Below are 144,179 nucleotides of genomic sequence, written 5' to 3' on the forward strand. Positions count from 1 at the left end.
TGCTCTTGTTATTTTATCAATCATCACTAACTATATACTAAAGGCGAAACCAAAGATGACACGTGTCATCTTTTGGTTAAAAAATTTCCCGCAAAAAGCCTTTTTTTTTATTTTCATTTTTTTTTTGCTTTTTTGTCAAAAAATCTTATTAGAAAATATTTACTATATACGTAATACAAAGTATAATATTTTCATTCCTTTCTTACAAAAATAAAATACTTTTTCCTTCCAAAATAATCATTATGTTTCTTCCTTATATATAATACTCAAATATCAATTATTTCATTATTTGATATGTTAAGTATCTTTAATTATTTTATATATGTATAATTTTGGTTTCCTATCTTTATTATCTAATAATTACGTAGTACATAGATTAAGGGTCTATTCACATTTACTGAAATGAGCTGAACTAATTGGAGTTGAACTGAACTAAACTGATTGGAGCTTAACTGAACTGAATAGAGCTGAAATGAATATTTTATGAGAGAAGGAAATTAGGAGCTGAAATGAACTGAACTGATTGGAGCTGAACTTAACTAAAATAAAACTAAAGTGAACATGCCCAAACTATTATTAATGTAAATCATATTTTAAACATATTATCATAACTTTTTAAGTATTTAAAATAGGAATTATATGGGTTAAAAGTTATATTTTTTTTATATAATATTTGTGTATCAACACACCACGGGTATTATGTTACACCAGATGCCCAAATTATCACTACTGTAAATCCTATTGTGATATTATCTATGCGATAATACGACCTTTTTCAAATTATATTTTCAAATTTTAAAAGTGGTTAATTTTATATGAAAAAAAATATATATAAAGATAATGTGCGTAGATGAAAGGCTAGCTATATACATATTTATAAAATTATTATTATTTGTTTGTCAAAAAGAAAAATAGTACGGAGCATCACTTTATTGTGAATTTTAAAACACTCATAGTCAAAGGAGTATTTTTACAAAACTCATTTTGTTAATAAGCTCTTGATACTTCGTTTGATTTTTTGTGTTTTATTTTAGTAAATATTAGAAATAATAAGAAGATAAATATATCGTAGTTAAATTTTTCATGTGATTATATTACTTTTTGACAATTTTATTTTTGATATTAAAGACGAATTATTATGTTACAAGCACTAACGATAAATATAATTATAGTGTTACACCAACAAGAATTTGAAAATTACCGTGCATGGCACGGGAACTAAACTAGTATTAGTACTAAATAAAAAGCATCTCGAATTTATGGTGATCTTATTAAAACTTATCGTAGCTGTAAATCTATACTTTTTTTTTTTTGAAAACTCTAACCGGAAAATACACATGTCTTCATTCTATTACACTTTTCTTGCTTCTTTTACACCAGATGTGCCACATGTCTTCTTATATATATATTTTTTAATTTTTTATTACACTATCTTAATTATTTCATTAAACTTATATTTTCATCTCTCTCATACACACTTCATATTCAATTCCCCTATTCATTTCAACCTTTTCCTTTTCTCTCTTTAATTTTAGTCCCTTCACCTTCTTATTTTCTAGCCTCATTTTGAATTAGAGCCCTAAAAATCAATTTCTTTAATTATATTTTAAATTACGCATTACACCCCATAATGATTTATTGGTATTTCCTCGATCACTACCTTTCAATACAACTTTATATAAACAACCCATGCATTGCACGGGCTAGAAGGCTAGTTATATTAAAAAAAAAAAAAAAAAAAAAAAAAAAAAAAAAAAAGTAGACCATACCCTTACTAATAATGATTCACAAAGCTTTTCTAGTTATCTGAATCAAATGAAAAGAAGGTGGACAAATGTGATTATAAAACTCGAATAGTAGCTAATTAACTAGTTGTCAAATCATCACACCATTGTTCAAAACTTAGCATTTTCTTTAGGAAAAATTGAAAAGAATAATCTCACCTTTGCCCAATCTGCTCAAAACGAGCCAACCTTTGAGTATTCTGGGAACAAGCCCACCTTTCACCTCTATTTTCTTAAAATGGGTCTTTTGACTTGCAACCTCTTAAGCAGGTTAATTTTTTTTTTTCTTAATATTTTCTCCTTAATCTCTCTCCTCTAACTTTCACCACCATTACCCCTCCAATCTTCCATAACAGCCCTCATCACCACCACTACCCCTCCATAACAGTCACTCCCACCACCTATCACGGCTTACCTCTGCTCGCCACCACCCTAGTTTACATCTGATCACCACCACTGCACCACCCCAGCCCACCACTAACCCCTACCACAAAGCCTCCCTTAATCGAACCACCACTTTTCACCTCACCACCACTCAACTGCGCGAAACACCAGCCAACCCCCAAACACGCTGCATCAGACCAAATCTCCACCGCCCATGGCCCTACTACTGACCCCCACAGACCACGTCCCCTTTAATCGAACCCTGTCCCCACCTAACTGAAATCCAACCTTCTCTCACCTAACCACCACTCCATCGAAATTCCATCCCCGAAACCCGTTGTGTCGGACCAAAACCCCACCTATTCTGACCCAATTGGATCGAAAACCACTCCACATTACCCCGCGAAAGTCCCAATTAAACCCACCTTGGAGTACGAGAAGAACTCATGGAAGGGGGTGGTAGCGGCTGATTTTCGACGAGGAAGGGAGTGGTAGCTGCCATTGGGTGGGGAAGAGGGTGATAGGAGAAGGGTGTGGTTACAATGGTTGGGGAAGAGGGAAGGAGTTCTGATTTTTTTTTTTTAAATTAAAATAAATAGGACCAATTAGAAGGTGACACGTGGCAAGTCACCTTCTAAAATCAGTTACTAAATTATAAAACCGGTCATGGGCTTGTTTTGAGAAAATAGGGGGCAAAGGTTGGATTGTTCCCGGAATACTCAAAGGTTGGCTCGTTTTGAGCAGATCGGGCAAAGGTGGGATTATTCTTTTCAATTTTTCCTTTCCTTTATCATAGAATCTAATACAATTATTCTCTTATATGGTTACTTTGAACACACGTTATATTTAATTACCTACTCTGTGTATCCATATTATATTATTCCCTCCATCTAATAATATAATGACCATTCATAGCTATCCATCCATGAAATGAAAAGATAGGTCCACACTATCAGAAATTAAAATGTAAATGCAATTTGTTTAGCAATTGTGTGTGAAACAGGCCATTATATTGAGTTTTGATAAATTTATATCCATGATTTAAGGATCATACATATATTAAGTCAAAATCAATCTTCTTCCATAATTTTTCCTGTAAATTCTACCAGCTGGCTACATACACCAGTTCATTACAAAGAGCAAAAGGAGCATTGAATTATAAGCATGAAGTTCGTAGGGTGCAATTGCAACTATTACAGTAACTAATGGGAATTCTAGTAACGTATTATTCGAATTTTGCATTCTTTATATTTTTAGCATCATTCATCAATTAGAGTGTAAATCAGTAAGTTATGGTGTCCATGAGTAAGATCATGATACCTTCGATTCGAACACTTGGTGATGAGGACTACTAAAGATTAGAGTGTAAATCACTGGAAGGTTGGGTGATTATTTCATTATTATTTGATTAATAACATACCCAAAAACTATGGACTAAGTACAATTGCTATTAATCACGGCACTAATAAGTCCTGTTTTATTACCAAAGTTTATATGTCTAGCTTAAACATATTCATTGTACCTGTCTTCTCGTACACAAAACAAAATGAAAATTGCAGTGCTATTATTCTCTTAAAACACGAAATGCAAAAACAGAATGCCATCAACTCATAATCACTTTATCAGCAAGTCGTAATTAACAATTAACATCATCATTTGAGGTAAACAAAAGAACATTGTGTCATTATTGTAGTGTTTAATCTCTTAGAACACGAAATGTAAAGACTGAATGCAATCAACTCATCATCATTTCGATTCGAGGTAAACAATACATAGAGATATTTTTAAAACTCACATTATAGGGTGTGCATCGACTATTTGAGCTACATGGTCATAAACCGGAACAGAGAGAAAATCCACCACAGAAGCAGTCATTGTAGTAGTACTTTCGTCGAAACAGAATCTACTTCCAATGCCTTCGTGTGATGATAAAGGAGAGGGATCTGCATCGGTAACAGGAGAAAGACGGAAAATTACTAGGTCCAAGTTAGTACCAAATTTATTGACTGGATTGGGTTTACACCAGAAGATGGCCAATAGGTTCTCAGATAAGGGACGCAGCACCATATTGTTTCTGCGACTAAGGCAGCCATGTCCTCCAAAGTTGGGATTACAAATACCAGTGACATATACTGCCTGAAACCTCTGGTCGGACAAATTGAACATTGAGAGTACCCCAACACTGTTGATCCAATAGATGGTCTCATGATAGATAGACACAAGGGGAGCATCTTCCCCAGGTAAACGAGAGGAATAGAGGAGTTGAGTGAGATCTGGGAAAGAATCCATGCGGTGCCAAAACCAAGTAGATGGATCAAAGGTGTACACAAAACCCGAATGAGTAGTCACTAGTAAAATCCTGTTGATTTTAACAAGGGGAAATACACAGAGTTCAAAATCGAAAACCCATTCAAATGGTGGGTTTGGAAGTGGGTGCCAGTATCCTACATCCGGGTCAAAAACCTCAGCAAAAGGAGTACCTGAACTACGACGATTCCCACCAAAAACAAACAACTTCCCATCCATCGAAACTAGATTAGGGTGGTATCGAGGACATAAAAGGGGTTGTGAACCCAGCTTCCATTGTGGACTGGGATCGCTAAAATCACAAAAATCAAAGGAATTAGACATTTTAACATCAACATTTGTTCTTAGATTCGCACCTGTATAAGTAAAGGTAGGTTTGCCACCAGTAATTGGCCGTAAATCAGTGATTTTGCTTAAGGGCGCGCGACAATTAGTGGTAGGAAGACATCCCTCGGATTCTGTTATACAATCAAAGAAATCTTGAATGTGAGACTGTTCACCACCAATGGCATACATGACGGATCCAATAGCTGCACAACGAGCCGTGAAAGGGTATACAGGGTCGGCCGTAACATGGCATTTGAACTCAAACGGACCTTCGATTACATAAGATTTATCTTTCACAAACAAACTACCAACGGGAGTATCAGCGGTGCCATCATATTCACAAGAAGACGAACAATTTTGGAGTTTATCAAGGAGTATGCCCGGAATCTTGATCTTAAACCACCGAGCGAAACCAGGATTTTCATCGTCAACTTCAATGTAAACCAAACGAGCACAGATGCAGACATCTTTCTGCACTTTACCACCGCTATCCTCTGCTACCGGAGGTGATTCCGATCTTTTCCTCTTCATACCCCTTTCAGCCTCCAATACTTTCATCTTCATTCTTGGATTGATAACTTACAGAGAGAAGATTGTATTTTAGGGTTCCTTTTTCGATTTGCACCTTAGAATTAGTCAATAACCCCCCCCCCCCCCCCCCCCTCTTTTTTTTTCTTTTTTTTTTTTTTTTTTTTTTTTTATCTTTTTTCTTTTATTTTTTTATTAATCATTGGGCCGATTAATTGGGCTTTATTAATGGACTTCGAATCCTTTTATTTTTAGTTTCCTTTTCTTTTTTAGAGTTAAGCACACAATTAGGTACTCAATTGTTTAAAATTTCACCTTTTAAGTACTCAATTCTTTTTACTTTGCTTTTGGGTACTGAGTTAAGAATTCAAGCCAAAAAAATTAAATCAGCCAAAGAATTGAGTACCTTGGGTTAAAGAATTTAGTACCCTTGGTTAAGTATGTGGTCCCCACCCGATTAAAAAATTAATATTTATAAAAAAAAAAATATTTACAGTAGTGTCATTTATGCTAATATATGCAGGCAATTACATAGTTTGTATTGTGGACCGCACCCTTAAAAAGTTGTGCTGCTACACGCACCTTCATCATAGTTGGTGTTGTTGCAGCCAATTTTTCCTTTCTTTTTTTTAATGAACTATTATTCTTTTTCTAAGTTAACATATGTACTCCGTACCAAGATAGTTCTCAATAAAGATAGTTACTACTATACACTCATTATTTTTTTATTATTTTACTTTCTACTGTATTACAAGAATTAAGTTCTTTTTAACAAAAATGAAATGGAAAAAATGTCTTTTTTATTTGAAGAAAGATGGTCAAAATTATATTAAGCTAAAGGTTTTTTTTTTTTTTTTTTAAAAAAAAAAAAATAAAATATTGACCCTTAGTTTCACTACAAGGAAAAGTAGATTGGGCGACAAAAAAACTCGTTGCCCAAAGACCCAAATTCGTCGCCCAAACATTTGTGCAACGAAGTTGAACTCGTCGTGGGGTCGTCGTACAAGGGTCGTCGACGCCCTTTCTGTTTTGTGCGACAAATTGTGTTATCGTTGCCCATAGCTATGTTTGGGCGTCGAAAAATTTTGTCGCCGTTGAGCCATTTTGTGCAACAAGCTAATATTTCGTTTGTTGCCCAAAATTTGTTTTAGGCATCAAGTATTTTCAATGTCCAATTAGTTTTGTACAACAAATATTAAGTTTTTATTGCCCAAGGCATCTAACGCTCAACTTGTTATGGTTATAAGCATTGTTTGATGCGTCACCCACTGTCCAATTTCGTCGTCATCTATATAGAAACTACTTTCAATGGTTATTTGCTTGTATTACGTTTTTCGGACCAACATATAGGATTAGTATATATATATATGTATATCATTTAAGGTGCAACAAATTACTTACAAAATATCATTGAAGAATTAAAATTTACAAATATAAATTGTATTGTAATAACAAATTATCTAAAATATAACAATAGTAAGTTCATATTCCTCATTGGTGATCTTAAATTTGCACTGCTAAAAATATCCTTAATTTTGATAACTTAAACACAACCAAAAAAAAATCTTCGACCATCTCTCAATTCCTTGTCCTTGATCGTTAATCATTTGAAGTAATATGGGTCCATATGCAATCAACATCAACATATAAAAACATAATGAGCAAAATTAAATTAAAATTACAGAGTAAAAACAAATTATCTAGAACGTTGTATATGTAAAAGGTAGGAGATGTTTATGTTTAGATATAATCAAATAAATATGCGGTAACAGTTATAGAGAGATAAACCTTTCAATAGTATATCAATATATCCTAGTACATCTGCAAATGAATGAATAAAGTCAAAATTAGTGAATTAAAAGACACAATTTTACAACTAAATATATTTCTAATTACAAGATGAAGAAATACAAGTGAGAATTTAAGAGCGAAAACTACTTTACCTGCTAATTGCTACAGAAAAGGTGAATTAAATTAATTCAATACATGAATCAACCTGTAATTAAAATTCCAACATTGAAAGTTAACAAAGATTGGGAAAACATGGATTAAAGTAAAACATAAAGGTTTTAATTAGCACTAAGAATTATTTAATTAAAATAAAATAAAGAAGATGAAACGAACAAGATTTAAGCACTTAAATTGGCGGACGGTGTGGTCGTCACAATTTAGAGGAGAGCGAAAATTGAGAATTGGGGTGGGGAGATGATCGAGGCTGCGAGACTTAGTTGTTTTGTGGGTGTCCAATCCTTCCACGTTGCCGTCAATCAGATCTAAGATGAACATGGAGAGGAAGAAGAGAGATGAAGATGAGGAAACAGGGTTAGGGTTATTGTGCGAAAGAAGATGTGGGATGTCTGGCTCTTTAACTAAATTTTTTGTTAAATATTCACAAAATTAAACTAGTTTGAAATTCAAAATTTCACAAGCGAGCCAAACCAAAAAAAAAAATCCGCCTTTTTTTTCATCGTTTTGGGCAACGAATTTAACTATTGGTTGTCCTTGGTCTCTATTAAGGGCAACGAATGATAAATCATTGTTGCACAATATAACATTTTGGGCAACAAAATTAATCTTTGTCGCCCAATGGTTGTAATGGACAACGATAAAAAATAGCTCGTCGCCCTATATATTAACTTGGGCAACAAATTTATCTATTTGTCGCCCAATGGTTGTAATGGGCAACGATAAAATATTTGTCGCCCAAACTATGAAATAAGGGCAACAAAATTAAATCTTGTTGCACATACAAATCTTTGTCGTTGCCCAAAATCAATTTTCTTGTAGTGTTTAATAGGTACAGCGGGGGAATGACGAAATGAGGATAAATGAAAATGAAAATAAAATTAAAGTTGGGACCTAAACTATAGGGCAAAACATTTTCGTCAATATATTGTGTGTTAAGATCATATGAAAAGTTTCAGTAACATGCAGTATGATGTGATGATCACCTAAATTGTAATCTACAACTTTTAAATTTATTATTGTTGTTGTTGTTGTTGTTATGTAGAACCTACTTCTTTCAAAAAACGAAGGGGGTATTTATAATTTCAAGCAAATTCCTAGTGTTTTTTTTTTCTTTTTTGAAAGCAAGCAATCTCTAGCTACAACCATTGAAATTGCTCTTAGCCGTAGGTCAAAAGAAATATAGAGTTTTTTTTTCATTATTCATTTGAATTATGAAATCAATGAGAGAGATGAGTGATGCGTGGACCCGGTGGTGGATGTATGCTTGCCTGCTTGGTCATGGTGGGTCACATGACCCACTATTTTGTAAAAAAAAATTGAGTTTTTTTAATTAAATAGTTTAGATTTATTATTATCCTTCTTTAAAGAATTGATTATTATCAATAACTAACCATAGTTAGATAGTTTAATCTAATTCAAATTATTACTATGGAGTATTTATTAATTATTTTAATAAATTTATATTGTTTAATCTATTAGGTTATAACTAGTCTATAAGCTTTTATTGGAAAAACGAATAGTTTAGGGTTCGTTTGGCATTGCTGTGGTTTTCTTTTTTGGTTTTTTTATTTTCTAAAAGTATATGATATGAGTCCACTAATGAATCAAAAATTATATAAACTTATTAAAATTATGATAATTTTGAAAACAAACAACAGAAAAGTGGAAACACCTTTTTTTTGTTTCCTGTTTTTGGTTTTTGGTTTTCAAAAAAACAGGAAACTAAAAACCAAAACTGATGTCAAACAAGCCCTTAGAAAAGAGAGGAAGAGGTGGGAAATGAATATAAATGTAAAGAAATTTTTTGGGGGAAATAAACTAACAAACATTAATGCATGTTGAAAGGCTAGTGTTTTTTTTTTTTTTTTTTTAATATAAAAAAAAGGGAATAAAGAAAATAAAATAAAGAAGGTGACATGTGGCATGAGTGGTTTGTGTTTACATGAAAGAAGGTGACATGTGGCATGAGTGGTTTGTTATTTAAATATTGAAGTATATCTATAGATATAATCTTTTTTTTTTTTTTTTGAAGCATTATTTCTATTTAATTAATTTTTGCTGTATTTTATTTTGAGCATTTTTTTAAGGAAAATTTGGTAATTACTAACGCGTATTAATGTCATTTTGAAAATTACAAGCGTGAATTAAAAATCTTGTGAATTACTACCATAAAAAAAAATTAAAAATTTATATTACTTCTAGACTCCACTTTAGACCATTTATGACGTCATTTATCCCCCTTAACTCACGTTTAACTCTTAATTAAGCAATTAAATGACCCAAAAAAAATCACCCCAACCCATGATTACCGTAGTAAACTAACCTGGCCTAACTAAAACCCCCTTTTCCTTTCTTTCTCTCTCATTGATCTTCCTCCTTCACCATTGCTAAAGTCCCTTCAACATTCTTGCCCCAAATTGACACTAATTCCTCCCGTGTATTCTTCAATTACTGTAACACCCCAATAATTCCCCCTTTTCCAAACCACTTACTTTAAATAAAAAGAGAGGAGAACCATTGGCATGTTACCGCCACGTGTTAAAACGTTAAGGCTTTATCAAAGTATTGCAGCGGAAATCCAACTTAAATATTAAAATAATATAATTTAGAAAACCAATAAGTCAAAGCTTACAAATTGGAACCATAAAGGCCCTTATTTAAAACCAAACCAATATTCCAAAATCCCAAAACATAATTAAAATAGTAAAACATAAATAAGTTCAACACAAAGAACGAATACTCTCAATCACACCAATCCCTTGACAATGCGTATGTCAAATCCCCGAACTTCACATCATCAAGCTAACCTGTGCAATACTGCTCCCCAATAATACAAGTGTAATAATTGGATCATCACAGGGTCATTGAAAGGCGAAGGCCATGACCAAAAGAAAACACACAAAAGCACGCAATCAGCAAAGCTGAGTACATACAAGCTACAACGTACCAAGCCTAGCATGCTCAACTAATTAAAGTAAATAAACATACAACATAAATTCATTAATCAAGACTCCACACTTAAACAATTCAATCGACTCAACATACTTGCTAATCAATTCCAAACACTTGACTCTTTATATTTAATTTAATTAATTTAGTTGGAGTAAGCAATAGACGAGGTTGTCCAATCCACCAAATCATTTTGGTCCCAAATGACCATTTAAAATAAAAGTTTAGCGCGATGCAAGAATGGGCGCGACTCCATTCTCACAAAGTTAGTCTAGGATCCCATCTAACTTTCATTATAAAATAAAAATGTAAATACCAAAAGAGAAGAGGACATGTTGATCAAACAAGCCTCGGAAAGCCACGGGCTACCACCGTGTACCCCAACCCATAATTGTCAATACTCTAGAAGTGCACGCTTTCTAGAGTTTTATTGCTCATCCATGTTTCACTTTACGTGATTACAATTTTAATTAATAGCCGACTCAATCAAGAAGACCATACATAACAATCATACATCAATTCACTTTTAATCTTATTTAGGACAATGGTGATCACATCACAAGTTGACCTTTAATTCCATTAAACTTCCAAATTATTCAAAATTGTTGAACATAGTCAACCCACCTAGCCATTTCGGCTTAATCCACCTTTACTCAACATACTAACAAGTCATGATTAAGTAATAAATAAAATAATAATAACCTTGTGGAATAATTAATAAATTCATTCCACTTAAACCATTCAATTCCAATCCTTTAATAATCCAAATGTGGTTAACAAACCAATCCAATAAAAATATGTCAGTATCAACATTCCATACAAACAATTAATCCAATATAATTCAACATGTTTGCATCCATAATTCCATACAAACATAATCAATTCACCAAAACATGTCTCATAAACATAAGCACATGAATTAATTAAATGTATAACCAAATAATTTTCATCCAAGTGTTCTCTAATCATGAAACTAAGTCCTTTTCTTTGGTACCTAAACATGATACTACTTACAACGAAGTAGACATGTACGTACCTCGTATAAACAATCCTTTGTGCCACTTTTAATCACTTAAAAGTCTCCTAAGAAATAATCACTTCCTAGAAAACAAGCAACAATATTAAATTAATACTTAACCAAATTTCCAGCAATATAATTTAGATTAAAACTCCTTAAAAATTCATTAAAAACATGTTTTTATGGTTAATTATGCATTAGAAATACAATAGGAACAAAAGCCCCAATTTAATTAGTCATAAGAACCCTAAAATCCCAATTTAAATAAATTGAAACCCTAGGTTTTTAAAATTATAAAATCTGAAAATTATAACAATAATTATAATCTGAAATTATTAGTTTAAAACATAAAAACATGATTTTGATACTAAAAATATAAACTTTATACTATAAAATCAAAACCCAAAACTAATTATAAACATTAAGCATAAAAAAAATTCGTTAAAAATCAAAAACTGCCCGAAAATCATATTTAGAGGCTGAATTTGGCCACAAGAGAGTGGTGCTCACTACCAAAGGTAGTGAGTCTTTCTTAAAACATTGTTTCCACATGGAAAACACTACTGTTTTGTCAAAATCGGATGAGTTCAGAACCTGATCGGGATTAAAACGGGATTAATATTAACGAACCAAAATCTAAACATTAAAACACGAATTTACGTGTTCAAAATAATCTGGAATTAAGTTAAACTAATTAGTAGTATAATCACCAAAATTTCAAAACATCATTACTATAAAAGCCCTAAATCGATTGTTCATAAAAACCCTAAAATCATGATTTTCAATGATTAAAAACCCTAGGTTATTAAATTTACAAAATCTGAAAATTATAACATTTATAAAATCTGAAATTATAAAGTTTAATCATCAAAATACAATTTAATACTAATTAAATTAATTTCAAACAATAAAATCAAAACTCATAATCAATAATTATAATTACACAAATTAATAAAACAAAGGAGAAAGAAAATAAGACTAACCTTTGTGTGGGGAAATTTTTGGGGATGAATGGGGTATTTATAGGAGAGAGGGTAGTAGGGTAAGTAGGGATATTGGGCCTCATTAAATTAATGGGTCAATTAAGAAAGTAAACTGGGTTTGGTTTGTTTGTTGGACATAAATTATAGAAGGAAGGTTCATAAAAAGTTCTTTGTAATAACATCGTTTATCAACCCCAAAAATAATTTGAAACTTTTGAAATTAAATTCCGGAAAAATACAAGTAAATATTATAAATAATATATAATTTCATTTATAATATATTTTAAAATATGGGGGATTACAATTACTCCAGACAAATGTGTAATTCACCTCAAACAAATTTGTTTTTGAATTCTAGGATTTTTGGATTTTAATATTTTTGCAATATAGGGTTTATGGATTGTGATTTTGTTGATTAACATAAGATTTTTGTATTTTTATTTGAATTAAGTTATCAATTAAGCATAATATGTGATTTGACAAGTTCGATAGGATAGAAATGCAAGTGTAAAGGCTTTAATTATGAAGTGTCGGACTAAAGACAATTTAGGAAGAAGGTTAAATTAGAAGGGTAAAATTAAAGTGCATAGTGTTGTGTAATGAAGGTTGTAGGTCAAAGGGATTTTTTTTGTTGTTGATTGCATAACTAGGGTTTATCGTGGGTTAAGGGAGGAAGGTGACGTCATAATTGGCCTAAAGTGGAGTGTGGTAGTAATAGCATTTTTTTTTTATTTACAGTAGTAATTTGCAATTTTTTTTAATTCGCAGTAGTAATTGAAAAAAAGGCATTAATATGCGGTAGTAAGTGGCAAAATTTCCTTTTTTAAAATTCTATGTTTCCTTTTACGAAACACAGAAAACGGTAAATAATACTCCAATGGTATAAAAGTTTAAAATAAAGATGGGCTAAAATTACAAGGATGTTGTTTCATAGTGTTTTTGTGAAAAGTTAAGAAAAAAAATGTTAAATTATAATACTACCTCCGGTCCTTAGTTAATTATTACTTTAACTATAGGGAAATTTGCCAATTACTTCCGCGTATTAATGTCATTTTGAAAAACACTAGCTACCACAAATTAAAAAAAGTTGTGAATTACCACCGTAAAAATGTTTAAAATTTTGATTTTACTACCAGACTCCATTTCTGACCATTTCTGACTTCATTTTTCTATTAATCCACGTTTAACCATTAGTTAAGCATTTAAACGACAAAAAAAAATTAAAGAAAAATAAAATTTCCCTAACTCATGATTACCCCAGCTAAACTAAAACCCCCTCTCTCTCTCTCTCTCTCTCTCTCTCTCTCTCTCTCTCTCTCTCTCTCTCTCTCTCTCTCTCATAATTTCACTTTAATCTTTCTAACCTTCAACCTCCTTGAAGAACACCACTCTACAAATTGGTGTCACGACTCACGAATCTTGTACGACTCTGTAACGAATCATTTACATTGCAAAATTGATTAAAAAATAAATTCGAGCAATGAAGGTAAAGGGGATCACTGAAGTAGGAGGATAAAAAAAAAAGAAACAATGTACAATTCTATGTTAGAATTCGTTGATAGCTTAATTCAAAGAAAAATCACATAGTATGTTTAATTAATAGCTTAATTTGAAGAAATATACAAATTCCCTATGTTAGTTAACCAAAATCATAATCATTTAACCCTAAAATTCAAAAACCCTAGAATTCAAAAACCCTAAAGACGAATTTATTATAGGAGAATTACATGTTCACTTGGAGCACTTGGAGGATAGATAGGAAGAATTAGTGTGAATTTGGAGCAAGAAGCTTGGAGGGTGTTTAACAATGATGAAGGAGGAAGATTAGTTAACTAGAGTATCTAACCATGGTTTAGGGGAATTTTTTTTAGGTCGTTTAAATGGTTAACCAAGGATTAAACGTGGATTATGGAAAAAATGACGTCATAAATGGCCTTAAGTGGAATCTAGTAGTAAAATCAAAATTTTTAAATTTTTTTTAATCCACGGTAGTAATTTTCAAAATGACATTAGTACGCGATAGTAATTGACAAATTAGACTTAATTATAATACTCGTAATACTCTAAAGTTGCAGATAACAATAAGTGGAGGTAGTAGATAGATTAATACACTTTGGGTCTGTTCACTTCAGCTTAATTTCAGTTAAGTTCAGCTCCAATCAGTTCAGTTCAGTTCAGCTCCAATCAGTTCAGTTCAGTTCAGCTCCAATTAGTTTAATTCAGTTCCTAATTTCCTTCTCTCATAAAATATTCATTTCAGTTCAGTTCAGTTTAGTAAATGTGAACAAGCCTTTCAACTATTGTACTCCCTCCGTTTCATTATGTTAGTCCCATTTACTATTTTAGGCGTTTGAAAAAGATCTACCCATATTGAATATATTCTATTTTAAACTTAGTTTTTATTTCCTATTTTATACATATTAAATTCTAATTGGTTAAATTAATTAATTGTTGATTTATATCATGGCTCTAATTAAGGAAATCCCACCCTTGAATTATGCAATTATGGCTAATACTTTTCAGAAAAAATCAAAAAAATTTAAATAAGACAAATTAATTATGAACAGCTTAAATTCTATGTTACCCCTAGAGTACCGTGTGCATGGTACTCCAGGTTTACAAAATTTGTGTTATTTTAATATGAAATTCTTGTTATTTCAATTTATATATATATATATATATGTTATTTTAAAATAAGTACTCCGATCCCTCCGTTTCATAATGTTAGTCTTATATGGAATCAATCACATAAAATACAAAGAAATATATTTGGAATCTAACATTAAAGTACAATATAATTCATAATTAGTTTACCTTATTTAACTTTTTTGATTTTTTATTAGGAAAACACATATCATAATTGCATAATTTAAGGTAAATATTTCCTTACTTAGAGAGTCATGTCATCAATCCACAACCAATTAATTAAAAAAAATCAAGTTATAAATTAAATATATTCAATATGGGTAGATCTTTTTGAAACGCCCAAATTAAAGTAGTATATGAGACTAACATTATGAAACGTAGGGAGTATATGTTATTTTATATTTGCATGTTGTATTTTTTTTTTTCAACATTGATCCTTTCGCTGTACTCTAGATTTATAAAATTCATGTTATTTTGATGTGAACCTCTTATTATTTCAATTTTTATATATGTTATTTTTTAAATAAGTACATGTTATTTTAATAAATGCATGTTTTTTTTGTACATGATGTTAAAGTATATAAGTGAATAACATATTATTTTAGCAAAATAACACAAGGTTTTAAGCAAAATAACATAAGACTTAGGCAAAATAACTCAAGTATATTGGGTATGGAGTACTGTAATCCAGGAGTATTTAATACTTTAATGTTAGATTTCAAGTATTATTCTTTTCTCATTTTATGTGATAGATTCCATACGGGACTATTATATTGAAACAATCAAACAACACAAAGTCTTATACGTAATATGTGTCTAGCCACATGGTTTGGCCATTTCACATAATCACATATAAGACAATTAATTAAGTAATAGAGGGTTATGTTGATGAGTAAATGGAGTTACCCTAACATATGTAGGTTACTTAAATGAGAAAAGGGGGTTACTTTCTTAAATAAGTGGAATTATTATTTCATTTTTTAAAACAAAAGAACATGAGTTACTCGAATAATAAATGGGATTACTTATTTTTAAAAATTACTTGATTTCACTTGTATTATGAATTTGGTTTACTTTTATGGACTACATGAGTTACTCTTTTAAAAAAATGAAATTACTCATATATATAAATCAAGATTATTCTTATAAATCAATATGACCACCGTGTGACTAGCCACATACAAGACTAGTTTTGTGCCCGTGCGATGCCCGGGCTGTTTATTGAATTTTAACAAAATTTTTTAATCTTTATGTCAAATTTTAAAACATATCATTGATACAAAATTAGTTAGGAATTGATGTGTTTTTGTGATGATTTAAACTATATAGTAGGCATGTAATGACTAATGATAATAACATTGGTGAAAAACATTTCTTGATCCGTAACTTGAAATAATGACCCTGTCCAAAATAACTCGTGACCCGACCCGATTGACAGGTCTACACACAGTAATAAAATTATATTAGATTGTAAAGTATATTGTTTTAATTGATTAGAATATATTAAAAATAATGGATGTGGTGCATTTTGAGCTAATTATTTTGCTCCAAAAAAAATACTATGATACAAAAAAAAAATTTATATGATAACTTATGGGTGTTATAATATTTTTTTAAAATAAAATTATAATTTAATTTGTACATATGGAATATTGGTACTTTATCGAAAATAAAACTCTAAATTAACAATTTTATCCTAAAATTCTATCCAAATTTGATTGAAAATAGAATTCTAAATTAACTTTTTTATCCTACAAATTGAATTCTATATAATTCTATCCTACGTGGCCCGACACTTGGCGAAAAGTTGAAACGCCAAGTGTCGCTATCTCGTCGTCTGTATAAAAGTTTAGCTTTTTATTAGTTATATGATTTGCGGCATTTGCCCATAGTATTTTTTTTTTAAATGGAGCAATGGTGTATATCGGTGGATAGTGGTGAATTGTGACCCACCATACATTGAATCCTGGATCCGCCATTGCATGGACCGCCCCATAGTTTAAAGGTGGAGTTGAACACAGGATATCTGTTGGGTACTTGGGTCTATTGCAATTTTCTATCCCTTAATTTTGGCGAGCCAAAGGCTAAACTTTCACATTTTCTCTCTCCTCCCTTATCCTATTTCATTTTGGCTTCAGCTATCTTCTCCAGTGTACCATTCTACTTGGTAAAATTCCCTCTTATTCTTCTACTTATCATTCAAATTTGCTATTTTATTTGCTATATTCATGAATTTGTGCGCAGAATTATGGTTTCTGGTTAAAAATTAATGCCCATTTTGAAATTACAGTGTAATCATTACTAAAAAGAATTGTTCTTTATGTGTGCTTGTTATCTGTTTGATGAAATGCTTAAGTGAAGTTTTCTTTTGTGTTCTTGTTCAAAGGTGGGTTTATTGCTAGAATTTTGGTGGCTACTTTGAATGAATTGGTTAAATTTCTGTTTTTGAACTTGAATGATTGTTGAAAATTGGGCATGTGAAAGTTTTTATTGTAAATGTTGAACTTGTAATGATTTTGTTCATTCAATCAGTTACGGCCCGTTTGGTAGGTGGTAATAATCGGGGTAATGGTAATGGATTTACATGTACTTGTAGGATGTAGCTGTTGCTTTTGCTGCATTTGTTTTTGTAATTGGTGATTTGGGTGTTGGAATTTGAGTTGTGAATCTTGTGATTGATATGTGTGTTTGTTGTGGTAGCATTGTATGATTGGTAAATTGTGTATTCCTTATATAATATTGTAGGTAGATGGCTTGTTCATCATCAACAACATGGAGTATGGCTACTCTTAAGTCAGCCTTGCCTTCGGTTCCTTCGGCTCCCATGTTCAGCAAGCTCCCCATTTCGGCTGCCTGTAATACTTCGTCCTCAAAACCACGTAGAGTGGGATTATCCCTACGCAGTTCTAAGCCTCTTCTACCACAATACAGTGGCCTCACTGCTCTCTGCCCTCTTCTCTCATCATTCCCCTCTGGATCAGGTATAATCTCTATTCCTTTGGACAATTAGAATTAAGTTTGGCGGATTTTTCAGTTTTCTTTTGTTTGATTTGAAACAATTACTTAGGTACCTAAGGAATCTTTTGTGACTGTGAAACATTATTTGAGCTTCTCTATGCACTTAATGAATGTCTTTGGGTTTTTTTATGATAAAATCTTTCAGTTTAATGTTGGGGTCTTATTTTTCACACACCATTTCTCATTGATTCATAGTCACTTGAAGCAAATTAGCCAAACAGGTTACAGGGTTGTTGATATAATTACGCCGTAGTTTGTACTGAAAAGATCAAAAGAATGAGCAATTTCCACAACAGTATATTCTTTAATATTTCAGACTCCCTGCTTTTCGTTAACACTTGTGTAACTTGTAATTAAGGTCATTAATTGGAATGAATTCATGATCTGGGAAGCTTCCTTCAAGGTAGCTAGATTTTGGATAGGCTGGTTCCAAGAAAATATTTGGATTAGACTATAGACAAGGTTGTGTATGGCTATTTTTGCAAAGCTTATACATCAATCTGGATGTAGTTTTCAAAGTGCAATAGTGTAATAGACTTATAGCTGTAAATTCGTAACTGAATATTCTGGTTAAGGAATACAACCAGTAGCAGTTGCCAGTTGGTTCTAAGAGATTGCTTTAGTTTCTTAATTTAAAAGGAGGCTTATAGGCAGATGAATAGTGACCTGTCATACATATGTTAGCACACATTGATTATGCATAGTGGACTCTGAGCCTAGAACCTTATATTGTGCTCTTGATCTGTAAACGGGAAAAGGGTTTGTTTGAAAAATTGGATTCATCTTTAATCTGACCATTACTTGAACGAGGTGTCATTTTTGTTGCTCTATTTCTCCATTTCAACCTCGAGTTGTGTGCTTACTATATCTGTCTCCTTTGTCAGAGAACACAGGCTTTGACAGTCTTTTTAGAATCATTGATAATGGAGGTCGGTTTTTTGCCATGAGACATGGAAGAAAAGTGCCTAAACTTAGCAGGCCCCCAGATCAGCGTCGTGCGCTTCTTCGAGGCCTTACAACTCAACTTCTTAAGCATGGACGTATTAAGACTACAAGAGCAAGAGCAAGTGCTGTGAGGAAGTATGTAGACAAAATGATTACCTTGGCTAAAGAGGGCTCACTTCACAAAAGAAGGCAAGCGCTTGGGTTTATATATGAGAAGCAGATTGTTCATGCCTTGTTTGCTGAAGTGCCAGAAAGGTATGGAGATAGAAATGGAGGATACACAAGGATCATCAGGACCCTACCAAGGAGAGGGGACAATGCTCCAATGGCCTACATTGAGCTAGTTTAGGTACTGATCCCCCTTGTTATAATTTTGACACTGGAGCAAGTCATTATCCGTAATCGTTCTCCTTGGAAGGTGATATTGGTTTTTACACTCTGTAATGAATAGTTTCTTGATGTTTCAATTTGCATTAAGCTTGTATCATGAGAGATCTTTTGATTCTGATGATATGCTAAAGTTGATACAATGGCATATCATCTTTATTATGTAGCTTTGGGGATTTTGGCGTACATTTTGTAGTTTATCATATTCGACATATTGTAATTGGAATTCTCCTGCCCTTTAGAACTACAATGATCAATGTTTTATACAGAACTTGGGTGTGGGTATGTGGTTGATTACCAAAGCTTTTGATGTTTTACTATCATTTCTTTAGCTTCATTATTCATTGGACTGGGCAGAATTGAGTAATTCAATTGTTGTGAGATTCTTCATTTTGATGTTGGTATAAATTGTTTATCCTTGCTTGTTATCACACCATTGTTCATCGCTGATTTGGTTGCAGCTCTGTAAGCTAATATTGTTGCTGCACTTGCTTAGGAAATATTAGCTTAGTATCAAGTTGGGTCCTGGCAGAAGCTGCTTCTTTGGCAGCATTGCTGTGATAGTCATTCATCTTAAATCATTTTTGATTGATTTTCTGTTGATTACATTGACTGTACATGATCATAGATAAGTCTATTTGCCTTTGACTATGATCATTTATAGAAATGATGTTGGTTTTGTAGCTTATGCTGTTCCAACAATGTTCACAATGATCCGACTCATTTCCATGCTTTAAATAGTTGCCAATCTTAGTCTTTTAGTCATTTGATTTTCCATAGTATTATTAGCACAAATGGTTTTACTGCATTATTGTTCAGTTTATCAGATATGGCTGTTATTCAGAGGTTGAAAATAGATTGTTACTTTCAAATTCATGACAGTTATTAAACAGGCATGCAGTCTGTTTTAATGAAAGCTCATCAGATCTTGCCCTCATTAGTAAAACTAACAATGCTAAACGGGCCTAAACCATAATACTTGTAAGAGTTCTCAGAATCAGTTGTTATAAATGTGTTTTATTCTCTGTTTGCTTATGCTGTTTTATAGAGGTGTCAATTCAGGTCACTGGGTTAGGTTTGGTTGGGTCTACTAGTTGGGTCGGGTGTAGTTTGGGTTTGAGTCATGCTAAATTATTGTGCCCATACAAATCAAAATTTGAATCTAGCCACTTTCGATTAGGTTGGGTTTAGTTTGATCGGGTCAGTTTTCGACACCTCTAGTTTGGATAAAAAAAATTTAGCACGAGTAATTTGCTTGTTTGTGAACAGCTACTCCGTATTTGGAATATTATAAATGACGTATCTTCCAAGAAATTATACACTTGATAAAACCGACTTATGAAGTTATGATTACTCAACTCAATTTAAAAAATACATGACATGTTAGTACTTGTTCACTTTGACTAATTTTAAAAAAAATTGTTACTTATTTTTGTCATAGATATCGTTTTTTGTTTTAAGTTTTTTGTTCTTTTGAAAAATTAAAACAAAAAACAGAAAACAAGAAAAAGATGTTTCTACTTTTTGGTTGTTAGTTTTCAAAATTATCGTGATTTTAATAAGTTTGACTAATTTTTCATTCATTATATGCTATATTTCAGATGATTTTAAAAAACAAAAAATCAAAAAACTAAAAACAATAGTAATGACAAACAACCGATTATAACTTTTAATACTTAGGGCGGGTGATGTGAATTGATCCCAAGATCTCTTAGATTTAAAAAGAAAATTCTAAATACTTAAGCTACTCTCATGAATGATAATTTCTAACTATCAATATTTTATAACTGTAAAACCACTCCAAAGTGTTAAGAACTTCAAAAACAGAGTTACCACATTCGCAATTGAAATCAAATTCGTACCCTTTAATTTAGGTCAAGAGAATAAATCTCTAAACCCAAATTGTCATAACCTACATAGAAATATTGATATAGTAATTGATCTTGGTAAACAAATCCAGTACTCCTTCTTGAATTCGTTATAATGTATACTTTTATATTACTTATATCGACATGCGTGTTTGGTCAAATTATAACACTAAACACGAAGGAAGTATATCCCAAATTCCCGACAAATTAATTTAAACTAACTTTTAAAACAAATGACTCAACGACTCATCGCACAAATATAACCCGAACCAACTCGAACCAATTCAGTTTAACCTCCCCAGTCCATTCAATCGATTGCACCAGCCACAAGGTAGCTAACCTGCGAAAACCTTTCTGTTCCCCACTTTCTCTCTCCGCCGCTCTTCTCTGCCTCTCTTCATTCGACGGCGGCGTTTCTCCCCTTTACCACTACCAATTAATTGATCTCCTTCTCTTCCCTTCTTCAGTATTGTAGTGCTCAGGCAACCACCAAAGCGACACCGTTTTCGTCGTTCATTCCACCCTTTCAGGTATCTATATGCTTTCTAATTCTCCTCTTAGTTTTGAACTATGTTATACTGTATTTTGGTTTTTTATCAATTAAATTTTGTGGGTTTTGTGAAAGTGTGTTCTTTTTCTCAGGTTTAGCTGAAATGTATGTCAATAGTTTGGTGGGTTTAATTAGTTGATATTGAATTCTGAATTAGGAGTCTATATGTAAAGCTGTCAATTACCATCTTTTTAATTAGGGGTTGATTGGTTATTGTATCTTTATTGGATTGGTATTCGGTTATAAATGTTCATATGCTTGAATTTGATAAGAATTGGGTTTTGCTATAAAAATTTGTGTTCTTTTGGGCAGAATTCTAGTGAAGAAGTTGCAAATTTTGTATATTGGAGAAGGGTCTTAATTCCTGAATTAATGGTATTATTAGGCTATGAGCATGAATGTATATTAGGTTCTATGTTGATTATATGATTCTTTACTTTAGATTGTGTTATTTTAGTGGTGGTATTTTTGCAAGCTTTTCTAGAGGCGTGTTAGGTTAATGTTTGTGTTATTGTTTTGGTTTGATTAGCAGCTGGGATTTTACATTTAAGCATTAGAGATGAGTTTGATTTCTCAAAATGCTGTTATTAAGAATAAAGTGAAGAAGAAGAGTAAGCGGATCGGTGATGAGGGTGAGGAGCCTTCGTTGTTGGAAGGCAGGGAGGAAAGTTTGGAGAAAGAGGGTTCTGATGTTGAAGCTGCTGTAACTCATAAGAAGAGAAAGAAGAGGAATGATGCAGAGGAAAAGAAAATGCTTGCTGAGGAAGAATTGGAAATGCAGAATTTGGGGAATTTTTTGTTTGGTTCTCTTCATTCTCCTGTTGAATTTGGAAAGGAAGATGAAGATGAAGACGAAAAAGGTGGGTTGGATGTGGATGACTCTGCATTGTTTGTCTTGGACCGCTCTGGTAATAAAGATGTACTAGTTGATGGAGAAGATGGGGGTTATCAAGTGGGAGTTGTTGACGAAGATGGTGATAAGCAAAGGAAGCCTGCCTGGATGGATGATGAAGAGGAGACTGTTGTTAATATTTCGAAGGTTAATAGGCTTAGGAAGCTGAGGAAGGAAGAAGATGAGACTGTTATATCTGGTTCTGTGTATGTGTCAAGGTTGAGGGCTCACCATGCAAAGCTGAACCCTGGCACAGATTGGGCCAATCTTGATGCGAAGGTCAGAACATATGATTCTGATGAGGAATCTGAGGTAGAAAATGGGGCGGTTGTTGCTTCAGGGTATAAAAATGTTGATGATATTCTTAAAACTAATGCAGAGCTTGTGGTGAAGAGAGGAGGGAGGCTTTTGCCTGGAATCCTCGAGTACTCAAGATTGGTAGATGCAAATGCAGAAGACCCTTCTAATGGCCCAATTAACTCAGTCCAGTTTCACAGAAATCATCAGCTACTCCTTGCTGCTGGATTAGACCGGAAGCTGAGGTTTTTTCAGATTGATGGCAAGAGGAATAAAATGATGGATTCTATCTTCATCGAAGATTGTCCTATTAGAAATGCATCTTTCTTACCTGATGGCTCTCAAGTTATTGTTTCTGGGAGAAGAAAGTTCTTTTACAGTGTCGACATATCCAAGGGAAATGTGGATAAGATTGGGCCACTGACTGGTAGAGAGGAAAAAAGCTTAGAAGTTTTTGAGGTTTCACCTGATTCTCGTACTATAGCCTTTTTGGGAAATGAAGGTTACATCTTGTTGGTGTCAGCTAAAACAAAGGAACTGATTGGCACCCTTAAGATGAATGGCACAGCTCGCTCATTAGCCTTTACTGATGATGGGCAGCAGTTGTTGAGTTCCGGTGGTGATGGACATGTCTACCACTGGGATTTAAGAACGAGAACTTGTCTCCATAAGGGTGTGGATGAGGGCTCCATTAATGGCACTGCTCTTTGTACTGCACCAGTAGGGAATCTTTTTGCAGCTGGATCGTCAAGTGGAATAGTTAATGTTTACAACGGGGAGGAATTTTTGGGTGGCAAGAGGAAACCAGTCAAAACACTTGAGCATCTCAGAACCGAAGCAAGTTTCATGAAGTTCAACCATGATGCCCAGATATTAGCCATCTGTTCAACAATGCAGAAGAGCAGCCTAAAGCTGGTTCACATCCCTTCATTTACTGTCTTTTCTAATTGGCCTCCTGCAAACAAAACGCTACACTATCCAAGATGTTTGGATTTTAGCCCTGCTGGTGGTTTCATGGCTGCAGGGAATGCGGCGGGAAAGGTCCTGCTGTATAAGTTGCATCATTATCAACAAGCATAACTTGTTACTACTGTCTGGATGTACTACTATCATTTCCAGTTTTGCGTAAAGGTATAGCTTCTCTCTAGTTTTGAGATATAACAGAGAACTAACCAGTAAGATTTTGTATTAGTCTTTGAGACTATTGAGTGGCTGTTGTTAGAAATTCTTCTGTTGCCTATCTATACTATCAGGAGCTCAAACAATAGATATCAATCAAAAAGTATTTCGAACTGTTATTTTCATTTCTATTTGTTTGTTTATCTCTGATAATAATACTTAATGATTTTTGGTCTATGGCATGCTAATAGTGAATTTAAGCTGCAGCTTGTGATTCTTTGTATTATTTGAATTTAAGCTTATGAGATTTTTGTAAGTTTAGTCTTTGAGACTTCTGAGTTGCTGTTTTTAGAAATTCTTTCTTTTATCAATGTATCATACTATCTATCATGAGCTCAAACTAAGTTTTGTCCATCAAAGGTATCTCGTTGCTTATACACATATAAATACAGGGAGTAAAACTTGGAGGTATCCACTACTTCATCGAAGGGCATTGTCAATGCCGAACTTTGACTATACTAGTTGTGCCATCGCGCGCGATAGCCCAATAAACTAATATTAAGTGTCGGTAATATAGTACCATAAGTGAATGTGTAATAATACTTATTGTTGTATTTATCGTTAAAGGAGTAGAAGCGATTGTTATTGTTTTGTTAAATAAAGAGTAATTATAATTTGATGATTGTGAAAAATGTAAGAATAATTAAGCACTTTGTAATTAAGTATAGAAATATTATTTATATTCTCTATAAGTATATTAATACTGTATAAAATTACCTCATCTTTTAAAAAATTACTCACCCCTAAAGTATTTACTTATTCTAATAGAATTTATTAAACCCTAGAAATCATACAAAATTATCCACCTTTAAGTAGTTTTCTCACCCCCTAATTGTCATAATAGTTTGCCCACCTCTAAAAATCATATTCAAATTACCCTAAAACAATTTGTTCACCCCCAAAGAATGTTCTCACTCCTAAAAATCATATTCAAATTACATTACCCAAAAATAATTTGCTCACCTCTGTATAGTTTGCTCATTCCTAAATAATTTGCTCACCCTTTTAAAATTGTATACATCAAGAAAGGCTATATCTTGTAAATAATGGACGAAGAAAATGGACATAGTCAAAGAGAGTAAATATTGGACGAAGGAAATGGACATAATCAACTGGGATCTTGAACTCACATACCCAAATGTGCCTTCAAATTTGGATTTGTTACGATGAGTCCATTGTCTTGGCAACCATTTAGCAAGTCCCAAATCACATACTTCCTTTTTAATAAGTTTTTTTTTAGTTAACACGTTTTCTTTTTGGATAAGTTTTACACCTTACTTTTTAAATGTACCCACTTGTTTTATCATTCTCTCTCGCTCTCTCCTCTCCTTAATATATGTGTATAAATTGAACGTGTCAACTAAATAGAAACGGAGGAAGTATATGAATAGAAACATATAAGACAAAGGTGACAAATTATCACTTTATCATACTGGCATAAACAAGTAGATGATTATTCATTTATCTCAAACAGCATATTGGATAATGAGAGATGATTATGGCAACCAATCATCTCAGATTTGGAGTCCACAAAATATCTGAGCCTCATAGTTCTCTGTAAGCTATTATCAGCTTTGATGTCTCTGTGAATAAATTCACCTTTGACAGCCCTCATGAAGATACCAAGCTAAAATGTGGAAAACGAAGAGAGACATCATTTTAGAGAAAGGTAAGAAAAAGAAATTGCTAGACATAGATCAAGAACAAAAACAAAAACAAAAACAAACCATTCCAATTGACAAACAGCACAAACCAAATGCTTAGGAAAAGTATCAAAGTCTGTGTACTGTTAACATAGACTCAGAGAAATATATCAAATATGTCTTTGAAGGTCAGGCAAAGTTAGCGGCTAGTTTCAAAAGAAGTGGAAAGCTTAATGTCAAAATTCCAAATATTTACATTCACGTCAACTCATATCACACAAAGACTTAAATGGAAAACACAGTCACAAAAGACTATGAGTTGAATCATTTTCAAAAGACAAACGTAAAAAAAACACGACATAAGTTTTAGGTTAATTTTTAAATAACCACCCAAAAATTTAACCATTTTCGAACTAACCACCCATTAAATTTTTTATTTTAAATTACCACCCCTTAAATTAAATAAATGCTCAGATTATCACCCATTTTAAAAATCCGTTAGATTTTCCGTCTGTAGTCCCCACCTAACACTTATTTAAACCCTTTTGACTTGTTTTTTCCCCGATTTTTCTCTTTAAAAACGCTCTCTATACTTTAATTCACATTTCCATCACCAAATTCAACCAAATTTCAAAGAGAAAAAATGTGAATTGAAGTTAGGAGAGCGTTTTTAAAGAAAAACATCGGGAAAATAAATCAGTCAAAAGGGTTTAAATAAGTGTTAGGTGGGGCCTACAGACGGAAAATCTAACGGATTTTTGAAATGGGTGGTAATCTGAGCATTTATTTAATTTAAGGGGTGGTAATTTAAAATAAAAAATTTAATGGGTGGTTAGTTCAAAAATGGTTACATTTTTGGGTAGTTATTTATAAATTTTCCTAAGTTTTATGGAATTGTAAGAAATTAAAACCAAGCTCAATAGAAGAATGTGCAATACGACTCACCCAGTGAAACAAACAGTTGAACCCTTATTGCCTAATTTTAAGGTCAAAGACTTAAGTATGTTAAGAGAGAAGTGGAAGGGGTCCTAATATCACCTCATCACTCTAGGTGGCCGGCCATGTAGAGGATTAGAAGTGGTTTTTGGGCTTCGTGCCCTAGTCTAATTATAATGAGATTGTAAATAGACTAGGTGCCTAGGTTTGCAATGACAAGTAAGCAATTAACTGATCAGTGTGATCAAACCCTAATTAGCAAACACTAAACCCAACCCGGCCCTCTCAAAGTCCTCTCTCTCACACGGCTCTCTCCTCCTCCCAAGCATCGGTGGTGTGTCGTGGTGGTGGTGGTTTGTGCGGTGGTCGGTTGTCCATAAAGGTGGTGATCGCGTTTTCCTCAATCACTCGACCAATCTAGTATTGGTGGACGGCTCGTTCGAATCTCGTGGACTAAGTAGAGGAGCAACACTTAGGGCTCTATTCTCTCCCTGATTTGCCTGTCGAATAGCTTCATTGAATTCACGCGTCAAAGGTATGATTATATGTCTTGTGTGTTATGCATGTGATTCTTGGGATTGGTACTTGATTGAATATGATTCATGTTTTTCCGCTGCGTAGTACCTATAAACTCCTACAGTGGTATCAGTTAGCCTCTTGCATGAACGCGCTAGATCATAATAATACGATTATTTGATGTCCACGTTAATTTTATAATCAATTAAGAGGGAGAAATTAATTTAATTATGGTTCAATTATTATATTTAATGTGATTAAACTTTTGGAATCGATTAAATGTGATTTAATTATGCTCAAAATAGCCATGAAGAGACCGAATTTTAGCCCTAAATTGTTCGAAAATTCGAACCCCCTAACCCTATTTTTCGAATTTTCGAAAATCCTAGCCCTAAAATATGATTTTTGTGCTTGATTTTGATTTAATTCGATTTATTTTATGATTCATAATTTTAATCGGATTGATTTATGCATAAAAAATGTTTTATTTATGATGATCAATTTAATTTTAAAAGTTAGAATTAAATTGAGATTAATTTTATGAAGAACCCTAATTTTAAAGTTAAATGTGATTTAATTTTAATCTTATGGACTGATTTAATTTAATTATGATAAGTGTTATTTTAATTAAATTAAAACACAAAAAAAAAAAATTATTTTGGGTGGCCGGAAACCGCGGCTGGGTGGCGCAGCCACGGCGGCTGCCGACCAGGTGGTGGTCCAAGAGGGAGGGAAGGGGAGGGCGGAGGTCGGGGTGGCTGTGGGCAGCAGCGTGCAAGCGTTGCACGGCTGTTGCCACGGCTGCCAGAGCAGCTGCCCGCTGCTGCCTTGCGGCAGTGGCTGCTGTTATGGCAGCCAGCCACCGTGGCTAGCTTCGGCTAGCCAACCACGGTGGCCGGCGGTGGTGGCTTGCGGTATTTCAAAAAAAAAAATGTTAATTATCTTATTTTAAAAAAAATTATTTCAATATAGTTGTGAATTATTTTGGGATAAAAGCAGTTTTATTTTGGATAAGATAAAATATTTTGAAAATATGATCTTTTATTTTAAAAGATAAAATTGGTTTTATTTGGATAAAATCTTTTATTTTAGGATAAAATCAAATATTCAAAAGTTGTTATATTTGATATTATCCATATTTAAAGTTGTTAAATTAGTAATTATCCTAATTAAAGTGGTTAATTTTGGATAAGATTGATTAGGATATTCTGAGCATATTCCAAAAGGATAATAATTGATTTAAATAATGTGATTATCCCATAATTAGATTAGGATATAATTGATTTTAAAATTATTTGATTGGCTAGTAATTAGGATAAAATCTCCTAAATTTGTTAGGATAATAATGAAAGATTAAATATGATTTATCTTTCTAGATTAAAATATGATTTGATTCTATCCCATGACTAAATTAAATATATGATATTTAATAAACAGTCATGAATAATATATGATATTGTCTAATTATGATTAAAATATGAGATATTTTAGGAAATGCGTTGACTTTATTATGAACATTCGATGTTGTAGTTTAGACAAGCATGTTGAGTGATTTATTATATGGCATTTTTATAATATATGATATTATGTTGCTATATATAGAATAGTATGGCCCATAGATTCTTAAATACGATTTGCGCATCGTGAAGTATTTTTGTAATCTAAATACGGTCTGCGTACCGTTAAGTATTTTGTAACTTTTATTTAAAGTAAATAGAATAGTTATTTAAATAGTGTTAGTCCAAAAAAGCCCATGAAGTGAAGGCCCAAAGGAGCAAGGTGGATGGAGATCCATGATGATTCAAGTGAGAGCCTTTTCATTTCTAGTTTTCTTAGGACTAAGGGGCCATACTATGTCATGATTTATTGCATTAGTAGACTATGCATGTTAGATTTTATTTATGTTGATTGATGATGCGCTAGAGTTCACTAAATAATCACAACATAATAAATCTAGGTCCCAGTAATATTGAGATAGCTTTTCCAATTAAAAACCCGATGAAACCTTTGATATTTTATGATGGGTCATGCCTCAGCTGGGTGTCATATTATATCTTAGGGGAGTGGGGGTAAATCACGTTTTACACTTTTAATTGATTATACTCAACAAGGTTACCTAAAGAGTTTAGAACCTCGAAGCTAAGGGTAATAATTAAGCATGTGATGATTAATTATTCAACCAAGAGTTACAAGAGTTGTAATCAGTATAGAGTTTACTCACCTTGAAAATGTAATGGTTGATGGTAGGGCCTCAGTCCGGTCAATTATTGCACAAATAAAGGATCTTGGAATCACTTAAATTTCAATTGGGATCAATTAATTATTGAATAAAGTGTTTTAAAGTTACCAAATGAATGCGTCTATGGTACTTTAATTTAAATTAAACATAATTATTAAACTTTGCCTTATTTTGACATAGATGGGTAGCCGTAATCACAATGACAACAACGTTTATAACCTTCGACCATTCCTTGAGAAGGATAGGTTGACAGGGGATAACTTTTCCACTTGGAAAAGAATGCTAAGACTTGTTCTGAAATCTGAGGGTAAAGAGGATATCATTGACACCCCATTGCCAGGACCTCTTCCAGAAAATCCAACTGCGGCAGAGATCAAGAAACACAGGGAAGCTCATGGCAGAGCTATACCTATCACTTTCTTAATGATTGCTACCATGGAGCCTAGTCTTCAAAAGCGTTTTGAGGACCAGAATGCCTATTCAATCATGCAAGAACTCAAAGCCTTGTTTAAGAAACAAGCTAGAGTTGAAAGGTATGAGCTCCATCGTGAGATTCTGGATTGTAGGATGGAGAAGGGTGCCACAGTTCATGATCATGTTTTCAAAATGATCGGCCTAATTCAAAGTATAGAGAAACTGGGGCACCCATATAGTGATGATTTGGCAACATACATCATTCTCCATTCACTACCAGAAAGTTTCAACCAGTTTATCATGAATTTTAACATGACTGCCATTGCAAAGACTGTGAATCAATTGCATGCAATGCTGGTTAGTGCTGAGAAACAAATCCCTAAGGAATCTAAGAAGGAAGTTCTTATGATTCAAAAGGGAAAGGGGTTCAAGAAGAAGGGGCAAAAGGCTAGTGGTAAGAGCAAGGGCAAGCAAGTTGCCAAGGCTCTTGAAAAGCCTAAGACGACTCCAAAGCCCAAGGCTGCAAGTGAAAGTGAATGCTTTTATTGCAATAAAAAGGGGCATTGGAAGCGAAATTGTCAGAAATACCATGACTTCCTCAAGAAGAATGGAGCATCAACCTCAGGTATAATGTTATAAACATTTTAACATTCACTTAAGTATGTGATACCAAGTTGCAGTGCTTAACATAGTGATGTTGCGCAGGAACTGCAAATAAGTGAAGCTATCATGGAAATGGAGCTTGAAGGTCCACTAGAAGTGTTAGAGTGGTCAGAGATAGCTTCATAGTTTTAAATTTTGATTAGTTTATCATGATTTTAGAACAATTTCCAGTTTTGATGAGACAATATTTCGGTTTTCTTGTTTTGAATACTGAATTTGGTTTACTTGGCTTGGACAAGTGTTGATCCATGACCAAGGTAATAAATTGTTTTCATTTTGCTAGATATGATTTAATTTTGTTTCATGACATTGATATAAGTAGATCACAAAAGTAAAATTTAGATGATTCAAAATACACTTACTTATAACAAAGTAAGGTTAGGTCACATAAACCATTTGCACATCCAAAGTTATGGATGGACTTTTATTCTTATATGATTATGAATCACTTGAGAATTAGAAGTCATGCTTGATAAGTTAGGATGACCAAGTTGCCTTTTAGTAGAAAGGGTAAAAGAAGCTAAAATGACCTTTTGGAACTCATACATATGATGTATGTGAACCAATAAGTACAAAATTAGCAAAGAGATTTAACTACTTCATTGCTTTTACTAACGATTTAAGTAAATATATCAATAATTACTTAATGAAGTAAAGCTTGGAAACATTGAAATGTTCAAAATTCCAAAAATGAAATGTAAAATTAGTTTGAGATAAACAATTTAACACCACAATATGATTGTTGTGATAAATATTAACTCAAAAGGAATGATCATCTAGAGGGAATTGTTGAATTAATTCACAATCCAGAAACATTAAAATTAAAGTGTATGTTTATGAAGAAGGAATCAAACTTTGCTTGCCATTGTTCGATCCAAGATTTAATGATTTACAAATATCGTTTTGAGGACATACATTACAAAAACAATTGCGATTATACTAAACAGGAAACTTAACCAAAGCAGAAGAAAAGATGTCATAAGAGTTATGATTTGGAAATGTTCCAAAAGTTATCTTTTCTAAACAGGATTGAGGGATATGAAATCAATGTAAAATGTGTACAAAGATAACATAATACACCCTAAATTAGAAAAATAGTTCTTCATGGGTTTTCTCATGAAAACTAAAAGGTATTATTCCTACAACCACGTAGAAACAAAGTGTTTGTTGCTCGCGATAGTGTCTTTATAGAAAGAATGTCTTCCTACAAAGCCAAGTGGGAGTAAAGTTAGATCTCGATGAGATTCAAGACGAGCAACAAATGGATGTGGATAACACTACATTAGAGACGAATGCGCATGAAATCAGCTAATTTGATAAACCATGTTTCGAAGCAAGCTAATGCCACTAGCGAGGCTTCTATCGTCCCACTAGAATGAAAGGCTTCAAAGAGTTGAAGAGAATAATTCTATTGTCGTTCATACCTATCGTAGGTTACTCAAAACAAACAGTTTGTTGAAATTATGAGAAAAGGTGGATTCTAAAATTTTCTTATTAGAATGGTTAGAATCCATGCCCTACAAGCAAGCTTTGGATAAGTACCAACTCAATAAATGGCTTAAAGCCATGAAAATCCAGTATGGACTCCATGTTTGTAAAGATGTGTTAGTCCATAATAGTCTTACAAATAGGGTCAAACATATCAGTTGGATAAGCCTATTCGGATTATTCTAGTTATGGATATCAAAATCACCTTCATGAAATGTTCTTGGTGGTGAACATGTATATGATACATCCTAAAAGTTTGAAATCCAGAAATTCCTAGAAAGTTTTGCAAACTTCAGATTTTCATTTATGGATTGAAGTAAGCATTAAGGAGTTGGACCATTCGTTTTTATTAGGCAATCAAACAGTTTGATTTCCTTAATAGAACGAAAAGGAATCTTGTAGAGACAAGAAGTTTAGTGGGAGCAATTGGTCTTTTTAGTCTAGTATAGAGTTGACATACAATTCATATGAAATGATATATCAATGCTTGAATAAATCAAGCAATGGTTAGAAAGATTGTTTCTATATGAGAGACTTAGGAGATGTTGAGTACATATTGGGAATTAAGATCCATGAAGTGAATTTTGAGGAATGATAAGAATGAATCGAGAGACTTATGCTGATAAGGATCTTGACAAGTTCATAAAGCAAGACTCTAAGAGAGGATGTCTTCCCATGTTTCATGGTATTACACTCAGTAAAACTCAGTGCCTTCAAAAGCTAATAGAGTTGAGTTGTACGGATAATGTGCCTCGTGCTTTTGCAAAAGGGTCCATTACTTATGCCATGAAATGTACAAAGCAAGATTTTTCATATGATTGATGCATATGTAACAGTTTTCAAGCAAATTCAGAATAAGCATACGAAGAATTACCAGGAACATATCCTTGAGTACTTGAGAAGCACTAAAAGGAATTCTTCTAGCTGTTGTGTTAAATGGTAATTTAAGCAAGTTGTCAAAAGGTTACACAAATGCAAGTTTTTCAAACAGGCAAGTTGATTTTAGATGGTGATCTAAATGAATATTTGTGTCTGGATGGAAAAGGACAGTGAGCTTGAAGAGTTTAAAGCAGAGCACTGTTGCATACTCAATGTCAGAATATGTGTATTAAACTATAGTGAGATAGTTACAGAGGAAGTTCAGATTAGAATGTCATGTGACTAATAGGTCACCTTTGCCCAAGAACAAAGGAGCCAGAGTCACATCACAAATCCAAACTTAAGGATATGAGATATCACCTCAATTATGAGATCATTGACCAGCGGAAGGTCGTGTTCTGCAAAGTTTTATTATGAGTGAGAAATCACTAAACCCCTTCCATGGACTAAGATATGAGAGTCATATTAAAGTCTTAGGATTGAAGCAAGTTATGTAATTTAAGTTGTATATGTTTTGAGAAAACATATTACATGAGAAATGCATCAATTTGCAGAATTATATTTAAAATAGAAATTATTATTTCTCTTATTTAATTATGGTTTTGGAAATTAAATAAAATGTCCAAAATAATTATGAATTGATGGGCTCATCAAGTTGATGACCTGGTGAATTGAAACCCCACAGGTGAACAAAATTCATATATTATTTAAGTTCCTAGTTCGAGATCATTAAAGTGGACATAAATGATTTCAATAAATGAACTAGCATGTAAGATTGATTGGATAGCGCAGTTTCATGGGCTATAGGGGCATAGAGATGCTCGGTCAATCACTTGGATATGCATGAATGATGCATGATCGAACTATTGACCTAATTTGAAGTTCAAGTATAGAGCTTCCGTATATATTAGTGGATTCCTTTGACATGAGTGGAACATTGATTTCATTCAATGGATGTTGTGACTATGGTACACTCAAACGTCTAGCCGTAACTGGAGATTATAAAGGGTGTTTCCCGGTTATTTCAGAAGTTGAGTGGGAGTCATGTTACCACAAGATTGGATAGAGTCTACCTATTAAATTAGGAAATGTGTCATGGCCGCTTAAAGAGGGAGAATTAAGAAAATTCGTGGCCGCGTTCAAATGCATTACACAGTAATCATTTGGTTTTGTAATTCTAACTCAGATTTCAAGAAACGATTTGTAGATTAATATGATCTCGACATGTGATGCAATCATATTATCAAATCGACACATACATTGACTTAAGGAATTTGAATATTGCACCCTTGTCTCAGACAAATGGGAGATTGAAGGAGTTATGTCTTCGTCGTGTGCAATTACTAGATATATAAATGGATCAAATTATGGAGATAATTAAGTTCGTACATTTGGGTCGTCGTTTTTCCATAGCTAGAGGTACTAACGATCTTTGGACTAGTGAAATAGCCCAAAGCCCAATTAGACGGATCCTATAAGGTCACACAAAGGGGCTAGATCGAGCAATAGAGGACGAGGCCCATCATGGGCCTCATCACTCTAGGTGGCCGACCATGTAGAGGATTAGAAGTGGTTTTTGGGCTTCGTGCCCTAGTCTAATTATAATGAGATTATAAATAGACTAGGTGCCTAGGTTTGCAATGACAAGTAAGCAATTAACTGATCAGTGTGATTAAACCCTAATTAGCAAACATGAAACCCAACCCCTCTCAAAGTCCTCTCTCTCACACGGCTCTCTCCTCCTCCCAGGCGCCGGTGGTGTGTCGTGGTGGTGGTGGTTCGTGCGGTGGTCGGTTGTCCATAAAGGTGGTGATCGCGTTTTCCTCAATCACTCGACCAATCTTGTATTGGTGGACGACTCGTTCGAATCTCGTGGACTAAGTAGAGGAGAAACGCTTGGGGCTCTATTCTCACCCTGATTTGCCTGTCGAATAGCTTCGTGGAATTCACGCGTCAAAGGTATGATTATGTGTCTTGTGTGTTATGCATGTGATTCTTGGGATTGGTACTTGATTGAATATGATTCATGTTTTACCGCTGCGTAGTACCTATAAACTCCTACAATTTCCACTGGCACATGATTATGGAAACAACACAACTATTATGCCGAAGTACAGATTAAAAGAGATGTAATGAAAAAGTGCAGTCAGAAAGAGGAGTAAGAAGAAAATAAAAGGCTAATTGCGAATTACATCCAGTAGTCATAATATCTATTAGGAATATTATGTGAATTTTACTATTCTTGTCCCCAGAGAATAAACTCATTTAAGCAAATGTTCACCCAACAAAGATTATAATAGTAATAGAATATTTGTTAATCCAAGAGTCGATGGCCTTTGCTCTCAAAGAACCAAAGTAGGTACAGAAGTACTCATGTAGAGCATCTGTAACTTATTTTTAATTCTCATCCAAATATAAATCATGTTTGTTATAAACAAAAGGCAAAAGACTGGATTGTACCAAATAGATAACCTGATTAGATTGTGCTCTATCATTTATCAAGAGGTACCAACATCATTAACCTTCCTCACCTGATAAAATGTATCAAGTGATTCAAGGCATAATTATACACAGGAGCAAAGAAGAAATATAGCAATGCAAAATAAACTAACACACACAAGCTCAAAGTAATCAAAACCTTATTAGGCCTGAAGAACTAAGGACAACATAGTGAGGTGGACCGAGGATTTTATCACCCCCATCTTGTCTAAACCTAGTCTAGAGTACAACTAAGCTCGCCTTACACAAAACACACAGTTAGTGATTCTATTACCCCCATCCTGTCTCAAATATGTCTAGAGTACATGGAAATAAAAGCTGCCTTTGATTAATTATAAAAATTTATGAAAATAAACTCATTACCACGTATGTATTAATTAATAAGAAAAGCAGAATACAGGAAAACTTCACTGCAATACTTACACGCAAATCCTAGACAATCCAAACTCAAACAGGAGAACAAGAAATGGATACACAAAATACAACAATCATATCCTTTACAAGTAAATCCTACAAGGCACATGTGATATATACAATACCTACAATTGATTTTACAACAGAAATCCATCATACATACTAATCACTCTACAATGTGTAAAAACATTCAACGATGATACGATTAATAAACAAGCAATTCAACAAAAACAAAAAGGGAAAACATTCAACAATGTCGAAGTAATCTAAAAAAGGGAAAATTAATTAATTTGTCTTAGATAATAATTATATCAAATTTTAGGCTATGGTATTGCCTATCCCTCCCTTTCCTTCCACTATTGTTATCCAAACATAGTGTTAGTCTCTTTCTTTCTAATCCAATTTGTCTCTATTCTATCCTATTAAAGACATTAAAAATTATAGGTTACACTTGCTCCCTCCCCCCCCCCCCTTTTCTCCTGAACCCCCTTTATTTTTCTCAGCTTCTCTTCTCTCTAATTGCCTCATTAATTCTTCCGGCCTATCTATCCCTTTCTCTCCCGGGCCTTCTCTCTCTTCCCCAACCTATCTATCTCACACTCTCTCTCCTAACCCCACTTTCCCTTATTGTTCTCTTTCTATTTCTTTTGACCCTTATTGCTCTCTCGTGGCCCTCTTTCTCATTCTCTCTTTATTTCACTCGCTCTTTCTCCTAACTCCTCTTTCTTGCTATATCTCTCTCTTCTTCCGGCTCCTCACTCCTGACCCCTTTTTCTCACCCTTTGTCTCTCTCCCTACCCCCTTTTCTTTCTCTCTCTCCTGACTCCTCTCTTCTCACGGTGTGTGACATGGTAAAGTCGTATCCCCTAATAAAAAATAATTACCTAAGTCCTCTAACTAAAGTAGATAGGGAAGTAGGGTCGAACTCCACAGGGAAACAGGTCTTTTTACTCCTAATTAATTATTATAATCTAAATTATCTAAGTAACCAATATTTTTGTGAATAAAATCTAAACTACGGAGAATAAAGTAGAAAGGAATAAAGTAGGGAGAAAAATCAAATATTAAAGGCCTAGGGCATAGGTTCACTAATAAACAATATTCCAGGGCAATTCATAATAATCAATCATCAAGCATTGGTTAATCAGATTACAAAGGGCTTTCGCTACGTATTATAATCACAGAGTTAATTTACCGGTATTAAATCTCATTAGTTGAATCTCGACTTAACCATTTATAAATTAATCCGCTTATTGAAACTAACCCTAAATATCAATTCTCATCTGTCGAATCTCGAATTAATATTGCTAAACTCATACAATTAAATCTGGCCAAACCTAATTGCATAGCATTAAATCAATCAATAGGAAATCAACCAAGCATTGATAATTAACAATCACAAAATTACCCCTTCATATCATTTATTAGATCCCCATAAACCCTAGAAATTAAACTACTCACAAATCATCATGACTAACTAATCAAATAAATAAATAAAAGCATAATCAATGAAGCAAATAAAATAACTGAAATTAAAGGGGAAGAAATTGTTACCAAAAAGTAATTTGGAATTAATGGAGGAATTAAGAACAAAAGTTGAGAGAGAATTTAAGAGAGAGAAAAATACTAAGTAGAGAGAGAAAGTCTAAGAAAGAAGGTAATCTAATAATCCGTACCAAATCGTACTTAACCGTTTTCTAAAACAAAAATTAAAACTAAACTAATCAGGTCTTAAAAACGCGCGCCCGATCGGGCGCGCCTTTTTCTTCGCGTTCCTTCCCAGCAGCATCGCCCGATCGTGCTAGATGCTCGCACGATCGGGCGCGCCTTAGCATGCACATCACTATGGTCTTGCCGCGCCCGATCGGGCTAGAGGTTGCCCGATCGGGTCCTTGCTCCATTTTGAGGCTCGGACTTCAATTGGGCTCGATTTCTCGGCCCAATCCGGATTTCCTCATCGGGTCTTGAATACTTGGTCCAAATGCCTCGGGATCCCAATTACCGAGCCCTTAATCACCGGCTCCCACCGATCCTGGGCTCCAAAAGTGGTCGTGTCCTTCTAGCTTCCGTAGTTGATCCATAAAGCCCGGGAAAATGCTCCAAGAGTGCAATTTCGTGTAAAATACAACTAAAACTACGAAAACACTTGAAAACACAAATTAGTAATAAAAGTGGCCCGAAAGAGCCAAAAATACTACTAATAACGACCAAGGGACGGGGGTAAAACAGTATATAAAATGGACATATCAAACTCCCCCAAGCCAAACCCTTGCTTGTCCCTAAGCAAAGAGCTCATCAATGAACATATAAAACATAATTCACCCCAATAATAAAATCAAAAACCAACGATTCGAGGCAAATCTAATGAACATGCTTCAACATCAATCAATCTTATTCATCTAATCACCCTTCCTCCCCAGCAATTGTCAAATAGAGCAAACCACAAGAGCATATAAAATTCAAGACTAGTGCTCACACACTCGACTCTCATTTATGTGGCGAGTAAAAGATATACTCGATCGCTCTCCAACCAACCCCTTTAATATGATCAATGCCCTCCCAACTCATACTCTCGTGTATATAAAAACAATGAACGCTCATCCTACTAGTCGACTCGAAATATGCCAAGTCATAACTTGCATTGGTAAACAACACTTTCACATTTACATAACTTCTATGCACAAGGTTGGAAGGTCTTTAAGGCTTGTAATGTAAGGCTAGGGTAAAGGTAGGATAAATTTGGGATTATGTGAGAGAAAAGCTATGCATTAAGGGAGCCAAATCCTAATAAACCCATGATAAAAAATAAATGATGATCATACATCTCCAACAACATAACTAACTCCAACAAAAACCACCAAATACAACTCCAATCATCATATACAATCCCAACACTTACAAAATTCACTCATAAAAATATGATAATATAGAACTTTGAGTGAAAAACAAACTTTGAACTCATTCTTTTTTTTTTTTTTTTTACTTGATTTTTTTCTTCTTTTTTTTTTCTTTTTATTTGAACAACCTTCAAATAGAACATTTGAGCATTAATAATTTTTTTCTTTTGCTCTTTTTTTTCTTTTTAACTCATATTGGAAAATTCAACTTTGAAACACAATATCAATATTTCCCAATCTAAAACCAAAGAACAATAACTCTTCTTTTATTCCCACATTGTGCAAATAATATGCACACCACAACTCCCTCACCTCACCAACTAAAAGCTCCCCCAAGCCAAGCTTGGGACTAGTAACCAATGGGGCTCATATAGGCTTGTAATGTGGCTAAATAAACAATAAAAGGGCACAAGCAACAACATAGGTAACAAGAAGGGAACAAATGTATCTAAATACTCTGAAGGCTACCTTAAAGAATGAACGCCTTCATCCTCCTCATGTGCATAATAATAAGTCATGAAACACTACTCATAGTTGCAAATCAATACTCAAATTCATTGACGTACCAGGAATTATGGAACTATCACACATTTCCTAACCAAATCAACTAGTCGAGCACTATATTCACAAATAGTTGGCAAAATTGACTCATGTTTAGGAATCCAAGCAATTAAACTTCAAATCTTGACCAACAAATCCACAATGCTCATTATCAATAACCAAGAATCAAAACAAATTTTTCTCAAGTATGGGGCACAGGGAAGTATGATTCATAATTCATTGGAACGTATTTTTGAATTTTTTTATTTTTCAATTTTTTTTGTATTTTTCATATATAAGAAAGCAATAAAAACTACACTAGGAAAGCAATAAAAACTATACTAGAAAGCAAATAAAAAGAGAAAAGGAAGAGAATTACCAAGTGAAAGAACACCCCCCAAGCCAAATCAATTAAGCAATGCCCTCATTGACTTAGGAGTGTAGCCTACTCCTCATCCTCATCCATCCTCGAATAGCCCCCTCCGTGGCTAGAACCGGCTCCTCCATGGCTAGAGCCACCACCTCCATACCCCGAACCACATGCAAAGTAGTTAGGGTCTACATTCCCCCCAATCCCACCAAAAGGTACATCGGTCCCATAACCATGGACCGATGAGTAGTCAACATAGGTACCAAAGGCACTTGGGTTCGTATATCCACCTTGCGGATATTGGAACCAATCAGGAACAAGTGAATCGGGGGGAATAGCCCCCCGACGGGCGTAGTCATCATACATGGGGTATAAACCCCTCCCTAGGTTCCTCTCCACATAACCTACCCTTCTATCTAGAGACCCTACTCTAGTATCCAAATCTCTAACCAAGCCCTCAACTCTCCCTTGCCCCGTCTCAATCCTATCTAATTGGCTCCTAAAAGCCGAGAAGTCATAAGGGGCGTTGGGGTCTATGTTGTAGTTGGTAGAGGAAGTGGGAATATCGTATGTAAAGGGTTGAGGTGGTGGATAATGTGGTGAATGGTGAGGAGGTGAGTGGTCAATGGGAGAGTGATGGGGTTGAGGTGAAGGGTGAGGTGGTTGCACCTCACCTTGACCGTTAAGCTCAAAAGTGTAAGAAGGCTTTCCTTTCTCAAATTTGGTCAAGGTGAGGTGGGGTAAAGTGAAAGCATTATCCCTCCTACCCGATTCCCGTTGAATCACCCACCAAGTCTCCCCTCCCATGACATTAATCCAATTAAGGCCACCTAGATAGGGTAAGTCCATAATAGTTGAGCCGGCTACCTTACCATCATCGTTAGGGAAAAAGCTAATGTGTTTGACCGCTATATGTGTAACTAGGCCACCAAAGTAAATGGGTACCCTAGACTTACCCGCCTCGGCCGCGTTAGCCACCCGTTGGAAGTGGTTGACCATTTTATGGACTATATTGAGCTTTTCACTCCTAGGGATCATGTATGACCCTAGTAATTCAAGCTCATCCCGCCTAACATTGGCGGGTTCATGCCTTCCAAAAATGGTAAGGCCAACAAACCGTTGCCAAATCTTTGGCACGGGATGTTGTATCCAAGTTCCTTAAGCATGTTGGAAGTTCAAATTAGGATCCCCCGTAAGGGATTGATAGACAACGACAATGTTGTCTTGGGGCGGTTCAAGGGGCCTATCCGATTTCAACTCAAAAATTTTACCAAATTCTTTCAATGTCAATCTAATATCATTATTGAATAACCGAAATTGAACATGAAATATTAAAGCATATGATTTTATGACATTAAAACTAGAAACGAATTCTAAGGTTAAATAATCATAAGTATCGTAATGCATGTTAAAGAAACCGCTCATGCCAACTCCCTTGAATAATTTTTCTACATGCTTATCAATTCCTAGTCTAATAAGGGTAGGGTGATGAATGAAACGAGTGGGAATTACCTGCCTCGTGATGAGGTTAAGCATCCTCTGTTTTTGCTCTTGGGTGGTGATGACCACCCTCTCCCATCCCGAAATTTGCAAATCCGGGTCAATTCTCGCCTCTTGTTGCCTTGAGCCTTCCCCCCTTACCGTTCTTGATCTCTTGAAAGCCATTGAGATTAGAAAATATAGGAATTGAGTGGTTTCTCTCTCTTAGGGTTTAGAGAAAATTGAGAGAAAATGGTAGAAATTGGGTGTAGATTGTAGAGAAAGATGAAAAGATTAAAAATATGTAAAAAAAATTGAGTTTTGATGGAAGGATTGGAGAAGATCTTGAAAAATAAGTGAGTTTGAAGGTGAAAAAAATGGAGGTTTTAGAGAGAGAAAGTAATGGAGAAGAAGATGAAATAAGAAGAAAGTTAGGAAAGAAAGAAGAGAAAAAATATAAGGGGACAACCAAAATAGGCGCGCCCGATCGGGCAAGCCTCGTCCGATCGGGCGGATAATCCTTATTTCCAGATCCATAGTTGCGCGCCCGATCGGGCGAGCTCCGCCCGATCGGGCACGAACACGAACGATTTTTCGCCCTCTTACTCGCCCGATCGGGCGAGCTTCGCCCGACATATCTTTTCCTTCACTCGATTTGCGCCCGATCGGGCAACCTCGCCCGATCGGGCGAAATTGCCTCGAGTATCTGACTGAAATTGCGCGCCTGATCGGGAAACTTTGCCCGATCAGGCGAAATAAGCCTCGATTCCCAGCTCTCCTTTCGCGCCCGATCGGACAGCCACGCCCGATCGGGCGAATTTTAGGCTGAAATTTAACCTTCCTTGCGCGCCTGATCGGGCGAGCTCCGCCCGATCGGGCCCGTGCCCAGTCGTTTTTCTTTGCTTTTCTTCGTCTTCAAATTCTTCTAAGTCTTTTGACCTCTTAAACCTATACCTGTACAAAAACACTTATAAACGGTAAAATTTCACTCTCCTCGCCTCTCAAAAATAAAAATAAAAATAAAATAAAAAAGAAAACTAGTCTAGAAAGCAAGAAATACGGGTTGCCTCCCGCAAAGTGCTGGTTTATCTAGGTCCCGCACGACCCTCTTACCACAGTGAAACTCAGAGTGAATCGGAACCACTTAGGTGAAGTATATCAACTGCACCAATTGTAGCCCCCTCATGATATAGCTTGAGTCTTTGGCCATTAACCTTGAACTCGTTACCATGTTCGTCGAAAACTTCCACAGAACCGAATTTGTTGGCCATTTTTACTATAAAAGGACCCGACCACCTTGACCTTAACTTTCCTGGGAAAAGTTTAAGTTGTGAGTTGAATAGTAACACTTTATCACCCTCCTTGAATTCTCTCGGAAGGATCATCTTGTCGTGCCACTTCTTCGTCTTCTCTTTGTAGACTCGAGCACTATCATAGGCCGTCAACCTAAACTCATCGAGTTGATTAAGTTGAAGTGACCTCTTTTCTCCCGCTAGTTTGGCATCTAGATTGAGCTCCTTAATAGCCCAATATGCCTTATATTCCAATTCGAGCGGGAGATGACATGTTTTTCCGTACACGAGTCTATACGGAGTAGTACCTATAGGGGTCTTGAATGCAATTTTGTATTCCCTAAGAGTGTCGTCCAACTTGTCGCTCCAATATTTCCTTGATTTTGACACCACCTTCTCTAGAATGGCCTTGATCTCACGGTTAGAAACCTCAACTTGGCCATTAGTTTGGGGGTGGTAGGCTAAACCTGTCTTATGGTAGACACCATACTTTTTGAGGAGGGTGTCCAACTTCCGTTCATGAAAGTGAGATCCTCCGTCACTTATTATAGCTCTAGGTACACCAAATCTTGGAAGGATGGTCTTCTTAAAAAGTTTGTGGACGACCTTGGCGTCATTGGTAGGAGTGGCGATGGCTTCAACCTACTTGGATACATAATCTACGGCGACAAGAATATAACGGTTCCCTTTTGAAGAAGGGAACGGTCCCATGTAATCAACACCCCAAACGTCAAAAATCTCAACTTCTAGAATTCATGTTTGGGGCATCTCATGCCTCCGCGAGATGTTGCCAGTCCTCTGGCAAGAGTCACAAGCCTGCACAAACATGTTAGCATCTTTAAAAATTGTAGGCCAATAAAAACCTGACTCATTAATCTTGGCCACCGTTTTAGTGGGGCCATGATGTCCTCCATATGGTGAGGTGTGACAACTAGTAAGCACACCGTGGACTTCCCATTCGGGAACACACCTGCGAAATAATCCATCTGCACACTCACGAAACAAAAAAGGATCATCCCAAAATTAATGTTTAAGATCAGAAAGGAATTTCTTTTTTTTATTGGTAGGACAAGTCAAGAGGTAGAGTACCACCCACTAGATAATTAGCAAAATCTGCATACCATGGGTGTTTCTCTACAACTGCATATAGGTTTTCTGATGTGTCGATTTTATATATTATTTTACCCCCGTCCCTTGGTCGTAATTAGTAGTGTTTTTGGCTCTTTAGAGCCACTTTTATTACTAATTGGTGTTTTCTAGTGTTTTCGCAGATTTGGTTGACTTTTGCAGGGATTTATGCTTTTGGAGTATTTTCCCGAGATATTTTGGAGCAATCACGAGCATTGGAGAAGCACGACCAGACTTTATAGCCCAGGGCCGGTTAGAGCCATCGAACTGGTGATTAAGGGCTCGGTATAGGTGATACCGGGGCATTTGGACCGAGTATTCAAGACCCAAAGAGGAAACCCAGATTGGCCCGAAGAATTGGAGCCCAATCGAAGTCCAAATATTGGCCCAAATGAGCCGCCCGGCCAAAGAGGCTGGCGCCCGGAGCGCGTGCCCGGCCGGGCGGGAGAAGCTAAGCCTGGCGCCCGGTGACGCGCCCGGCCGGGCGCGAGATCAGTATGAAGGACAAAAAAGGTGCGCCCGATTGGGCGGTGCCTCGCCCGATCGGGCGCGTGTTTTCTTAGTAGATGATTAACGTAGTTTTAATTTGTTTTAGCTTAGGATTTTTGTACGGAGTATAAATACTCCTATGTAATACGATTTTAGGATCTTCTTTATGAGATTTTCTCTCTCTACTTAGTTCTCTCTCTCTTAATCTCTCTCTAAACCTTTGTTCTTATTTCTTTCATTAATTCCAGATTTAATTTGGTAACGATTTCTCTTCCCTTAATCTTAGTTATTTATTTTATTCCTTTCATCATGATTTATTTTATTACCTTGATTAGTTTAGTTTTCAATATGTGTGAGTAGTTTAATTTCTAGGGTTTATGGGGATCTAATAAATAATATGAAAGGGTAAATTATTGTTGTTGATTATCAATGCTAGATTAATTTCCTATTGATTGATTTAATGCTCTGTGACTAGATTAGGCCTATCTTTTATGCATGAGTTTGACAATATTGATTCAAGAATCGAGAGATGAGAATTAATGTTTAGGTCTAGTTTCAATAGGCAAGTTAATTTATAAATGGTTAAGTCAAGATTCGAGAGATGAGATTTAATACCGGTAAATTAATTGTGTGATTGTAATACGTAGCGAGAGCCCTTTACAATCTGGTTAATTGATGCATTGATGATTGACTATTATTGATTATTGGTATTGCATGATAATTTCTTATTGGATTGTTTTAATGTTTTACAATTGCGGCTTGTAAAAGTATAGCAATATTAAATTGATGAATCGAGCAGATGTTAATTTGATATTAAAGGCTATTTTCAATAAGAACTTAGATCTAGTAAATTGCGAGAGCCTGTTAGATCTATGTTGATTAATAAATTGCGAGAGCCTGTTAATCATGTTATCTATGCCATGTCAATGATTGATTACTCTGTTTTACCCTGGAGTATTATTTATTGGTGAACCTATGCCCTACATCCTTTTATATATTATTTTCTCCCTATTCCTACTCTTTGTAGTTTAGTTTCTTATTCAACTTTAAATATTGGTTACTTAAATAGTTTAGATTATAATAATAAATTAGGAGTAAAAAGACTAGTTTCCCTGTGGAGATCGACCCTACTTCCCTATCTACCTTAGTTAGTGATTTAGGTAATTATTTTTTATTAGGGGATACGACTTTACCCTGTCAAAATTTGGCGCCGTTAAAATTTGACTTTAGAATTCTTTTCTAGTTTTAATGTCATAAAATCAAATGCTTTAATCTCTCATGTTCAATTTCGATTGTTTAATAATGATATTAGATTGTCTTTGAAAGATTTTGGAAAATTGTTTGATTTGAAAGCCGATAGACCAATTGAACCACCCCAAGACAGCATTACTTTTGTCTACCGTGCTCTAACGGGGAATCCTAACTTGAACCTCCAATATGCCATGGGCACTTGGATTCAACATCCCGTGCCAAAACTTTGGCAACGGTTTGTTGGCCTTACCATCTTTGGGAGGCATGAACCGGCAAATGTGAGGAGGGATGAACTAGAACTATTAGGGTCATATATGATTCCTAGGAGTGACAAGCTTAACATAGTTCATAGGATGGCCCAACACTTCCAAAGGGTGGCCAATGCGGCCGAATCGGGTAGGTCTAGGGTCCCAATTTACTTTGGTGGGTTAGTAACCCACATAGCGGTCAAATACCTTAGTTGGACCCCTAGCGGTGATGGTAAGGTAGACGGACCAACCTTAATGGACGCACCCTACTTAGGCGGCCTTAATTGGATAAATGTGATAGGGGGTGAGACTTGGTGGGTGATTCATAGGGAGTCGGGTAGAAGAGACAACGCTTTCATCTTGCCTAATCCGGCCTTGACCAAATTTGAGAAGGGTCTTCCCTCTTATACCTTTGAATTAGGAGACCAAGGGGAGGCCCAAGCACACCACCAAGCACCTCCCTCACCACCACAACATTTCCACCAACCATCACCCCAACACTACACACATAACATTCCCACTTCCTCAACCAACTACAACATCGACCCTAACGCCCCATATGACTTTTCGGCTTTTAGAAGCCAATTGGATCGGATAGAGAGTGGGCAAGGGAGGATGGAGGGTATGGTTAGGAATTTGGACACTAGGGTAGGAGCCCTAGATGCTAGGGTTGGGGTTGTGGAGAGGAACTTAGGGCGGGGTTTATACCCCATGTATGATGATTATGCCCGTCGGGGGGCTATTCCCCCCGAATCACTTGTCCCCGATTGGTTCCAATACCCCCAAGGGGGATACACGGACCCAAGTGCCTACGGTACCTATGTGGACTATTCATCGGTCCATGGATATGGGACCGATGCTCCTTTTGGTGGGCTTGGGGGGAATGTAGACCCTAACTATTTTGCGGGTGGTTCGGAGTATGGTGGTGGTGGCTCTAGCCATGAAGGAGCCGGTTCTAGCCATGGCGGGGGCTATTCGAGGATGGATGAGGATGAGGAGTAGGCTACTCTCCCAAGTCAATGAGGGCATTGCTTGATTTGGCTTGGTGGGGTGTTCTTTCACTTGAAAATTCTCTTCCTTTTTTTTCTTTATTTGCTTTCATAGTATAGATTTTCTTGCTTTCAAGGTTAGATTTCTTGCTTTTCTAGTGTAGTTTTTATTGCTTTCTTTATATATAAAAATACAAAAAAATTTGAAAAAAAAAAAAAATCCAAAAATACGTTCCAATGAATTGTAAATCATGCTTCCCTGTGCCCCTTACTTGAGAAAATTGTGTTGATTCTTGGTATTTGATGATAGGCATTGTGGATTAGTTGACCATGATTTGATGTTTGATTGCCTTGATTCCTAATTTGCGTCAATTTTGCCCAACTACTTGTGAATATAGTGCTTGACTAGTTGATTTGGTAAGGAATGTGTGATAGTTCCATAGTTCCTGGTATGTCAATGAATTTGAGTATTGGTTTGCAACTATTAGTAATGTTTATATGATTCATTATTATGCACATTGTGGAGGACGAAGGCATTTGTTCTTTTAGGTAGCCTTCAGACATTGTAGATACATTTGTTCCCTTCTTGCTACCCATGTTGTTGCCTTGACCTTTTTGTTGTTTATTAGCCACATTACAAGCCTATTTTGCCCCATTGGTTACTAGTCCCAAGCTTGGCTTGGGGGAGCTATTAGTGAGTGAGGCGAGGGAGTTTGTAGTGTATTTATTATTTGCACAATTTGGGCGGGCTTTTGAGAGGTTGTTTTGTTGTTATTCATGTTTATTTTTTATGATTATGAGAGTTATATTTTCTTGAAAAAATAAAGCATGTTACTATGAAAAAAGAAAAAAAATGAAGTTCAAAGAAAAAAAATGTGAAGAAAAATAAGTGAACTTCGAAAGATAAAAAAATGTTCAAATGTTCTATTTGGAGGTTGATCAAAGAAAAAAAAGAGCTTCATTGAGAAAAAAATTCAAGTTTGGAAAATAAAGTTTGTTTATTCACTCTATTACTCCATTATTATATCTTATGAGTGAAATTGTAAGTGTTGGGATTATTTATTATGATTGGAGTTTATTTGGTTGTGGTGGAGTTGGTTATGTTGGAGATGTGTATGATCATCATTATTTTGATCATGGGGTTTATTAGGATATGGCTCCTTTAAGCATAGATTTTCTCTCACTTATTCCCAAATTTATCCTAACCTTTTTCCTAGCCTTACATTACAAGCTTTAAAGACCTTCCGACCTTTGTGCATAGAATTGTATGAATGTGAAAGTGTTGCTTATCAATGCAAGTTATGATTTGACATATTCCGAGTCGACTAGTAGGATTGAGCGTATGTTGTTTTTATACACACGAGAGTGTGAGTTGGGAGGGCATTGTTCACATAAAGGGGTTGGATGGAGAGCGATCGAGTACATTCTTTACTCGCCACGTAAATGAGAGTCGAGTGTGTGAGCACTAGTCTTGAATTCTATATGCTCTTGTGGTTTGCTCTATTTGACAATTGTTAGGGAGGAAAGGTAATTGGATGGATTTGATTGATTGACTTTGAAGCATGTTTATTTGATTTACCCTGGATCGTGTGTGCTTGATTTGTAATTTTGGGGTGAAGCATATTTATTGATTCATTGATGAGATCTTTGCTTAGGGACAAGCAAAGGTTTGGCTTGGGGGAGTTTGATGTGTCCATTTTATATGGTATTTTACCCCCGTCCTTTGGTCATAATTAGTAGTATTTTTGGCTCTTTAGAGCCACTTTTATTACTAATCGGTGTTTTCCAGTGTTTTCGTAGATTTGGTTGACTTTTGCAGGGATTTATGCTTTTGGAGTATTTTCCCGAGATATTTTGGAGCAATCACGAGCATTGGAGAAACACGACCACTTTTGGAGCCCAAGACCGGTGAGAGCCGGTGATTAAGGGCTCGGTAATCGGGATACCGAGGTATATGGACCGAGTGATCAAGACCCTAAGTGGATATCCGGATTGGGTCGAAGAAATAAGCCCAATCGAAGCTCCGAGCCTCGAGGTGAAGCAAAGGCCCGATCAGGCAGCTTAGCTCGATTGGGCAAGGCGCTCGAGTGATCAAGATGCGTGCTGGTGCGTGGCCAAAGGCGCGCCCGATAGGGTGAGCTGCTAGATCGATCGGGCGCGGCAGTGAGAAGAGCAGTGCGAGAAAAAAGGCGCGCCCGATCGGGCGCGTGTTTCTGGAAAGGCTCTTTTGTCGAGCAATTAGTTTCTAATTAGGAGTTGTTTTAGTTTTGTTTTAAGTACGTTTTTAGGACGATTAATTCACTTATCATCTTCTCTCTTAGACTTTCTCTCTCTACTTAGTTTTCTCTCTCTTAATCTCTCTCTAAACTTTTGTTCTTAATTCTTTCATTAATTCCAGATTTATTTTGGTAACGATTTCTATTCCTTTCATCATGATTTATTTTATTACTTTGATTAGTTTAGTTTTTAATATGTGTGAGTAGTTTAATTTCTAGAGTTTATGGGGATCTAATAAATAATATGAAGGGGTAAATTATTGTTGTTGATTATCAATGCTAGATTAATTTCCTATTGATTAATTTAATGCTCTGTGACTAGATTAGGCCTATCTTTTATGCATGAGTTTGACAATATTGATTCAAGAATCGAGAGATGAGAATTAATGTTTAGGTCTAGTTTCAATAGGCAAGTTAATTTATAAATGGTTAAGTCAAGATTCGAGAGATGAGATTTAATACCGGTAAATTAATTGTGTGATTGTAATACGTAGCGAGAGCCCTTTACAATCTGGTTAACTGATGCATTGATGATTGACTATTATTGATTATTGGTATTGCATGATAATTTCTTATTGGATTGTTTTAATGTTTTACAATTGCGGCTTGTAAAAGTATAGCAATATTAAATTGATGAATCGAGCAGATGTTAATTTGATATTAAAGGCTATTTTCAATAAGAACTTAGATCTAGTAAATTGCGAGAGCCTGTTAGATCTATGTTGATTAATAAATTGCGAGAGCCTGTTAATCATGTTATCTATGCCATGTCAATGATTGATTACCCTGTTTTACCCTGGAGTATTATTTATTGGTGAAACTATGCCCTAGATCCTTTTATATATTAGTTTCTCCCTATTCCTACTCTTTTTAGTTTAGTTTCTTATTCAACTATAAATATTGGTTACTTAAATAGTTTAGATTATAATAATAAATTGGGAGTAAAAAGACTAGTTTCCCTGTGGAGATCGACCCTACTTCCCTATCTACCTTAGTTAGTGATTTATGTAATTATTTTTGATTAGGGGATACGACTTTACCCTGTCAAAATTTGGCGCCGTTGCCGGGGAGACGGTTTTATTTTTATTTCTAATTGTTTTTGTAGTCTAGATTATTTCTCTTTTGTCTCAGAGAGCGTTAGTTCTCTGAGACAAATCTCATATTTGCTTCTAGTTTTTGTTTATGCCCAGGTGTTCCAGATCAGGTTATATCCCATTCGATCCTGAGATCGAACGTTCCTTCCATAGACAGAAAAACTTCTACAAGCAAATCCTGGCGGATTCTGGTGATACTAACAATAATCACCGCGATCCTCCAACTGATTCTAGCAATTCAGAGACAGCATCAGACGCAGAATCAGAGATGGCGGCTCCAAAGAAGCTTAGTGATTATTCACAACCAAAGCTTACGGATTTTCCACATCTCACCCCTACTCCGGCTCTTGATGGGGTTCAATTTGAAATTAAACCTCAATTTATAACGATGATAGAGAGGAAGCAATTCAGTGGAGCAAAGGGTGAAGACCCAAATCTTCACATTGCCGACTATTGTCAATATTGCAACACCATCAGACAAGCCGGGGTTACTCAAGACCAAATCAGGGAGATTCTCTTTCCCTTCTCTTTAACTGGAAAAGCTAAATTGTGGTTTAATGGCTTAAATAGAACTACACTTGGTATAACTGACTGGGAAACTCTTGTTTTGAATTTTTATAACAAGTATTATCCTGCAGAGAGAACAGCAGTACTATGGAGTGCGATTCAGAACTTTGCCCAAGAAGCCGATGAGTCCTTATATGAGGCTTGGGAGAGGTTCAAGGACCTACAAAGAGAATGCCCTCACCATAATTTAGCACAATGGCAGTTAATCCAAGCCTTTTATAACGGCATTGGAAATTCTTCTAGAATAATTTTAGACTCTGCAGCTAGTGGGAGATTCATGAATCTTAATGTTGATGATGCAGGTCAGGTTATTGAAGACATGGCGATACACAATTCCCAATACGGGAATCCCAGAGGATTTGCTAACAAGGGGAAACATAGTGTCGACTCTGTATCCTTTTTGCAAGCTCAACTAACCTCTATTTGCCAAAAATTAGATAATCTGAGTACTGCTAATGTAGCTAATGTTTATGCAATTAATAATAATTCTAATGAGGCTTTCTGTGAAAATTGTGGTATTGTAGGTCATTGGGAGCAGGATTGCAGGAGTTCCGTGGAGCAAGTTAATGCCTTCCAAGCTTATAGGCAGAATAACCCATACTCCAACACTTACAATCCCGGGTATCGGAATCATCCATACCTTTCCTACTGGAGCACTAATGTTCAAAATCCACCACCACAAGAACCACATGTGCCACAGCAACAGCAACAGAAATACTATCACCCCAATGCTAGCCAGAAGAATCAACCACAACAACCCCCCTCATCTTCCAACCCTTCCTTGGGGGAACTTAGAGCAATGTTGGTCAATATGAAAAAGCACATGGAGAGCAGGGATGCGGCAATTGATCAAATTCTAGCGCATAATAAAATTGTAGATAATCAAATTGCGCAACTCTCCGCTACTCTACAAGCACGCCAACAGGGAGCCCTGCCGGCACAGCCGACTAGGCCTACGGATCAAGCATTTGCAATTACTCTAAGGAGTGGTTCAAACTATGAAGGGCCCTCTATGCCCAGAGTTGATGAACCTGTTTTATTAAATAATGCTAATCTTGATTCCGTTAAACCAAACAATGTAGTTGATAGCCCTGCAGGGCTAAAAGATAATACTAACATATCTAATTCTACATTGCAGGGTAAAACTCCAGAGAAGGTGGCTACTCCAGACAAGAATAAGAATGCTCAAAAGCCAATCATCAAACTTCCTTTCCCCAATCGTCAATTGAAAACAAACTTGGATAAGCAGTTTGGTAAGTTCCTGGAGGTGGTTAAAGATTTGAAGGTAACAGTTCCCTTTACTGAATTGATCACACAAATCCCCTCATATGCAAAATTTATTAAAGAAATTTTGACGAGAAAAAGGTCTATTAGTGAGGTAGAGATAGTAGCTTTCACTGCAGAGTGTAGTTCCGTACTTCAAAATAAGTCTCCACCTAAATTAAAAGATCCGGGTAGTTTTTCTATCCCTTGTCATATTGGAAATCTCTTGATTGATAATGCATTATGTGATTTGGGTGCTAGTGTTAGCGTCATGCCATTATATGTGTGTTCTAAGTTGAATATGGGTAAATTAAAAGCTACCAATATAACTCTACAAATGGCCGACCGTTCTTTCAAATACCCCTTAGGTGTTTTAGAGGATGTCCCCGTTAGAGTAGGTAAATTTTATATACCTGTAGATTTTGTTGTTCTTGATATGGCTGAGGATATGCAAACCCCAATTATTTTGGGTAGACCATTCCTTAACACTGCAAGAGCAGTCATAGATGTAAGAAGTGGTAAGATAACACTATCAGTAGGGGATGATAAAGTGGTTTTTAATCTGAATAATGCTCCCAAAAGCTCCATGACTGAGGAGAAATGCTTCAGTGTTAATGTGGTTGTAAATTATTCTAACAAGCCCCAAGCTCTTGAAAAAGATCCCTTGGAGGCGGTATCTTGTGTTGCATCCTTTTCAGATGAGATAGACAAATGGCAGAAGGAAGTCGATGCAATAGAAAGAGAACTCTACAATGTTGGTCTTGGTTTCGAGGATGAACAAGTGGAACCGATCGAGCAAGTTGTGCGAATCGAGCCTACGGTAAGTGTTCCGCCAGATCGAGTTGCAAGTGTTGAACGCAATGACAATTTGAAGCAACATTCGATCGAAGAAGGGTTTTTAGTGCGTAGCGTTGAAGAACCCCCAGTCCAAGTCAAGGAGGATCCACCCCGATAAGGTGACTTGGCGTCCCACAGGTTATGTCAGGAAGCCGCATCGCAGCCTAAACATCGCTAGACCGGGTGAGAAACCACCCGATAAAGCGTTAGGCCAAGGATCCTAGAAATTGTACTTGGTAAGAAGGTCGTGCGGGACCTAGATAAACCAGCGCTTTGCGGGAGGCAACCCGTATTTTTAATGCTTTTTAGTCTAGTTCTTCCTTTTTCTTTTTCTTACGAGAGGAGAGATGAGGGAATTTAACGAGTTTTATGAGTGTGTGTACAGGTTTGAAGGAAAAGAGTTAGCCAATTTTTGGAGAAAAGAAGACAATCAACAATATCCGATTTAGTCTCGGGCCTGACCGGGCGAATCTTGCCCGATCGGGCTCGAGAGCAAGGATCTGAAAATAAGTAATTTCGCCCGACCGGGCGAGTGACGCCCGACCAGGCGCGAATTTCGTCGTATACGGACTAATTTGTCCGCCCGACCGGGCAAGCCTCGCCCGACCGGGCGAGAGAAGGGAAGGATTTTTTGGCCTAAAATTCGCCCGATCGGGCGACTGGCGCTCGACCGGGCGCGAGAGTAAGGCGGAAATTGTTAGTCAGATCGCCCGATCGGGCGAGTGGCGCCCGACCGGGCGCGAGAGGTAACGAAATATTAGCGAATCAGATCGCCCGACCGGGCGAAAGCCGCCCGATCGGGTGCGAGAACTATGTTCTAAATGTTGAAGATCGCCCGACCGGGCGACCCACTGCCCGACCGGGCGTGAATAATTTCCGCGTCTTCTTCTTCCTTCTCTTCTTCTTTCTTTCTTCATTTCTTCTTTCCTCCATTACTTTCTCTCTCTAAAACTCAAATTTTCTCTAACTTCTCTCTAAGATTTCTCCTCCATTACCAATCCAAATTCAAAACTTTTTACATATTCGTGATCCCCTTTTCATCCTCTTCACTCTCATACAAAAATTTTTCAGTTTTAATTCAATAAATTTTCGACCCATTTTTCTACATGGCTTCAAAGAGGGCAAGATCCATTTTTGGTAGGAGCTCCAGTTCGAGGGAGGAGTACGACCTAGACTTGCATCTCCCGTATTGGCCGACGATCCGGATCGTGAGCCGGGAACAAAAAGAACGATTGGAGCATTTGGTCGGTCGTGAGGTAATTCCTTCTCGGTGGTTACACCGCCCTACCTTAGAATCATATGGTTTGTACGATTTTGTTAAACGATTTTTGAATGATATTGGCATGAGAAAATTTGTTGACATGCATTATCCTACATACCGAGAACTTACATGTGAATTCCTGTCCACTTTTCATGTTGTTAGTAGTAGGAATGGGCCTAATTTATTTTTCAGGTTAAATAATAGAAATATTAGTTTAACTTTTGTTGAATTTTGTAAAATTTTTGAATTAAATTCTGAATTATCTCATCAGTGGCATGCAGATTATAAAATGGGTGATTTATATTATGCTTTGACTGGTTTGCCTGCCCCCGACCCCCAACATGCTAGTACCAAACCCATTCACCACCCTGTCCCGAAAATCTGGCAAAGATTTGCGGGATTGTGTTTTTTGGGTAGGGCCGAGCCTCATAACGCTCAAACCAACGAACTAGCTATAATAGGACACTATGTATACGGGTTCGGGAAATTGAACATAGGCAGGTTTATAGTTCACCACCTGAGTCGGCATGCCACAGCCAGCACCACTTCCAAGTCCCCTATCCGTTTAGGTGGCCTTATCACTCGACTAGCGGTGAAAAAGGCCGGTTTTGTAGTAGACGGACCCCACCAGCTAACTAACTGTGGACCGGATACCTACATGACTGCTAGGTATTTTGAGGATGTGGGGTGGGTTAGACCGGATAGCGAACATACACCCTTTTAGTGTATACGAACTGGGAACGAGCAACCTTTGCCCATTTTTCCCCTTCCCAGTCCAGACTTGACCGCCTTTCCCCCAGGGCAACTTTCTTACACCTATGATGTTTTATTTTCCAACGCTAGGGGGCAGGCACCACCACCACCAGTTACACCACCCCAGCCTCAGCCCGAGGTGGCTTTCTCTCCACCTCGTATGTCCTATTCCGTCCCTCATGTTGACTCTGACCCAGTTTGGGATTTTCAGAGTATAGGTCAGGCCCTAGGACGTATTGAGCATTCACAGACTGACCTTAGGAGGATGGTAGGCTCCATTGACCAGAGGTTAGGGTACCTAGAGAGGAACCAGGGTAGAGCTCTCTACCCTATGTACGATGATTATGCTCGTCGGGGCAACATTCTCGACGACGCTATTCACCCTGACTGGTTTCAGCCTCCACCCCAGGGATACGATAGGGATCCCACTGCCCGTGGGATTTACTCTGACTATTCTTCCTTTTTCGGGTACGGGCAGGACATTCCTTTCGAGGGACCGGCGGGGGGGGGGGAGTTTTCACGCTGACTATTTTGGTGGTAGCTCTTCTGGTGCAGGTGGTGCAGGTGGCAGTGGAGGTGCGGGCTTCGGCTCGATGGACGAGGATGATGAGGACTAGCTATGCTGGGCTAGTGTTCGAGCCAATGAGGACATTGTCTGATTCTGGCTTGGGGGATATTTTGGTTTGGTTTTCTCTTTTCTTTTATTTTTGGTGTGTTTTTTTTAGGTTAGATTTCTTGCTTTCTAGGCTAGTTTTATTGCTTTCTTTTATATAAAAATACAAAAAAATTGGAAAATAAAAAAAATTCAAAAATACGTTCCAATGAATTATAAATCATGCTTCCCTGTGCCCCATACTTGAGAAAATTTGTTTTTGATTCTTGGTATTTGATGATAGGCATTGTGGATTAGTTGATCATGATTTGATGTTTGATTTCCTTGAAACCTTAACATGCGTCAATTTTGTCCAACTACTTGTGAATATAGTGCTTGACTAGTTGATTTGGTAAGGAATGTGTGATAGTTCCATATTTCCTGGTATGTCAATAAATTTGAGTATTGGTTTACAACTATAAGTAATGTTTATATGATTCATTATTATGCACATTGTGGAGGACGAAGGCATTTGTTCTTTTAGGTAGCCTCCAGATATTGTAGATACATTTGTTCCCTTCTTGCTACCCATGTTGTTGCCTTGACCTTTTTGTTGTTTATTAGCCACATTACAAGCCTATTTTGCCCCATTGGTTACTAGTCCCAAGCTTGGCTTGGGGGAGCTATTAGTGAGTGAGGTGAGGGAGTTTGTAGTGTGCTATTTATTTGCACAATTTGGGTGGGTTTCTGAGAAGTTGTTTTGTTGATTATTCATGTTTATTTTTGATGAGTTTGAGAGTTATATTTTCTTGGAAAGAATAAAGCATGATATTATGAGAAAAAAAAAGAGAAGTTCAAATAAAAAAATGTGAAAAAAAATAAGTGAACTTCAAAAGAAAAAAAATGTTCAAATGTTCTAGATGGAGGTTGATCAAAAGAAAAAAAAATTGAGCCTCAATGAAAGGTAATTGAGGTTTGGAAAATAAAGTTTGTTTATTCACTCTACTTCTTCATTATTATATCTTATGAGTGAAATTTTAAGTGTTGGGTTTATTTATTATGATTGGAGTATATTTGGTTGATGTTAGAGTTGGTTATGCAGGAGATGTGTGATCATTATTTATTTTGATCATGGGTTTTATTAGGATATGGCTCCTTTAAGCATAGCTTTTCTCTCACTTATTCCCAAATTTATCTTACCCTTTACCCTAGCCTTACATTACAAGCTTTAAAGACCTTCCGACCTTTGTGCATAGAATTGTATGAATGTGAAAGTGTTGTTTCTCAATGCAAGTTATGATTTGGCATATTTCGAGTCGACTAGTAGGATTGAGCGTTCATTGTTTTATACACACGAGAGTGTGAGTTGGGAGGGCATTGTTCACATTAAAGGGGTGGTTGGAGAACGATCGAGTACATCTTTTACTCGCCACATAAATGAGAGTTGAGTGTGTGAGCACTAGTCTTGAATTCTATATGCTCTTGTGGTTTGCTCTGTTTGACAATTGTTAGGGAAGAAAGGTAATTGGATGGATTTGATTGGTTGACTCTGAAGCATGTTTATTTGATTTACCCTGGATCGTTGGTGCTTGATTTTTACTTTTGGGGTGAAGCATATTTATTGATTCATTGATGAGATCTTTGCTTAGGGACAAGCAAAGGTTTGGCTTGGGGGAGTTTGATGTGTCCATTTTATATATTATTTTACCCCTGTCCCTTGGTCGTAATTAGTAGTGTTTTTGGCTCTTTAGAGCCACTTTTATTACTAATTGGTGTTTTCCAGTGTTTTCGTAGATTTGGTTGACTTTTGCAGGGATTTATGCTTTTGGAGTATTTTCCCGAGATATTTTGGAGCAATCACGAGCATTGGAGAAGCACGACCAGAATTTATAGCCCAGGGCCGGTTAGAGCCATCGAACTGGTGATTAAGGGCTCGGTATAGGTGATACTGGGGCATTTGGACCGAGTATTCAAGACCCAAAGAGGAAACCCAGATTGGCCCGAAAAATTGGAGCCCAATCGAAGTCCAAATATTGGCCCAAATGAGCCGCCCGGCCAAAGAGGCTGGCGCCCGGAGGCGCGCCCGGCCGGGCGGGAGAAGCTAAGCCTGGCGCCCGGTGACGCGCCCGACCGGGCGTGAGATCAGTATGAAGGACAAAAAAGGCGCGCCCGATCGGGCGGTGCCTCGCCCGATCGGGCGCGTGTTTTCTTAGTAGATGATTAACGTAGTTTTAATTTGTTTTAGCTTAGGATTTTTGTACGGAGTATAAATACTCCTATGTAATACGATTTTAGGATCTTCTTTCTGAGATTTTCTCTCTATACTTAGTTCTCTCTCTCTTAATCTCTCTAAACCTTTGTTCTTATTTCTTTCATTAATTCCAGATTTAATTTGGTAACGATTTCTCTTCCCTTAATCTTAGTTATTTATTTTATTCCTTTCATCATGATTTATTTTATTACCTTGATTAGTTTAGTTTTCAATATGTGTGAGTAGTTTAATTTCTAGGGTTTATGGGGATCTAATAAATAATATGAAGGGGTAAATTATTGTTGTTGATTATCAATGCTAGATTAATTTCCTATTGATTGATTTAATGCTCTGTGACTAGATTAGGCCTATCTTTTATGCATGAGTTTGACAATATTGATTCAAGAATCGAGAGATGAGAATTAATGTTTAGGTCTAGTTTCAATAGGCAAGTTAATTTATAAATGGTTAAGTCAAGATTCTAGAGATGAGATTTAATACCGGTAAATTAATTGTGTGATTGTAATACGTAGCGAGAGCCCTTTACAATCTGGTTAATTGATGCATTGATGATTGACTATTATTGATTATTGGTATTGCATGATAATTTCTTATTGGATTGTTTTAATGTTTTACAATTGCGGCTTGTAAAAGTATAGCAATATTAAATTGATGAATCGAGCAGATGTTAATTTGATATTAAAGGCTATTTTTAATAAGAACTTAGATCTAGTAAATTGCGAGAGCCTGTTAGATCTATGTTGATTAATAAATTGCGAGAGCCTGTTAATCATGTTATCTATGCCATGTCAATGATTGATTACCCTTTTTTACCCTGGAGTATTATTTATTGGTGAACCTATGCCCTAGATCCTTTTATATATTATTTTCTCCCTATTCCTACTCTTTGTAGTTTAGTTTCTTATTCAACTTTAAATATTGGTTACTTAAATAGTTTAGATTATAATAATAAATTAGGAGTAAAAAGACTAGTTTCCCTGTGGAGATCGACCCTACTTCCCTATCTACCTTAGTTAGTGATTTAGGTAATTATTTTTTATTAGGGGATACGACTTTACCCTGTCATTGTCATCAGGGAAAGAATCATCTATAGGTAGAGAATCCTTACCCTCATCATACCTGATACATGACAAGTGGTCTGCCTCTATGTTCTCTGCTCCCTTTTTATCTTTTATTTCTATGTTGAAATCTTTGAGCAAGAGAACCCACCAGAGTAGCCTTGGCTTTGATTCCGCCTTAGCTATCAAATATTTCAATGCTGCATGATCAGTAAAAACAATAACTTTAGAACCAACAAGATATGATCTAAATTTTTCTAAAGCATAAATAACAGCAAGAAACTCCTTTTCCGTAGTGGCATAGTTGACTTGGGCTTCATCCAAAGTTTTGCTAGCATAATAAATAGCATGCAAAACCTTGTCCTTCCTCTGTCCGAGCACGGCTCCTAGCGCAAAGTCACTTGCATCACACATGATCTCGAAAGGAAGGTTCCAATCGGGAGCACATATGATGGGTGCCGATATCAAAGCCTGCTTAATCCAGTTAAAATCCTCAAGACACTCGTCAGTAAAAATAAATGGGGAATCCTTGAGCAAAAGCTGTGTCAGTGGTTTAGCAATTTTAGAAAAATCTTTGATAAAGCGGCGATAAAACCCCGCATGACCCAATAAACTTCTAACTCCCTTAACATTAGCTGGGGGAGGTAATTGCTCAATCACTGATGTTTTAGCTTTGTCTACTTGTATGCCCTTATCAGATACAATATGACTTAGGACTACTCCCTCTGTCACCATAAAGTGACATTTTTCCCAATTAAGGACTAAGTTGCACTCTTCACATCTTTTCAAAATTTTAGCGAGATTAATTAATCATGAATCAAATGAAGAACCATATACGCTAAAATCATCCATAAAGACCTCCATAATAGACTCTATGAAATCAGAAAAAATGCTCATCATACAACGTTGAAAGGTAGCGGGTGCATTACATAAACCAAAGGGCATTCTACGATATGCAAAAGTGCCATAAGGGCATGTAAAAGTAGTCTTTTCCTGATCTTCAGGGTGAATCGGAATTTGGAAAAATCCCGAATACCCATCCAAATAGCAAAAGAATTTATGATTGGCTAACCTCTCAAGCATTTGATCTATAAAGGGAAGAGGGAAGTGATCCTTTTTAGTGGCGATATTTAATCTACGATAGTCTATACACATACGCCACCCTGTTACAGTTCTAGTGGGAATTAATTCATTCTTTTCATTTGTTATCACAGTCATCCCACCCTTCTTTGGCACTACCTGCACAGGATTACCCACTTGGAGTCAGAAATAGGATAGATAATACCTGCATCAAGTAATTTCATCACCTCCTTCTTGACTACTTCCTGCATGTTGGGATTTAATCTTCGTTGGGGTTGAATGCAGGGCTTGTAATTTTCCTCTAGATGTATCCTGTGCATACAAAAGTCAGGGCTAATACCCTTGAGATCATCAATACTGTACCCTATAGCCTTCTTATGGGTTTTGAGAACCCCTAGAAGTTGGGAAGATTGTAGGTCAGTAAGTGCAGTACTGATGATCACGGGGTGTAGTTCCTGTTCATCCAGAAAAACATATTTTAAATGAGAAGGGAGAGGTTTTAGCTCAGGTTTCTTGACCTCTGCAGGTTTTGATTCCTGAACTAAATTTACTACCTTCATTGTTTCCTTGGGGCTTAACTCTTCTAAGGAAAGAGCTTTTTCAATATGTTATACCTCAATACCCCAAACACTTGCATTGTCGCTAGATAAATTCCCGCAGAGAACTTCCTCTAAGGGATCCTTCGCAAGAACCTGTGGCAAGCTATCATCACAAATATCATCCATTATATCAATTATATCAATGTAGCAACAATTTTCCTCTAACATAAGCCCTTTCAAAACCTTCCCTAAATTGAAAGTAACATTATCGTCACCTACAGAAAGGGTTAGTTTACCATTTTTAACATCAATAATCGCTCCTGCAGTATGGAGGAAAGACCTACCCAATATAATGGGTATTTGTGTGTCCTCTGCCATGTCTAAAACAACAAAATCAACTGGAATAAAAAATTTACCAACTCTGACAGGTACGTCCTCTAAAATACCTCTAAAATACCTAAGGGGTATTTTACCGAACGATCTGCCATTTGCAAAGTTATATTAGTAACTTTTAATTCTCCCATATTAAGTTTAGCGCAGACAGACGATGGCATGACACTGACACTAGCACCCAAATCACACAAAGCTTTATCAATAAAAACATTCCCAATGTGACAAGGGATAGAAAAACTACCGGGATCCTTTAATTTAGGAGGGGATTTGTTTTGCAATAAAGCGCTACACTCCTCTGTGAAAGCTACAGTTTCTACTTCATTAAAGGCCCTTTTCCTAGTCAGAATGTCTTTCATGAATTTAGCGTAAGCAGGAACTTGAGTGATTAAGTCAGTAAAAGGAACTGTTACCTGCAGGTTTTTCACAACCTCTAAAAACTTACCGAATTGTTTATCAAACTTACTTTTCAACTGTCTATTAGGGAATGGAAGTTTGATAACCGGGCTCTGCATATCTCCTCCCTTATCCTGCGATTTACCCTGCACAGAAACATTAGTAGGGTTAGTATCTATTTGTAGCCCTGCAGGGCTAGCAGGATTAGCGTTTGGTATAGAGGAATCTAGATCAGGAATTGGTCTATCTTCCTTTGGCATAGGAGGTCATAGCTAGCGGTCCTATTCTCAGGTCGAGGTTCTGGAAATGGTCCGATTGGCATAATTAGTCCCTGACCGTGCAAACGGTCATAAGCAGCATCATAAGTCATTCCCAAAGGCGTATAAACCCTCCTTTGCCTTTGGAATCTTTAAGGAGGAGCATTAAGGGCCAGCACATCATTGATGTTGATATTGTTGGTAGCATTATTGGGCTTAGAAGACGAAGAAGAAGGAGTGTCGTTCTTCTTGTTTTTCCAAGTGCTGTTGTTATTGTTGCTACCAACAGACTTCATCAGTTCATCTTCGATATTGATTCCAATATCGTATACAGCTTCAAAGGTACTTAAAGGCAGAAACTTCAAGTGTTGCTTGTACTTATGAGTCAGATTGGCAATGAACAAGCGAACCATTTCTTTCTCCTTGGGCGGATCCACCAAGAGCGCAACTGTTTCTCTCCACCTGCTTAAGTAAGTGGTGAAGCCTTCATTCTCTTTCTGTTTGAGAATGGAGAGTTCACGTTCAGAAGTCTTGGCCTGGATGTTACACTTGTACCGGTTCATAAAGCTTTCAGCAACATCTTCCCAGGTCGCGACATGCTTGGATTCCAGAGAATAGAACCACTGTTGACAGACATGCTCTAAGGAAAGAGGAAACACCGTAGGGAAGAGTGTCACATCTACTCCCTTAAGAGCCATAGTTGCAGAAAAAGCCTTCAAATGGAAAAGTGGATTATCAGTAGGCTTGAACTTGGGAATATCAGCAGTGGAAAACTTCTCAGGAAGCTTCTCTCTTATAGACGAGGAGGTGATAGGCTGTTCCACATAAGTGAACTCTTCGGAAATCTTGCTCATTTGTTCCTTGATCTTGTCCATCACAGCAGTAGTGACACTGTTTTGCTTGTCTTGCTCTACAGTGCTGACTCTAGTAGTGAGTGTCTGCATCATGTCAGACAATCTTTCGATTGTCCTGTTGAGATTCTCGATGTCTTCCTTAGTGGCCATTGGTTGAAAGTAGACTGGAGACGGATCTTGTGGAGATGACTGAGGTGGTTTCCTTGTACGCCTCTTTGGTATAAGAGGTTGTTGAGGTATGGACTCGAACCGTAACAATCTACCCTTGCTTCTTGCCCAAGCGCTGTGACACCGAAACAAACACACCTTTAATGACCAAACTTAACCTTAACCTATCCGGATTAAAAAAGAAAAAATTTGAAGCTCTACTTATTATTATTATTTTTTTTTTTAAAAAAAAAGAAAAACATGGGAGGATACCATCCGAATTACTCCGAAAAAAAAAACGACACAAAAAACGAGACTTCCCTAAAATACGGTCAAGAGTGGTGCACGACTAAAAAAAAAAGTGTGTGGACATAACATGTGAGTGATTAGGTGAGGTTATAGACGCGTATTTTGACCGTATAGCTAGACACGACTCAATACTGGACACAAAAATCGAGAAAAAAGACTGACAGGACACTAACCTGGGCACCGTGTCACGGTGCAGACTGTCGTGACACGGTGCAGTCTACCGTCAGACGGTAGACTTTCCCGTGTCACGGCACTGTTCACCGTGACACGGCAGAACATGCCGTGACACGGTGCGCAGTTCCAGGTCAGTTTTGTGATTTTTTTTCAGATTTTAATCGATTTTAAGTCCGTACTAATTACTATGTGAGAAAAAAAACCCTCGGTCATGGGTTAAACAAAAGAGCAAACACATGAGGGTTAGCACCAAACAACCACATAGCATTTAGGCACGATGATGTAAAAAAAAGTTCGCAACCTAAAGTCAAGATCTATGTTCAACTATTGGTCAAGCTTTGGGTGTCAAAAGGGTACCATGGTTAAGAGTTTGGACGCGTTAGCAAGGCAGCCTCCCTTGAGGGTGTATGCCAACGGGCAGCTCCGCGTTTCGTGATGAAATCGAACTCGACTCCATGGTTTGGGTGGATTTAATGACTCGGATGAACCCTTATTGCCATGAGCGTTTTTGGGTCGATAGAGCTTAAATCCCCCGGGGCTAAGACGCATGTAGAACACATACGTTTTTTCAGAAAAATCGAAGGAAGTCGACTGTGAGAAAAGAAAATAAGCCACCGGACTGATTTAGGACTGCCGTGACACGACAAAAATTCCCGTGTCACGGTACACTGTACCGTGACACGGCAGACTCTGCCGTGACACAGCAGTCAGAAAATCTGACTGGTGCCCTGTTTTCCTTCGCGCGCAACCAAGTTATCCAATTTTTCCTACGGGACAGACCTGAATGCGACGTTAAAACGTCTATGCAGATGCAAAAATGCCAAATTAATCACAGGAATATTTTTTCAAGAATCTTTCAAGTCTCATCCACTCATCTTAATTAAATACCGATCACTCAAATCGATAAATAATTAAGAATCCTCCCCAGTGGAGTCGCCAAATTGTAGGCGTCGCTCGAAGTGCGCCTACGTTAAAGCATGTTGTGAATATGCTTGACACTCATAGGAAGTGGGAATTGACATTACGATTAGGGACAACGATTAGGGACAAATAAAGTAGGGAGCCGCCAACAAGTTTTTAAGGAACTTGTAAACCGTTCACGGATCATTTAAGGCAACCACGATTAAGGGACAACGATAGGCAACAACGATTGACCCGTGAAGGTTACACCCCATTCATAATCCATGAGATTACTAACTCCATATGGTTCGGAACCACGAAAGGAGGATCGGGGATGATGGTACGAAGTGAGTCATGGAGTCACATTCGCCCGTATTGGCCTCTACTCGATTCTTATATTGAAAAGCATTACTGTGATCTCAAAGACATGCAAACAAAATATTCAATTCGCTCCAAACTATTATTTAGTTAAATTGGTTGAATATTAATGCAACATATTATTCTAAAATATTAGTGATCACTTGATTAAACAATAAGATTATAAAGGAACCTAAATCGGTTGTCCAAATTATCTTATTAGGTGTGATTTTCAATTACATATTCCCTTTAACATGCAATATGGTGATCATAAAAATAATAGAATAAACATTAATATTGGAAGCAATTCAACAATAATAGCGTTAGTCAAATTAAATATAAAATAGCCTAATCATGATGCTAGCAATATAAAAATAAAATAAGAGTAATTAAAATAATTAATTACTCACATTCCGCGCCTTCCTTTAAATTGCTACATCATGAATAAACTGTTAGTAACTTCAATAAAAATATAAATCAAATTAAAATCAAATTAAAATTAAATTAAATAAATGTAGATTTAATTTGGTCCAAACCCTCAGTTAATTATAACTTTCACGCCTTGGTTAAAGTAAAGAACTTCGGGTATTGTATGGACTCCTTGGAGTGCTTAAGGGAAGAATGGTGAGAGAATAGGGTGGCTAGTGTTTAGGCTAAAGAGGGAGAAGAGAATTATTTGATGATCAAGCTTGTTGATGATTGAAAAAGGGGTGATATGACCTCTATTTATAGAGAAAAAAAAGGGTCGAAGAATCAAGAAAAGATAAGAATTCGAATCGGATAAAACTCTTGCGATAGACAGCAGTTTTTGCGATTTTTGTTTTTATCATATCTTTTGATCCAGAAATTGGAATAAGATAAATAAGATATCGTTGGAAATATATTGAAGTCTACTTTCTAACCCAATTAAAATCAGATTAAAATATGTTGTAGAACAAAAGATATAGCCGAAATAGTAAGACGGTGTCAGTTTTGGATAGAGTTTGACATTTTATTCATATCTTTTCCGTTATAGCTCGGAATTGATATTATAATATATCATTGGAAAGATAATTTCAAGAGCTATACAACCATATAAAATTTGGATAAAAAATATGAGTCACAAGAATAATATCTTTCTATCTTTGAACGTCTTTCAATTCGGATAGAAAAAGGATTTTCAAAAAGAAAAGTTTTATTCAATTTCAAACTCTTTAATCTTATCTTTTCAAAACTGATAATTAAGATCTTTTAGAAACTTATATAAGCTTCCAATTAATCCTAATTGGTTTAGGAATGGGATTAAATAATTTGGACCCTCCACATGATCATTGGGTCGTAGGTAAGGTGGGCTTAGGTTCGGTTTGGGCTAGTTTAATATTTTGGCCATAACTTATTCGTTATAACTCGGATTTGGGCTTATAATATATCGTTGGAAAGCTCTTTTAAATCCCCATCCAAAAATTTAGTCATTGGACCCATATTATGGACCAAAACAAACTGGATTAAACGTTTTTATAAAAAGGACACGAAATGAATGATTTTAAAGGACACGAAATGAATTATTTTGGGTTTAAAGGCACGAAAAGAGGAAAATGAGTTATGGTTTGGGGAAATGGGCTAGGAATTGGGTTGGTTTATGAAATGGAAATATGGATTTAAGCACTCCAAAAATTAAATACTCAACCCGACCAATAATGGCGGTGAAAGGTTGTTCATCATCGGGTTTGGTTTTGGGGAGACATTTTTAGGTGTCTACAGAAGCCCCCACTTTGACTGAGTTTGTAGAAATGCTAGTTTCGAAAACGATAGTCAAAGTAGTCGATAGGGACGGAGAATGATTTAAGACGTTCTGCGATCCTAAATCACTCTGTATACGCCGATACCTGCAAAAAATGTTAATTCCACAGATGAAAGAATAACGGGATAGAATACGTATCTGGCACCAGTGTATCGGTGACAAACGAATTTGGCAGCTTCCTAAGCTTGAAGGAATCTACCGAGTGACATTTGTTGAAACGCTTTCCATGCTTGAGGAAAGCCGACTGAAGAGTTTGGCAGCTTTCTAAGCCTGAAGAAAGCTGCCGGATAATACCTTCCATGCCTGAGGAAAGTCGACGAACAAATTTGGTGTCAATCTATGCTTGAAGAATTCCACCGATAATGCCTTCCATGCTTGAGGAAAGCCGACAAAGGAATTTTGTGGTTTTCTATACTTGAAGAAAAATCCACTGATGATGCTTTCCACGCCTGAGGAAAGCCGACTTGGCGGTTTTCTATACTTGAAGAAGAATCCACCGATAACGCTTTCCAAACCTGAGGAAAGCCGACTTGGTGGTTTTCTATACTTGAAGAAAAATCCACCGATAACGCTTTCCAAGCCTGAGGAAAGCCGATGATTGCTGAAATTAGTAAGTGAATGGTGGTTCGATTATCCCCGAACGTGGGCTGTAGATGATTCATAATTTTAAGCCGATTATCCGACCATATTAAATGCAAATGCCGAAAAATAGGCTTTGACGCTTGCTAGGGGTAAAATGGTAATTTTAGTCCCCCTTAAATATCAGTTGGGATTTTCCGCGTAACTGTAGCGAAAAATAATCGCCCAATAAGCTCGGAAAATCAGTCAAACAAGTCAAAAAGCCGAGAATATTCCCTGACCAAGCGCAGTTTTGCCGTGCCACGTCAGCCATTGGCCGTGACACGGGAAAGACTTCCCGTCAGACGGGACTAGAATCCCGTGTCACGGGACTCCCTTTTTTTTCTTTTTTTCTTTTCGCTGTTTGAATCAGTCAAAGCAACGGTCACTTTTTCTTTTTTTGTCCTTTTTTGTCTTTAAATTCGCATACTTGCTTTCACACTTCACCATTTCACATCTCCTCTTCATTTCTCCATTTTTGCTCCTTGCTTACCAAAATTGCCGAGCCACGTTTAAGTTTAACCGCCGGCCGTCAAAGCTCACCGTGACACGGTAATCGGAAACCGTGACACGGTTGTTCTGATTTTTGTTTTCTTTTTTTTTTTTTTTTCTTTTGTCGCGTTTTGCTGCTGCCTCGTTGCTGTTGTTTGCTGCTGCTGTTGTTGTGTCCGCCGGAGCTGCCGCCTAAATCGTCGGAGCTCCGTCATCTTTGAAGCTCGCCGTGACACGGGACTGCTTCACCGTGTCACGGTTGTTGTTGACCGTGTCGCAAAAGTCGTGCTGGTGGCCGGAATTTTTTTTTTTCGAATTTTGGAGTTCGATCTCACCAATTTGCTGTAATTTCTCGATATTCTCCTCATTTTCGACCCTCTACAAACATTCATGTAAGTTTCCTTTGATTTTTGCTTTGAATTTGCTTCACGTAAACAATTTCATGACAAACCCTAAAAAATCAATTTGGGGGTTTTTGATTTTGAAGCTTTATGTTGAAATTCTTGCCATGATTTTACTTGTATATGTATACATGTGTGTTTGTGAGAAATTTGAGACAAAAATTGCATGATTTGATGGAGAATTGAGCAAATCACCATTTTTGGGTGCTACTTTGTGAAATAATGTTCATGTTTTGCTCTTGAAATGGTGAAAAAATGGTAGTGAATCTTTTGAAATGATGTGTTGATTCATATTTTGCATACGTACTATATTTTCATGGAGAAAATAGTATCATGCGGCTAGGAGAACTGTAGTATTAGTTTGTCATGGAGAAACTAAATACCATCATTTTGCCAATTTTTAGCCTTGAGGTAAAAATTTAGCATATAATTCAATAAACAACTAAATAATTTAAGAAATGATGCTAAGTATTTAGATATTTATTTTTTATAAATATGCAATTTAAAATGTTTAGGAAATGATGCTAAACACTTAGATAAAATTTAGCATATAATTCACTAAACAACTAAATAACATAGGAAATGATGCTAAGTATTTAGATATTTATTTTTTATAAATATGTGACTTAAAATGTTTAGGAAATGATGCTAAACATCTAGATTTTGATAATAGCATGCCTAGACGACGAGATTGCGACCTTTCTACCCACGGCCGGCGTCGGGCTTTTCGGGAGGACACTCCCACTATCCCTGAGGGCATGGACGACGACGTCTTGGAGTCCGAGCCTCGGACTTCTACGAGTAGGGGTAGGTGGGTTCCATCTCCGTGGACCCCAGACCAGTTGGTTTTCTGCCGTGAAAACCACGTCTCTCACCGCGCACTCTCCGGCATAGTCGATGGCACACTTCGCCAGCATGGTTCCGGAGCCGGCGATTTGATCCCTCGTCTTCACCGGGTCATTACGAGGGATCCTGCTACGAGCGCCCTATGGGAGTCGGCTGGCTTGGTCGATTTCTACGCGGCGGTTGTAGGGTTTCGCAGCCCCCGAGGTTGCGGCGCGACGATCGTTCGCGCATTGTTGGAGTATTTCTGGGATACTACCAACACGTTTCACTTTACTTGGGGGGAGATGACGTTGACCCCCCTAGATTTCAACATGATCAGCGGGCTGCGCTTCACTGACCGGGCAGTAGGCCAGATGTCTGATCTATCTTGGACATCGGCTGAGGTAGCTGATTTGTTGGGTCCGATTGTTCAGCACATCAGGACCCGACCGATGTCTCGAGGTGGTCCTAGGAGTGGACGATTGGAGTCGGCTTCAGTTCTTGCTCGCGGCTTCGATATGGAGGATACGACGGCCGAGCAGCGGGTGCGGATCTTCATCTTGATCCTGATCTCTATGACCCTTTCTCCCGACAGGAGTTCACGCGTGCTCCTTTGCTACCTCCCCTCTTTGGCCAGGATCCCCGAGATAGGATCCTATAGCTGGGCCAGTCTTGGGTACGCGGATCTTCTTCTGTCTCTACGTCATGGCTGCCGTCAGCTGAATGACGAGTCCCCTATCACCGTTTACGGCCTGTGGAGAGTCGTAGAGGTGATGATCTTTTCCCTTCTTGTTTCATTTTAGCTTGTTCGACTCGTGTGCTAAATATTACTTTTGTTGCAGCTATGGTTCTACGAGTACTTCCCAGGTTTGGCTCCTCGCCGGCGTCGGGGAGCGGTCCATGACTTCCCTGTCAGGGCCAGCTGGCGCGACCGAGGAGAGTCGCGTGTGGAGTCTGTTCCGGCACTTCGTGGGCTACTACGCCGAGGCACCTCTTCCGTTGGCGTAAGGATTAGTTTTGTTGCGTTCTTTCCTTCTGATGTTGTTTCCGTTGTTTCACGCCTAACTTTTTATGGTTTCCAGGTTTCCATCGATGTCCAGTACCGTCCTTGGGCCGGGATGACTGATCTACCCGAGGCCCTGCGTCTTTCAGCGTACCGTACCATTTTGGTTGGTACCGGGCGCTTCGTCTGGTATTTGGGGGAGCGAGTCGTCCGTCAGCATAGCGGCGATCGCTTTGTGGTGCCTTCATCCCCGCCAGGGTCGATGCTGGACTCCCGCTTGATCAGAGAGTTGATTAACAGGGGAGAGCGCTACACTCTTCCATGGCAGGAGCTCGTTCACATGGAGAGCGACTATGCGCAGGATTTGCTTCCCTCTCTGGCTCCTCCACCCCGTCTTCCCGAGGTATGATTTCTTTCGAGAATCTTATTTGCTAGTCTATGTTTTAAATAGTCGAATAACTTGATTATTCGATCATATTTTCAGACGACCATCCACCCTGTGGGGAGGATTCAGATTCCTCCTCAATCTTTCCGCTACCCTGGGCCGATCGGTATCACGGAGGACCATATTGCTGACGCGCCGGAGGGTTATAGACAGGCGCAGGAGTCTCTGCCCGAGGTCTTTGAGCCGGTGAGTTTTCTTCGACGCAATATCCACTCTTTTAATGCTGCTTATTACTGATTTTTCTTTGTTTTTATCCTCAGCCTAACCGCCCGGAGATGATGGGAATCATGAAGCTGGTGGACGCGCTGAAGTATTGCATCATCAAGCTTCGGCGTGGTGCGAGTTGTCGGAGCTCTAGCGACGTTCTTGAGGTATCACTTATTTTTTTTCATTTCTACCATTTGTTTTATTTTGCATTGTTGACACCTTTTGATTTTGTGTCTTTCAGGAGCGACGGAGGTCCCGCTCGCGCTCGAGGCCCAGAGGCTCGGACGAAGAGGAGCTTGGTCGTGGTAGACGATCTCCTTAGGCTCACCGGCGTTCTCAGCGAGAGCCTCAGACTACTCAGCCATTCCAGGAGGCTCAGTGGCAGTAGGGTCAGTCTTCTCAGCGTTTTCCGGGCCAGAGTTAGGGGCAGCGTCAGTCATTTTCACAGCCTCCGGTTCCCGAGTTTGGGTCTCCTTTGGATCCTGGTTCATTCTCGGCTCCATTATCCGGGATTCCTCCACCACTGTCGGGCTTGTTCTCGGTTCCGATGTATGGGACGATGCCTTCGCCGACGATTCCAGTATCTTTGGGCCAGTCTACTCCGTTTTCCGGCTGGACGGGTCCTGCTTTGAGCTTGGCTACTACTGGGCCTACGGGGACTAGTAGGGACGCTACTCCCCATACTCGGATGGTCGAGGGACTCTTCGGTTCGCCGTTCCCTTATACACAGGGTGGACCACATGCACATGGTGGAGATGAGACTGATTATGGTTCTAGAGATTTTTGACCGAGGGTTTTTGTACATACTATGATGACACTTGACATATTTATGTATTATGACTCTTTGTACATTATTTACAGTTTATATATCTATTATTGTGTGTGTTAGTGTGTGTTTGAGACTCTCTGTGTGTGATTGTGTATTTATTAACGACACGACGAAAAAACATAAGTGGAGTAATGGAGGGTACCGACCTTCCCCAAAAGAAAAGAAATAAAAAAGACACTCAAAATAAAAATACTTTCCCCAAAAGAAAAGAAAAGAAAAGAAATAAAAATAAAATGATGAATAAATAAATATAAAAAATATCTTCCCAAAATAAAAATAAAATAAAAAACAAAACAAATATAAAGAAATAAAATCTTAAAATAAAATAAAGATAAAAATAAAAAAAGGTGAGAATTTTTTTAGAAATAAAACTCTCAGAAAAGACTGAAAAATAAACGTTAAAGATAAAAAATTATAAAAAATCCGGATAGATACGGGAAAAGATGAAAAAAAGAAAACGTGTAAAGTGCCGTGTCACGGCAAAGGTTCCCGTGAGACGGTGGAACTTCCCGTGTCACGGGACGCGTATTATTCAGCGGTGTATTTTACGCGTAAGAAAAGATAAATTCTGGGCAGTTTCGAGTGCTTTCGCTATAAAATAAGACCAGATTATTCACGATATGCATAATTACGTAACACAAAATAATTTATAATTTCATATTTCAATAATCATGTCTCAGAATTTTGATAATACATTGCGCGACTGGTCTTATTCTTTGACCAATGCTGAAAAAAGAGAGTTAGAATTATTTCATGTCAGGGGTTTGCTAGCCCTGCGACATGTAGCTATTGAACATGATTTTCTAAGGGCAACATTAGATTATTGGAGTCCAGAAACACACTGTTTCAGATTTGATTATGATGAAATCTGTCCTCTGTCGGAGGAGTTTGGTGCAATATTTGGATTTCCTGCTAGAAATCTTATTGCCATGCCTACCTTACGTGAATATTATTACCAAGACTTTGAACGCCATCTGAATCTAACAGATCCAGATTTAAATAGAATTGTTTGTGGTAATGAAGTAGACGTAGAAAAACTTGCTAACTTATATTTTAATCGCCCTATCTCTGAGTCTTATCATGTATATCGTAGAAGGGCATATATTTTTCGCATGTTTAGCAAGCTACTATTTGCAAACGGTAGGGTAGGACATGCTTGTCTAGCGTCTGTGCTTGAGAATGTTGAATCCGGAAGATCTCCTATGCCGACGTGCCTTGGAGAAACATTTCGTGGTCTTGACGAGGCAAAAGCTGACCGGAAAGCCATCAGGAAGGGCTCTCTGGTACTACTACAGGTAAAATTACGCTCCGAATAGCCCCCGTGACACAAAACAGGCACCGTGTCACGGCGGGAGTCTGCCGTGACACGGTTAAAACTGCCGTGTCACGGGAATCTGCAGTACTTTTTTTTTTCTTCGATTTTGATTAATTTTCTTTTTTTTTTTTTTTGTTTTTTTTCCTCTTCTTTTTTGCAGATTTGGTTGATGGAGCGTTTGGAATTATTTGAAGCCCCCGACGATATTGAAAAATATGGCCCTAACGACTTAGTCCGTAGGAAAAAGAATTACACTGCGAACATGTCGTATGAAGATTGGAAAAATTTCTTTGCAAAGAGGGAATTTTCCATTCGTTGGGTGGTGCCTTGGTGGAGGCTTACTAGGATGGTTGGCACGAATGAAACTCCATATTGCCGTGTTCTTAGTATCTCCAAACTGACCTTTTACTGTCCCTCTCGACTGATGCGGCAGTATGGACTTGAACAGGTAATTCCACGCTATAACGATAGTCCTCGTGAAGTATCGTTGCATGAAAGTAACGTTCACAAGTACGAGGCTTATTGGATTGGAAGACCTTTGTGGACCGTTTCTGCAAGTGACCAAGCTCCTCCTCCTTTATCTAGTGCATACAAGGCATGGTTGAACCCTAGAAGTAGGAGGGAACGATTTGGATCACGCAATTCTGATGTAAAGAGTCGTCTTGGAGATAAGAAAGCTCCTCTTAAAGGTCGTCTAGGTCCGAGAACACAAGGAATTGAGTTTAAGACTCCTAAGATGCCAAGAAAGAAGACCTATGTGAAAGGAAAGGGTAAAGAAAAGATGGTGTATAGGGAGAAACAACCGAAAAAGTTCAAGAAAGGTGAAAGGGGGGAAAGTTCGACTAGGGGTGTGACGGTTCGGGCTACAAAAGACACACTAATGGTGAAGGCCGACCTAATTGAGCAAGAGAAGGATGTTCCTAAAGAGAAAAGAGATTAGATCAATAGTGCTTTGCTTATTTATAATTTTTGTTTAAAATAAGGCACATGATGCCAATACTTGTAGTCGCATTTATTTTAATAATAGCACATTTATTTCAGCCTTAAAAATAAAAATTACAATGACTTTTATTCATTATTTATTTATCCGAGTCAAGGAGTCGGACGCAATGGAAGAACGAAAATAAAAACTCGAACAAGAAATTTGCAACGAATGCGCCAATATTCCAAAAGTAAAACGGGAAAACTGAAATTCCACCGTGTCACGGTGGAAGGGTCCCGTGACACGGTACAAATTCTCGCGTCACGGCAAAATTAATTTTTTTTTTTTTTTGGCTGACAGAGGTGACGTGGCACGGGACATTTCTCCCGTCAAACGGGATAAATTCCCGTGTCACGAGAGGTTCCCTTTCCCTTTTTTTTCATTCAGAGGTTGCCGTGACACGGGAACGTCTCCCGTCAGACGGGATGAAATCCCGTGTCGCGGCATTTTTCCCTTTTTTTTTTTTTTTTTTTTTTTTTTTTTTTGCCGTGACGCAATGCTGAACTGACGCGGATGTTTAATCAACAGAGGGAGGATTTTTTTTTATTTTAAAGTGGCCGGGCCCCCTTGAGCGGTTGCCTACGTATCCTAAAAAGGAATCATGCCAGACGTAGCTCTATTGGGTCATGAACCCATGCGACTAGGCGTAGAATTTCTTGAGTTGATCCAAGTTGGTTAAATTATGGAAGTCGTTACCGTCCATGTCTACTAATTGTGCCGCTCCGCCAGACAGGATGGCTTTAACAATGTACGGGCCTGACCAGTTCGGTCTGAATTTTCCTCTTGGATCTAACACATTTTTACGAAGTGCCTTAAGCACTAGGTCACCCTCTTTGATATTCCTGGTCTTGACTTTTTTATTAAAATGTCGTGCCATACGCTGTTGGTAGGTTTGGACATGATGCAAAGCTAGCAAGCGTTTTTCATCAAGCAAGACCAGTTCGTCGTATCTTGCTCTAATCCATTCGACTTCATCTAGTTGGCTTTCCAATGCGATTCGAAGAGAAGGTATCTCGAGCTCGATTGGTTGTACAGCTTCAACGCCATAGACCAAAGAGAAAGGGGTAGCCCTTGTCGATGTACGAACAGAGGTTCGATAACCCCAAAGGGCGAAATGTAGCTTACTTGGCCAATCCTTATAATTTTCCGTCATCTTTTCGATGATAGTTTTCACATTTTTGTTGGCTGATTCGACTGCTCCGTTTGTCTGTGGTCTGTAAGGTGATGATCGGTGATGTTTGATATGATATTTCTGCAACAATTCCGCGCATTCGGCTTGGAAATGTGTTCCGTTGTCACTGATCATCTCATGTGGTACCCCATAGCGGCATATAATATTTTTCTCAATGAATTGAGCTACGTGTTTTGTCGTCAGCTTGGCATATGAGGTTGCCTCGACCCATTTGGTGAAGTAGTCGATTGCTACGAGAATGAATTCATGCCCCCCTTGTCCTGGTGGTGTTATTTTTCCAATGATGTCAATGCCCCAAGTGGAGAAAGGCCATGGAGAAGTATACGTGTAGAGAAGCGAAGGTGGAACATGCTGTAAGTTTGCATAGATTTGACATTTCATACATTTCTTGACGTACTCGTGACAATCTCTCTCCATAGTAGTCCAATAGTAACCTTGTCGTTGGATCTTTTGGACTAGCATCTTTGCATTCATGTGAGTTCCACATATACCAGCATGAAGGTTTTCCATGGTTTTATGTGCTTCTTTCTTGGCTATACATAAGAGATTCCTTCCCATTGCGGTTCTCTTGTGGAGTTCTCCCCTGATGAGCACATACTGTGAGGCCAGGAGCCTCAAAGCACGGCGTGCCCTTTTATCAGTATTAGGAGGGTATTTTGCTTTTGTCACATAATTAAGGATGTCTGTATACCATGGTTCTTCATCTTTTTCCTGTGGTTCTTGTTCATCGTCAAGTGCATGAACATAGGCTGGCTCATATCTTCTCTCTATGGTCAGTGGCATTCTGATCGTGTCAGCTGGAATTTGCACCATTGATGCTAACTTAGCTAGTGCGTCGGCGAACTGGTTTTCTTCTCTTGGCAAATACGTATATTCCACTTCATCTAGTTGCTCCGTGAGAGTTTCCAAATGAGCTTGATACGTAGCGAGACTTTCACTCCTCACTTTCCATCTCTTAGAGATTTGGTTAATGATTAGTGAAGAGTCACCGTAGATTATGAGTTTCTTGATTCCCAAGGCGACAGCTGTTTCTAATCCCAAAATGCATGCTTCATATTTTGCGGCATTGTTGGTGACATCAAAGTCGAGCTTCATGGAAATTGGGATGTGTTCTTCATTGGGCGATACGAGCAAGACTCCCACACCACATCCTTTTTGGTTTGAAGCTCCATCAAAATAGAGCGTCCAACTATCGTCTTCGGTCATGAGTAAATCTTCGTCAGGGAAATCGTACTCATCTTCTTCTTTTTCAGCTTCTTCTAGCGGAAAGTCTGCTAAGAAGTCAGAAACTGCAGAACCTTTGATGGCCTTTTGTGGCACAAATCTCAAGTCAAATTGAGCTAGATTGACTATCCACCTTGATAATCTGCCGTTGAGTGTTGCTTTCTCGAACAGGTATTTGAGAGGATCCATCTTAGACACGACATGCACTGTATGAGTGAGCATGTAATGTCTTAGTTTCTGTGCGGCCCATACAAGTGCAAGACAGAACTTCTCGAGTAGCGTGTATCGCGTCTCATATCCTTGGAGTTTCTTGCTCAGGTAATAGATTGCATTCTCCTTGCTTTCGATCTCTTGTGCTAGCATTGCCCCCATCGTTTCTCTTGTGACCGTAAGGTAGAGTCGAAGAGAAAAGTCAGGTATTGCTGGCGCTAGCACAGGTGGGTTTGCCAAATACTCTTTGATTTTGTCGAAAGCCTTTTGGCAGTCATCATCCCATGTGACTGGGAAATTCTTCTTAAGCTTCTTGAATATAGGTTCACATATCGCTGTGAGCTTTGATATGAACCTACTTATATACTGCAACCTTCCAATGAAGCCTCGAATCTCCTTCTCATTTTTGGGTGGTGGCATGGCCATGATCACTTTTACTTTTGAAGGATCTATTTCAATCCCTCGAGAACTGATCACATATCCAAGTAATTTGCCTGACGTGACTCCGAATGCACATTTTGCTGTCAAAAAACTTGCGAAGTGCGACGATATGGCCTGGGCGATCTTTGGACTTGACAATCATATCATCGGCATAGACCTCCACCTCTTTGTGCATCATGTCATGTAACAATGCTGTAGCTGCTCTTTGGTAGGTGGCACCCGCGTTTTTCAACCCAAATGGCATTACCGTATAGCAATATGTACCCCACTGTGTGATGAATGTGGTTTTCTCCATGTCTTCTTCGGCCATCAATACTTGATTATATCCGGCGTAACCATCCATGAATGACAGGAGTGCATGGTTTGCTGTATTATCGACCAGAATGTCAATGTGAGGTAGAGGGAACCCATCTTTTGGGCTTGCTTTATTGAGATCCCTGTAATCAACACACATTCTGACCCTTCCATCCTTCTTTGGAACTGGGACCACATTTGCTATCCATTCCGGATACTTGGATACTCTGATGAAACCTGCGGCCAATTGCTTCCTGATTTCTTCCTTGATCTTGAGAGCCACATCTGGTTTCATTCGGCGCAGCTTTTGTTTGACAGGCTTCATACCTGGAATGAGTGGTATCGTATGCTGGGCTATATCCCTATCAATTCCTGGCATATCTTGGTATGACCAAGCAAATACATCAACAAATTCACTAAGCAAGTTAATTAGCTCTTTGCGTTCATCTTGACTTAGTGTTAATCCAATTTTTACTTCTTTAACAGTCGTATCATTGGAAATGTTAACTGTTTCTGTATCTTCAATAACTGCTGTTTTATTTTCGTGTTCTTCCATTGCTTTTATTATTTCTTTGTCATTTTTATCATTAGCAAAGCAATATTGATCCGGGCTAGGGGAATGGCACGTGTCGTAAGCAAAGGTATTCATTTCATTGAATTCATTGGCTAATACATCAAGAGAGGCAAGGTCGGCTGCGACCTCACCAGAATTATTAGGACTAGAAAGAGAGGACTCAACAAGAGACTCAGGGTTGAACTCTATAGCAGATAGAGGGTCGGCCTCAGACTCTAAGGACTCATCTACAGACTTAGACTCAGACTCGGACTCGGACCTAGACAATTCAGACTCATCAAACATAGGACCTTCGCCAGCGGTTATTTCCAACTTCTCTCCACTCGGCGTAGTGATCCTCAATGTCTTGCGCCATCCCCTTGAAATGTTGTCAGCTTGGACGATTAACTCGGAGGGGTCGAAATCCTTATTTGCTATGACGGCTTGAACGAACTCGGAGTTATCATTGCAAACCGGCTTGGATTCATTCTTCTCCATTCCAAAAAGAAGGTTGATTCCCAGATCATCAGAGTTCAGGCTAGCTGACTTCTCGGCTGTGGAGAGCTCTTCATCGATGAAGTCACAATCGAGGAACATCTCGAATCCTGGTTCACGGATCCCATTATGGACAAATGGTTCAGGGAATTCATAGCATGGGAAGTCCTCCCCTTCTTTGATGTACTGGCCATTGAGAGTGAACGGATATGGATCCATGGCCATTTCCGTCTTCGTGATTCGAGCGTTGTTGCGAGCCTTCATTTTCAATGCAACTTTTTTCAGATCTTCCTTTGTTGGCTCGAATCCTAAGCCGAAGGTGTCCTTCTTGAGCGCACCAGGATGGTCCCAAGATTTAGCCATTTTCTTCTTGAGCCCAAGGGTCATTCTAGGAAAGTGACCTTGCTTCTTCAGAATGGCGTTGATACTGGTGTTTGAATAAGGATCGAAGTCGAGATGGCACTTTTCCTCTTCTTCGATCACAAGAACATCATCAAGTGAAAACCCCCAAAGATCTTCATCTTCCTCGTCGTGTTCAACATGGACGATGGGAGTATCAATAACTTGAATGCGCATAGGAGAAGCATCGATAGTAATCGGAACCCCTCCCACTATGACTTTCACTTTCTGGTGAAGCGATGACGGAATTGCCTTTAGCTCATGAAGCCAAGGGCGTCCTAACAACAGATTGAAAGAGGCCTTAATGTCCACCACCTGAAATTTGGTGCGACGTTCAATGGCCCCAGTAGTTATATTCAGTACGATAGTACCCACGGCTTGACGGCGAGTATTATCGTAAGCTCGAATCCCTTGAGTGGAGGGAGTCAACTCTTCATTCTTTATACCCAACTTCCTTGCAGTACGGAGTGGGCACACATTGATTGCAGAGCCATTATCAACCAGGCTCATGGGAACATTCATCTGCCTACACACTACAGTGAGGTGTAAGGCCTTATTATGTGGGTCCCCTTCCGGGGGTAGATCCTTATCAGAAAAGGAGATCAGATTGCTGGTACTCGGCAACTCAGCAGTGAGAAAGTTGACCAATCCTTGAGGAGTCATGTCATCATCGACTCCTATTTTCACCAGAGCATTCATCACAGCCTTTCGATGCTCGTGGGAAGTGGCCAAAAGCTTCCATACATTCATCTCCACCTTGGTCTTTTGTAGTTGTTTGACCACATCGCTATTTACAAGGTCGATGGGATTAACTATCGGTTGTGATTGTGGTGGAGGTGGGTTAGGTTGTTGTAACCGTCCACTTCTGGTGAGAACCTTGACCTCAAGGTCCCCCCAAACATCTTCACTGGTGCCGAGAGATTAACAGGCTATGTCTTTGAGATAGACGTCTTCATCATCACTATCCCAGATCCCATTCACTTCTTCAGTGCTTGAGATAAATACAACTTCCGGCAGAGGTTCATTCACAGGTTGAATGAGTATTGACGGATCAAAGGAGATTTCATCTCCCATGATAGCCAAAGCATCAAAAAGAGGACCTGTTTGAATATTAGGCTTCTTGCCCCCTGGAGGGACAGGAAGTTAGTTAGCATCAATCAGGTCTTGGATTGCATCTTTCAGCCTCCAACACTTCTCAGTGTTATGACCCTTGCCTTGATGATACTTGCAATAAGCATTGGGGTCATAGCTAGCGGTCCTATTCTCAGGTCGAGGTTCTGGAAATGGTCCGATTGGCATAATTAGTCCCTGACCGTGCAAACGGTCATAAGCAGCATCATAAGTCATTCCCAAAGGCGTATAAACCCTCCTTTGCCTTTGGAATCTTTGAGGAGGAGCATTAAGGGCCAGCACATCATTGATGTTGATATTGTTGGTAGCATTATTGGGCTTAGAAGACGAAGAAGAAGGAGTGTCGTTCTTCTTGTTTTTCCAAGTGCTGTTGTTATTGTTGCTACCAACAGACTTCATCAGTTCATCTTCGATATTGATTCCAATATCGTATACAGCTTCAAAGGTACTTAAAGGCAGAAACTTCAAGTGTTGCTTGTACTTATGAGTCAGATTGGCAATGAACAAGCGAACCATTTCTTTCTCCTTGGGCGGATCCACCAAGAGCGCAGCTGTTTCTCTCCACCTGCTTAAGTAAGTGGTGAAGCCTTCATTCTCTTTCTGTTTGAGAATGGAGAGTTCACGTTCAGAAGTCTTGGCCTGGATGTTACACTTGTACCGGTTCATAAAGCTTTCAGCAACATCTTCCCAGGTCGCGACATGCTTGGATTCCAGAGAATAGAACCACTGTTGACAGGCATGCTCTAAGGAAAGAGGAAACACCGTAGGGAAGAGTGTCACATCTACTCCCTTAAGAGCCATAGTTGCAGAAAAAGCCTTCAAATGGAAAAGTGGATTATCAGTAGGCTTGAACTTGGGAATATCAGCAGTGGAAAACTTCTCAGGAAGCTTCTCTCTTATAGACGAGGAGGTGATAGGCTGTTCCACATAAGTGAACTCTTCGGAAATCTTGCTCATTTGTTCCTTGATCTTGTCCATCACAGCAGTAGTGACACTGTTTTGCTTGTCTTGCTCTACAGTGCTGACTCTAGTAGTGAGTGTCTGCATCATGTCAGACAATCTTTCGATTGTCCTGTTGAGGTTCTCGATGTCTTCCTTAGTGGCCATTGGTTGAAAGTAAACTGGAGACGGATCTTGTGGAGATGACTGAGGTGGTTTCCTTGTACGCCTCTTTGGTATAAGAGGTTGTTGAGGTATGGACTCGAACCGTAACAATCTACCCTTGCTTCTTGCCCAAGCGCTGTGACACCGAAACAAACACACCTTTAATGACCAAACTTAACCTTAACCTATCCGGATTAAAAAAGAAAAAATTTGAAGCTCTACTTATTATTATTATTATTTTTTTTAAAAAAAAAAAAGAAAAACATGGGAGGATACCATCCGACTTACTCCGAAAAAAAAACGACACAAAAAACGAGACTTCCCTAAAATACGGTCAAGAGTGGTGCACGACTAAAAAAAAAGTGTGTGGACATAACATGTGAGTGATTAGGTGAGGTTATAGACGCGTATTTTGACCGTATAGCTAGACACAACTCAATACTGGACACAAAAATCGAGAAAAAAGACTGACAGGACACTTTCCTGGGCACCGTGTCACGGTGCAGACTGTCGTGACACGGTGCAGTCTACCGTTAGACGGTAGACTTTCCTGTGTCACGGCATTGTTCACCGTGACACGGCAGAACATGCCGTGACACGGTGCGCAGTTCCAGGTCAGTTTTGTGATTTTTTTTCAGATTTTAATCGATTTTAAGTCCGTACTAATTACTATGTGAGAATAAAAACCCTCGGTCATGGGTTAAACAAAAGAGCAAACACATGAGGGTTAGCACCAAACAACCACATAGCATTTAGGCACGATGATGTAAAAAAAAGTTCGCAACCTAAAGTCAAGATATATGTTCAACTATTGGTCAAGCTTTGGGTGTCAAAAGGGTACCATGGTTAAGAGTTTGGACGCGTTAGCAAGGCAGCCTCCCTTGAGGGTGTATGCCAACGGGCGGCTCCGCGTTTCGTGATGAAATCGAACTCGACTCCATGGTTTGGGTGGATTTAATGACTCGGATGAACCCTTATTGCCATGAGCGTTTTTGGGTCGATAGAGCTTAAATCCCCCGGGGCTAAGACGCATGTAGAACACATACGTTTTTTCAGAAAAATCGAAGGAAGTCGACTGTGAGAAAAGAAAATAAGCCACCGGACTGATTTTAGGACTGCCGTGACACGGCAAAAATTCCCGTGTCACGGTACAGTGTACCGTCAGACGGTACACTGTACCGTGACACGGCAGACTCTGCCGTGACACGGCAGTCAGAAAATCTGACTGGTGCCCTGTTTTCCTTCGCGCGCAACCAAGTTATCCAATTTTTCGTACGGGACAGACCTGAATGCGACGTTAAAACGTCTATGCAGATGCAAAAATGCCAAATTAATCACAGGAATATTTTTTCAAGAATCTTTCAAGTCTCATCCACTCATCTTAATTAAATACCGATCACTCAAATCGATAAATAATTAAGAATCCTCCCCAGTGGAGTCGCCAAATTGTAGGCGTCGCTCGAAGTGCGCCTACGTTAAAGCATGTTGTGAATATGCTTGGCACTCATAGGAAGTGGGAATTGACATTACGATTAGGGACAACGATTAGGGACAAATAAAGTAGGGAGCCGCCAACAAGTTTTTAAGGAACTTGTAAACCGTTCACGGATCATTTAAGGCAACCACGATTAAGGGACAACGATTGACCCGTGAAAGTTACACCCCATTCATAATCCATAAGATTACTAACTCCATATGGTTCGGAACCACGAAAGGAGGATCGGGGATGATGGTACGAAGTGAGTCATGGAGTCACATTCGCCCGTATTGGCCTCTACTCGATTCTTATATTGAAAAGCATTCTTGTGATCTCAAAGACATGCAAACAAAATATTTAATTCGCTCCAAACTATTATTTAGTTAAATTGGTTGAATATTAATGCAACTATTATTCTAAAATATTAGTGATCACTTGATTAAACAATAAGATTAAAAAGGAACCTAAACCGGTTGTCCAAATTATCTTATTAGGCGTGATTTTCAATTACATATTCCCTTTAACATGCAATATGGTGATCATAAAAATAATAGAATAAACATTAATATTGGTAGCAATTCAACAATAATAGCTTTAGTCAAATTAAATATAAAATAGCCTAATCATGATGCTAGCAATATAAAAATAAAATAAGAGTAATTAAAATAATTAATTACTCACATTCCGCGCGTTCCTTTAAATTGCTACATCATGAATAAACTGTTAGTAACTTCAATAAAAATATAAATCAAATTAAAATCAAATTAAAATTAAATTAAGTAAATGTAGATTTAATTTGGTCCAAACCCTCAGTTAATTATAACTTTCACGCCTTGGTTAAAGTAAAGAACTTCGGGTATTGTATGGACTCCTTGGAGTGCTTAAGGGAAGAATGGTGAGAGAATAGGGTGGCTAGTGTTTAGGCTAAAGAGGGAGAAGAGAATTATTTGATGATCAAGCTTGTTGATGATTGAAAAAGGGGTGATATGACCTCTATTTATAGAGAAAAAAAAGGGTCGAAGAATCAAGAAAAGATAAGAATTCGAATCGGATAAAACTCTTGCAATAGACAGCAGTTTTTGCGATTTTTGTTTTTATCATATCTTTTGATCCAGAAATTGGAATAAGATAAATAAGATATCGTTGGAAAGCTCTTGAAGTCTAATTTCTAACCCAATTAGAATCAGATTAAAATATGTTGTAGAACAAAATATATAGCCGAAATAGTGAGACGGTGTCAGTTTTGGATAGAGTTTGACATTTTATTCATATCTTTTCCGTTATAGCTCGGAATTGATATTATAATATATCATTGGAAAGATAATTTCAAGAGATATACAACCATATAAAATTTGGATAAAAACTATGAGGCACAAAAATAATATCTGTCTATCTTTGAACGTCTTTCAATTCGGATAGAAAAAGGATTTTCAAAAAGAAAAGTTTTATTCAATTTCAAACTCTTTAATCTTATCTTTTCAAAACGGATAATTAAGATCTTTTAGAAACTTATAGAAGCTTCCAATTAATCCTAATTGGTTTAGGAATGGGATTAAATAATTTGGACCCTCCACATGATCATTGGGTCGTAGGTAAGGTGGGCTTAGGTTCGGTTTGGGCTAGTTTAATATTTTGGCCATAACTTATTCGTTATAACTCGGATTTGGGCTTATAATATATCGTTGGAAAGCTCTTTTAAATCCCCATCCAAAAATTCAATAATTGGACCCAGATTATGGACCAAAACAAACTGGATTAAACGTTTTTATAAAAAGGACACGAAATGAATGATTTTAAAGGACACGAAATGAATTATTTTGGGTTTAAAGGCACGAAAAGAGGAAAATGAGTTATGGTTTGGGGAAATGGGCTAGGAATTGGGTTGGTTTATGAAATGGAAATATGGATTTAAGCACTCCAAAAATTAAATACTCAACCCGACCAATAATGGCGGTGAAAGGTTGTTCATCATCGGGTTTGGTTTTGGGGAGACATTTTTAGGTGTCTACATTCACTAATAAACAATATTCCAGGGCAATTCATAATAAGCAATCATCATGCATTGGTTAATCAGATTACAAAGGGCTTTCACTACGTATTATAATCACAGAGTTAATTTACCGGTATTAAATCTCATTAGTCAAATCTTGACTTAACCATTTATAAATTAATCCGCCTATTGAAACTAACCCTAAATATCAATTCTCATCTGTCGAACTCGAATTAATATTGCTAAACTCATACAATTAAATCTGGCCAAACCTAATTGCATAGCATTAAATCAATCAATAGGAAATCAACCAAGCATTGATAATTAACAATCACAAAATTACCCCTTCATATCATTTATTAGATCCCCATAAACCCTAGAAATTAAACTACTCACAAATCATCATGACTAAACTAATCAAATAAATAAATAAAAGCATAATCAAGGAAGCAAATAAAATAACTGAAATTAAAGGGGAAGAAATTGTTACCAAAAAGTAATCTGGAATTAATGGAGGAATTAAGAACAAAAGTTGAGAGAGAATTTAAGAGAGAAAAAAATACTAAGTAGAGAGAGAAAGTCTAAGAAAGAAGGTAATCTAATAATCCGTACCAAATCGTACTTAACTGTTTTCTAAAACAAAAATTAAAACTAAACTAATCAGGTCTCTTAAAAACGCGCGCCCGATCGGGCGCGCCTTTTTCTTCGCGTTCCTTCCCAGCAGCATCGCCCGATCGTGCTAGATGCTCGCACGATCGGGCGCGCCTTAGCATGCACAACACTATGGTCTTGCCGCACCTGATCGGGCTAGAGGTTGCCCGATCGGGTCCTTGCTCCATTTTGAGGTTCGGACTTCAATTGGGCTCGATTTCTCGGCCCAATCTGGATTTCCTCCTCGGGTCTTGAATACTTGGTCCAAATGCCTCGGGATCCTAATTACCAAGCCCTTAATCACCGGCTCCCACCGATCCTGGGCTCCAAAAGTGGTCGTGTCCTTCTAGCTTCCGTAGTTGATCCATAAAGCCCGGGAAAATGCTCCAAGAGTGCAATTCGTGTAAAATACAACTAAAACTACGAAAACACTAGAAAACACAAATTAGTAATAAAAGTGGCCCGAAAGAGCCAAAAACACTACTAATAACGACCAAGGGACGGGGGTAAAACAGTATATAAAATGGACATATCAGTGTGCCCCCTCTTCTTCTCTCCTAGCCTGCCCCTTATTCCCCTTTTTCCTCTCTCCCTCTCCCTCTCCCCCCCTTTCTCTCTCCTTCCTTTCTATCTAGTGTTGAAGTAATGAAAGGCAAGTTGTCAAAATACACCATAGACAATTTTAGTAAAATCCAAAATGATGTGTGAAGGCACAAACCAGTGAAAAAGTATTTACATACATTTACTTGCCTAATGCTAATATGAGTTAACGTCAAAAGCTCAATCTTTGCCTTCTCAACAACTTTAGTTAGGCGCCGAAGAGCTTGTCTGTTATTCCGAAGATCAATATCCCCATTCTTCTTGAAAGTTTCTGCTAGCCAATCTACCATTCTGTGTAGTAGCAATTACAAACAACTATATCATTTCGCTGCACAAAATTAAAGAACCGATTCAAGCTAACACATAATTAGGCACGCCGATTCCTTGTTTCCTACCTTATCGAAGTCATCGCCACCCAAATGAGTGTCACCTGATGTAGATAACACCTTGAAAACTCCGTCTCCAACCTCAAGAACTGCAAAAGGCAGAAAGAGTTGCAACGTAAGAAAATCTGATGTACTGCATCAAAAAGTAAACTATTGCAGAAGGCTGATAAATACATAAAATTTCTCACAATTAGAGTTTTTCTTTTTGAAGAACTCACCCGAAACATTAAAATTACCACCTCCAAGATCAAAAACCAAAATTGTTTCGTTATTCTTCTTCTCAAACCCACATGCTAATGAAGCAGCAGTAGGGAAGCATTCAATCTGCCCTATAAATATATCTAACAATTCACCACTCTAAAGAGTGTAAATTCACTTAAGGGGAGCATTTCATGATCAACCGATGCACGGAATCTGCAACGGGATTTCTTTTTTTTTTTTTATGGCAGGTTAGGTTGCATGAGAGCTATTCAGTTATCTCATCAACATTGGACCATATCACTTCTTAAATTACAGCCAAAGAATATCAAATAATGACAATAGATAATAACTACAATAATAAGCAAAATTTCATCAACAAAAAATTGTTGGCTATAATAGGTACTACTTAAAGGGTTTAATAAACACTCATACCCACCTGAGATACACGCACATCATTTCCCCGTATCTTGTCAGCCTTGAACTCTCTTTGCTTTCCTTGCAATTCTTTTTGTACTTCATTTGCAAATTGTTTGATTTCTATCCCCTATACAACAAACCTGTTAGAAATTAGAGGTTGATTAACACATAAGATCCAAATCAAAAATTAAGGTTAAGATCAAACATTGATTGTTGGACCTAACAAATGATTGCCAATTATCAACATTTTTTATTTTTAATTAAAATGAACTAAAATGTGCTCTTGTATCTTGACTTTCTTCTTCAAAGAGACTTTAGTGATACATTGTGAAATGGACATCTAATGACTTCTAATCTGCACTCTGCACCTCTGCAGTCCTTACCATAGGCAAGAGCCTCATGATAAACACTGACCTTAGTATATTTTTGTCTAAACAATCAAATCTTCTCATAGTCACTTATTTCAACACTTACAAAGCATAAAATCTCATTCTAATTTGAGTCACAAGACCGCAACAAACTATTCTACTCTCGCACATTTTCTTTTTATTCATTTTTTATGGATCTTATACTGCTCAGTTCAAAATTATTATGAGGCAGTATAAGCAGCTTTAAGTTAGTTTTGTAAGGCACCATATAAACTCTCAATAATCAACAAAATATGAAAATCTCAAGCTGTCACTACCAATTACCAGTCTGCTGGACACTCATTACTCAACAATTAAAAAGTGACTGTAACCCTTCCTATAGAATTCACAAACTTCAACTAGCCACACCTCCATATTAAGACTGAATCACCCATAACAGCCACAAGGTACAACCCTATTTGATTATGTATTCCCAAACTAATCTCATTCCAATTCACAAAAGACTACAGTCACTAAACCATCCTCAAATTATTGACAATTTTTTTAAAATGCTGAGAACTCACTGTAGGAGTTTATAGGTACTACGCAGCAGAAATAATATGAATCATATTCAATCAAGTACCAATCCCAAGATTACATGCATAACACACAAGCCACATAATCATACCTTTGACGCGTGAATTCCACGAAGCTATTCGACAGGCAAATTAGGGAGAGAATAGAGCCCCAAGCGTTGCTCCTCTACTTAGTCCACGAGATTCGAACGAGCCGTCCACCAATACTAGATTGGTCGAGTGATTGAGGAAAACCGCGATCACCACATTTATGGACAACCGATCACCGCACGAACCACCACCACCACGAGACACCACCGTGCGCCGAGGAGGAGGAGAGAACCGTGAGCGAGAGGACTATGAGAGGGGTTGGGTTTCGTGTTTGCTAATTAGGGTTTGATCACACTGATCAGTTAATTGCTTACTCTACTTGCAAACCTAGGCACCTAGTCTATTTATAATCTCATTATAATTAGACTAGGGCACGAAGCCCAAAACATCTTTTAATCCTCTACATGGCTGGCCACCTAGAGTGATGAGGCCCATGATGGGTCTCGTCCTCTAATGCTCGATCTAGCCCCTTTGTGTGACCTTATAGGATCCGTCCAATTAGGCTTTGCCCTATTTTACTAGTCCAAAGATCGTTAGTACCTCTAGCTATGGAAAAACGACGACCCAAATGTACGAACTTAATAATCTCCATAATTTGATCCATTTATATACCTAGTAATTGCACACAACGAAGACATAGCTCCTTCAATCTCCCACTTGTCTGAGTGAAGGGTGCAATATTCAAATTCCTTAAGTCAATATATGTGTCGATTTGATAATATGATTGCATCACATGTCGAGATCATATTAATCTACAAATCGTTTCTTGAAATTTGAGTTAGAATTACAAAACCAAATGATTACTGTGTAATGCATTTGAACGCGGCCACGTATTTTCTGAATTCTCCCTCTTCAAGCGGCCATGACATATTTCCTAATTTAATAGGTAGACTCTATCCAATCTTGTGGCAACATGACTCCCACTCAACTTCTGAAATAACCGGGAAACACCCTTTATAATCTCCAATTACGGCTAGATGTTTGAGTGTACTACAGTCACAACTTCCATTGAATGAAATCAATGTTCCACTCATGTCAAAGGAATCCACTAATATATACGAAAGCTTTATACTTGAACTTCAAAGTAGGTCAATAGTTCGATCATGCATCATTCATGCATATCCAAGTGATTGACCGAGCATCACCATGCCCCTATAACCCATGAAACTGCGCTATCCAATCAATCTTACATGCTAGTTTGTTTATTGAAATCATTTATGTCCACTATAATGATCTCAAACTAGAAACCTTAAATAATATATGAATTTTGTTCACCTGTGGGGTTTCAATTCACAAGGTCATCAACTTGATGAGCCCATCAATTCATAATTATTTTGGACATTTTATTAAATTCCATAACCATAATTAAATAAGAGAAATAATAATTTCTATTTTAAACATAATTCTGCAAATTGATGCATTTCTCATGTAATATGTTTTCTCAAAACATATACAACTTAAATTACATAACTTGCTTCAATCCTAAGACTTTAATATGACTCTCATACCTTAGTCCATGGAAGGGGTTTAGTGATTTCTCACTCATAATAAAACTTTGCAGAACACGACCTTTCGCTGGTCAATGATCTCATAATTGAGGTGATATCTCATATCCTTTTGTTTGGATTTGTGATGTGACTCTGGCTCCTTTGTTCTTGGGCAAAGGTGACCTGTTAGTCACATGACATTTTAATCCGAACTTCCTCTGTAACTATCTTACTATATTTTAATACACATATTTTGACATTGAGTATGCAACAGTGCTCTGCTTTGAACTCTTCAAGCTCACTGTTCTTTTCCATCCAGACACAAATATGCATTTAGATCACCATCTAGAATCATCTTGCCTGTTTGGAAAACTTGCATTCGTGTAACCTTTTGACAACTTGCTTAAACTACCATTTAACATAATAGCTAGAAGAATTCCTTTTAGTGCTTCTCAAGTACTCAAGGATCTTTTCTTAGTAATTCTCCGTATGCTTATTCTGTATTTGCTTGAAACCTGCTACACATGCACAAGTCATATGCAACATCTTGCTTTGTACATTTCATGGCACATGTAATGGACCCTTTTGCAAAAGCATGAGGTACATTATCCATACAACTCAACTCTATTAGATTTTGAAGGCACTGAGTTTTACTGAGTGTAATACCATGAGACATGGGAAGATATCCTATCTTAGAGTCTTGTTTCATGAACTTGTCAAGATCCGTATCAACATAAGTCTCTCGATTCATTCCCTCATTCTTCTAGATTCCCTTCATGGATCTTTATTCCTAATATGTACTCAACATCTCCTAAGTCTATCATATAGAAACAATCTTTCTAACCACTGCTTGAGTTATTCAAGCATTGATATATCATTTCATATGAACTGTATGTCAACTACATACTAGACTTAAAAGACCAATTACTCCCACTAAACTTCTTGTCTCTACAAGATTCCTTTTTCGTTCTACTAAGGAAATCAAACTGTTTGATTGCCTAATCAAAACGAATGTTCTAACTCCCTGATGCTTACTTTAATCCATTAAATGAATTTCTGAAGTTCGCAAAACTTTCTAGGAATTTCTGGATTTCAAACTCTTAAGATGTATCATATACATACTCACCATCAAGAACATTTCATGAAGGTGATTTTGATCTCCATAACTAGAATAATCCGAATAGACTTACCCAACTAATAGGTTTGACCCTATTTGTTAGACTATTATGGACTAACACATTTTTAAAAACATGGATTCCATAATGGATTTCATGGCTTTAAGCCATTTCCTGAGTTAGCACTTATCCAAATCTTGCTTGTAGGCCATGGATTCTAACCGTTCTAATAAGAAAATTTTAGAATCCACCTTTTCTCAGAATTTCAACAAATTGTTTGTTTTGATCCCAAGTAACCTACGATAGGTATGAGTGACAATAGAATTATTCTCTTCAACTCTTTGAAGCCTTTCATTCTAATAGGACGATAGAAGTTTCACTAGTTGAATTAGCTTGCTTCGACACATGTTTTATCAAATTAGCTGATTTCATGCGCATTTGTCTCTGATGTAGTGTTATCTACATCCATTTGTTGCTTGTCTCGAATCTCATCGAGATCTAACTTTACTCCCACTTGGATTTCTAGGAAGACATTCTTTCTATAGAGTCACTATCGCGAGCAACAAACACTTTGTTTCTACGCAATTGTAGGAATAACACCTCTTAGATAGTTTCCATGAGAAAACCCATGAGGAACTATTTTCTGATTTAGGGTGCATTATGTCATCTTTGTAAACATTTTACATTAATTTCATAATCCTTAATCCTGTTTAAAAAAAGGTAACTTTTGGAACATTTCCAAATCATAATTCTTATGTCATCTCTTCTACTGCTTTGGTTAAGTTTCCTGTTTAGTATATTCGCAATTGTTGTTGTTCTATGCATATCCTCAAAACGATATTTGTAAATCATTAAATCTTGGATCGAACAATGGCAAGCAAAGTTTGATTCCTTCTTTATAAACATACACTTTAATTGTAATGTTTCTGGATTGTGAATTAATTCAACAATTCCTTTTAGATGATCATTCCTTTTTGAGTTAAATATTTATCACAACAATCATATTGTGGTGTTAAATTGTTTATCTCAAACTGATTTTACATTTCATTTTGGAATTTTGAACATTTCAAAGTTTCCAAGCTTTACTTCATTAAGTAATTATCGATATATTTACTTAAATCGTTAGTAAAAGCAATGAAATTGTTAAATCTCTTTGCTAATTTTGAACTTATTGGTCCATACACATCATATGTATAAGTTCCATAAGGTCATTTTAGCTTCTTTTACCCTTTCTACTAAAAGGCAACTTGGTCATCCTAACTTATCAAGGATGAATTCTAATTATCAAGTGATTCATAATCATATAAGAATAAGAGTCCATCCATAACTTTGGATGTGCAAATGGTTAATGTGACCTAGCCTTACTTGTTATAAGTAAGTGTATTTTGAATCATCTAAATTTACTTTTGTGATCTACTTATATCAATGTCATAAAACAAAATTAACTCATATCTAGAAAAATGAAAAACAATTTATTACCTTGGTCATGGATCAACACTTGTCCAAGCCAAGTAAACCAAATTCAATATTCAAAATAAGAAAACCGAAATATTGTCTCATCAAAATTGGAAATTGTTCTAAAATCATGATAAACTAATCAAAATTTAAAACTATGAAGCTATCTCTGGTCACTCAAACACTTCTAGTGCACCTTCAAGCTCCATTTCCATGCTAGCTTCACTTGTTTGCAGTTCCTACGCAACATCACTATGTTAAGCACTGCAACTTGGTATCTCATACCTAAGTGAAAATGTTTATAACATAATTGCTCCATTATTCTTGAGGAAGACGTGGTATTTCTGGCAATTACGCTTCCAATGTTCCTTCTTCTTGCAGTAAAAACATTCACTTTCACTTGCAGCCTTGCTCTTTGGAGTCGTCTTAGGCTTTTAAGGAGCCTTGGCAACTTGCTTGCCCTTGCTCTTAGAACTATCCTTTTGCCCCATCTTCTTGAACCCCTTTCCCTTTTGAATCATAAGAACCTCCTTCTTAGGTTCCTTAGGGATTTGTTTCTCAGCACTAACCAGCATTGCATGCAATTGATTCATAGTCTTTGCAGTGGCAGTCATGTTAAAATTCATGATAAACTGGTTGAAACTTTATGGTAGTGAATGGAGAATGATGTCTGTTGCCAAATCATCACTATATGGGTGCCCCAGTTTCTCCATACTTTGAATTAGGCCGATCATTTTGAAAACATGATCATGAACTGTGGCACCCTTCTCCATCCTACAATCCAGAATCTCACGATGGAGCTCATACCTTTCAACTCTAGCTTGTTTCTTAAACAAAGCTTTGAGTTCTTGCATGATTGAGTAGGTTTCCTGGTCCTCAAAACGCTTTTGAAGACTAGGCTCCATGGTAGCAATCATTAAGCAAGTGATAGGTATAGCTCTGTCATGAGCTTCCTTGTGCTTCTTGATCTCTGCCGCAGTTGGATTTTCTGGCAGAGGTCCTGGCAATGGGGTGTCAATGACATCCTCTCTACCTTCAGATTTCATAACAAGCCTTAGCATTCTTTCCCAGTTGGAAAAGTTATCCCCTGTCAACCTATCCTTCTCAAGGAATGGTCGAAGGTTGTAAACGTTGTTGTCATTGTGATTACGGCTACCCATCTAAGTCAAAATAAGAGCAAAGTTTAATAATTATGTTTAAATAAAATTAAAGTACCATAAACGCATTCATTTGGTAACTTTAAAACACTTTATTCAATAATTAAATGGTCCCAATTGAATTTAAGTGATTCCAAGATCCTTTATTCGTGCAATAATTGACCGGACTTTGGCCCTACCATCAACCATTACATTTTCAAGGTGAGTAAACTCTTTACTGATTACAACTCTTGTAACTCTTGGTTGAATAATTAATCATCACATGTTTAATTATTTCCCTTTGCTTCAAAGGTTCTAAACTCTTTAGGTAACCTTGTTGAGCATAACCAATTAAAAGTGTAAAATTTGTTTTACCCCCACTCCCCTAAGATATAATATGACACCCAGCTTTGGCATGACCCATCATAAATATCAAAGGTTTCATCGGGTTTTTAATTGGAAAAACAATCTCAATATTACTGGGACCTAGATTTATTATGTTGTGATTATTTAGAGAACTCTAGCGCATCATCAATCAACATAAATAAAATCTAACATGCATAATCTACTAATGCAATAAAATAAAGCATGACATAGTATGGCCCCTTAGTCCTAAGAAAACTAGAAATGAAAATGCTCACACTTGAATCGTCATGGATCTCCATCCACCTTGCTCCTTTGGGCTTCACTTCATGGGCTTCTTTGGACTAACACTATTTAAATAACTATTCTATTTACTTTAAATAAAAGTTACAAAAATACTTAACGGTATGCAGACCGTATTTTAGATTACAAAAATACTTCACGATGCGTAGATTGTATTTAAGAATCTATGGGCCATACTAGTCTATATATAGAAACATAATATCATATATTATAAAAGTGCCATATAATAAATCACTCAACATGCTTGTCTAAACTACAACATCGAATGTTCATAATAAAGTCAACGCATTTCCTAAAATATCTCATATTTTAATCATAATTAGATAATATCATATATTATTCATGATTGTTTATAAAATATCATATATTTAATTTAGTCATGAGATAAAATCAAATCATATTTTAATCTAGAAAGATAAATCATATTTAATCTTCCATGATTATCCTAACAAATTTAGGAGATTCTATCCTAATTACTAGCCAATCAAATAATTTTAAATCAATTATAGCCTAATCTAATTATGGGATAATCACATTATTTAAATCAATTATTATCCTTTTGGAATATGCTCAAAATATTCTAGTCAATCTTATCCAAAATTAACCATTTTATTTAGATAATTACCAATTTAAAAACTTTAAATATGGATAATATCAAATAAAACAACTTTTGAATATTTGATTTTATCCTAAAATAAAATATTTTATCCAAATAAAATAAATTTTATCTTTTAAAAATAAAAGATCATATTTTCAAAATATTTTAACTTATCCAAAATAAAATTGATTTTATCCTAAAATAATTCATGATTATCTTGAAATAATTTTTCAAAATAGATTTTTTTTTTAAAAACCGCAAGCCACCACCGCCGGCCACCGTGGTTGGCTAGCCGAAGCTAGCCACGGTGGCTGGCTGCCTTGACGACAGCCACTGCCGCAAGGGCAGCAGCGTGGCCCACAGCCACCCAGACCTCCGCCCTCCCCTTCCCTCCCTCTTGGACCAGCGGCGGCGGCAGCCACCGTGGCTGCCGCCTCTAAATTTTTTTTTTGTGTGTTTTAATTTAATTAAAATAACACTTATCATAATTAAATTAAATCAGTCCATAAGATTAAAATTAAATCAGATTCAACTTTAAAATTAGGGTTTATCATAAAATTAATCTTAATTTAATTCTAACTTTTAAAATTAAATTGATGATCATACACAAAACTCTTTTATGCATAAATCAATCCGATTAAAATTATGAAACATAAAATCGAATTAAATCAAAATCAAGCACAAAAATCATATTTTAGGGCTAGGATTTTCAAAAAATTCAAAATTTAGGGTTAGGGGGTTCGAAAATTTTGAACAATTTAGGGCTAAAATTCGGTCATCTTCATGGCTATTTGAGCATAATTAAATCACATTTAATCGATTCCAAAAGTTTAATCACATTAAAATATAATAATTGAACCATAATTAAATTAATTTCTCCCTCTTAATTGATTATAAAATTAACATGAACATCAAATAATCGTATTATTATGATCTAGCGCGTTCATGCAAGAGGCTAACTGATACCACTGTAGGATTTTATAGGTACTACGCAGCGAAAATAATATGAATCATATTCAATCAAGTACTAATCCCAAAATCACATGCATAACACGCAAGACACATAATCATACCTTTGACGCGTGAATTCCACGAAGCTATTCGACAGGCAAATTAGGGAGAGAATAGAGCCCCAAGCGTTGCTCTTCTACTTAGTCCACGAGATTCGAACGAGCCGTCCACCAATACTAGATTGGTCGAGTGATTGAGGAAAACCGCGATCCTCACCTTTATGGACAACCGACCACCGCACGAACCACCACCACCACGAGACACCACCGTGCGCCGAGGAGGAGGAGAGAACCGTGAGAGAGAGGACTATGAGAGGGGTTGGGTTTCGTGTTTGCTAATTAGGGTTTGATCACACTGATCAGTTAATTGCTTACTCTACTTGCAAACCTAGGTACCTAGTCTATTTATAATCTCATTATAATTAGACTAGGGCACGAAACCCAAAACATCTTTTAATCCTCTACATGGCCGGCCACCTAGAGTGATGAGGCCCATGATGGGCCTCGTCCTCTAATGCTCGATCTAGCCCCTTTGTGTGACCTTATAGGATCCGTCCAATTGGGCTTTGGCCTATTTTTCTAGTCCAAAGATCGTTAGTACCTCTAGCTATGGCAAAACGACGACCCAAATGTACGAACTTAATTATCTCCATAATTTGATCCATTTATCTATCTAGTAATTGCACACGACGAAGACATAACTCCTTCACTCACTACAAAATGAGCGGAGCCAGGTCTTCTAATTAATTTTGCCATACAAAGGCTATTAACTTTCGCCAATCAATTATTGAAAATTCTCCAGCGTTTAGTTACCAACTACCACTCTTTAGCGCACTCATTACTCAATAATTTAAAACTGACAGTCTCCTTGACTGTTGAATTAACATCATCACTACAAAAGACTTTAAAAGATTCTAACAGTATAAAATCAACAATATTACTTAAATAACATCAAGGTAATTTAAAGCAGCGAAAATCAAAAGCCTAAAACTAAAAGTTTTTTTTTTTTTTTTTTAAAAAAAAAAAAAAAAAAAAAAAAACACTGAAACATATAGAAGCAGGGATCTATTATTAAGCACTCATTATAGGAAGCAAAAAAACATTAATCATTGACTCATATATTAAACAAGATATTATTAAACATGTAGTAAACATACCTAATTAATCTTTTTTTCTCGACCTTTTTCTTATTGACAGGGAGTTCTTCAAATGATGCTTACATACAGACAACATATAATGTAATTATAGCTTCAATTATATATCAAATAGAAAGAAAGAAAAAAAAGCAGATTAATTAGGCTAAACAGAATCGAAATTGACAAAATAATTAAACATATAGTAATGAGAAATTGACAAAACCCAAAACATTTGTACCTATCATACATTCATACCAATACTAACAGAAATTTGATGGAAAATTAAGAAAACCCCGGTTAATTAAGGAAATTAAGAAAACCCCGATAATTATCAGGAAATTAGAGAAAAAGAGAAGAAATTTGACAATCGTACCTGTAATTTTCCAATGGGAGAAGGGTCAAGCTGTAATTCTTCCAATTCTTCTCATTCTTGAGCCCCGATTTTGCTGTTGTTACTCCATTCATGTTTGAAAAACCATCAAATTGAGTATTGATTTAGAGATAGTCAAATTATGTAGTTTCCATAATCTGGCGTCCTATCATACTGTAGACACCCATTTGTGTCTCCCCAAAACCAAACCCGGTGATGAGTGCCTTTCACGTTGAATCATAATCGAATGAAACGAAAGTGTGGAAAGGTCTAGTGTAGCGGAAAGTTTTATTTCTTTTCTCTTCTCCCTGATTTTGAAAACTTTATTTTAAGAAAACAGCCAATCCAGTTTGGTTGGTCCATGATATGGGTCTAATAGTGGTGTAGTTGGATGGGGCTTGCAAAGACCTTTCCAAGGATATATTACAAGCCCAATTCCGATGAATATTGAGGAAGTTATGGCCAATTTACCAAACTGGGCCCGGTTTGAGCTTTATGTACGGCCCAATGATCTAGGGGAGGGCCTAATATGATTTATCATTCCTAATGGAATTAGGAATGGTTTTAGTCTTCTAGAATATTCTAGAAGGTTCTTTTCATTCCTAATTCAATTAGGACTTTTCAGAGTTTTAATCAAGATCAAATATCATTTTCGAAGAAATTATATTATTTTATCTTCCAGTACGGGAAATTTATCAGATTTTCGAAAACGCGTTGAAATCAAGTTTGGCGTCCAACCCCAGGCCTTGGCACCTGGAACCAGGATTGGCGCCAGGCGCTAGCCATTGGCGCCTGGCACTAGCCACTGGTGCTTGGCGCCAGCTAGCCAGGGCTGGCGCCAATCCTGTTTTGCGATCTTCAGAGACTCTGTTTTGTTAAATTATCTTTTTTGGCCGGTTTTCTCTATAAATATCGTGTCAAAAACTCCGTTTTCATTCACTAACTCTCTTCATTCGCAAGTTTTCATTCACCAATTCATCAATTAACTAATTCTCTTCATTCCTCTACAATTCATTGATCATCATCATCTCTCGTTCATCAATTCTCAACAAACATTAATTCTTTAGCATTCTTTTCTTTCTTCAATTCTTTCTCGCTTTTTTATACAAAATTCCGCATTCACAAGATCTAGATACACCTAGCCATATTCGAAGTTGCTTTCGCCCTAGACGTGAAAGGTTTTAATTTCTGAGGGTTTGGTCCCAAATCTCTCTTTCAATTATTTAATTTGATTGTTTGATTATTATTTTTCCTTGAAGTTACTAACGTGTGTATTTTGTTATTAGAAAGAGTTACGAGGCATCCAAGTAAGTACTTTAATGGTTTAATTGATATTATGATGTAGAAATCATGCTTAGATTGTTATTTTGATTCCTAGTATCATGTTAGGATGTTTTCCTTAATTTGATGTTTAGGGTGACAACAATAAATTTCTAGTATCATGTCTAGGGTAACTTTAATATCAAGTATGATTAAAAGTACGATGCTTCCTATATTCTCCCTAATATTTGTTCATGTTAGTATCATGTTAGGGCTAAAGATTTGATTTTTATTGTTTAGTGACATGCTAGGGTTTGTTATTAATCTTGTTAGTATCATGCCTAGGATCTTGCTATGCTTTAAAATGATCATGATCATGATCATTATTATTATTATTATTATTAATGATGTTGATTATTTATTATGTTGCTTGATACATATTATTTTATATTGTTATTGCTTGATCACCTTTTTATTGCATGCTTAAAGGGAATTTGTATTTGTAATCACGCTTAATAAGATAATTAATAATCTTATTTAGGGTTAATTATGATTATAAATTCAAGTGATCGCCAATAATAGTTTATGTGTGCATTAAATTCAACCAACATAGATTAAACAGGTTTAGGGTTAATCCTATTGATTGCATGTTAGTCAGAAAGCGCACATGAATACGAGCAGAATAAAGTAGAGGCCTATTATTAGGGCAGGTTCAATCTCTTTTAGGTTGGACTTGTACCATCATCCCCGAACCCTTATTTGGTTCATGACCTTATGGAGTTGACGATCTCTTGGATCTTTAAGGGGTGTAACCTTCACCTCGTGAACGGTTTACAAGTTCCTTAAAAACTTGTTGGCGACTCTTTTGCTCTATCTTCTTCCCTTTTGGACGCCACCGTACTTTAGTGTATGATCACAGTGGGGTTCAAGCAGTGGGATTTTAAAGGCTTGAAATTATTCCCTACAGTTTTTGGCGACTCCACTTGGGAGGATTTCAATTTTAATTCCTGAATTTGTTTCGGCAATGATTTAGAATGAGTGGATGAGACTCGAAAAGTTCTAAGTATTTCATGTGCGTAATTTTTATTAACATTATTGTCATATGCATAAAAAGGTTCTCATTGGAAAGACCATCCGTAATGAGTCAAAAACATAGGATTTTACACGTAGGAAATTTGAGAAATGTCTTTCACAACTAGGACTGAAATAACACCACGCGAAACTGGAAGATTTTATCGAGCACAGAAAGCTGCTGAGCATGTGGGAAGTAGCGTCAGGGACTAGAGCTTGGCGCCAAACTTTTAGCCGTAGCGCCAGACGCCAGTATTGGCGCCAGGCGCTACAGTTAAAAGTTGGCGCCAGTCTCTGTTTGCTGGCGCCAATTTCCCCCAATACCGAGCCAGAAATATGCGTTCTAATTTTGACCGGTTTTTCGTATTGTTTGCTCGATCCTGCTTCCTGATTGAATTTTTTCTCACTTTTCTGAAACCCATATGTGTTCTACATATGGACATAACCCTCTGGGAATTCATGATCCATCTACCCGATTGAACGCTCTTGGCAACAAAGGGTACATCCGAGATGTTGAATTCACCAAATCATGGAAGCGAGTTTTTTTCTAAAACTCGCGGTGTCCCATCCACTCGCGCCAACCCTTCACGGTTAGGCTTCTGCGCGGTGCATCCGGACAATTAACCATGGACCCTCTATTGACTAAACCATATCCCGAACTTTAGAGAACTAGAGCCATGGTTAGGTTGCGAACTCATTGCATCATATTGTGCCTACTTGACTAATTGTGCATTATTTGTTGTGTATATATGTTCTATGTTTCTCCTAACCGATTGTTGATTTGTGTTGAGACTAAAATTAATGACTTAAAGAACTTTGCCTAATTAATTACTTAATTAATTAATTTGAGTCAATAAAGTTTTTTTTTAATTGGAATTGACCTAGTACGACTTTAGGCATACCCCAGTTGACTAATAATACCGAAAACAGTCCCAGACCGAAGCTCCAATATGGGCGCCAAAGTCTGAGCTGTAGCGCCACATTACAGTGTGTAGCGCCAGACATTAACTAAATTGTCTGGCGCCAACCACCATAGTGTGACGCCAGTCCTGTCGCTTGGCCGACAGTTCGGATTATTTGTCGAGTCATCACCTAATGTCTAATTAATTAGTTTTCTGTTTAATTCGGTTAATTTTGCTGACAATAATGCTTAATTGAATCAATGTCCGAGTTTAGGCACTAAGTCCCATGGTCTTACACAAGATTCCACACATGTCACTTACACTCAATGCACACACCAATACACATGTTTTGACCATGATTAAGAGAGTCTTGTGTGCACGCTTTTTTTCGTCATTGTTTTTTAGGGGGGTAAGTCGGATATTAATCCTCCAATAAATAATAATACTTAGTTCCCTAAAAATATGCATATTTTTTTTAAAAAAAAAAAACCATAAAGTCAAGTTGATTCGAGTCAAGTAATTAAAACGCAAATTGGCTTAATTTACAGCGCGTGGTCAAGAAAGGAAGGACGAATAATCAAAGATAACCTTTTCGTACAAGTACAACTTTTCGAAAAACCTATAGCCCGCAAGAGGAAAGCAAGAGTCATAATGGCAACTCAAGAAGAAGTCAATGATCTCAAGAACCAACTGGCTACTGTAACTGAGACACTGAAGTTTCTCGCACTTAAGATCGATGATCCCGTGAAACAACAACAAATGGACCTCATGCAAGAGAGCCTAAGCAAGTTGTCCAGCGACTACAAGTTTCAAGAACTCACATCCCAAGGAGTCTCGGTGGATAAAGATCTTCTTCCGCAGAAGTTCAGCGCCAACGACATCCCAAAATTTAGGGCAATTGACAACCCTTACTTCCATTTAAGAGCGTTTGAAACAATAATGAGTATCAAGGGTATTGATAAGAAAGTCTTCCCTTCTCTGTTCTCACTATCTCTCAAGACCGTTTGCCAACAATGGTTCTTTTCTCTTGAAAAAGAAAAGAAATCTACCTGGGAATCCATAGCAAACGCTTTCGTTGATAGGTACAAATGCAACATTCAAGTCGAAACTGATCATAGAGAACTTGAAATCCTCAAACAGAGAGAGAATGAAGGCTTCACCTCTTTCTTTAACAAGTGGAGAGAAACCTCAGCTAAAATGATCGAGGTACCAAGTGAGAAAGAGTCCGTGAGACTGTTCATTAAAAATCTCCAAGACAAATATTCCAAACATCTTAAATATCAAAATAACCTTCATACCTTTAAGGCTGTTTATGATATTGGGATCAATATTGAAGATGACTTGGTTAAATCTAAAGCTACCAACAATAGCTCCAACAGTGGCTGGAAAGGAAAGAAGAACGACAATCCTTCTTCTTCCAAAACCGCCCACTCAAATAATGTTAGCACCTTTAATCTAGGAGAAGTCCTCGCCATGAATAACCAAGGACAAAGGAAACCATTTAGGAGGAACTTCACTCCTATTGGCATGAGTTATGACACCGCATTTGATCGATTAAATGCAAAAGGTCTTATAACTCCCATTGGACCATTCGGAGATCCACCAGTTGAGAAGAGGTCGGCTAACTGGAACCCCAACGCACATTGCAAATATCACCAAGGAAGGGGCCATTCTACTGAAAGCTGTTGGAAGCTTAAGGAAGCTATCCAAGACCTAATTGACAGTAACAAGCTTCCGTTGCCCCCTGCCAGTAAGAAGCCAAGTATTGACAATGCACCTCTAGCTCATACTTTGGCTATCTCCGATGAAGAAAGCGAAGTTGACCCCTCATATCTCATTAAGCCTGTCAAAGCAACCAATGTCGAAGAAGGAAGAGAAGAGATCTTTTTCGATGTCAGAGATAACCTTCCAGAACCAGAAAATAAGGAAGACATACAATTTCTCACACTGTTTATGAGGGAGACATCGCAACTATTACGTGAAACTCTCAAAATTGTGAACGAACTTCACAAGAAATATGATGAACTTCCATGTCCAAAGGAAGGACCTAAAAGAGAATTCACACCAGTGAAAACGACTTACGAGGAAAAGTATTTTCCCTTACAAGTCACCGAAAAACCCAAGAAGAGCAATAGAGTTTACACTCCAATTGGGATCCCATATGCACAAATGTTCGAAATGCTCTCCGAGAGTGGCAAGGTCAAACCTCTTGAACCGAGACCATTTGAATCATTAAAAAGGACAGATAGATATTACTGTCAGTACCATCAGTCAGGGGGGCACACCCTAGAAAACTGTTTCAAATTCAAGGATTTGGTGTAGAAAATGATTGATGAAAAGGAATTAATCCAAGTTCAACTAGAAGAGGACATAACTGTTAATGGAGTATGGGACAGTGATGAAGAAGATGTCTACCTAAAAGACATAGTAGGACCTTCACCTTCTGTATCATACACCACAAACGACATTTGGGCTGAAGAAGATTCATCAATAGACGTCCTCACAAGATCCGGGAGAATGCAACCTCCCGTATCAACACAACCTATGCCTACTGTACAACAAGTTCCCATACCTATCATCGAAGACAATGACATCGTTAAACAGTTTAAGAAGACAAAAGTTGAGATGAATGTATGGAAGCTCCTGGCAACATCTCGAGAACATAGGTTGGCTGTGATGAACGCCTTGGATAAAATCGGGATAGATTCTGACACCACTCCTGAGGGACTAGCTAACTTCCTCACGAGTGACCTCCCTAGTCCGATTAATCTAATCACCTTCTCTGATAAAGATTTACCCTCAGAAGGTGACAAACACTACAAGGCGTTAAACCTCACGGTAGTCTGCAAAAGGATGAATGTTCCCATGACTCTTGTAGACAATGGATCAGCTATCAATGTGTGTCCACTTAGGACCGCGAGGATGCTCGGCATAAGGGATGAGGATTTAACTCCGTCCACACAAGGAATAAGAGCTTACGATAATACTCGACGTCAAGCTCTTGGCAAGATAACCCTAAATGTGACGGCAGGAGCAATAGAACATGCTACTACTTTTCAAGTGGTAGACATCAAAGCCTCATTCAATCTGTTGTTAGGACGCCCTTGGCTCCATGATCTAAAGGTCGTCCCTTCATCTCTCCACCAACAAGTGAAAGCCATAGTTGGAGGAATTCCAATCACTATTGACGCTTCGCCGATGAGAATCAAATCAATAGAAAATCCAATCATCAATGTGGAGCACGATGAAGATGATGAAGACCTATGGGGATTTAACGAAGAAGTCTCCTTAATCCAAGAGGATGAAAGGACATCTCTTTGCCACGACCCCCATTCCAACATGATTATCAACACCATGCTGAAGAAACAAGGACACTTCCCTGGGATGACCTTAGGAAAGAAAAAGGGGATAGCAAAATCGGTGGAGTCACCTGGCCTCCCTAAACTAGATACTTTCGGACTTGGTTTTGAACCGACTCGGAAAGATCTCAAGCGAGCCCAGGACAAGTTGAAAGCACGTAGGGACGCTCGCATTCAAAAGAAAGCAATTCCAATGGATCAGTACCCTCTTACGCTTAATGGTCAGTTTATAAAAGAAGGAGAGGACTATCCATGCTATGAATTTCCTGAGCCATTTGTTTTAAATGGCATACGACAACCAGGATTCGAGATTTTCTTGGATTGCTACTTCACTGACGAAATCCCAACTCCCGTCCATAAGGAGAAAGCACCTCCATGCTTTGACTTTAACGTCATGGGATTACTGTTTGTGTGAGAAAAGAATGAGCCAGCTTATGAGGAAGATAACTCCTCACTCATTTAAACGGTCCTACAAAGCGAAAAATTCGACCCCTCGAAGCTAATTACTCCAGCCGAAGGATCATTGCAAGGGTGGCGCAAGACTATCAAGGTGACTACTCCGAGTGGAAGGAAGATATCAATCACGACAGGGCAAGGGCCGATGTTCGAAGAGTCGTCGGAGTCAGAGTCTGAGTCAGAGTCTTTCCCTTTAGAATCTTCTAAGTCTTTAGCAATAATGCCTCCCCTACCTATTTCTTCTCCTAGGATAGTTAGTGATCCAGTCCCTGAGGACATATCACTCTTTGATGTAATGATCTCAGAGTATAATAATATTTCTCGTTCTCCTTACTTCTCGTGTTCTTCCCTAACCCAAGATGACAAGCATTGCTTAGCTAACGATGAAAAAGATAAAGAAATTATTAAAGCAATGGAAACACTTGAAAAGAAAACACCAGTAATTGAAGAGACTGAAACAGTCGACATCTCGAATGATTCGACTCATAAAAGAGAAGTTAAAATCGGACTAACGTTGAATAAACAAGAAAGAACCGATTTAATTAACTTACTTAAAGAATTTATCGATGTATTTGCTTGGTCATATGAAGATATGCCAGGCATTAACAGAGAAATAGCTCAACACACTATACCATTAATCCCAGGAATGAAACCTGTAAAACAAAAGTTGCGTCGAATGAAACCCGACGTAGCACTTAAAATAAAAGAACAAGTTCAAAAACAAATAACTGCAGGTTTCATCAAAGTATCCAAATACCTCGAATGGGTCGCCAACGTCGTCCCGGTTCCAAAGAAAGACGGAAGGGTAAGGATGTGTGTCGACTATCGAGATCTAAATAAGGCAAGTCCAAAGGACGACTTCCCTTTGCCACACATCGATATTCTGGTAGACAACACGGCAAATCACGCGCTTCTCTCATTCATGGACGGATATGCAGGGTACAATCAGATTCTCATGGAAGAAGAAGACATGGAGAAAACGACCTTTATCACACCGTGGGGCACTTACTGTTACACGGTAATGCCATTTGGGTTGAAAAACGCAGGTGCTTCTTACCAACGTGCAGCAACTGCCTTACTCCATGACATGATGCACAAAGAAGTTGAAGTATATGTCGACGACATGATTGTGAAATCAAAGGACCGCCCAGGCCATCAAGTAGCCTTAAGGAAATTTTTCGAAAGGCTAAGAAAAAATACAATATGAGGTTGAATCCATCAAAATGTGCTTTTGGAGTCACCTCAGGCAAACTCTTGGGATATGTCATAAGCTCTAGAGGAATAGAGATAGATCCAACCAAGATTAAAGCAATCATGTCGATGCCACCGCCAAAGACTGAGAAACAGATTCGAGGATTTATTGGCCGGTTGCAATACATAAGTAGGTTCATATCAAAACTGACGACGATATGTGAACCAATCTTCAAAAAGCTCAAGAAGAATGTACCAGTAATATGGGATGATGAGTGTCAAAAAGCCTTTGATAGGATCAAAGCCTATCTCGCAAATCCTCCCGTATTAGCGCCAGCACTTCCCGGAATACCTCTTAGGTTATATTTGAAGGTTACCAAAGAGACAATGGGAGCCATGCTAGCACAAGAGGTAGAAAACAAAGAGAATGCAATCTATTACCTAAGTAAGAAGATGCTCGAATACGGTACAACCTATTCTCTTTGGTATATGGAATGGATGCCGTACAACCTGTCGAATTAGAAATACCATCTCTACGCATTGCGCTAGAGAGTAAACTTGATGAAGTTGAATGGACTAGGGCACGATATGAAGAATTGATCCTACTCGACGAAAAACGATTAGAAGCTCTACATCATACTCAGTGCTATCAAACTCGTATGGCTAGACATTTTAATAAGAAGGTCAAGACAAGAAATATTAAAGTAGGAGATTTGGTATTAAAAGCACTAAGGAAAAATGTTTTAGATCCAAGGGGAAAGTTTAGACCTAATTGGTCTGGCCCCTACATTATTGTCAAAACAATCCTGTCAGGTGGTGCAGCAAAATTAACTGATATGGATGGCAATGAATTCTCAAACATGACCAATCTTGACCAACTTAAAAAATACTACCCATAATTACTTGAGTAGGATACTCAAGAGAGCTACGTTCGGCCTGATTCCTTAGGAAAGGATACGTAGGCAACCCTTTACGGGTGCGGCCACTTTATTTTTTTGACATCTCCGCGTTCCAGAATCAACTAAAAGTCAACAAAAGTCGGCAAGCTATTGGCGTCGCAGAACAGAGTCTGGCGCCAGCCATAAGCCATTAGCGCCAGCCGATGGTACTGGCGCCTGGCGCCAGACCTCAATAGCTGGCGCCAAACTACAATTACTGGCGCCAATTCAGCAGTAAAATCTGGGCGAATTTCGGTGTTTTTTCGGAAAATTTTCGACTTCCGTACTCGAAGAATTTCTGGAAAATTAATTTTTTTTCGATTTTCATTGCTTTAATAAAATAAATTTAAAGTAACAATTTAATTGAAAGCTGAAATTTCATTAATAAAATAAAATTACATTGTTAATGGAATTTAAATAAGGCTGAAATAAATTAACTTTAAATAAAAATTAACAATCTAATAAATCTAAAGCTAAGCAATGTTTTTAATCTTTCTTTTCCTTTTTTGCTCTTTTCCAATTCTATTCTGTTTCCTCCTCTTCATCCATTACTTTAGCTAGTAGGCATCCTTTAGAGGACCTACATTCAATTTTGGAATAGATTGTTTCCCCTTCAGCTAGCACCCCATGCTTCTTTTCCACCCAAGCCTTTTTGTCTGTGGTGTTAGCTTTCCTTTTCCCTTTGTCTCTAGGCATTGTAGGTGTTTTGAATTCAATTCTTGCACCTAAGCGTTCTTTGGCAGGTGTCACCCTGTCACCTAGACGATTCTTCACATCGGTTCTACCCTGATCAATTGAAGATTTCTTCAGCAACCACTTCTTTACATCATTGGGTAAAGAAGGGGGAACCTTTTGGGTAATCACTTCCCATAAAGGTCTAGCGCTCCAGTAAGTGTCGAATCTATCTACTTCTTGAGATACGGGGTACTCATAGGGAGGACGAAGATCCCCGGAAGGAATATTTTGAAGCAAGCCGTATTGTCTTTTTACCCTGCAGGGATAATAATATGTTACACGAGACAAGCTTGGGAGACGGCAGAAAGGTTGCTTGTTAACACCAACCATCCTTTCTATTTTACACCATGGGATGACCCACTTGATAGCAAAATCACGTGTTTCAAAGACTTTTCTCCACCCATGGCGCCCAATTTTGGGGATACGCTTCTTCCTCCTCACAAAGCAACTGGGAGTATATTTTTCAATGTCGTCCAGAGGGCTAATTAATCCTAGCCTCTCCATTAGCCACATCTGTAAAAAATTGCAATGCAAATAAATTATTATTACAATACAAAAATATATTTTTTGATTTCTATAATTAAAAATATTATTTTTCTACCTGTAATAAAATTGGGGAGCCGCGAAGAGGCGCTTTTGGGTCCCTTTTCAATTCATCTAGACTAATCATAGTCTCTCCAACTATCAATGGCATTGGATTTCTCCCTGATTCAATTTGTTCTAGTACAGTGGTTATAATTGATTGACCCTCGTTATTTTTACCACTACTAAGAAGAAATTGATTGAGCATGCAAAATAAGAACGCCCTTCTTCTATATATGTGAAAAGATTCAGAGAGAGGCTTACCAAAATAATAGCGTGCAAATTCTTTCAAGTTAACTATATTGCCATCTACTATTTTTGATAAATCTCTATCCTTTAAATTAAAGAAGCGCTCAAAATCCTTATAGTAATATGCATCTACTCTAGGGATTACTACCAGGTCTATTGCAGGGAAGCCTAAGATAGCACCAAATTCCTCTGGCAAAGGGCTAATTTCATCATACCCTATTCTGAAACAATGTGTATCGATATTCCGAAATTCTAAAGCAGTATGTATGAAGTCTATGTCTAAATCTACCCCTTTGATAAATTCCCCCCAAGTGAAATAAATCTAATTCTTTTCTTTCTCTAACATTAAGAGATCGACACCATTCATGAGTGTATTGGGTGAAGGTTTTAGTGGCTAAGACATGATTATTATATTTTTTCTAAAGAGGAGAATATTTTTTTCACTGGAATTATGGGAAGAATCGGCTGAGCAGGGGGCTATTTATGTACAAATTGCGAAGAATTTTAATCTGAATGAAATACAGATTCAGCGTCAATTGGCGTCAAATCCTCGACATTGGCGCCACCCTCCAGTGCTTGGCGCCACACGCTAAGTGTAGCGCCTGGCGCCACGCGCCACAGTCTGGCGCCAGCTGGCGCCAAGTCAACAGGGCAGCCGCGCGTGCTCAATTTGCGTTTTGATATTAAACTTGAGTCGGTTAATGACTTTATGGCCCCGTTTAATTTTTTCTAAATATCTTTTCTACCTTTTTCCTTAATTAATTAAATATCGCAATTATTTTTAATTTATATCTTTTCCTTTTTTTGGATTTTATATTAATTTTCAAAAAACCAGCTTCTTTTCGTTTTCTTTTTTCCTTTTTATTTTTTCTTTTTGGGGGAGAGAGTTGGATAATATCCTCCATCAATAATAAAAATGACGGAATTTTTGCGCAAAAAAATTGATATCACACTTCGCTTGCACACACTAACATACACTAATATAATAATAAACAATCAAATGAATTTATGATAACATAAAAATACAAATGTGTCTAAATAATGAGTCAAAGGCAAAATTTCTATAAAAAAGTTAAAATAAAATACATATACAGGAACAGACTACGGCGCCGGAGGACGTAGGCCCATCATGCCACAAAACTGCGCCATCCGAGGAGTCACCTCTCCACCGGCTCCAGCCTCAGCACCAGCTCCAGTCTCCGTAGGAGGAGGGAGACTCAAGACAGGACCGCTCCAGCCAAGATCAACCTGAGGCTGAGCCCGCGGAGGCTGCTGCGATGACGAGCCAACCTCGTACATCCCACCACCTCTGAAAGCTGAGGTAGCCTCTCCTACCGGTGCAGCAGGAGCACCCTCAGAAGAAGATCCTGAGCCCTCAGCAACGTCGGCTCGAGCAGCCTCGGAACGACCACCTCTACCTCCTGACGAAGTACGACGACGTCTCGAGCTAGACCTCGCCGGATCTCTCCGCCCCTCAGGTCTCGTACGGGTGTGAGAAGCGATCGGCTGACCCTGCAAAAAAGAATTAAATCAGAAACAAAGTAAAACTGAAGCCATAATGCAGAAATAATAAGTGAAGAAAGGTTACCTCTTGGATAACGTCGTCCCGACGATAGGTAGCCGCGTTCCTCATCCGGACGAGCTGGCTCCAGAAGGCATCTATGCATCGTGCCATAGCCGAAACCACCTCGCGTGAGAACTGTCGGAAAAATAAGTCAGTGAAAATACATGATGAATGAATACAAAATTCTGAATTAAAACTAGGCTTACACTGGTCTGGTGGCGAGGAATCGACCGCTCCACGAAGCGCTCGCCCTCAGGAGCCGAAGAAATCATCTCCTCGATCGGCCCGTATATCCCCTGGTAGTGAATGGACATACGGGGCGGCACAAACTCAGTGGGACCATCCTGATAAAACAGAAAGAAATCAGTAAGGTATTACTTGGGGGCTACTTAGCAAAAAATAAAAAGCTAAGAATCTTACCCTCACATCCTCAGCTAGTATAGGGGATGAAGCTAATAAAGGTAGTAGCTCCTCAGCGTAACACCGCCCAAGGAACACATGGGACCGCCAGAGGGAACCAGATCCCTCGGCCATGCTCGACAACTGTCTCTCGTCGAACATATGACGTGGTGGAGGAGCGGGAACGACGAAAACATCAGAAGAGTGTTGTCTAGAAACTCTCTCTCCTAAATATACAACCGCTCCGTAGGTCCCCAGAAAATAGCGACGCTCAGCAGAGTACTGTGTGGCCAATCCAGGGACTGTCCAACCGCCCCACGGTCGGTATACTACCTCAGGTCCCTATAAAAAGCACCAATCAAGCAAGAATATGTCTAAAACACCACAGAAGAGCAAGATAAACACTAAAAGTCGTACCGAGATGATCCGACTCCGGACACGTGCAGTAGACATGTCCACATGGTGGCCGCCCCAAGAGGCGCTCACCGGATATCCCCTCGGCGATGGTCTCGCCGGCGCAACGGAAGGAAAGTACTCATAGAACCAGATCTACAAAAAGTTAAAAGCGTGAGTAAATGCTAACTAACATGTAGGACTAAACTTTATAGGGAATAATGTTTACCTCTACGACCTTCCAGAAAGCGGACAAAACAACATTCGTCCTAAAGGACCGGTGACGACATGAGTCCCTCAGCGCGCGAACGAAATCAGCGTAGGCCAAGCTGGCCCAGTCATAAGTCCCGATCCGCTGGAGATCGCAGACAGCAGGGAGGTAGTAAAGCAATGCCCTACTACCCCTGTCAGGGGAGAATGTCCCTGACAACAACATCAGCACAAAGATGCGCACCCGCTGCTCTCGGGTGGTCGCATCATCATCAAGAGTCGCTGCCAGCGTCGAGCGGCGAATCCCTCTAACACTGAACTGAGTCGTCTCGACCTCAGCTCGGGCCCGAATAGCAGTCGGCCCCAACAACTCCTCGACCTCTGGAGAAAAGACGTCGATCCCGCCGTCAAACGGCAGCGGCACAGAAGTGAACTCCAGTCCTGTGATGAGACTGAAGTCTTTAGGGGTGACCATCATCTCGCCCCAGGGAAAATGGAAGGTGTTGGTGGTGTCCCAGAAGAACTCCACCAAAGCACGTACTACGTGGTGACCCCCGCTGGAGGCGACCATAGCCTCAGAGGTCTCGAACAGAGCAACTAGCCCGCAGGACTCCCATAGGAGTCTCGTCTCACGGTCTCTGGCGATGTGCATCCTGTACAAATCGCCTAGACCATCACAGCCAGAGCCGTGATGCCGTGTCCTCCCGGGCTCGGTTCCCCGTCTCACCCTCTCAGAAATGTGGTGGATCGGGGCAAAGAACAAAGTCTGCTCGTCCCACTCCGGGAGCCGACCAAGCGAAGTGGACGGTGTGGCGTCGTCCTCCACGGGCTCATGCTCCCGTCTAGTGTTTCGGGACCGTGAACCTGAGCCTCGTTGTCTAGCCATGCTACATTGTGCAGAATCATCATAAATTAAGGTTCTATAGTATCTAAGGTTCGCCTAGCCGCATGATACTATGTTCACAAAATACAGAGTACGTAGTACTAAAACAGAGCACAAATTCAAATTGAGCATGACAGTATTTTTTCAAGCAATCAAACAATTTCTTGCAACACTATAGTGATTATTGTGACAAATTGAACAAGAATTGCTAGCAAAAACGTCAAGAACAAACCACATTGTTCTTCACGACCTTAAGAGGTCCAACAATGGCAGATTGCTCATTTCTTCACCAAATTGAGTCAAACAAGTCTCAAATTACTCCCAAGGCAATATATAAGCATAAACAAGAAATTTCATGGCATAAAACTTGATAAACAAAGCAAATTGAGCATTATAGAATTCGAATTTTCATGGAATTCGTGAATAAACATGCCAAGAATTCATGAAAACCGGTGTGAGTTTGAGGAAAACTTACATAGATCGGGAAAATAGATGAAAAGAGCTTTGATTAGCAACAAATTTGAGCGAATTCGGTTGAGAAACGAGTGAGCAATGATCAATTGAAGTTTTCGGTTTCTTTGAGTAGCGTTCGCGATAAACAGAGCCAAGAAATGAACTGAAAACGGGAATTTAAAGAGATTCCCGTGCTGGCGCCAGTCCCTAGGCATTGGCGTCACCTTCTGGGCTTGGCGCCTGGCGCCAACATCAGCGCCTGGCGCTAATGCTATTAGGCTGGCGCTGATGGATTTTCAGCGATGCCAAAGCAGCCAGCTACCTGTTGGGGTTGTGCTAGCCTTCTGCAACAAATTTTTGGGTTCCTTGGTACGCTAGTTAGCCCCTCTAAGCAATTTAACATGATTAAGTAATCGGCTTGATTACGTAAAGTGATCAACCTGATAAAAGATCGTCTCACTTAGCTTAAAGCGCCTAAGCATTGGCTCATTAGCAAAAGGCACCGACATATAGGTTCAAGAGCAAAGGGCACCGACATACAGGTTCAAAGTAAAAGAGCGCCGACGTACAGGCATAGCAAAGGCAAAGTTCAGGCGAACTTTTAAAGATCGACAGGCGTGGATCTTCGGTAATTTCCTTTGGAAGATTATCATATCAATGCAACTGAGGATTGTTTCGAGAGGAATAATCTTCGATAGTATTCCCTTGGACGTGGGATATTATCAATGCGGATAAGAATTATTTCGAGAGAAATAATTTTCGATAGTATTCCCTTGGACGTGAGATATTATCAATGCGGATGAGAATTATTTCAAGAGAAATAATTTTCGATAGTGTTCCCTTGGACGTGGAGTATTATCAATGCGGATGGGGATTGTTTCGAGAGAAATAATCTTCGATGATGTTCCCTTGGACGTGGAATGTTATCATAGCGGGGAGGATAGTTTCAGGCGAAGCGATCTTCTAATTTGGAAGCAGTTACAGGCGTAGCGGTTTTCAAGCGGGATGGCATTCTCTAGATTGTAGGAGGTCATCAAAACAACAGTACAGCAGCAAATCGGTTACTTTCAGAGACGTGTGCTCAACGGTGCAAGATACGCGTTTCTTAACTCTTTTATCTGTTTAGCTAACGCTAGTTTTGCAGGTATCGGCGCTATAAGATTGATTTAGGATCGCAGAACGTTCTGAATCATTCCCCGTCCCTATCGTTACTTTGACTTTCGTTTTCGAAACTTGCGTTTCTCCAAACTCAGTCAAAGTGGGGGCTTCTGTAGACACCCATTCGTGTCTCCCCAAAACCAAACCCGGTGATGAGTGCCTTTCACGTTGAATCATAATCGAATGAAACGAAAGTGTGGAAAGGTCTAATGTAGCGGAAAGTTTTATTTCTTTTCTCTTCTCCCTTATTTTGAAAACTTTATTTTAAGAAAACAGCCAATCCAGTTTGGTTGGTCCATGATATGGGTCTAATAGTGGTGTAGTTGGATGGGGCTTGCAAAGACCTTTCCAACGATATATTATAAGCCCAATTCCGATGAATATTGAGGAAGTTATGGCCAATTTACCAAACTGGGCCCGGTTTGAGCTTTATGTACGGCCCAATGATCTAGGGGAGGGCCTAATATGATTTATCATTCCTAATGCAATTAGGAATGGTTTTAGTCTTCTAGAATATTCTAGAAGGTTCTTTTCATTCCTAATTCAATTAGGACTTTTCAGAGTTTTAATTAAGATCAAATAGCATTTTCGAAAAAATTATATTATTTTATCTTCCAGTACGGGAAATTTATCAGATTTTCGAAAACGCGTTGAAATCAAGTTTGGCGTCCAACCCCAGGCCTTGGCGCCTGGAACCAGGATTGGCGCCAGGCGCTAGCCATTGGCGCCTGGCACTAGCCACTGGTGCTTGGCGCCAGCTAGCCAGGGCTGGCGCCAATCCTGTTTTGCGATCTTCAGACTCTGTTTTGTTAAATTATCTTTTTTGGCCGGTTTTCTCTATAAATATCGTGTCAAAAACTCCGTTTTCATTCACCAACTCTCTTCATTCGCAAGTTTTCATTCACCAATTCATCAATTAACTAATTCTCTCATTCCTCTACAATTCATTCATCATCATCATCTCTCGTTCATCAATTCTCAACAAACATTAATTCTTTAGCATTCTTTTCTTTCTTCAATTCTTTCTCGCTTTTTTATACAAAATTCCGCATTCACAAGATCTAGATACACGTAGCCATATTCGAAGTTGCCTTCGCCCTAGACGTGAAAGGTTTTAATTTCTGAGGGTTTGGTCCCAAATCTCTCTTTCAATTATTTAATTTGATTGTTTGATTATTATTTTTCCTTGAAGTTACTAACGTGTGTATTTTGTTATTAGAAAGAGGTACGAGGCATCCAAGTAAGTAATTTAATGGTTTAATTGATATTATGATGTAGAAATCATGCTTAGATTGTTATTTTGATTCCTAGTATCATGTTATGATGTTTTCCTTAATTTGATGTTTAGGGTGACAACAATAAATTCCTAGTATCATGTCTAGGGTAACTTTAATATCAAGTATGATTAAAAGTACGATGCTTCCTATATTTTCCCTAATATTTGTTCATGTTAGTATCATGTTAGGGCTAAAGATTTGATTTTTATTGTTTAGTGGCATGCTAGGGTTTGTTATTAATCTTGTTAGTATCATGCCTAGGATCTTGCTATGCTTTAACATGATCATGATCATGATTATTATTATTATTATTATTATTATTATTATTATTATTATTATTATTATTATTATTATTATTATTATTATTATTATTATTATTATTATTATTATTATTATTATTATTATTAATGATGTTGATTATTTATTATGTTGCTTGATACATATTATTTTATATTGTTATTGCTTGATCACCTTTTTATTGCATGCTTAAAGGGAATTTGTATTTGTAATCACGCTTAATAAGATAATTAATAATCTTATTTAGGGTTAATTATGATTATAAATTCAAGTGATCACCAATAATAGTTTATGTGTGCATTAAATTCAACCAACATAGATTAAACAGGTTTAGGGTTAATCCTATTGATTGCATGTTAGTCAGAAAGCGCACATGAATACGAGCAGAATAAAGTAGAGGCCTATTATTAGGGCAGGTTCAATCTCTTTTAGGTTGGACTTGTACCATCATCCCCGAACCCTTATTTGGTTCATGACCTTATGGAGTTGACGATCTCTTGGATCTTTAAGGGGTGTAACCTTCACCTCGTGAACGGTTTACAAGTTCCTTAAAAACTTGTTGGCGACTCTTTTGCTCTATCTTCTTCCCTTTTGGACGCCACCGTACTTTAGTGTATGATCACAGTGGGGTTCAAGCAGTGGGATTTTAAAGGCTTGAAATTATTCCCTACACATACCAACACTACCAGCAATAGAAAATAGTTTTTGAGATTGATTTGCTTGTTACAAAGAAACCAAAAAAACATAAAAAAGAACCCAAATTTAGGAGAGAGGAAATACCTGAAGAGATTGAATTGCTTTAGGGTTCGTTTATCCCATATCAATATCATTGTAATTTGTCGTCCGGCATTGAAGATTGTTTAAACTTTGCTTTCGTAAACGCTAAAGCCCTAAATTAGTCGGGGAGAAGGAGCGTATTATTGTGAGGAGAATCAAGTTGATACTATAATAGTCAAAGAAGAAAACGAAAACATGAACGGTTGTGAGGAAATTAGGGAGATGAGAAGACCATAGCCTGCTGATTCAGCATTTAAAAAAGACCAACAAAATAGGGGGAAAAAGAGACTGAGAAAAAGGTAAAAAAAAAAAAAAATTTAAGCAAAGGGACATTGTAGGGAATAGTTTCAAGCCTTTAAAAATCCCACTAGCTTGAACCCCACTGTGATCATACACTAAAGTACGGTGGCGTCCAAAAGGGAAGAAGATAGAGCAAAAGAGTCGCCAACAAGTTTTTAAGGAACTTGTAAACCATTCACGAGGTGAAGGTTACACCCCTTAACGATCCAAGAGATTGTCAACTCCATAAGGTCATGAACCAAATAAGGGTTCGGGGATGATGGTACAAATCCAACCTAAAAGAGATTGAACCTGCCCTAATAATAGGCCTCTACTTTATTCTGCTCGTATTCATGTGCGCTTTCTGATTAACATACAATCAATAGGATTAACCCTAAACCTGTTTATCTATGTTGGTTGAATTTAATGCACAAATAAATCTATTATTGGCGATCACTTGAAATTATAATCACAATTAACCTAACAAGATTATTAATATCTTATTAAGCGTGATTGCAAATACCAATTCCCTTTAAATACACAATAAAGGTGATCAAGCAATAACAATAAATATCAAGCAACATAATAAATATATCATCATCATAAAAATAAATTATAATTGAAATAATCATAATCATGTTAAAGCATAGCAAGATCCTAGGCATGATACTAACAAGATTAATAACAAACCCTAGCATGTCACTAAGCAATAAAAATCAAATCTTTAGCCCTAACATGATACTAACAATCATAAATATTAGGAAGAGAATAATAGGCATCATAGCAATCATATTTAATATTAAAAATACCCTAGACATGATACTAGGAATATCATAACAACAATGTAAACATGATATCTACATCATAATATCAATAAAAACCAATAAAGTACTTACTTGGATGCCTCGTACCTCTTTCTAATAACAAAATACACACGTTAGTAACTTCAAGGAAAATAATAAACAAAACAATTAAATTAAATAATTGAAATAGAGATTTGGGACCAAACCCTCAGAAATTAAAACCTTTCACGTCTAGGGCGAAGGCAACTTCGAATATGGCTAGGTGTTTCTAGATCTTGTGAATGCGGAATTTTGTATTAAAAAGAAAAGAAGAAAGAATGCATGAATGAATGAATGTTATTGAAAAGAATTGAAGAGAGTTGATGATCGATGATGAAGATAGTTGATGAAAACTTAAGAATAAAGAGAATTGGTGACTCTTGATGATGAATAATGAAGATAGTTGGTAATTGGTGATTGTTGATGCTTGTTGATGAATGAAAACGGAGTTTTTGATACGATATTTATAGAGAAAATCATCCAAAAAAGATAATTTATCAAAACAGAGTCTGAAGACCACAAAACTAACTTGGCGCCAGCCCTGGCTCATTGGCGCCAGGACCAGTGGCTAGCGCCAGGCGCCAATGCTGGCGTCTGGCGCCAATCCTGATTCTAGGCGCCAAGGCCTGGGGTTGGACGCCAAACCGGCTTTCAACGCGTTTTCGAAAATTTGATAAATTTCCCGTACTGGAAGATAAAATAATATAATTTCAGTCGAAAATGCTATTTGATCTAATTAAAACTCTGAAGAATCCTAATTGAATTAAGAATGATAAGACCTTCTAGAATGTTCTAGAAGACCAAAACCATTCCTAATTACATTAGGAATGATAAATCATATTAGGCCCTCCCCTAGATCATTGGGCCGTACTTAAAGCTCAAACCGGACCCAGTTTAGTAAATTGGCCATAAATTCCTCAATATTCATCGGAATTGGGCTTATAATATATCGTTAGAAAGTTCTTTGCAAACCCCATCCAACTACACCACTATTGGACCCATATCATGGACCAACCAAACTGGATTGGCTGTTTTCTTAAAATAAAGTTTTTAAAAACAGGGAGAAAAGAAAAGAAAAGAAATAAAACTTTCCGCAACACTAGACCTTTCCACACTTTCGTTTCATTCGATTATGATTCGACGTGAAAGGCACTCATCACTGGGTTTATTTTGGGGAGACACATTTGGGTGTCTACAGAAGCCCCCACTTTGACTGAGTTTGGAGAAACGCAAGTTTCGAAAACAAAAGTCAAAGTATCGATAGGGACGGAGAATGATTCAGAACGTTCTGCGATCCTAAATCAATTTTGTAACGCCGATACCTGCAAAACAAGCATTAGTTAAACAGATAAGAGAGTTAAGAAACGCGTATCTTGCACCGTCGAGCACACGCCTCTGAAAGTAATCGATTGTTGCTGTTGCTGATTTTTTGATGACCTCCTGCAAGCTAGAGAACGCCATCCCGCTTGAAAACCGCTACGCCTTGTAACTGCTTCCAATTAGAAGATTGCTTCGCCTGAAACTATCCTCTCCGCTATGATAATATTCCATGTCCAAGGGAATATCATCGAAAATTATTTTTCTTGAAATAATTCTCATCCGCATTATGATCATCTTCCATGCCTCAGGAATTTTGATCAAAGACAATTTCGCCCGAAATTACCTTCAGTTGTTTGTGACAACCTTCCGCAAGCTAGGGAACGATGTCGATCAATGTTGCTACATCTTGAGCCTTTTCTTGAATCATAGTGACAACCTTTCCAATCAATAGCAAAAGTCGTCGAAGACTGCCCATCTCGTGCTATCTTCTCAAATCTTGGGTGACAACCTCCACAATCTTAGCGAATGTCGTCGAAGACCGCCCATCTCGTGCCATCTTCTCAAATCTTGGGTGACAACCTCCACAATCTTAGCGAATGTCGTCGAAGACCGCCCATCTCGTGCTATCTTCTCAAATCTTTGGGTGACAACCTCCACAATCTTAGCGAATGCCGTCGAAGACCGCCCATCTCGTGCTATCTTCTCAAATCTTTGGTGACAACCTCCACAATCTTAGCGAACGCTGTCGAAAATAACTTTACTTGAAGTCATCCTCAGTTGTTGCGATAATATTCCAAAGAAAATTACCGAAGACCAACACTTGTCGATCTTTAAAGCTCGCTCGAACTTTGCTTCCGCTATGCTTGTACGTCGGCGCTTTCGTTGCTTTGAACCTATACGTCGGTGCCTTTTCTGCTTTTGAGCCAATGCCTAGGCGCTTTAAGCTAAGTGAGACGATCTTTCATCAGGTCGATCACTTATTGCAATTGTAATCCAACTGACTACTTAATCATGTCAAATTGCTTATAGGGGCTAACTGGCGTACCAAGGAACCCGAAATTGTTGTATGAAGTCGAAATCACCTTTCTGGGAGGCTTCGAGCTCTGTCGTTGCTGAAATATTTCTGGAGCCAAGAATTGACTCTGTCGCCGAATGCTGTGATAGGGTCTTCCCTGTTCTGCTGCACCTGTGTTTATTTTTTACTATAGAACTTTGCCAATCTTTTTAATCATCTTAGGGTTGATCTTAAGGCTTAACGTTGCTTGACTCATCGACTTGACACGACTCAAGGCATAAACTTGACTCGATATGTTGACTGACTCGAGGTTGACTCGACTCGAAGTGAAATGACATGTTTTAGACTCAAATCAAAGTTATATGACACGACATGACTCAATGTGTACATGACTCGTGTGTGCTTTGTAATGTGATCGTGCGACTCGAAAAATGCAAAAAAAAGCAAACATTTTCCGTCAATTGTGGAGGGTACCGACTTTCTCCCGAAAAAGAAAGACGCGAAAAAAGAATCGAAGTTTTGAAGGTGCATGTTGAATGAGCTTAGTCAAATGTTGTTTGATACTATCTCTCAAGGTTCAAGGATTAATCCATCCTAGGCTATCTCAATGGTTGACTCAATGATGAAAGCATTTGGGTAACTTAGGCACGGAGGCTAAGCACTTCGTACTTTGTGATGCAATGATGATTATGATTGATGAGTGATTTTGACGAAGCATGCTTCAGCGTTAAGATTTCATGACAAAGGGTTCCTAAGGGAAATATATTTGGTCATGTATGTGTGATGTGTGTGATAGTGACACTAAAGCTAGGCCGCAAGAGCTAAATGTGTGGAAAAATATATTGAAAAGAGTCAAATGGTGGTGACTCTTAGGCTAGGTAAGCTAATAATATAGGGATCAAGCCCCCAAGTCTAGCTCTAAATGAAAAGGGATGAGCATAGGGAATTCCTTGATATGATCATGGTGTAAGTGTATGAATGTGAATATGAATGCATGTTTATTACGGCCGCACCTCGATGTGAGGTTGCCTACGTATCCGTTAGGAATCAGGCCGAACGTAGCTCTAGCCAAACCTCGCACAAGTGTGTATACCTCAAAAAGGTCTTTTTAAGGATTGTAGCGTGGTTAGGCTAAAGGTTTAAAGAAGAAGAAGGGGATAAAGGCTCAAGACCCTGGATAAGCCCCCAAGGTGTGCAACCTTGCTTTTGAATATTTGTATTTTTATGCTTGAGGTTTATACTCTTTTTTAGCTCTTTTTTCTTTAGCATTTATTTTATTTTTATAAGTGTGGGCAATCCCGATCATGCGGTCTATCACTCACTTGGCATTCATGTTTTTCAGGCACGGTACCGAGCACTCGATAAGAGACGCAATTTGAGACGTGTTCTTATCGAAGATATTTTCATATCAAAGACATTGGAACACTTGCCCTTTTGTATACTTGTTTTCGTTTTTTATCATTGCTTATTTTTTGCTATTGCTTTCTTTTGAATTTGCTCAAGCTTTCTTTAAAATTGCATAAGTTGCACACCATCCCATCCCAAGGTTAGGTAGATGTAGGTTGAAAAAAGAAGGGTCTATCGTTAGACGAGGCTCAAAGTGGTTTATGAAGAAAGGATTGTATAATTGAAGGGCGAAAGGAGATATGATGTGGCTACAAGGGTGCCTCAAATCATTGGTATACTTTGTGCTCAGTTCGACATGGATTTTTTTTCTTTTTTTTTTGCAACGCAATGTGATGATCATATACAAGGAAATAAATGCTCATTTTTATTAAAAGAAATAAATAAAGAATCTACAAAAATTAATCTAAGGGAAAAGAAAGGTGCCTATGCTAGACTTATTGAGGAAAGGAAAAAATGAAAAATAGAAAAAGAGGTCATGAAATCTTTTCGTTGGAGCTCGCCTCTTGTCTTGTGGTGTTTCCTTTATCATCACTCGCTCTTCTTGTTAACTGGAGGCATGGGAAGCTTGTTATTATCAATCAAATGTTGGATAGCCTCCTTTAGCTTCCAATAGCTCTCAGTAGTATGACCCCTACCTTGATGATACTTGCAGTGTTCGTCTGGATTCCAACTAGGCAATCTCTTTTCAGGTGCGGGATCTTGAATAGGTCTAATGGGAGTAATGAGTCCTTTGGCATGGAGTCGATCGAAGGCAGTATCGTAGCTCATCCCAATGGGGGTGAAGTCTTTCCTTAGTTGCTTCTTAGATCGTTGGTTATCTATGGCTAAAACTTCACTGAGATCAAAGGTACTAACATTGTTACTAGAGTGGGCGTTTTCGGAAGAAGAAGGATTGTCGTTCTTCTTTCCTTTCCAGCCACCGTGGTTGCTATTATTAGTAGCTTTTTGCTTTGCGAGGTCATCTTCGATTTCAATTCCGATGTCATAAACAGCCTTGAAAGTATTCAAATTGTGTTGATATTTTAGGTGCTTTGAATACTTTTCTTGGAGATTCTTGATAAACATCCTCACAGATTCCTTTTCGGTGGGGACTTCAATCATCTTGGCGGAAGTTTCCTTCCATTTATTAAAGAAAGAAGTAAAGCCTTCATTCTCTTTTTGTCTTAGTATCTCAAGTTGTCTATGATCGGTTTCAACTTGAATATTGCATTTGTACCTATCAACGAAAGCGTTTACTATCGATTCCCAGGTAGAGGTTTTCTCCTTGTCAAGGGAGAAGAACCATTGTTGGCAAACGGTTTCAAGAGATAGTGGGAACAGAGAGGGGAACACCTTCTTATCGATACTCTTAATGGTCATTATAGTTTCGAAAGCTTTTAGATGGAAGTAAGGATTACCTGTTGCCTTGAATTTTGGGATGTCGTTGGCATTGAACTTATGCGGAAGAAGTTCTTTATCCAGCGAGACCCCTTGCGAGCTCATGCCCTGAAATTTATAGTCACTAGATAACTTGCTCAGACTCTCCTGCATGAGGTCCATCCGTTGTTGCTTCACGGGATCATCGACCTTAAGTGTGAGGAGTTTCAGTGTCTCAGTCATGATAACCAATTGATTCCTAATCTCATTGACTTCTTCTTGAGTTGCCATTATCTTCTTAGCCTTCCTCTTTTGACGAATTGGTTTATCAAAAAGCGAGACTTGAATAAAGAGGTTGTCCTTGATTAATCGCCCTTCTCTCCTCAACCAAGTACTGTGGGAAAGGAATTTGGGGATGCTTATTGTCAATTATTTGACTCAAACTTTATTCAACATGCAATGGATGGAGGAGGTGAAGAAAGATGGAAGAATGTGAAGAAAGATTTAGATAGAGGGATATGAAGAATTAGGAATAGAATGTACCCCCCAACTCAAATGACGGAAAGACCGACTCATGCATGGACCTACGACATGGTCATGGTGATGTGTACTCAAAGTGTGTGCTAAGACTAGTGAGTGTAGGTGACATGTTAAGACTCGTGTCATGACCATGTGGCTAGACTATGTGACCAAGACTCGATTTATGATTGGACGGGGTGTTATTGACAGCGAAAATTAACCGAATTAATTAGCAAACTGGTTAATTAGACCCTAGGTGATGACTCGACAAATAATCCGAACTGTCGGCCAAGCGACAGAACTGGCGTCACAATATGGTGGTTGGCGCCAGACTTTTTAGTAAATGTCTGGCGCTACGCACCATACAGTGGCGCTACAGCTCAGATTTTGGCACCAATATTGGAGCCTCGGTCTGGGACTGTTTTCGATATTATTAGTCAACTGAGGTATGCCTAAAGTCGTACTAGGTCAATTCCGATTAAAAGAAGAAAAAACTTTATTAACTCGAATTAATTAATTAATTAATTAATTAGGCAAAGTTCTTTAAGTCATTAATTATAATCTCAACACAAATCAACAAACGGTTAAGAGGAACATAGAATATATATGCACAACCAATAATGCACAATCAGTCAAGTAGGCACAATATGATGCAATGAGTTCGCAACCTAACCATGGCTCTAGTTCTCTAAAGTTCGGGATATGGTTTAGTCAAATAGGGTCCATGGTTAATTGTTCAGATGCACCGCGTAGAAGCCTAACCGTGAAGGGTTAACGCGTGTGGATAGAACACCGCGAGTTTTTAGAAAAAACTCACTTCCATGGTTTGGTGAATTCAACCTCTCAGATGTACCCTTTGTTGCCAGGAGCGTTCAATCGGGTAGATAGAGCATGAATTCCCAGAGGGTTATGTCCATATGTAGAACACATATGGGTTTCAGAAAAGTGAGAAAAAATTCAATCAGGAAGTAGGATCGAGCAAACAATACGAAAAACCGGTCGAAATTAGAACGCATATTTCTGGCTCGGTATTGGGGAAAATTGGCGCTAGCAAACAGAGACTGGCGCCAACTTTTAACTGTAGCGTCTGGCGCCAATATTGGCGTCTGGCGCTACGGCTAAAAGTATGGCGCCAAGCTCTGGCCCCTGACGCTACTTCCCACATGCCTCAGCAGCTTTCTGTGCTCAATAAAATCATCCTGTTTCGCGTGGTGTTATTTCAGTCCTAGTTGTGAAAGACATTTCTCAAATTTCCTACGTGTAAAATCCTATATTTTTGACTCATTACGGATGGTCTTTCCAATGAGAACCTTTTTATGCATATGACAATAATGTTAATCAAAATTACGCACATGAAATACTTAGAACTTTTCGAGTCTCATCCACTCATTCTAAATCATTGCCGAAACAAATTCAGGAATTAAAATAGAAATCCTCCCCAGTGGAGTCGCCAAAAACTGTAGGGAATAGTTTCAAGCCTTTAAAAATCCCACTAGCTTGAACCCCACTGTGATCATACACTAAAGTACGGTGGCGTCCAAAAGGGAAGAAGATAGAGCAAAAGAGTCACCAACAAGTTTTTAAGGAACTTGTAAACCGTTCACGAGGTGAAGGTTACACCCCTTAACGATCCAAGAGATTGTCAACTCCATAAGGTCATGAACCAAATAAGGGTTCGGGGATGATGGTACAAATCCAACCTAAAAGAGATTGAACCTGCCCTAATAATAGGCCTCTACTTTATTCTGCTCGTATTCATGTGCGCTTTCTGATTAACATACAATCAATAGGATTAACCCTAAACCTGTTTATCTATGTTGGTTGAATTTAATGCACAAATAAATCTATTATTGGCGATCACTTGAAATTATAATCACAATTAACCTAACAAGATTATTAATATCTTATTAAGCGTGATTGCAAATACCAATTCCCTTTAAATACACAATAAAGGTGATCAAGCAATAACAATAAATATCAAGCAACATAATAAATATATCATCATCATAAAAATAAATTATAATTGAAATAATCATAATCATGTTAAAGCATAGCAAGATCCTAGGCATGATACTAACAAGATTAATAACAAACCCTAGCATGTCACTAAGCAATAAAAATCAAATCTTTAGCCCTAACATGATACTAACAATCATAAATATTAGGAAGAGAATAATAGGCATCATAGCAATCATATTTAATATTAAAAATACCCTAGACATGATACTAGGAATATCATAACAACAATGTAAACATGATATCTACATCATAATATCAATAAAAACCAATAAAGTACTTACTTGGATGCCTCGTACCTCTTTCTAATAACAAAATACACACGTTAGTAACTTCAAGGAAAATAATAAACAAAACAATTAAATTAAATAATTGAAATAGAGATTTGGGACCAAACCCTCAGAAATTAAAACCTTTCACGTCTAGGGCGAAGGCAACTTCGAATATGGCTAGGTGTTTCTAGATCTTGTGAATGCGGAATTTTGTATTAAAAAGAAAAGAAGAAAGAATGCATGAATGAATGAATGTTATTGAAAAGAATTGAAGAGAGTTGATGATCGATGATGAAGATAGTTGATGAAAACTTAAGAATAAAGAGAATTGGTGACTCTTGATGATGAATAATGAAGATAGTTGGTAATTGGTGATTGTTGATGCTTGTTGATGAATGAAAACGGAGTTTTTGATACGATATTTATAGAGAAAATCATCCAAAAAAGATAATTCATCAAAACAGAGTCTGAAGACCACAAAACTAACTTGGCGCCAGCCCTGGCTCATTGGCGCCAGGACCAGTGGCTAGCGCCAGGCGCCAATGCTGGCGTCTGGCGCCAATCCTGATTCCAGGCGCCAAGGCCTGGGGTTGGACGCCAAACCGGCTTTCAACGCGTTTTCGAAAATTTGATAAATTTCCCGTACTGGAAGATAAAATAATATAATTTCAGTCGAAAATGCTATTTGATCTAATTAAAACTCTGAAGAATCCTAATTGAATTAAGAATGATAAGACCTTCTAGAATGTTCTAGAAGACCAAAACCATTCCTAATTACATTAGGAATGATAAATCATATTAGGCCCTCCCCTAGATCATTGGGCCGTACTTAAAGCTCAAACCGGACCCAGTTTAGTAAATTGGCCATAAATTCCTCAATATTCATCGGAATTGGGCTTATAATATATCGTGAGAAAGTTCTTTGCAAACCCCATCCAACTACACCACTATTGGACCCATATCATGGACCAACCAAACTGGATTGGCTGTTTTCTTAAAATAAAGTTTTCAAAAACAGGGAGAAGAGAAAAGAAAAGAAATAAAACTTTCCGCAACACTAGACCTTTCCACACTTTCGTTTCATTCGATTATGATTCGACGTGAAAGGCACTCATCACTGGGTTTGGTTTTGGGGAGACACATTTGAGTGTCTATAGACATAAAAGTATTTTAACAAAGACATAAGGGTAAAAACGTCATTACACTATTAATTTCAAATAGTAACACATGTTGGAGCTTTTGAAGGGTTGTAGATTTTAACAAGACATAAGGGTAAAAGCGTCATTACACTATTAATTTAACACATGTTGGGGCTTTTGAAGGGTTGTAGATATAATGTGTTGTAAATTATAAAAAACGTAAATTATAAAAAACTAGAGATCCAGATACTATGCATTGACACAGTTCTGACAATTATATACTCACATGACTTAGGGATGACAATGAGGCGTGTCAGATGTGGAGGATGATACCTCCAGGAGGGCTAAAATCCATACCCATCCCTGCTGAAAAATCTTATACCTATCCTCGCTCCACCGGCCCACTGCCCATGTATCCACATCCATACCCGCCCCGCCGAATACAAGCTAATATCCATCTCTGCCCCACCACCAACTCTGATATCCATACTCACCTCAAAGGCTCAAATCCACCCCAACCCCGGAACTTCCAAATGGAAAACCTTCACCAATGAGTTTTTGGCCCTTTCAAAGGGTTTATTATTTCAATCTTGGAGCTTTGTAAGCTTTGTGAAGAAAATGAAGCAGATAAGCAACACATTTTAGGATGTGAATGAGCTTGTTTAGTTGAATGTAGGAAATTTGATTTCCCATGAAATTGAACTTTATAGAAATTTCTAAAAAGTGCTGGGTTAACTAAGGGAAGTGGAAATTCCCATAGGAAGTTCCACTTACCTAGGTCTCCTTAGATACTACTTCATTTATTTTGGAGGAAGTGGGAATTCATGGGAATTTCTATTTCTCATGAATTTGTCAACCAAACAACTCCAAACAATTTCAATTCTTAAGAATTTCAAATTATCATGTTTTTATTTGTCAACCAAAATACTTTACAATAACTTGGAAGGCTGGGAAACATGACATCCACTAAGAAACCAATAAGGGTGAAAAATAAAATAAAATAATAATTAATGAAGTTTGGATTATTGTATTGATTTTTTGCTATGAAAAAAATGTGACATTTCATTTAACAAATCTATTTTCAATAAAGATATTTGTTTTCAATGGTTTCAAAAAAAAAAAAGATATTTGTTTTCAAAATTAATGCTAGTCTTATTAAAATAAATAAATAATATGGGCACAAATTTTAATGAGTAATGATGGTATTTTGATAAAAATAATTTTATGATTAAAGCAAAAAAATTTTCAAATGGAAAACATATTTTGAGACACTCAAAAAGGAATACAAACCCTAATTATGGAATAGATAGCATGAGTATTATATATGCTTCTTAGACCTGTTCACTTCACCTTAAAAAAAATATTAAGTAAAAATAATTTCAGTTCAATGAAATTAATTTCAGTTCATTAAAAATAATTTCAGTTTAGCAAAATTTAGTTTTCTTAAAGAAGAATTATAATAGAAAATCAGTAAAAAATAATTTCAGTTCAGCAAAAATAATTTCAGTTTAGTAATTAATTAAGTTCAGTAACAATAATTTAAGTTCAACAAATATAATTTTGTTTCAGTAAAAATAATTTCAATTTAGCAAAAATAAGGTGAAGTGAAACGAGCCTTAGTTGACCATCGATATTTAAGACTTTAATCCAAGAAAAGTAGTAAAGATATATCATATGAAATTTCAAAATTAGATGCATCATACATTCAATTTTCCTTCGTTTCTCAATAGATGCACCACTTTGAGTTTTTTTTTTTTTTTTTTTTTTTTTTAATTTTTTTATTTATTTAAAATTTGCTCATATAAAACTGGCCCTGTTTTTTTTTAAGCTCTAACCACTTCAGTTATCCCTCACTCTCTGTATTATTAACTTATTATAATATTCTTAATATATTTTACGATAAATTTTATTGCAAAAAAATATCGCCCTCGATTATCTAACTAACGCCTGCAAAATAAAATTAAATTACGTAATTAACCTTATAATAATGATTATAAAAATAATTAATTTTACCTCAATTTCACATTTTTACTGCACACAAAACTTTTTACCGTTCTCTCTAGTGGTCAACGGCCACCGACGTTCATTGGACAACCACCCCAACCACCTTAAAATCAAACAAATTTTTTAAATTTTGCAAAATCAAATTCGTTAGATCTTATGGACAACGACGAAATACCAGAAACACAACCTTTGACCATCGCCGAAGGCTCATCGAACCGTACAGAATCGATACGTTGCGTTAATTTTTTTTAAAAAAATTCGAAACCCAGGAAACGCCCAAAATTTTCGAATGCCCTAATTAGGCGTTTCAGCCTAGGTCATTCGAAAATCCTAGGCGTTTCCTGGGTTTCAAATTTTTTTTTTCTTTTTTGTTTGTTTTTTATTTCACGTATAGGTTGATTGTTATTGGATTTTACACTTTCGAAATTATTATTGTTATTAAAATAATTTTATAAAATTATAATATTGTATTAGAATGATTACAGGGTTTAAATTATTATTTATATCATTGAATATATTAAGTTTTTTTATAATTAGTTGTATTGTTAAAATTGTTATTATCATTATTATTAGTCGTGTTTGTTGGTTCTTAACTTTTATTAATATTTATATAGGATTCTGAGCCCAAGGATGGTGATGGTGTGGATAGATAATCGAGGGCGTTAGTTAGATAATAACTTTTTTTAATCAAACAAAGGTAAATTTGTAATTTTAGTTTAATTTGCGGGCGTTAGTTAGATAATCGAGGGCGTCGTTTAGCTTTCCACAAAAAAAACTGCTATTTTTTTTCAAAATATGTTGTACAACTTTAACGATAAAAAAGGGAAAATTTAGCAAAATTTAGAAAGTAATAATAATCAATTATACTTAATATTCGATAATGAATATCTGAAGCATCCCATCCCAAAATTTTGAATATCCAAATATCGGATAAGATATCCGAAATTTTCAAATCGGATTTTGATATCGGTTTCTAATATCTGAGTATACGGATATCCGATCCAAAATGTGATATCCGATCCGTAAACAGCCTAATTCAAAGTATCAACCAATATGGTAAAAAAAAATTAGGAATGTGGAATGTAATATCTTGCTATCAACAAATTTGGTAACCAGTCATGATTATAATATTTCATGATCACTGATTTTGGAAAATATCAAAACATAATATCTCATAGTCAATAATTTGTAAATGATCTGGCATGTTATATTAGATGGGATAAAAAGATTACATAAATAAAAGTAATAAAAATTTGATACAATGGGATACCATCCGACTCACATACACCTCCTCAAGAAATATGTGGTGGTCTCATAACAATTTTGTTTTTTTTTTTTAATTATTTTTTCAACTTATATAATTATATTATACTTGTTTTAGGTCATGTTAACTTCACCTTAATTTTGCTAAATTGAAATTATTTTTACTTAATTGAAATTATTTTTGCTAAATTTAATTTATTTTTTACAAAGCTGAAATTAATTTTACTGAAATAAAATTATTTTTTTTATACTGATTCTCTATTATATTTCTTCTATAAAGCAACTGATTTTTACTGAGTTGGAATTAATTTTACAAAATTGATCTGAAATTATTTTTGTTAATCTAAAGTGAACAAGTATTATCAAGACAGTATAAGAACCTTATGGATGCTATATCCAAAGGGATGTACAATATTATTTCCAATAATATAATATTCCCAAACAGTCACTAGCTAATATAAAACAAAATTAGGGTCATAACATTTATGAGCCAAATTAAAGATTTTTGCTGTTACAAATTTTTGCAGCCCATCACTCAAAGCTGAAAAGAAAAAATAAATTATTTTTTCCTGATATAAAAGGAAGTGATATTGTTAAATTAAAACATTCTCAACATTAAGATATATAGAAAAAATGAAGAATTTATTTGATAAACTCTTTAATCGTGAAGCTGTTGGTGTCCCTACTCATGAAGTTGCTAATCTCCCTGCTCATGAAGTTGTTGATCTTCCAACTTGTGGTAAATCCTCAAATTTTATTTTTATTTTTCTTTATATATTTATTTCTTTATATATTTATTTTGTTTTTATTTTATGAAATAGTTGATGAGTTATAAATTGATGAGTTATAAATTGTTTATTTATTTTTGTAAATTTTAGTTGATGAGTTACAACTCTTACAATGTTTTATAAAATTTGAGGCTTCAGGTTTTCATAATATATAACAAAATTAGTACTAGTAGGAATTAAATAAATTGATTATACAATCCTTGATAATACAATTTTAGACTTGAGTAATTTTTACTGTCTTAATTCAATTTTACTCGTTCTAGATAATAAAGAATAATTAAAATTTGTCTAAAATGTTTCTTCAAAAAAAAAGTCTAGAACGTGCTTTCCTGATTGTGTGCTAAAACTTATATTAATTGTAATTTAAATAAAAAAAAATCATAATATGATTATTTAACCATCTAAGTCAATTACTCCGTAGTAAACATGTTATAAATATGAAAATAAATGTATATAATTGCAATCCCAATGACTAATAAAAAAAAAAAGAAAAAAAAAACCCTAAAAAAGATAAATTAAATACATATAATCACAAGGTTTAATTAAAGTAGCAACCTGGTGCAACGCCCCGGGCCACATACTAGTTAGTTTAATTAAATGGAAGTCTTAAATGGAAGTCTTGAAAAATGTAATAATAATATTGGATGAATAAAATTTTTTAAAAAAGTTACTACGTATTTTCATTGGTCAAAAAAATTAATGACGAGCATATAGGGAAAAGTAATAGGGGTGTTTATTCAATTTTCGATTTGAATTTAGGCCAAATTCAATCTGATCCGAAATAAAATTCGATTCTTAATTTTCAAATCCAATCCGATCTGAATTTCTCATCAATCCAATCCAAATTAGAATTCAATCATTTGGATCCGATCCGAAAATATGAATTAAAATACATTGCAAAATTTTAGGGCCTAAAATGATTATAAAAGTAAAAATGTATATAAAAAAAATTAATCTTTTATACTTTTTATATATAAGTATTGTATTAATAATCATGTAAAACAATTATTGAAATATAGTTTTACATAATTTGGATTATCAACCTAATTTTACATGATTAATAAAAATTAAACAAACCTTATATATAAAAACTTGGTTTCATATTCAATTAATTCGGTTTTTTTAAAATTCAAATAAGGTCAATTCGATCAGATCCGATCCAATTCGAAAATTTTAAAATTTTTAATAATTTCAATCCAATCTGTTTCAATTTAAAGTTTGAATCCGATCCGAACTAATAATTCGACGTGAATTGAATTGAATTTTGGTTTTTATCCGAATAATGGACACCTCTACAATGAATACGTTAAAAAAATCAGAAGGAAGAAAAAATAAATTCAGTTATTATTTTATTATAACTATCATATTGGCTATATAGAGCACTATCATTATTAACAACATGATTTCGAATTTCATTCATTCCCTCCTCCAAATAATAAAATAACAAAAAAAATTAAGGTCTTTTATGTTTACATTTAGTTAAAGGTCGGGGTTGAAAATGTTAGGCATATGCTACACATATTGTTAACCATATAACATTACATGTGTATATGCTATAAGATCACAAATTGGCTATCTAATGGATCTATCCCCCACAACAACAAATTTACTCATGCGTTGTTTTAATTAAAACCTATTTATTGGGTAAAATAAAATAAAATAAAATAAAATAGTGTTTCAGTAATTAGACTAAATAACAAATAATACTCGTTAAGATGAGCTAGTTATTATGATATTTGCAATTCAAAGATCTCTTTTTCTTTGTTATTTTTTTTTATGTATTTTCTTTTAGTTTCTTGTGGCGAATAGTTAAGTTTGTGGCGAATAGTTAAGTTTAAGATAGATGATTCTTAATTTTATTGGCCCCTTTTAAGGGCAATAATAAAGAAATAATGAGTCAAAGAGGGATTATTAATTAATAAAGACGGACATAAAATAAAAATAGATACTCATGTTTGTTTTTCCTCTTAAATTGTACTCATTCCTTTCCATACCGATACCTTTTTTTGTGACGCAATTCAAATTCCATATTTATCATAAAATCTTAGAGAAGATCTATAAAAAAAATGAATACTACCTCCGGTCCAATTTACTCGCAACAAAGGGGTATTATTTGTGAGACATTCCGGTCCAATTTACTCGCAACAAAGGGGTATTATTTGTAAGACATAAAATATTCCTTTGTTGCGAGTAAATTGGTCCGGAGGTAGTATTAGTTATTACATTCCCTATTTTATTGCAGTTTCATACTCATTATTCCTAGCTACCCTATATATTCTATCTCCTCTTCTCAAATGTAGCTTAAGTCGAATTAAGAAATGCAGGGAAAAGAGAGGGGGAATTAGAAATTCGCCAATAAATTTTTTAAAGATAAAGGAAATATATTACACGTCCAAAAAAATAATATAAAAACATAAACATAGAATTTAAGTATATATGCATTATATATAATAATTTGAATTACCCTGTATGATTACAAATAAAAGTAATTAATCATAAATAGAATCTTCTATTCATTTATTTCCTAAAACACACAGGTTAAAAATCCTTGCACCAATTGGTTAATTAATTCGAATAAAGAGCTGAGCAATCGATCATAGATCATATAAATATATACAGAGTAGATTAAATTATTAGGTAATGCAAGTTATACGAACTCCTTTTTTCAAATTAGGGTTTTTTGTTTTTGTTTTTTACTCTCCCTATTTTTTTTTTCAAATTAGGGTTATATATATATAAGGAGGGAGTAAATGAAATCATCATTTTAGGGTTATTGTCTTAAGTATACTTTTTTTACATCTAATTGATTTTATATTATAATTTATTTCATCCCAAATATTTTCCATGACTCTATTGATCATTAAGAAGAAATGAAACATGAAATAAACTGTAGTAATTTTGGAGTGAAATTTCCAACCAAAAATAGGATGAGATGCCAAAAAAAAAAAAAGGGGGGGTTAAAAGATGGAAAAAACATAAAACTATGAAAACCCTTAATAGGAGGTTAAGTGTAAGGACAAGGTAGATTACTAAATTGTTTTTTTCCAATATTGTCATCTTTAATTATAATTTACGGATGAAGTATTAAATACCATTCAAGTCATTATCACTCATTCATTTCAATTTTAGAGTAAAATTATTAATGACCTAGTTATTTCATCAAATGTTCAATAATTGGAAATGGATTTACTAGTTGCTTAATAACTTGCAATTTTCCAACTATTATGTGCATTTTAATCCAATTTACTATTGTACTAGCTATCTATTAGTTACTACATACATACTAATATTTATTTTGTGTTGAAATGTCTCTTTCTTCTTCTTATACTAGAAGTAAAAGTGGAAATTACCCTAAACCCTAAAAAAAAAAAAAAAAAAACCACTAGTTTGAAGTCTTACTTAGTTGCTCATTATTTGAAAATTATTGTTCGTGCTTGTTTTTTCTTAGTCATTGATTGAACTAACTATAGAAGTATAGAGTTCATCTGATCTTATACCTAGTATATCAATTTTATCATCATTTTTGTTTTTTTATACATATTTTAGGCATTGTCAAGCTCAATAATCTTCGATCAATACCAAATAATGATAGAATTTACTTCGTATCTAAGATGACTAGAGATTGATTGATGCAATCAATTAAAATTAATATACTCATTAGATAAACCTATAGATTCTTCCTTCCCGTAAATTTTGCTATTTCCTTCCTTATTCTTAGAAAGTTTAAAAGATAATTGATACGGTTGATGGCTTGATGCATGTTAGTTGTACGTTATAAACTACTGCATAATTAATTTTCTACCAATGTTTTATATATGTAACTCAGTAACTGCTTGCTATAATTTTGATTATAGTAACAATACTTGCCCTTAATTAATGTCAGCAATTTCGAAGTTGCCTCGCGATATTTGGAAATTAATCATGGTTCGTGTTGCTGCAACACCAACAAACGGTGGATTTGAAGTGTATAATTCATCTTTCACGTAAGAGTCATTAACTTATTTTCGAATTTTCCCAATTATTTAGCTATACTTATTATTGTCGAGTTGGTGCTAGTACATTTTGTTTTCACTAGGTTTATTTTTTTTTTCTTTCAAGCACAACATGAATAAATAAGCTAAATTATATACTAATTATAGTGACAATGATGGAGATTTACGAACTTTATAGCATATATATACATGTCTTGCTTTGTTCTTGATGGTACCAACACTTCATGATATTTGTAATGACTTTTTAGTTAGAATTACACACCTATATATATGAAATCTTTGAACAGCTGCAAGGAATTTGCGAAACTTTCTCAAGAAGAATGCGTTCTAAAATCCGCGGTTTTTGGAGACTTGCCAAGATCTTATTTTTCTGATTCTCTTGAACCAAACCCAGTAATTTCTTGGGGAAGGTATGTATATATGCAATTCCATTCTACACTAATTGCATGTGATCTTATTTTTATCTTAAATTTGTTACTTTTGTTTTGTTTTATTTTGAGCCTAATCTAACTAGGTTAGAACTTGTACTTAAAATTTTACTACTCTTGTCAAATCTCTTACAGTGGTGATTTAGACCAACTTATGCTTCAATTCCAAGTGATCAATCAAATGGGTGGATATATATTCAAAGCCGCAAAAGCAGGAAATTTGAGTGCTCGCCTAGTCCTTGCTAAAGTAAGAAACTTCTATGATGTATACTTTTAAGGACATTTTGTGAAAAACTACCTTATAATTTTCTACGCCTTATATGATCTAGTATTATGATCATCATATCTTCAACTAAAGTTCTTGGTTATTTGTTTCGTGCAGCTGATTATTAGGAGCTTTTCAGAGGTGTTTGAAGGAGAAAATGAAGCATACAGATCTAAGAATGTTGATATTGAAAAATCAAGGAAACGCGCTAGAGCATCAGCTTTCATATCTTATTTCAAAGATCAAAGTAATGCTAGCAATGCAGTTGATTTACTCCACACTAGCCTAGTGAAGACATTCCTGAAGGAAGCATCCCTCGAGGAGTTACAACAGATGAAACCCTACTTAGATGATTATGTGCTGAAATGTTTGATTGATATTACTTCAATAGTCGACAGGCACTACCTTATGTTTCACATCAAGCTAGAGACATTGACAGATAGCCGCGACACATTCTTCCTCAGAGAATCAACAAGGAGATTTTCTATGGTATTTCACAACTTGTGTTACGCGGCAGCATCAACAATGCAAGCACTGGGTGTGAGTCCAATGATACCCTATAGTATAAGGCTTGCTTGGATGAAGGTCAAGAAGGATAACTATTGTTCTTATACGACTTTGATTGATTGTTTCAACAATGTGAATGACTTGCTCATTGAAGGGTATACCGAGGCTTACCATCTAGGCCGCATTATTATTTATGATGATAATCCTCGAGTTGTCACGATTACAACGATGGTTCATAAGTTTTTGGTGGTTCAAGAATGTTTGTCCAAACATCTGCAACTTATAATGAACATGTCCAAGATCAGAGATGATTTGATTTCAGTGTTTGATATCCTTTTCTCTAGCTAAACTATACTAGCTAGTCAAATTTCTTCAGGTTTTCTTCTTTCAGTTGAACTTTTTTTTTTTTTTTTTTAAATTAAGAGTTAAGACATTTGGTTTTTTTATTATTAGACCCATATTTGATATGGAAACATTCTTTGTTTTGAGCTATTTGTTAGCATGTTTGATGCACAATGATGGGTTTGCTTTTGTTTTAATATGATTTGAATTTATTATTACTAGATATAAGCCTGTGCACATTTGATTTAGTATGATTTCAATTGATATTAGTAGTAGATTCAACTCTTGTTTTAATATGTCGCACGTGAATTTATTATAAAGTAAGAACTTTTTTTCTTAATTCATTAGATAGTACTTGGATAAAAATTTTAATATCAAAATACCTTTTTTTTCAATAATTTAAATCCCAAATTATTATTTGTTGTTTTCAATCTACATGACACTTGAATGAATCAAATCTTTTTCCTTAATTCTACACTTGAATTATTTAAATATTTTTCGTTAATTCTGCTTATAATGTGGCATTTGTATATTTTTCATTCCAAATTAACATGTAATTCTCTTTTTTCAATACAAAATGAAAAAAATTTGACGCACTTTATGCTTTTCTAATCTAATCTCAATTTCTACCAAAAAAAATTCTCCTATTTCATTAGTCGAAATAATATCCTCACTTATGTGACACGAAGAATGATCATATCAAGTTCATGTAGGTTTTTTCACACATATACAACAATAAAGAATACATAATAATAATTAAATATTAGATCAACGTAATTGAGATGGGAACTTAACATGTGAGTTTATATTAAATTGATATTAATTGAGCATAAATTAATTAGTACTCCGTACGTAGCATCTTTTATTTTACATATAAGTAATAGATATGGTCAAAGTAAAATAAGAAAAAAATTCATAGAACTAGTACTCGAAATAATATATCCTATTTTTATTTGCACTATTTTCAAGACGCATTTTTTACTATCAATTATATTTTTAATTATTTATTAACAATATTCATGAAAATGTATACGGAGTATTATAAAACTACACATTGGAATAATTATGTTTTTTATTTGTATATCTTGATGAAATATTGTCAAAGGATTTTAAAGTTTGACCATGAAAGTGCAAAGAAGCTCTATACTATAGGGTGGATAGAGTAGATGGTAAATAAATAATAAAATTATTGCAAAATTTAATACTAATGTATTATTCAAATAATGGTACAATTAGAGAATCACTAAATATGGTAATAAATCATACATGATGTGCTGCATTTATATTGTAAAGTAGGATATGATACATCTTAATGACACATTCATAGCATTTGTAATTAATCCATTTTCCCAGAACAATAAAGAGAAAAAAAAAAAAAAAGTTTATAACCGTTATGAATCAGATGTTTTCCACCCACCAACCCAAAAACTAATAGAATGTATACTTACTTTCTTTCTCTCTAGATGAAAGAAGCTATATGTTGAGTTTAATATCCAAAGAATAAGTGAAAACGGAAAAGATTAAAAAAAAAAAAAAAGTCACTCAATTCTAGGAAGTGATTTTAGTTCAACGCCGAAGTTTGTAAGCTTCTAATAACCCATGGTTAGTCCTCCTACCCCCATCCATTATTTTTTTATATAGATTTTTAGATTAAATATACTGTAAAATAATTGGTTTCTTCAACGAATTCAACTTATCTTGTCTTACTTTCGAGATTTTTTTATTTGAATTTCATATGATAATTTTTTGCCTAAATTTTGATGAAGCTTTAGGACTTTTTTGTGAGTTCAATAGATTGATTTTAATCTGCTAATGATGATTTGTCGTAATATTGTATACATATGAATATCTTATCTTTGTGACATATATAAGTATAAAGTTAATGGTGCATAATTTGAGAGAATTGTCAAAAGTTGTTCCATGTGGTTACTTGTATTAAAAAAAGTAATAAATAAATTAAAGGTGGTAATTTGTTAGGTTGTCTAGAAATTATTATAGCAGATTCAAATTATACCATGGTTAGCAAATTGGATTTTTTTTTTCTTGCATGTTGTTTAATAAGTGTCAAGTCTCTTAAAACTTTATAATATATTCAAGGAAGAAAAAATAAAATCAATTGACAATATGGCATTTAGATCCCAAGGAAATTAATTTTAACATACGGAGTATTTAATAATTTTTCGTGTATGTTTGACTTTTTTTGAACTAATTCAAACCTTGATTTGACTTCCTTTTGCATTTGAAAATATTATATGAGACATTTGTCCAAATTTTGTCTTATACAAAACATAACATAGAGTAATTTAAAACTCAATATTTTCACCATCAAATAGTCATTGATATGAATTTTGATGGATATAACCTTCAATCGCAGTTGAAAGGTTTGGAATCTTGAGTCTCGGTCAAGAAACGCTAAGCAACACGAGCTTAAAACCTAAACTAGGCCAAGAATACACAAGCACAAGCTTACGTAAAACTTTATAAATTTCAAATCAATCAATCATACTTTTCGTTAAACACCATCACGTATTTATAAGCTAAATAATTAGCCTAAAAATCGGTAAAAACAAATTCTAATCTAACTAGGAAACTAACTCTAACTTGTAAAGATAATATTTTGCAAATATGATCTTTAAAGTTAAGCTTATCTTATACTAACCGAATTAAACTAACAAAAATATCCTAATAAATTCGGTCATCTAATAATAAACTAAAAATAACAATAAAAATAATTATAATAACAATATTGATGCCTTGGAACCGCATCAGTCATCGCATAAATAATCTAGTATTATTACTTCTATTTCTCAATATTGCAATGATTTTGATTTCACACTTGCTAACCACAACTTTATATGTATAAGAAAATTCAACAGATCTTTAAAAAAAATGACAATTATATATACGTGTGTAAGGTACTAACAAAATTATAGTGAAAGTTGATAGATATTTATTAATTAAAAAAGTGTTGGAATTATTAGGAAATGATATATAAGATTATTAACCAATAATCATCAATACGTGTTTAATTTAATAAATCAAAGATAATATGATCAAAGGTAAAATTCAATATTAATTTCGTTATACCAATATTTATGTTTGTTAGTGATTTTGTTTTGCATGTTTAATGTTTAACAGGTGATAAAAAGTTATCGTATTACTTTAATTAATCGTTTTAGAATTTATGAACCAAGTTAAAAGATATAGATCAGATTATTTAATTTTAATTAATCGTTATATATATACATAAATTTATATATCAACTTTTTAGAATGTGAACTTAAAGTTTTTCTTCAATAGGTTTATTCTCCACAATGATGTTCATTTAAGTAACAGTCACTACTCCTAATCCAATTTTTTCAATTCAAAGACAAAATTTGGTTTAAAAATGCATAAACTTAGCTTATTTTATGCAATCTAAATTGAATTTGATTCTATCTGCAGCATCACCTATTGTGTCACACGTGCACGTGCACACGTGACATGTTAAATTAAAGTAAAAGACCTCAAAGGAGACAAAAAATCTTGCGTGGACCTGGTCCACAATAATATTATTGTGGACCTGAGATTTATACATACGTAGCTGGCATTATATTCAACATAGTGTCCTTAATTTTAATATAGTAACCTTATTTTTAACATAGTAACCTTTTTAAAAACTTGTGCGACCTTTAATGTTATTATGAAATTAAAGTACGACATTATGTTGATAGTAACTTAATTTTAACATAGAGGTGTTTATTATTCATATTGACCATTGAATTAAAAATTTCATTAAAAAAATTAATTAACCTCTTATAGCTTATGACACAGTACCTTTTATTTCAACATAATAACCTTTATTTAATATAGTGACTTTTTTTTTTTTATTAACAAAACAATCATACTGTCTCTAATATTGGTGGTCCACAATAAATTAGTGTGAACCAGGTCCATTTAAGAATTTGTACAAAGGAGATCTAGGTTACTTTTTCCTTTTTTTATTTAAAGAAGTTAATTTACTTCGAGATTCATTATCCAACAAATTTCAATATCAAGAGATAAAAATTCTCACTATAATAAGTAAATTGAGTGGAAATTTTGTGAAAAACTACCTATTATAATCTAGAATTTGCGATAAACTACCTATTAAAAAAAATGTTGTAATTGACTACCTAAATTTTTTAAAATGTTGTAATTTACTACCTTTACGCCGGATTATGAAGGAGTTTGACCAAAATTCTCCGGCATTGACTTGGTCACATGACACTTGTGAAAGAAAAGGGTCATTAAGTGTCACGTGATGGTCACGTGACCAAGTCAACACCGGAGAACTTTGGTCAAACTCCTTCATAATCCGGCGTAAGGTAGTAAATTACAACATTTTTCGAAAATTAGGTAGTCAATTACAACATTTTTTTTAATAGGTAGTTTCTCGCAAATTCTGGAGTATAATAGGTAGTTTTTCACAAAATTTCCAAGTAAATTTGATAATAAGTGAAATTCTCATTAGCTACATTTTCCTCCGCCATTTTTTTTTTTTTTTTTGTATTTCTTTCTCTTCAATTTCCAAATATGGCCTAATTGACCGAAGAGGATATAAGGATAACGTAACCCTTAAGAAATAAAGGAAACCTAGCTAAAAAAAGAGTATGTGAGAAATTATTTTACACATTCACAAACAAAAAAAATACGACATCAATTATTAACGATGTAGTTGATTATTTTAATGAATTATGTTTAATTCAACTTATGAGTCATATCTTAGCTTTTTTCTTTGTTTGGTATGGTGAGAACGATCCCAGAATTTCCAAGTTTCTGGAGGGAAGCTCTAATTAGGCCACTTGAGCTATCCCTCACTCTCGGTCATATCTTTGCTTTAATAGGCAATAATTCTTAATCACAGTTGTCTATTAACGTATTCCCCCGACCTCCATGCTAACCTTGATCATTATATATGATACTAAACATGGTTATATAAATATCTGTCTATAAACTGGCAACATATGATGCAAGAATTAATCTAAAGATTGATGCATGTCTAGTTTATGAGCTATTACTTCAAGTATTTATCTCAACATTTTTTCTATACTATTGCATTAATTCTAATAATATTAATTTCAAACACCAATATAGCAGCTCGATCAAACAATGGATCATACCGAGAAGTCAGCTCGAACCATGGATCACATCGAGATATCATCGATTCAAGACTTGTCATTTGATGCTTTGAAAAATATTATGATGCTTGTTATTCCGGAAACTCCAAGCTCTGGATTTGAAATGTTCAATACATTCTTGGTGTAAGAGCACTTGCTTCTTTTTTTTTTTCTTTTTTTTTCCTAATAACTTTGTAGTAGTCATATTGTGCATCATGCAATATGAATATATGATCATGAATACATAAGCTAGTTTGCGTATTTTAGATTTTTTATTTCTTATTTTTAAAGCATAAACTTGAAATTGCCATGTGATAAACAAATTTTGTAAATCTCAGAGATTAACTTATATTTACCCTATTTTATAGGAGTGAAGACCCTGAATTGTAATTTCTCAAATTTTTCTTGATGATGCTATCAGTTTATGTTGGTTAAAATCATATCTATTATGTGAAATCTTGTCAAGGTGTAAGGCGTTTCAGGAACTTTCTTACGACGAAAGTATCCTAAAGGATTTGGTTTTCGAAGACTTGTCAAAATACAGCTTAAAATCATGTGATTCATCTCTAATGATTCAATGGCAAAAGTGGTACGTATGCAACTCAATTGTTGCACACAATCTGCATTCATATATAGTTCTACATTATACCTATTTAAGTTAACGTGGTGTTAGGTTAACCATAAATTCGCGCTATTACTTGTATTTTCATTGATTTTGTCCAATCTTTGCAGTAATTCTCCAAATCTATCCACACATTTTCAAGCATTCCATTGTATGGGTGGTTTCATTTTGAGGGCTGCAAAAGCTGGAAATCCGAGTGCTCGACGAAACTTAGGAAAAGTAAGTAACCTCTATTTTTTTTTTTTTTTCGGTGTTCCACTTGATTCACCTTTGGGATAAGAAAATCCAAATTCGAGGCTCGGTTCTGAATGGTTAGGTTCAAGTCCCCTCCCAATTGTTGTTACAGGGATCGAACATGCAGTCCTCCCTAACTACCTAGAGCCCCCCGGCCCATTCACCACTGCACCAACAACCAATTAGTAGTAACCTCCAAGTTAAACCTTTTATTCTAGTTGTTAGGGCTTGTTCACTTCAGCTTAATTTCAGTTCAGTTCAGCTCCAATCAATTCAGTTCAATTCAGTTCAGTTCATTTCAGCTCGATCTTAATTTTCTTCTCTCACAAAAATGCATTTCAACTCCATTCAGTTCCGTTCAGTTCAGTTCCAATCAGTTTAGTTCAGCTCCAATCAGTTCAGTTCAATTTAACTCAGTTCGGTATACGTGAACAAGCCCTTAGTTTATAATTCCTTCCATCCCATGAATAACTACAAGCTTATTTGTTTGCTCAACTATGCACTACACATTTTTCTCAAATAAGTCTTTTACAATCTAACAATTGTCCTGACCTATATTCTAATACACAGTTAGTTATTGAAAAACTGATATTTGTGCAGCTAATAATCCGGTGCGCTTCAGTGCTGTTCCGAGAAAAAAATGAAACATCACCTGAAATGCTACCTGAAGAAAGTGACAGATTGAGCATATGTGAAAAGGCGTCGTCTTTACTAGCATATATCACTGCTGAAAATACTGGAGCTAGTACATGTAGAGAATTACTACACTCTGAACTAGTGAAAGAGTACTTGTTCACATCAAAACTCGAGGAGGTGCAAGAGATGAAGGGCTACATAGATGATTATGTGAAATACTTTCGTGATCCTGTAGTCGAAGTTCACCCTACTAGGTACCATGTTATGATTGAACACTCAGATGAAATCTTTACTAGAGCCTTAGAACGGGCATATGACAACGCAGTTGAGGCGGCTCGTGGAACATTATCAAGTGCAATGCGCAATATGCTGAGTTCAAAGATACACCGTGCTACAAGTGCAACTAGTATGGAATGTTACTCTTTGATATTGATAACGCAGCACTACAAGTCTTTGCATTGGATCGAGCGTTTCATATGTTTTGATGAATTTCTAAAGGAAGGAAGCATAGAAGTGGCACTTCAAGGGTATAATGAATTAGAAGAAAATCATCGAAACAAAATTTATGTGCCATTAGCTTGGTTTCTAGAGGGATGGTATATACATTTTGATGGTGTACAAGGGGGAGATCCTCAAAAAATGGCTATCTCAAGGATCATTGAACAGATTTATATGGTTCGAAAACGACTCCTTCGTCTCTTGAAATCTATCATCAAAGACTAAAGAGTTTGTTGCTTCGGTTAGCTGGTGGACAGGTTTCTCTAATCCTTTCATATGTTTGTCATTAGACTTCTATATATATATTCATGTTTTGAACCATTGACATGGAAACTTTCTTTGTAACAAATTGGTTGTTTTCCTTTTTGTTGTGCTACTATTCCCTGGTTGGTGTTGGACTTATGAAGCCTAAATCATCCATAATTTTATGTGTATGAATTATTCAATGCAGGGTTGGATAGGATTAACATTTTCTACATTATATTGCTTGTTAATCGTATTCCTACGATGAGATGTAACCAACTGGTTGGACTTTTATTAGAGAAGCAACTCAACCAAAAGCTTAAGCTGATGGTTGAAGCCTAGGAATATGATTTGTACTCTATCAATTTCAAGTTGAGAATCTAGCTTTATTTACTAACAACACAAACTTTTTTTCAAGTTGCAGCTAGTCCAAGCTGATCTAAGTACCTACTCCCTCCGTTGCTCCATTTTCCATTTCCGACTATTTTTAAATATTTGCTTCATTTCTTATTTAGAAAAAAATAACAATATTTGATTCATTTCTCTCACCTAAGAGAATCTCCAATGGTAAGCTACAAGGGCTTGTTGCTTACCTTGATACATCAAAATATTGAGCAGTATAGTATTAAGCTACAAGGTGCTCCAATGGTGAAAAATAGAATGTTGTAGCTTGAAAAAATAATAATTAAATAAATTAAAAAGTTTTAATTATACACATATCAAAATATAAGTGGATGAAGTGTTATTTAAAAAATCAAGCAATGTAGCTTGTTTGAGCAACGTTGCTTGATGTAGCTACATCAATATTGTCACTCCAATGGTAAGCTACATGCTTACAATTTAATTTAATTTGCAAGCAGGTCCTTTTTGTAAACCATTGGTAATTCTCTCATAGATTTAACATAAATCATATGTTATTAACTTCATATTCTCTATCCTGCAGTTCTCTCCACTACTTTTACTTTTTACTATTTTTTATTCTTTCACATACCCCACTACCTCTATATTTCATTACTTTAAAACTCATGCACATGAAGAAATGGAACAAGTATTTAAAAACGGAGGGGGTATATAAAAAAAGTGGAACAAAGCAAGGAGATTATTTCTTTGTTTTTCTTTAGATGTATCATTTATCCAGGGCAAGTGAAAATAATTACTACGTAAATTACCAAAACCTATCAATAAAGGCATGAGCGGCCCAAGGACCGCGCTCATGGATTGTTTTATTGAGAGCACGGAATGATATAGATATCTTGCTTAAGTAAAGAGGGTCCATATTCTTTGTCCTAAGATTCGGATCATTATTACCTAAACTTCGAAATTAAAATACCATAAGAAATTTACCAAGAAATTAATAAAATGCTTCATAATGTAGATACGAAAAGTGGAAGATGAGCCTACAACACGTGCATGAGCGAATGTAATGTTAAATAGATGTAGTAAGGTGTAATTGCACACTATGATTATATTTCATTTAGAGAAAATTTAAATATATTTATCTATAAACAATTATCTTGAATGACATTGTAGAATTTTCAATGCCGGTGATAATGAAATGAGAGGATGTTAAATAAATGTGGTGGTGTTCCTTTAGCCACAAGAGTGCGAGACGAGACTTAATTGTTGCGGAACAAAAGTATGGAGAAATGGAAGGGGATCAGATTGAAACAAGCGAAATATGGAACAAAGAAGACAAGTATGGGAATATGGGATTATTCTACCTTCTTTAAAGTTGAGCTAAGTTGAATGAATGAGCTTAAAAATGTAAAAACATTTAGGATAGTGGATCTCCTGAAATCGAGAGGGAAGCTCTAACCACTCGAGCTATCCCTCACTCTTGAATAATCGCGAGTGATGGCTGAGGTTCAACATTTGTCTTCTACTGTCCATTGAGAAGAGCTTAAGAATTTGATATACTACGTATTAGACATTTTTTTAGCTTGAGTGAGCTTTTAGCCGAGATAGTTTAGCCTTAAAAACCTATAGAACTACAAGTAGTAAAGTTTGTTTAAGAAGATAGCAAGGTATGAAATTTTTTTGTTTTTGTTTTTTGTTTTTTTTTTAAAAACATAAATCTTAATATTTTTTTACACAAAAAAAAAAAAAAAAAAAAAAAAAAAAAAAAAAAAGGATACTAGGTTTTAAAATCATAGCAAAATCATGTCTCGCTTGACTTTTTACTAAAACTAGGTTAGGTAGGGGTGAAAGTAATAATGTTACGGTTTGGTTTTTTTTTTCGATTTTCGGTTTGGATCGGTTCAAATATCCAAAACCGAAATATTTCAATTTGGATTCGGTTTGTGCCTTCAAAAAACCAATCACTGAATTTTGAAACCGAATTATACAAGCCCAAATACCCCATCCCATAACCCCTTCATATATAACATAAACCCTAATTTTCTTTCGCCTCTTTTCCCTTTTCCCTTTCCTCTTTCATTTCTTATTTTCTTCTGAGTTTAGTTGTTCAGATTTGAGATTCTCCAGCCACCACCTCCCTAGATTCTCCCTGCCTCCTTCACCAGTCATGACCTTCCTCACCAGTCACGACCTCCCTCCCAAACTTCCTTGCGAACACACCCGCACTTGATAGTTGTAGTTGCGAGTTGGGGTTTTCATAACAAAATTCGCGAAATTCGGCCAAAACAAAGGTTTTAATGGTCAAATTTGACCATGAAAACACATCATGGTCAAATTTGACCGTTTTAAACGTAATTCGAGATGAAATTCAAGGCCCTTTTTGGATTAAAAGGTATGTTTTCTTATTTTTAATTTTCTCTCTTTTTTTTAATATTTAATAAATCCATTTATATGATATGATTTCTGGTAATTTTCGTGCTTGTTTTGGTAAATTTCATTGTTTTTGGTAAAAATCTGATGGTTTAATTATGTTTGTATGGATTGGTTTGGTTCGGTTTTTTTGCAAAATTTGATGTTTATGATGCTTCATAGGAAAATTCAGTGCGATTTGTTTTTTTTTTAAGAAAACCGAAATTTAGGTGGTTTGGTTTAGTTCGGTTTCAAAGCTAAAGTGGTGTGGTGTGGTTTGCAAAATCAAGAAATCGAAATATGGTGGTTTGGTTTCGGTTTGGGAAAAAAACAAAACCGAAAACTGAACTTTCACCCCGAAGGTTAGGTCTCGTGCCATGCACGGTATATTTTAATTTTCATTATTAAATTAGCATTATATTTAATAAAAAAATTCTAAAACTATTGTGAATAAATTTTTACCAAAATATAGCTATTTTCTTCTTATTTCATGTCTTTAAAAAAATTTAAATATTGAATATCACGTGAAATAGTTGTTTAGTACTTTATTCAAATGGGTGTTTTAAAATTATGTCGAATGACTGCTTTTTAAAACGATCGGTACTTAACGACCGATTATCATCTTAAAGGTCGGTAAATAGCGACTGTTTTTAAAATCATTTGCTACTATTTTATTTTATCAATTG

The 144,179-nt window shown here is 36.5% G+C and overlaps 1 protein-coding gene, 1 long non-coding RNA gene, 1 other non-coding gene and 1 pseudogene across 5 annotated transcripts; 2 read left to right on the forward strand and 2 right to left on the reverse strand.

The window, feature by feature from the left end:
- Positions 1-16,904: 16,904 nt before the first annotated feature.
- LOC145601370 (large ribosomal subunit protein bL17c) lies at positions 16,905-19,515 on the forward strand. Its single transcript, XM_081657382.1, has 3 exons — positions 16,905-17,061; positions 17,640-17,875; positions 18,797-19,515. The coding sequence occupies exons 2-3, from the start codon at positions 17,644-17,646 to the stop codon at positions 19,204-19,206; spliced, it is 642 nt and encodes a 213-aa protein (XP_081513508.1). The 5' UTR covers positions 16,905-17,061; positions 17,640-17,643; the 3' UTR covers positions 19,207-19,515.
- A 1,907-nt stretch (positions 19,516-21,422) lies between these two features.
- Positions 21,423-24,291, forward strand: LOC145601379 (U3 small nucleolar RNA-associated protein 18 homolog pseudogene; annotated as a pseudogene). Of its 2 annotated transcripts, none has more exons than XR_014104384.1 (2): positions 21,423-21,642; positions 22,192-24,291. The product of XR_014104384.1 is annotated as a U3 small nucleolar RNA-associated protein 18 homolog pseudogene, transcript variant X1 (transcript). The 2 variants fall into 2 exon arrangements; XR_014104387.1 differs by having other exon boundaries at positions 22,195-24,291.
- Positions 24,292-35,316: 11,025 nt separating this feature from the next.
- On the reverse strand, positions 35,317-95,157 carry LOC145588574 (uncharacterized). Its single transcript, XR_014101609.1, has 5 exons — positions 95,100-95,157; positions 85,462-85,582; positions 84,834-84,913; positions 84,557-84,729; positions 35,317-35,339 (listed from the first exon to the last, which is right to left on the reverse strand). It is a non-coding gene; the product is annotated as an uncharacterized LOC145588574 (long non-coding RNA).
- Positions 50,424-50,530, reverse strand: LOC145607442 (small nucleolar RNA R71). Its single transcript, XR_014105563.1, has one exon. It is a non-coding gene; the product is annotated as a small nucleolar RNA R71 (small nucleolar RNA).
- Positions 95,158-144,179: the final 49,022 nt, after the last annotated feature.

This window comes from Chenopodium album, chromosome 2 (genome assembly GCF_948465745.1).
Source record: "Chenopodium album chromosome 2, dcCheAlbu1.1, whole genome shotgun sequence".
Classification (NCBI taxonomy): domain Eukaryota; kingdom Viridiplantae; phylum Streptophyta; class Magnoliopsida; order Caryophyllales; family Amaranthaceae; genus Chenopodium; species Chenopodium album.

What these genes read in the sequence shown, in the direction of transcription:
- LOC145601370 (XM_081657382.1), top strand. Translation starts at nt 17,644, where the DNA reads ATGGCTTGTTCATCATCAACAACATGGAGTATGGCTACTCTTAAGTCA. An exon ending in ATCATTCCCCTCTGGATCAG is followed by an intron (nt 17,876 to 18,796) that starts GTATAATCTCTA and finishes CTCCTTTGTCAG; the next exon opens with AGAACACAGGCTTTGACAGT.